We start from the raw sequence: 121,896 nt of genomic DNA, 5'->3' as shown, positions 1-121,896 counted from the left end.
AGTATTGGCGTACCTCTGTTCAATACCCCTCTGGTTCCCTGAGGGGCAACTAATGGCTTCAGTAATTGAGTTCCTACCACCCATGAGGAAGATCTGAATTCAGTTCTCAGCTCCTAACTTCAGCTCAGCCCAGTTTCAGCATGTAAGAAGTGAACTGGAGTGGTTGGCACCGTGGTGCAGTAGGTTAATCCTCCACCTATGGCACTGGCATCCCATATGGGCGCTGGTTCTAGTCCCGGTTGCTCCACTTCCAATCCAGCTCTCTGCTATGGCCTGAGAAAGCAGTAGAAGATGGCCCATGTCCTTGGGCCCCTGAAGCCACGTGGGAGACCCAGAAGAAGCTCCGGGCTCCTGGCTTCGGACCAGCTCAGCTCCGACCGTTGCAGCCAATTGGGGAGTGAATCAAGGAAAGGAAGACCTCTCTCTGTCTCTTCCTCTCATTGTCTGTAACTCTACCTTTCAAATAAAATCTTAAAAAAAAAAAAAAAAGTGACCTGGAGTGTGGGAGTGCACTCTCACTCTCTCATGCTGTCTCTCTCTCCTTCTAAATAAATAAACGAACATTTCAAGGCATCCTAGGCTTCATCTGACAGCCAAAGGCATTCATAGTACCAGAAATTTAAGCAAACTGTACAAAAATAAACTTGGAAAAGCATGTATATACATATATATAAACATCTCATTTTATCCCATAAATATATAGTTATTATTTGTTAATTATACATTTTTAGCTCAGAAAAAAAGTTATAACTATCTGAAAATTTCAAGAAAATTAATTTTGTTTTTATTTTTTCATTCTACATATAGCTCTCTAACAAATTAAATTAAGTATATTTCTGTTTGGGCTTTCATGTTTTATTTTAGAAGTTTGTCACAAACTCAATAGTAAAAGAGGAAAGAAGTAAAGAAAGAAAGAAGTGGGAGAGATGTTTTGCAATTTATCTAACTATAAATTATTAACTCTGTATTATGAAAAGAGAAAATTATTTAGATATCTGTCCTTTCTTTTAATGATTTTTGAATCACTACTCGTCTAAGAATTTATACCAGAAACTAGGCTTATTTTTAACATTGTGAGGAGCTAAATTACTTACATGTACCACCTGAGCCTTTGACCAGAATGTAAAATAAAAATATGTTACATCTCACACAGAAACCTCGAATAAATGAGATGATGGAGCTAATTATCCTAATATGAGCATTAAAATATATGCATGCATTGAAATATTACATCGTACCCCATAAATATGTATAATTACTGTTTGTCAATAAATAAATTTTAAAAAATTAGTTACATCAAAAATTTTAAAAGGAGAGGGGAGAAGGAAGAAAGAGAAAGAGGAGGAAGGAGGGGGATAGAGCAAGAGAGAAAAGGATCATTATACTGTTATTACTTGTATGAGCTACAATGAATTTGTTCTTTTTGTATTAATAACACATTTACATGAAAATTGATGAGAATTATGTTGTAGAAATTATCATGCATTTGTTGTGACCCTGAAATCTAAGGTATTAATAAATTCCTTTAAAATAAAGTATAGCGTAACTTTCAGATGTTTCTACACAGGGTCTGAATTGGGGTATTCTATAATGTGTTTAACAAGGCTGTCCATAAAAAGGCTGTCCATAAATCCCATCCTAGATCTCTTTACAAAACATAGAAGTAAAATTAAAATATCTTCCCTTGGCACTGATATTTCACCCTCTTTTACTCCCTCTCTGCACCTTTTCCATGCCATCCTAGCTTGGGCCTTGGGTTTCAGTGTGTTTGTGTCTCAGATGACCCACCACGCCCCAACCAGAACTTCAAAAGAAGCTGTGAATAACAGGCCTTGTCTAGCTGGAAGATCATCCTGAGTCCCCTCCCTGTTTATTCTTGAAATGTTTGGGTCTCCTTTCATCTCCAGTTCTCACATTCTGGCACAATAAACCGGCTCTGACGTCTGTCCCTAACCCTGTGGATCCCAGGCTGCCCCTGCAATAGTGATGCAGTGGCGAGTCCTTGGCTCTGCTCACTGCAAATTTTGCAGCCTCTCCTGCTGCGGGTGAGAAATCTCCCTGTATAAGACCAGCCTTAAAATCTCCAGAGGACAGGAATTTGGATACCCACTGCCCCCTTCCTGCAGCCTAGTCTGACTGAAAGGATTCCCTGCCATTAGCCGCAGTTGAAGTAGAATTTTGACATGAATCACCATATGAACGAACTCATTAATGTTCTCCTGTTACTCAAACTCAACCATCCTGTGCCACTTTCAAACCTCTTTTAGCAAAAGGACATACTCAATAGAATAGAAAAATGGCCCTATCTGAAAGCTGCCTTAGGGGATAGGCAAGTACAGGAAGTTATACATCACAACCCAGAAAAAACTAAAACAATATTTTAACTCTATCTTGCTTCCCATCATAGAGCAGTAGCTACCCACCCACCCCACCCCCACACTGCAACTGTAGCTCATTGTTGTTCTCTAAGTTTCATGTAGCTATAAGAAAAAATGAGGAAGCTCTCCATGAACTAATAGGAAGCGATTTCCCAGAGATATAGCTAAGTGATTAAAAGTCCTCTGGGGAAGAATATATACAGTAAGGAAACTTTGGCGTGAAAAAGATGGAAAAGATGACCATACATTCATTTGCATATCTTTACAAGAAGAAATCCAGAAATTGTGAAGTTGGTTACTTACAAGGGAATAAAGGGAAGGGACACACAAGGATGTGACACTTGTTTGAGATTCCCTATTGTAGTTTTGAGATCAGCTTAGTATTCTATATGTTTAAAGAACAAGCATAAATTGAGGCTGGCACTGTGGTACAGTAGGTTAATTCTCTGCCTGTGGTGCCAGCATCCCATATGGGTGCTGGTTCTAGTCCCGGTTGCTCCTTTTCCAACCCAGCTCTCTGTTATGACCTGGAAAAGCAGTAGAAGATGGCCCAACTACTTGGGCCCCTGCACCCACATGGAAGACCCAGAAGAAGCTCTTGGTCCTGGCTTCAAATTTTTTAAAACTAATTCAAGTTTTAGTTTGAACAGTTGAGTAAAGAGTGGTGGCAAGGAAGCTAGGAGTCCTGAGTCCCTTTACTGGGAATACTCTTAGAGACTGATATCTCTGCATGTGGTAGGTCCATTGCTACAATGGTATCTTGTCCTTAGGTCTTCTTGTGGACAGAGCTAGGAAATATATGTGAGTACAGAGACATACACACACAGACACCTATAATGTATTTGTAGCATGTGTATTTATATACATCTATAAAATAAATACACATAGAGGTTCCCAGCTCCATCCATTGTGGCCATCTGGGGAGTGAACCAGCAGATGGAAGACCTTTCTCTCTGTCTCTCTCTCTGTAACTCTACCTCTCAAATAAATAAAATCTTAAAAAAAAAAAAAGAATAAGCACAAATCAAAAAGGGATAAGAAAGGGGAAAATACAAAACTGAAGCAAACTACAAAAGTAAACTCACTTTTATTTCCAGAGAAAAATATAGCAAAACTCTTGGAGTGATGGGATGACAAAGATGGCCTGACTGAATAACTTATTTTTTTTTTTTTTTGACAGACAGAGTGGACAGTGAGAGAGAGAGACAGAGAGAAAGGTCTTCCTTTTGCCGTTGGTTCACCCTCCAATGGCTGCCGCGGCCGGCGCGCTGCGGCCGGCGCACCGCGCTGATCCGATGGCAGGAGCCAGGAGCCAGGTGCTTTTCCTGGTCTCCCATGGGGTGCAGGGTCCAAGCACCCGGGCCATCCTCCACTGCACTCCCTGGCCACAGCAGAGGGCTGGCCTGGAAGAGGAGCAACCGGGACAGAATCCGGCGCCCCGACCGGGACTAGAACCCGGTGTGCCGGCACCGCTAGGCGGAGGATTAGCCCAGTGAGCCGCGGCGCCGGCCCTGACTGAATAACTTATAATCACAGTATTTTACTATAAACCCTCAGCTTTGGGCAATGGATAGGGGTAGAGAAGAATAAGCACATCCTGAAATATGTTTGATATATTTGTTATCAAGTGATATTGGCAAAGCAATTCTGAAACTACTTTAACTCTCTTATAAGACTGAGAAGATGAGTAAATACATCAAAGTTGTTGGGAGCCAGGGTCTTCTCACTGCGGACAAGGGGGCAAACTAACATGGAATGGAAGAGGCAAAAACCCAGTGAGGATGGATCAGCATCCATCCTGTCGGCATGAACTCAAGATATCTAAATTTAGACATATGCATGCACATACACACATGTATGAGTGCTGGGAACCTCTGTGTGTACTTATTTTGTAGATGTATATAGATAGACATGCTGCAATAAGTGAAGGAAGGTGAGGAGCTTCCCCAAGGAGGATTCCTCCAAACCCCACCACATGGCCTTCCTGGGCACCAAGGCCGTCATAACGCATCATGCTGGAAGTTGATAGGTGGAGATCCAAAGTGAACAAGAGTTGTGAAGGCAGCAACCACAGTAGAGACACCTCTGGTGGTTGTAGGCATCATGGGCTACGTGGAAACCCCTTGAGGCCTCAGCATCTTCAAGACCATCCACATATCAGTGATGAGTGCAAAATGTGCTTTTACAAGGACTGGCATAAGTCGAAAAAGAAGACCTTTTTCTCCACTTGGCAATGAGCCAAGTGTTTGGTGTTTGGTCAGGACAAGATTATCCATGTCATGGAAGTGACCAAGGCAAAGGCTACAAAGGGGTCATCAGCCATTGGCACAACAAGAAGCTGCCCCACAAGACCCACTAAGGGCTGTACAAAGTAGTCTGTACTGGGATGTGTCACTCTGCTTGTGTGGCCTTCTATGTCGCACGAGCTGAGCAGAAAGGCTACCATCACCCCATGGAGGTCAACAAGAAGATCTACAAGATTGGGCAGGGCTACCTAATCAAGGATGGCAGAATGATCAAGAAGAATATCTCCACCTACTACAACCTGTCTCACAAGAGCATCGGCCTTTTGGCGGCTTTGTCCATTATGGTGAAGTGACCAATATCAGGTTGAGGGGCTGCAAGGTGGGGATCAAGAAGCGAGTGCTCACTTTCAGTAAGGCCCTGCCATTGCAGACCAAACAGCAGGTCCTGGAGAAGACTGACCTTAAGTTCAATGACACAACCTCCAAATTTGGCCATGTCTGCTTCCAGACTGTGGAGGAGAAGAACGCATTCATGGGACCATTTAAAGAAGACAGAATCACAAAGGAAGGAGGATCATAATGTCAGGAACAGACTGTACAGCTAGTGGTATCACAATAAAAGTGACTTTCCAGCTAGAAAAGAAAAAAGAAAATGAGCATCATATTACTAATCATTAACAGTTGTCAAACCCTCTCCAAGTTCTCTTATTTGGTATATAGACTCTCAACCTTTAATTTTTTTTAATAAAATTAAATCCTAGTGTATTTTGGCAAATAATTTTCTAAAATGTTTAAACAATCCTATTTTAAAATTCAAAGTGAGAATGAGCTGTTGATTGATAGGGGTTTATCAGGCTTTAGGAAGACAAAAAGCTCAATCTGCCTATACAATCTGCCTACAATTCTGGCTATATTTATAGCACTTAAGAAACTATTTAGGAAATAACTGGTAAAAAGAATAGTCCATTTTTTGCTTCAAAAGGCTTTTTCTAGATTAGGTATAAATTATTTATGAAGATCTTTACCCTATGAGTTAAATCCAAAGTTTCTCATTTATGCTTTTTTGTCTTCTTTAATAACTAAGTATAGTTTTTCTTTAATCCAAGAAAGTTGACCATATAAGGAGGTCCCAGCCGTAAACTTTTCGTTCACCCCAAGTGACCTGTTTTTCATCCTTTCTCTTGATTTAATTTTTTTGGCCGCAAACTTAGTTTCTTTGCCAACAATTAGCAGCCATAATAAATTTGTAGATTTTTAAGATGGAAAGAAAGTAATTTTAGCATGCTCTTCTTATAATGGGGTGTGACCATAGTTTCATTTCTGGGACCTACATGTGAAGGTTTCCTGGCAAGAGCGTTCCAAACCCCCACTCACCCAGCTGTAAGTGACTCATTCTACTTCCTATTGATGGGGTCAATGAACAAAGGAGTGGCCAAAGCTCATGCATGAAAAACCTCTGATTGCTTAAACCTATACTAAACCTAGGACCTCACTCTAATCAGCTTGCCAAACAGTCAACAAGCAAGGGTGTCATGAAAACTCAAAACAGGAAAGAGACCTTGATTTCATTCAGGTCTACTAGTTCATTCTAGGGTAAATGATTTTATGAATGTGAAACAATGTCACACCTGGGATGTAATTGTTAGTTTAGATTCTAGAATTTTCTCCAGATCAGAATATGTATGAAGTTGATTTTTCTAAGTTGCTTCAGTTAGCTAATGGGCACAATGAAGACAAATTATCAAATATATACAAAGTACTTGTTGAAACAAATTTCCTAGTTTGCAAAATCATTGAAAACAGACTTACATACCATGTTGTTGCTGGGCATCAAGATGACAGAGTGTAAAGAAAAGGAAGAAAAAAAATGTAAAGTCTATTGTGTCAGCAATGAAAGAATAGTAGAGAGTCCCAAGCTTCAGTATTTTCACAAGGATATTATTGGGTTTCATTTGTTTGCTTAGATTGTTTTAAACAGTGCCCCGCTGCAGCATCTTTTCACTCCTAGGTATTCGATCACAGTTTGCGAACCATTCAGCTTTTTTTGTTTTTATTAATATAAGGAAGTTTTCATATATCCCATATGTAATTCTAAGACTATAAGAATACTTCCCTCCATTACTTCCCTTCTCAATTTTTTTTTAATTTTTGCATGAACATAAATGCTGTTGGAAACCACCCATATTTACAGCTTATTTGCTTTATTTAATAGGAACTGAAGACCAGATACCTGGACTCACAACATTAGGCAAGAATGTCTCTTAATCAAGTAACCAAATGAAAATGCTTTTGAATCTGTTCTGTTAACCCTGCAAAGCATAAACAAAAGGAGAGCAAATGGAGTAGCGATGTTGAACCCTGGCTGAGCCTGGCAGGTGGGGCTCCAGCTAAGCTCCTCCAACCGGATGGGAGAAGAGGCCCCACAAGGTGCAGGACTGTGCATGCGGCACTTGTGTGTACACAACACTGCAGGATGTTGCAAAGGCAATGGAAGATCTGATCCTTGAGATGTAATTTACAGTGGAATTAAGGAGGGTATGTGTGTGTGTACCTGTGTGTACATATGTATACATATGTGTGTCAATGCTAGAAAAGAATCCCTGAAGCAAATTCTTTAGGATTATATTGTTGAGCTGTTCCAGGCCTGATCATTATATATGGAATATCGCTGGATTGACAGAACACAGTGCAATCTTCAAAGGGTTTTTGCAAAAAGTTTATGTACTTTACTAGGATTTGAAAAATACTAGCCCTGTTTCATCATAACAGTTTTTGGAAGAATATTGCAATGAAATGCCTTGGATCCAGGGGCACAACAGGTTAAGCCTGGCCTGCAATGCCAGCATCCTATGTGAGAGAGCCAGTTCAGTTCTGGCTGCTCCCTGATAATGCACCTGGGGAGGCAATGTGGGACAGCCCAAGTACCTGAACCTCTGCCACCCACGTGAGAAACCCAGATGGAGTTATAGGCTCCTGGCTTTGGCCTGGCCCAGTCTTGACAATTGCAGCCATTTTGGGAGTGACCTAGGGGATGGAAGATCTCTTTCTGTGTCTTGCCGTGTGTGTGTGTGTGTGTGTGTGTGTCACTCTGCCTTTCAAGTAAATAAAATAAATCTTATAGAAAAATTCCTTGAATCAAATGCTGATCTGAATCCTAGGGACCATGAAGAGCTAGCTTGATGCTCACCTTAGCAGGTGACAGTGTCTCAAGAGTTAAGTGAAAGAATCATAAAAGGTTAAAGAGCTGGTCATTAAAGAACTGGTCAGGCCCAGAGCCCTTTTTTTCTAAAAGTTAAATATTTAAACCAGTCAAAACAGACATGCATTTATCTTCAAGTTAATACTTTCCTGGGTACATCAATGACTCATTAATAGTTCATTTCATACAACAAATTTTTACTAATATGTTCCAAATACTGTAGGAGATACAAAAGAAGACTAGCCAGGGCATCCTCTGGCAGTCAACCCGGGAAAGACAATATATACACAGCCCATTTATATGCAAATCAGTGCAAGTTTATGTGCCAAAGTGAACAAGCATTTGATTGTGATAATGTAGCTATTGAGAAATCTGTAAGGAAAGGAAGGATTATTCATTATAATATGTGGAAATGAACTAACTAGAAAAATCTGTGCACTCTTAAAATTAATTAAGAATAAAGAGTTAAGTATTTTTAAAAAGTATAAATCAATAGGATGCAAATTTGGATATATATTTATTATCATAGAATGGGAAAAACTTTCTAAGTAAAATCCTAAAAGAAATAAAAAAAAAAACATTGTAAAATGGTCAAACTTCTTCAGAAAAAAAAGCAAGTAAAGTTAGAAGGGTAAAACCAGGAAAATACTTAACATAAGAAACAGAGTTTATATTTTTGCTATACACAAAAGTTCTGCAGCTCAATAAGATGAGCCCTGAAATAGAAAGCTGGGCATATATCATGAACAGGCAAAGGATTATGGTTATAAACATTTCAAAAAGTGGGCAAATATCATGAACAGGCAAGGATTACAGTTATAGATACAAACATTTGAAAAATTGGGCCACAGAAAGATCCTTGTCTCTGTGCATGTATGTGTCTCTCTCTGCCTTTCAAATTTTCTACTGATGCAGTTGAATTGCAATAAGTACTCATTTTCTGGAAAATGAACTAGAAAACAACTTCTGAGGAATAATCAAGTAATAGACACTGGAAGTCTAAAAATATTTATATTTACTAACATAATTCCATTTTAAAGAATTGAGCTGTAGGCCAGCGCCGCGGCTCACTAGGCTAATCCTCTGCCTGCGGCGCTGGCACCTGGGGGGTTCTAGTCCCGGTTGCTCCTCTTCCAGTCCAGCTCTCTGCTGTGGCCCAGGAAGGCAGTGGAGGATGGTCCAAGTGCTTGGGCCCTGCACTAGCATGGGAGACCAGGAGGAAGCACCTGGCTCCTGGCTTTGGATCGGCGCAGCGTGCCAGCCATAGTGGCTATTTGGGGGGTGAACCAACGGAAAAGGAAAACCTTTCTCTCTGTCTCTCTCTCACTGTCTAACTCTGCCTGTCAAAAAAAAAAAAAAAAGAAGAAGAATTAAGCTGTAGAAAAATTATAAATTCACAAAGGTTGATGAAAATGTTAAGTTCTGTTCAATGATCTCAGAAATGCACAAAATAAAATACAAGTTGAAATAAATAGGTTACAAAGAAATCCATATTTTGTACACATCTTTACATTTGTGTGTATCATATGCACATATCCAGGAGCCCAGAACTCAGTATGGATCTCCCATATGGGTGGCAGGGACCCAAGAATTCGAACCATCATCTGCTGCCTCCCGGGATGCTCATTAGCAAGAAACTGGATCTGAAGCAGTGGAGCCAGGTCTTGAACCAGGCACTCCATGATATGGAATGTGGGCTGAACCACTGTGCTGAATACCAACCTTAAAACACATAACCTACCAATTACCAATACATGATGACAGATTTTCAGGTCAAATGACACAATGCCTGGAATTTGCCTAAATATCCTAGCCCCCCAATCAAAAGTGGGGGGCCGAATGAAGCAAGAATGTCAAATGTCCATAATTCTTAAAGTTGGTTCATAAGTTATTGATAATTAATATTTTCCTCTACTTCTGTGCATGTTTTATATTATCTACAATGAAGTTTTTATTGTTTCATAAGGTTTATTTTATTTATTTAAAGGCAGAGTGACAGAGAGAGAGGGATAAATAGAGAGAAAAAGAGATCTTTTATCTACTAGTTCACATCCCAAATGGCCAAAATAGTGGGGACTGGGCCAGGCCAAAGCCAGGAACCTGAAACCCTATCTAGGTCTCCTGTGTTGGTGGCAGAGGCACAGGCACTTGAGCCATTCTCTGCTGCTTTATCAGGTGCACTAGCAGGAAGCTGGATTGGAAGAAGAGCAGTAGGGACTCAAACTGGCACTCCAATACAGCAAGTTGGCATTACAGGTGGTGGCTTAACACACTTCACAATGCCAGCCTCCACAATGAAGTTTTCAAATACGTCAGTGGAGAGGCTGGTAGCATTGTGGCGCAGAAGGTTAAGCCTCTACTTGTGAGCTGGCATCCCACATCATAATGCCAGTTCAAGTCCTGCTTACTGCGCTTTCTATCCCGCTCCCTGTCAGTATGTCTCACAAAGGAACAGATGATGGTCCAAGTCTTTGGACTCCTGCTACCCATTTGGGAGGCTCAGATGGAGTTCCTGGCTCCTTGGCTTCAGCTTGGCTCCCAGCCCTTGCTGTTGTGGCCATTTGGGGATGAAGATATCTCTCACTCACCTCTCTCACTCTCGCCCTTGCTCTCTCCCCAACAACTCTCTCCCTTTTCCTTTCTCTGTTACTCTGCTTTAAAAGTAAATAAGTATCTTTTTTAAAAGCAAAAATGTTAGAATAGTTTCAGCAGCTACTAATTAATATACTGTAGTTTACAAATAGAAAAACTGGGGCCGAAGCTGTGGCATAGCAGGTAAAGCCGCCACCTGCAGTGCAGTTCAAGTCCTGCCTGCTCCACTTCTGATCCAGCTCCCTGCTAATGCGCCTGGGAAAGCAGTGGAAGATGGCCCTCGTGCTTGGGCCCCTGCATCCATGTGGGAGAACTGAAGACGCTCCTGGCTTCTGATCAGCCCAGCTCTGGCTGTTGCAATGATTTAGGGAGTGAGCCAATGGATGGAAAACTCTCACTCTCTCTCTCTCTCTCTCTCCCCCTCTCCCTCTCCCTCTCCTTCTCTGTAACACTTTCAAATAAATAAAATTAATCTTTAAAAAAATAAACATTTCATAAAAAAATAGAACTCTACCTACAGAAATCAGAATGACACCTTCAATGGCAGTAGAATTTTCTCGGTATTCTTCATCTTGTCAAAGTGTAAAATATTACCAGCTTTCTACTTCTCTCTTTTCTTCTGGACTCCTCACATTCTTCTCTCTCTTAACATTAATTTCACTACATAATACCAAGTCTAGGCCAAGAATCACAGTGACAATCAAGTTTCTTTTAAGTCTCAACAGATCTTAATGCTGTTATATTTTTTAGAAAAGCAGTAAGTCGTGGGTTTATTTTATATTTATATTAATGTACATCTTTTACTAAACAGGTCAATGACCCCACCAGTTATGGAAGGGAACAAATTCCTATGCATCTTCTTCTGGACGGCATGGTAAGTGCACTGAGTGCTGTGTGTGCCCCAGTCTTAGGCTGGCTGCACTGTGGTAACGGTAGCTGCAAACACAGTGAGATGTGAGGCTCCTGGGTTTTTTTTACCCCATCACATCATCATGTTCCTTGCTCAACTCTGAACTGTTGACTGTTTGGCCCAGACTTCATGCTTGCTTGCATCACCCCAGGTCTTATTTACAAATTCAGCCCTGGTGTTTGTACCCTAGATTTATCCCCAACAGATCATAATCTGTGATGCTTTCAGTTATTCCCTTAAGTTTTGTTCAAGTGAATTCTGTACGCCTCCCTCTTGCACACCTCAACCCCAAGAGCACTGAGCTCAACACGGATATCTGATGCTCCCAAGGCTGCAGAGTTCTGTTATCTCATTTACCAGCCCTGAAACACGTGCTTCTCACAACATCCCTTTGACAAAGATTTGTAAAGTAAATGCTGTGTGATCTGGATGTTTTTATCATCACCCTGGCCAGAGGAGAGGATGTGGGCTGCATTTACAGTAGTGAGGCTGATGACTCACCTTTAGAATTGGGGACATTTCGAAAGCATGACTTCCCTCTTTCACTGAAACTGTGAAAAGTGTGTAAGAAAATGATTAAAACTTAAATCTAAGGCTAAAACCAACAGTTTTATTTGAGTCAATAATCTCTAACTGCCATAACAAAGTCTCAGATCAGAAAAGTTGATGAGATTTTAAAAAGCCTTTAATTTGAGTACCACCTCTGTCCCCATTTTGTATCCAAATGTTATATAACTTATAATTTTTCTTTTAAACTACTTACCTATTCCATGAAACCTGTTCTTGTAGCCTATTAAGTTCAACAAGCATTTACTAGGCAATATATTCAAACACTGGATATAAAAGTATTATAATAATCATAGCTAATTGTTATAATGTGCTCGCTCTATACTAGGCACAACAGTTGTCAGGTATAATTTATTTAACCCTCATAGCAATGCTAGGGGCCAAAGCTGTTATTACTTTCACTGCTCAATGGAAAATGCCCTCTTGACTTATAAAACCTTATAGAGGGGGGCCCAGCACTGTGTAATAGCAGGTAAAGCCACTGCCTGCAGCACCAGCATCCCATATGGGCATCAGTTCAAGTCCCAGCTGCTCCACTTCCAGTCCAGCTCTCTGCTATGGCCTGGGAAAGCAGTAGAAGAAGGGCCAGATCCTTAGATCTCTGCACCTGCATGGGAGACCCAGAAAAAGCTCCTGACTCCTGGCTCTGGATAGGCCCAGGTCCGGCCATTTGGGGAGTGAACCACGGATGGAAGACACTCTCTCTCTCTCTCTCTGCCTCTGCATCTCTCTTACTTTGCTTTTCAAATAAAAAAAATAAATCTTTAAAAAATCCTTATAGAGGAAAGTTTTGTTTTGACTCAGAAGTATTTTTATTATACATACAAGTCAGTATGCAGAAGTAATGGGAAAATTTCTTAACACCTGCTATCCTTTCTGATAAGAAAGCAGAGAAAAGACCTTATCTATGTTATCTAGCTACACATTAGAATCACCTGGTAAGCTTTGGCACGGTCTGTTGCCTGGGTCTCATCCTCCAGGAATGGCAATTTAATTGTTCTAAGGGGAAAATACAAGCATCCGGCAGTATCTCTCACTGACAAATCATCTAGTGAATATAATATGTAATTACCAAACCTCTTCTTTGAGAAAGTGATTCAATAGATATGGGTCGCACTGAAAACTTTAAAAAAAAAAAAAAACTTCAGGAGGCCAGCACTGTGGCATAGCAGATAAAGCACCTGCAGGGCCAGCATCCCACATGGCACCGATTCAAGACCCAGCTGCTCCACTTCTGATCCAGCTCTTGACTATGGCCTTGGAAAGCAGTAGAAGATGGCCCAAATGGTAGGGCCTCTGTACCTGCATGGGAGACCTGGAAGAAGCTCCTGGTTTCTGGCTTCAGATTGGCCCAGCTCTAGCTGTTGTGGCCATTTTGGGAATGAATCAGCGGATGAAAGATCTTTCAATATCTCTTGATATCTCTCTCTCTCTCTACCTCTGCATAATTCTGGCTTTCAAATAAATAAATCTTAAAAAGAAAAAACTTACGGTAATCCCCACCTTCTCACAAATGGGACACACGGCCTTGCTGGGAACATGGAAGTGGCTGGGGAAGGTAAGCTGAGTTGTGTGTATAAAGGGTGGGGGAGAGCTCTCTCAAAGGAGACAGTTTCCTGAATGGGCCACAAAATTGACCACTGGGTCCTTCTTCTGAAAAGCTCTCTCTGAGCATCATGGTAGACAAAAGAAAGGCAAATCAACTTTGACTCTTGTGTCAATTCTAAACTATTAGCAGCAATGGCCTAAAGTACCATCCTGAAAAGGAATCTGAGACACAGTTCACATGCTGTGATCAATTAGCAATGTCTACATGAATATGGGACGAGGCGGTGTTTACAAGCCACCCAGACATCTCCTGTTTTTCTTGCGAGCCTTTGACATTGCTGCTTCCAGAGTCCAGGTCCAGTGGCATCGTTCTCTAAAATGTTTCTGAAAATGAATTACCTTTTTTAAACTGATGAATGACATGTGAAGCACAAATAGATATAGATATATAGATATAGATGTATAAAATACCAAGGGTAAATATAAAGAAGATCAACCGCCAGTTACTACGAGTTAGAATTTACGAATGGTCCCCACCATTGATGTCCTGCTACAGATATCTTATTGTTTGGTAACATTACTTCCAGAAGCTGGGGAGGCATGAAGGGAGAAAATAATGAAATTCAAAGTTTTTCAGCTGCTAGAAGCCCTAGTGAAAAGTTTTTTAAAATATAACTGGAAATGGCTGATTTAATTAAGATTTTGAATTCACCACGACCTTTGAAGTTCAGACATACATACAGAATTGGGTAGTACATGAATTGGAAAGCACCTGCATATTTTGAGCACTTATAAAATATAAGTACTTCCTGTACATTATACCATTTAATAATCATAACTTTACATAGTGGATATTTATGTTTTCATCTTATGAATAAAAAAAAAACAAAATTCATAGAGGTAAGATGTTCAAGATATCAAAATTCTGATGTCTTGGGGAAAATGGAAAAGAAATCCCAAGGAAAAACTGTTTTGAGGTCAAGTAGATGTAGGTCCCCTAGCAAGTCAAGGCATTACTTGTAACACACACATATTCCATATGGGAGTGCTCTGTTTGAGTCTCAACTACTCTACACTTCTGGTCCAGTTTATTACAAATGAGCCTGGGATGCAGATGATGATGACCCAAGTATTTGGGGTCCTGCCATCCATGTGGGAGACCAAAATGGAGTTCCTGGCTGCAGCCTAGCCTAGACCCTGGCTGCTGCAGGCATCTGGGGAGTGAACCAGTGGGTGGGAGATATTCTCTCTCTCTCTCTCATTATATATGTGTATACACACACACACACACACACACACACACGTATACACACTCACTGACTTTCAAGTAAGAAATACATATTTTAAAAAAAAAGTTCTGACATAGCAACTTTGGACCAGTTCCTTAACCTGTCTGAACTTGTTTCCTTACTATAAAGTGGGGATTTGGGATATTATATCCAAAGAGATATGTGTAATAAGGGAGAATCCAAATTTCCAGTTGGGCCAAGAGTTGCTTTCAGTTACAATCACTAAACACTAAAGGAAAATATAGAAAATGATAGAAAAAGAGAATGAAATTTTTTGAACAATCAAGTCTGTCTATTAGTTGTCTTTTTTTAAGATTTATTAATTTATTTTAAAGTCAGTGTTACAGAGAGAGAATGAGACAAGGAGAGGGGAGAGAGGAGATCTTCCATCCACTGGGTCACTCCCCAAATGCCTGCAACAGCTGTGGCTGGGCCAGGCCAAAACCAGAAGCTTCTCTGGGTCTCCCACATGGGTGCAAGCACTTGGGCCACCATCTGCTGTCTTCCCAGAAACAGAGCAGGTGGGACTCAAACTGGCAGCACCCATATTGTATGTTGGCACTGCAGGTGGTGGCTTTACCCACTATGCTGAGAATGAAATTTATATGAGAGAAGGATGACGGTATGGACAGAACAAGGACAAGAGATAACTGTTCATACAGAATCACTGTTAATATCAGGTATTCTTGGCTTTTAGACAGCATAAGTCACATTTCTAAAAAATTTGTGGGAAGACATAGGGTGAAAAGTTCACAAAATCAAAGGAACTTGAACGTCTAGGCTTTGTACTAGATGAAGAAGCACCAATCATCAAGACAAGTTGGACAAATATCTTCAGAGCATGACTGGGAATGAGGCCTCCAATCTGCATACAGATGAGTAATATATAGGATCAGATGATGAATAAAATTAGTTAAAAATTCAACTTTCAGTCTCTGGAATGTGTGAGTAATGTAGGTGAGAGAGAAGATTATAGAAGTCTAGGATACAACAACCTCTATTGTGCACTTTGATATGTGCAAAGAATGATATGTGCAAATGTAGGTGGTAACCCTTTATATCTACCATGACACAACAGTGACATAACTTATCCACTACCACATCCTAACAGCTTGCAACTCTAAGTTTTTTTCTCACAGGAGCATTTGGGTATATTGACTTACCCACAAACTCTAACCAGTCCCTTTAATGACAAAGGACATATTTGAGGTACTAAGAGATAGACAAAAACCTTGAGATGTAGTCTAAAGCCAGGGCCTCCAAACCAAATGGCTCATGAAAGGATCAAACTCGTGTTTTTAACATTGGACACTATTCATTTTTAATAATGACTTGCCCTTTGCGATTCTTATTGTGTTTAAAATTAAACAGAATGGTTTTAAAGGCAGAACCTACATGAAAACTTGTGAGAAATTATTAAATAATGCTATGGTGATTTTCTACTCTAATTCATTACAAAGTAAACTTCAAATGTCTTTTACTTAAATAATAAGCCATTTTTTCTAAGAAAATAGATGTTTTGTCCTGTCAACTTTACATGATATTTAATGAGCTCGGGACTATATATGTTTCTCTGTTTGGTGTATTTATCACCATGACTCCAAAATGTTCAGGGAAAAACTTTAAACTAGAAAGTAATAAGGATATTCTCCCTTTCCTGTCATCAAATAAAACTGTTAACAACCTTCCAGAACCCATTCCTGCATCCTTTTCCATCTTTTTAAAATATAGTTGTTGGGGTTTTGTAAATATTGTCTCCTAAGAGAAGAAGATTACTCATTAGAAATATAGGCATTTAATTTTCTAAGTGGCAAATTCCAGTTTATTAAAAACATCAATTGGTATATTTCTGTAATATCAATAATGAAGCAAAGAAGCATAAGCCCTTATCACAGAATTGTTCAATAAAAGGTTACATGATAATAGGACAAAAAGGGAAGTGTTTAACTAACAGTGCTTACTACCTTGACTTTCCAAGGGGCTATAAAATGCTCTAGCTACCTTATCATTATGAAGCAGATAGGGAGAGTGACCCTCTCTCTTACTGATCGCAGCTCCAAAACAAAAATGATCCATTGATTTTTGTGAGCTAACAAAGTCACCTCTAAACTAAGGTAATATCATAAATACCTTATGATTTGCAAAGGTTAATTTTATGTGTCAGTTTGACCACATTATGAAGCCAAGTGTTTAGTCAAACATCAGTTTAGATGTTGCTGCAAAGTTATTCTTTTAAATGTGATTAACAATTAATTATTAGACTTTTATTAAAACATACTACACTCCATAATGTGAGTGGGCTTCATCTAATCACTTGAAGGCTGTATTAGCAAAGATTAAGATTTCCTAAAGAGGAGGGAATCTGCCTCAAGACTGTAGCACAAAAACCCTGCTGGACTCTCTACCTTGCTTCTATATGGAATTGAGACCACAACATTAAATGTCACCTGAATTTTTTACCTGCTGGCTTACCCCTCATTTTCATTTGAAATTATACTGTATATATTAAGATTATATATAATATAGAAGTATATATAATATATAAATTTAAAATAATTTATATATTTACACTTATATAAATTATGTACATACAGAGCAGGATATATATTACTGTTTCTCTGGAGAGCCCTGATACACTATCTTAGAGTGTTTCTAAAATCCTGATGGATAGAAAGCAAGTGATTCTCTTTTTTAACTTAAAACAATTTAAGCCAATGACTTCTTGTTGAGATTTTATAAATCTATAAATAGCATCGTATTTTCTCACTTCCTTATTTACAATCCCCAATTCCCAGAGTTCTTAGCATGGCGTACAACGTCCTGTGTGATCTATCGCCAGTAGAAGATTCATCTGGCAGGATCCCTGTCATCAGGCATTTGCACAAATCACTTCTTGCTGCTGAATAGAATAAAAGTAGAACAAAGGGCACCCCAAGCTGTGCCTTTGCACACACAGGATTGAAACAGCTGGAACAGACACTCTTAAGCAGTAGTTTCAGTAGAGTATCTGAGTAGGTTGCCCTTTTTCTTGCTATATACATCTGTTCAGTCCAATTCGGGCTGGGCTACAGAATCAGAGTATCCTTTCTTCTAAGAACAGCTAGTTGCCTAAAGAAATTTTCTCATAGGTCTTTATTTCTCCAAACTCCTTTTACATAACTCAATCTGTTTAAACGGGCTATCACTATAGGTGTGTTAAAATACAACTGTTGTGAGACCCACATTGTGGTGCAGTGTGTTAAGCCACCAACTGCCATGTTGGCATCCCATATGAGCACCAGTTTGAATCCCAGTTGCTTCATTTCCAATCCAGTTTCCTGCTAATGCACTTGAGAAGGCAGCAAAAGATGACCCAAGTGTTTTGACCCCTGCCACCCATATGAGACTCCTGGAATGGAGTTCCAGGCTCCTGGCTTCAGCCTGGCCCAGCGCTGGCTGTTGCAGTCATTTTGAGGAGTGAAAAGCAGATAGAAGATCCCTTTCTATGTATCCTGCTCTTTCTCTGTAACTCTGCCTTTCAAATAAATAAAATAAGAATATAGCAGTTGTGTTTTCCTTAGATACTCATCTTGATTACTTTGATGAAACAAGAATGCCTTGGTGACTAAGATTAAACAGGAGGGGTGTCTTGGTCTTCTTAGAAGCTTATTTTGAAAACTATCTCTTAGATTACTGCCCCAAGAGAATATACTACACATACTTCAGATCTATCTTGATTTCCTTTTATTTGACTGGGAAACATTTTCTGATACAGCCCCTGTAACTCCGAAGCAATGTTCCTATTTGGAGCCTAATGCTCCTTGTACACTGGTTAAGCATCATGTTGCCTGAATGACTCGGCCACGTGGATTGTCCCTATCTCTGAGTTATTCAGTAGCCCCTCATAAACCTAATAATCTTCTGTTGTCAACAAAGTTGCAAGAGCTTGGGTCATCCTAGTCCCCCTCTTCTCCGAGCATAGTAATATGCTTGTAAAATGCCACATTCTCAAAGCAAAACTGTAGAAATTATCCAGCAAAAGTCAAGTCTGAAAATAGATGTCTAGAGAACTGCAGGCCCACTCAGGTCTGTCAGGATGGCTGTACAATTATATCTCAGGATGAACTGCCTCCCCCCCACACACATTACCACAACAGCAACACATCACCACAACAGCAACAAGAAAGAAAAGGGACAAACTTCACATAACCCAAGTTACTTATAATGACAGGAGAAAATCTTGACCTAGTTAAACCAAATCTGGATTGTATAGCTCTATTAAATGTATCAACAGAAGGCAGAAGATTTGTATATGACCTGTAAAAAGAGAAGTAAAAAGCAAGAAGTGGTAAGTATATCTCATGCATCATCAAAGGGGGAAGTGCCTTGAACCTTGAGCTTGGAAATTTCATTCCATTAGACAGATAATAAAGATAGTAGCTTACACTCACATAGTTCCTATTCTTTTAAAAAATATTTATTCTTTGAAAGTCAGAGTTACACAGAGAGAAGGAGAGGCAGAGAGAGGGAGAGAGGGAGAGAGAGAGAGAAAGTGAGAAAGAGAAAGAGAGAGCGAAAGAAAGTGAGCGAGAGAGTGAGAGAGCAAAAGAGAGAGAGAAAGAGAGAGAGAAAGAGAGAGAGGTCCTCCTTCCACAGGTTCACTCCCCAGTTGACTGCAATGGCTGGCGCTTCGCCAATCCAAAACCAAGGAGCCAGGAGCTTCCTCCGGGTCTTCCACGCATGTGCAGGGGCCGTCTTCCACTGCTTTCCCAGGCCATAGTAGAGAGCTGGATGGGAAGTGGAGAAGCCAGGTCTTGAACTGGTGCCCATATGGGATGCCAGCACTGCAGGCAGTGGCTTTACCCACTACACCACTGCGCTGGCCCAAAATACAGTTCCTATTCTATTCCAGAAAAAATTATAAGCACTCTACACTTACTAACTCACTCAATGTGCACAGCAACCTATAGGTATTTTTTGTATCCCCATTTTCAGATAAGGAAATGGATACACAAAGACTGGATGTCACTTTCCCAAAGTTAAGGGTGGAATATAGACAGCCTGATGCCAAAATAGACTCTCTAATGTGAGAATGTAGTAAAAAGGGTGGAATATAGACAGCCTGATGCCAAAATAGACTCTCTAATGTGAGAATGTAGTAAAAGTGGAAAAGACTTTTCCCTTTATCTTGGGAAGAGAAAAAAAATTTGTTGAAAACCCATTAAGCGCTGAAGATTGTGCCAGCAATTTTACATACATTGTGCTGAAAACAACCGGGCCAAATCCTCTTACCTCTGAAGTGGACAAAAGACTATTAGAGTATGAAAAATATAGATTCATTTCAGTGCATATCATCTATGTCACCCAATATTTTCTGAGTAATTATATCAAAGTTATGTGTTCTAGGAGGGAGAGCAAACATTCTGGACTCATTGTACAAAGGGTCACAATCTTTTTTTCTTTACTGGATCTGTGTTCTTCTAAAATTCATTGATCCTGTCTTTTCCACTACAAAACAAAGATAATAAATTTACATCATGAGATACATGCAAGGTTGAAATGAGAGGTAGCTGAGAAATCCTTGTAAGGTACAAAACAGTAGATTTTTAAAAATTTAATTTAAAAAACTTTAAAAAGTAGAAATTTGATAATTCAAGATAATTTTTTAACAGTAATGACAAAGTCACTGAGAAGACACAGGAGAAGTTTACCATGTTTTTTTTTTTCTTCAGTAATTTCTGCAGGAAAGACGTTCATCTGGAGGCAACTGGGTATTATGCAACCTGCCAGCTAAGAAATTAAGGGGACAACTAACTGAGCACCAAAGGGGAAACTTGTTGAAGTGAAATGGACACTATGAGAAACAGTGACTTCATCAGCTCTTGTTCTGACGGTTGATGTACAATGTAATACTTTATCCATTTTAGTATTTTTTTTGTTCTAGTACCATTGGTTGAACTCTGTAATTAACACACAATTATTCTTAGGTGTTTAAATTTTAACACACAATTATTCTTAGGTGTTTAAATTTTAACTGAAAAGTGATCCCTGTTAGGAATTTGGAAAACATTATGCTGAGTGAAATAAGCCAATCCCAAAGGGACAAATACCACTTATTCTCCTTGATAGGTGACAACTAACTGAGCACCAAAAAGGAAACCTGTTAAAGTGAAATAAACACTATGAGAAACGGTGACTTGATCAGCCCTCACCCTGACTGTTGATGAGCAACTTGATATGTTATCCCTCTTAGTATTTTTTTTTTGTTTGTTCTACTTAATACTTTTGGTTGAATACTGTAATCAATACACAATTCTTCTTAAGTGCTGAAACTTAACTGAAAAGTGATCACTATTAAATATAAGAGTGGGAATAAGAGAGGGAAGAGATGTGCAATTCGGGACATGCTCAAGCTGACTTACCTCAAATGGTAGAGTTAGAAACATACCAGGGGATTCCAATTCAATCCCATCAAGGTGTCATGTACCAATGCCATCTCACTAGTCCCAGTGATCAATTTCTGTTCACAATTGATCATAATGATAGGACTAAGAACCAAAGGGATCACATAAAGAAGACTAGTGTCTGCAAATACTAGCTGATAGAATCAAAAAGGGAGAGAATGATCCAACATGGGAAGTGAGATACACAGCAGACCCATAGAATGGCAGATGTCCTAATCAGCACTCTGGCCTCAGAATCAACCCTTAAGGCATGCGGATCCGGCTGAAAAGCCCATGAGAGTATTTCAGGCATGGAAAGCCAAGACACTCTGGGAAAAAAAAAAAACACACCTAAATGAAAGATCTCCATGAGTGAGATCCCAGTGGAAAGAACAGGTCATCAAAGAAGGAGGTACCTTTCTCTGAAGGGAGGAGAGAACTTCCACTTTGACTACGACCTTGTCTAAATATGATCAGAGTCGGTGAACTCAAAAGGCTTCCATAGCCTTGGCAACTCATGACAAGAGCCTAGGGTGATTACTGATGCCATAAACAAGAGTGTCAATTTGTTCAGTCAACAACAGGAGTCACTGTGCACTTAACTCCTCATGTAGGATCTTTGTACTTAGTGTGCTGTACATTGAGATTTAATGCTATAACTAGTACTCAAACAGTATTTTTCACTTTATGTTTCTGTGTGGGAGCAAACTGTTGAAATCTTTACTTAATGTATGCTAAACTGATCTTCTGTATATAAAGAGAAACGAAAATGAATCTTGATGTGAATGGAAGGGGAGAGGGAGTAGGAAAGGGGAGGGTTGCGGGTGGGAGGGACATTATGGGGGGGAAGCCATTGTAATCCATATTCTGTACTTTGGAAATTTATATTCATTTAATAAAGTTTTTAAAAAAGAAGAAATTAAGGGGATTTTTAAAATGCACAAAAGCTCTTGCTTAGTTTTGGGGAGCTTTGTATCAGTGAAAGCTAAAAGTTTTTGCAACTACCTCAATTCTTTGTGGGCCATTTGACTGAAACATAAGAAACTACAATCTAATTGCATTACCTTGTGTCTTTGGCAGTAATCAACTTGGAACACCCATATAATGAAGACTTGCAAGTAGATGAGAGAAAAATCTTCACCATACTTTTAGGGCAGATATACTTAGTAGCATCCTAAAAAAGCACTTTTGGGGCCAGCATTGTGGAGTAGCAAGTAAAACCACCACCTGCTACACCAGCATCCCATATGGATGCTGGCTTGAGTCTGGGCTGCTCCACTTATGTTCCAACATCCTGCCAATGTGTCTGGGAAAACAGCAGAGGATGGCCCAATTTCTTGGGCCCCTGCCACCATGTGGAACGCTGGGAAGGAACTACTAGCTCCTGCCTTCAGTCGGGCCTAGCTATGGCCATTGTGGCCATTTGGGGAGTGAGCCAGCAAATAGAAGATTTCTCTCTTTCTGTCTCTTACTCCCTCAGCATAACTCTACTTTTCAAATCTTTTTTAAAATCCCCAAACTTCTGGGTCCTCACTTGGTGTGCTGGCATCATTCCTTCTATCAACAAGTCCCAGCATGCAGGATATGACTAGGGGCAAACTTTCAGTAAATGCATTTGACAAGTAGAGCTTAATGTCAAGTGAATAGCAGAAATGGTGCTATTAGAAATGGGAGAGATGCCAGTCTCAAGATAGGATAATGCAGCCACGGGCAACAAATTATATTAAGGTTGAATTGTGGTTGTACTTAGATCTCCTAACTGCTCACATTTGCATGTTTTCAGATCAGAGAACACGAGGTTTAAGGAAAAAACATGTGCTAAAATAAAGTAAGTACAAATAACTTCCCAACCTAGCTTGGCCTCTTAATAGGACCATCACAGAAATTTATTGATCTTAAGCTGAGAGAGGAGGAGAGCTGGCATTGTTGCTCGCAGGTTAGGATAGAGCCTGGGAGCTGGCACCCTATATGAGTGCCAGTTCATGTCCTGGCTGCTCCACTTCCAGTCAGCTCTCTGCTATTGCACTTAGGAAGGCAACAGAAGCTGGTCTAAGTGCTTGGGCCCCTGCCACCCAAGTGAGAGACCTGAATGAAGCCCCAGGCCTGGCCACTGCGGCCATTTGGGGAGTGAACCAGTGAGTTGAAAATTTCTCTGTCTCTCCCTCTGTCTCTCCCTCTGTCTCTCCTTCTCTGTGACTCTGCTTTTTAAAGAAATTAATAACTCATTTTTTGAAAAGGAGAGAGGGTTATAAAGGTCAGATCATTTTGATGTAAGCTATCATGGAAAAAACTGAACATAGGTTCCCATCCCATACTTAAATTTAACTTCTTCAGTGATCTAACTAGATTCCTATTTGTATGTATAAAACGGAACTGAAACAAAACACTGTCATGTTCCACCTCTTTTAAACCCACCAAGCACAAGCCAAGCCCAACTACAGTCCAAATAAGCAAAACCATACCCTTCTTACATATGTAGGTTTAGATGTTAGACATGCTTCTTAATTTTTCTTCTAATTTCTCAAACTCCTATTAATTGCTTACCATGTGATAAGCATGGCTTGGCATTTTCCCATAAAATTTCTCATTTAAACCACATAATCCCGAGAACTTTTTATTATCATGTCCAATTCACCAAAAAACACAACACTGAAAGAGGTCAAGCAGCCATAACCAGCCAGACTGAAATTTAACCTTGGTCCTCTGATTCTAAGACCGTTCCTTAGCTTGGCCATCCTTTCCTAAACTCCTTGCTAAATCTAGTTAGTAACACCAAAGTACATAAAGTGTCATGATAGAATATACTTTAGAATACAAGATCTTGTTTTCTCTCATATTTAAAACTGGATCTCAGATTTTCAATCAGAAAGAAAATCGTGGAAAGTATGGGCGAAAGCCCACTAAAGCAAAAGTCTACAGTCTGAAGATGAACAGACATTCCTGAGAGCAGATTCTGCCTCTCCCTGTAGTTATCATCTCTGTGTTTCTGGGTCAGCCACTCCAGCTCTTAGAACCTCAGCTTTCTCATCTATAAAGTGGAAAAATTATGGGCCAAGTTAAAAACAACTTCATAATACTATATATATATAGACAGAGAGACAGAAAAAGGTCTTCCTTCCGTTGGTTCACCCCACAAATGGCCGGTACGGCTGGAGCTACACCAATCCTAAGCCAGGGGCCAGGTGCTTCCTCCTGGTCTCCCATGCGGGTGCAGGGCCCAGGGACTTGGGTCATCTTCTACTTCTTTCCCAGGCCATAGCAGAGAGCTGGACTGTAAGAGGAGCAACCGGGACTAGAACCTGGCACCCATATGGGATGCTGGCACTGCAGGCAAAGGATTAGCCAAGTGAGCCACGGCATTGGCCCCTAATACTATGTATTTTATTATACACTCACACAAACAGAGAGGCTGTGAAGTAAAAAAATATAATTATCGCTTCTGGGGTCAAAGTACCTTGTTTTGACTTTAACTCCAATCCCACCAGCTGCAGCCTCCCCTTCAGCTTCTTCCTTTATTTCATTCTTACCACCCTCACCCTCCCACTCTCCTACTTCTGGCTGAGACTTGATCTCTTCTCCCTCTTTTATTATAGCTACTGCCAGATCTCTCCTTCAAGTAGTTTACAGCAGGTGGTTAAGGTTCAGGACATTAGCAGTTAAATTGCCCCAGATGATACTGAGCCACTGTGATTAAGTTCAGGGGTTTTTGGTTATCTTCCATCACCTTGACCCAATCCACCTCCCCAGAACACACACACCACACCACCATTACCACCGCTTTTCTCTCCGTTAATCCTTATTTGAGTATTATTGTTCTAGTGATTCTTTAGCTTATGTCTCAGGACTCTTAATAATAGGGGAATAATTTCCTCTTCAAGATGCATCCTATTTGATATTTTGATAACTCCAAAAAAAATTCCTTTCTTGTACTAAGCCAAATTCTCCTCTGGAGAATATCTGAGAGTTTTCTTCCCCTAAATGTCACTTGAAAAAAAAAATGCTCCATCTAACCCTTTTCTACGAAGTCAGCTCTTCAGATGAGATCATAGATAAATCAGGTTATACCACATTATAGTAAATCAGGTATACTAAATGAAAGATGCCAGTCTCAAAAGATTATGTACAATGATTCCATCTAAATTGAGTTCATATTTTTATTTTTAAAATTTATCTTCAATTTATTTGAAAGAAAGTGAGAGACAGAGATCTCCCATCCACTGATTCACCACCACCACCACCCCACAAATGCCTGCCACAGTAGGGACTGCACCAGGCCAAGGCCAGCAGCCTGGAACGCAATCCAAGTTTTACATGTGGAGGACAGAGACCCAGCGACTTAAGCCATCATTTGCTGCCTCCCAGCATGCCCATTAGCAGGAGGCTGGAGCCCAAAGTGTAGCAGGAACTCAAACCCAGGCACTCTGATGTGGGATGTAGACATCCTATGCTGTGTCATAACTGCTGCACCAAATTCCTGCTCTTCTTTGCCCCAGTGTGCCATTCTGAAAAATGTAAAATATAGGAGCAGAAAACACATCAGTGGTAGCTAGGGGCTGGGACTCAGGCGTCAGGGGAGGGAGTTAGTATGTCTGATTATAAAGAAGTAGCAAAAAGAATTCTTCAGAACACTGAAATTATGGTTTCCTATTGTGTTGTTATGCTGGTAGATACAACAAAATATGTGTGTTTTAAAACTCATAATACTTATAGCAAAGAGGTAAATACTATTATCTATATATTAAATATGCATATATTTGATGTATATATTAAATTTTAAAATTACATTTTTATCTCTTATTATGAACCAGATACTTATTGTAATTTTTTTTCATTTTAATCCTCATAATAACTCCACGAACATTACTACCCTCATTTTGCAGAAGAAGAGACTGAGGCACAGTAAGGTTAACTAACTTGCCCAATTTCACAAATCCCTGTAGAGGCAGAGTATAGGTTTTAATCCAACCAGTCAGATTCCAGAATTTACTAGCCTTGCCAGTGTCCTGTGCATCTCTGAAAAGAATGACAAAGGGCCCCATCTATCCTCTATCAATGAAACTGCATAACCTATTAAGGAGCAGATGCCAAACAGGAAGAACTGTTACCAACCCAACTAGCTTGCAAATAGAACAGAGCATACGCCAACAAGACAAACATATTTCTAGGTCCCCAAAAGAGTCTTACATGATGCATAACATAGAATTTACTTGCAACTGTTACATGGTCTAAGATTTATCACCCAGAACTCCTGCAGCTGTTCAAATTCTGAAGTCTTAATGTTAATGGTTGCTTGATTAAGGGTGGAGACATGATCCAATGACAGGGTCTGAGGTGGGGCCCAGGGGAGGTCTTTGGGTCATAGCTGCTGTGCCCTCAGAGGGTGGCTCTTGAGAGAGGTTTGATTATTTCAGTTCAGGTTCTCTGTGTTTCCTTTGTCACAATGGGATCCTGCATCCTCCACCACATGCTGGCCTACAGGGCTGCCCAATTCTGTAACCTCAAACCATGGGCCGAAGAAAATGGTTTCTTCCCCAAGAAACTCCTCCCAGATACTTTAGTAACAAAAAGCAAATTAATACAGCAATCACATGTCTTCCTGTTCAAAATCAGTTTCCAATGCCTATGGCACTAATAAGGAAATTTTCCTCAACTAATCCTTAAGAAAGTTTGATCATAATGTAAATAAATGAGGACATACAGGTCAAATAAGTAAATTCAAAAATCTTACTCCCTCACCCTCCCTACTTCCCCAAACTAAATCCTTCCGGATCGTTTTTGGAACTAAAACCTCTTAGTAATGAGACAAACGGATAAATACACCCACGCCTGGTGCCTTGTGGTCATGCTTACATACTCACTCAGGTCTTTCAGGGCCTGCAATCGATATACCCACAAACTCCATTCCATGCATTTTGCAAAAACAAAGTTATCCTCTGCAAACATAGTACATGGCATGCCTCACAATTCAGCAGCAGCAGTTGAAAAGAAAGAACAAAGAGAAAAAATATGGTGGCTTTTAGAACGAAGATTGACAAAGAATTCCTAAATTTAGTAAAGACTTTCTTGAGATAATAAAAGTTGCTTAGTTCTGTTGGAAAGAGTTGCAGAATTTTTCACGTTCAGTACTCATTTATGGTGGATTTGACCACATCAGCACTATGCTCAAGACAGATTACATACATAATCGTTCTCCTTCCACAGGTTACGATGATCTGCTGTCCGTGTGGAGGTTCCTGCCTTTGATCTGCCTTCCCTGAAATAATCAGAAGTTTGAGGGAGCTATTTTCAGCCCACCATCATTCTCCTCCAAACATCTTTATCCTGAATCTTCTCAAGATTCAGAGCAGTTCTTCTAAGTAACTGAACTATGCCTTATGTAATAAACAACTGGACTTGACTTAAGGTCATATCAAAGAAAAGGAACCAAGAGATAAATGTGGGAAGATCCTAGCTGGTCCTCAGGTTTGAACGGCCTCCTGCATTCCCCTCTTTATTCAGGCACTCACCACCCATGAGATGCAGAACTCATTATTTGAATTTTGTGGTCTTTCTTCTGCATAAGTACTACAGCCACATACTTTCAAGGCTACTGCTGAAAACAAGACAATGTTAACCTAACAAATCTCTTGCCAGAGAGCACACTCTCTATAAGCGATTGTTATAATTACAGTCAAGGAAAGAAATCCTACACATGGGATAACATTCATCTATGGCCATGTGCAGATTTATTTCACAACATATCCTTAGGCAAATTCTCTATGCCCTGCTTCAAAATCAGGTTCGATCTTGTTAAAAACTTATAAGCTTTTCAATGTTAATCATTACTTACTAGCACACCTCCCATGGAATACAATGGTTTTTTGGTTTACGAAATTAGGCTTGCTAAAGGTATATTTAAGAGATGTGAAATGATTTTGCAATCTGATGCAGCTAGCTGGGAGATTGCAAAACCTTAATACACAGGCACCAGCACACACACCCACACACCCAGGAAGTGCAGGGGTCTTGTGGAAGTCAGTAGCTTATCTATTATGTACACTCCGGAGCTGTAAACAAGACCATGTGAGGACTCAGCTAGAACGCTTCCTCTGAGTCAGTATTAAACAAACTTCCGAACTACTGGGGAAGGAAATAAAGCCACTGTACCCCAAAGACACCCAAGACAGAGTGCCAGGGACCGTGGGAGTTTAATTCAGTATCTGTCAGAGACTGAAGCAATAATGAAAGTGGGTTTTTATAATGAAAACAAAACGTTTCTTTGATAACCCATAACTAGCCCAATTAGGCTAGCTTGTAATCTCATAGGGAATATCGTATTATAAATTTACATGATTGATTATGTGGAATGGCATTGTTTGTATTTTACTTCATAAGAATGCCAGCCCAAGTCTCTATGGCATGAAAATAACTTCAGTTTACAGCACTTAATATGATTTTGATGCAGGACAAATCAGAGGCAAAGATCTCAAAAGTGGTGAAAAATAAATAAATAAAATACCAGGGAATTTTGGGTTTTCAGAGACAGCACAGCACAGTGCAGTGGGAAAGATCTAGGCTTTGAAATCCAGTGATCCTGGGGTGGGTGCTGTGGAGTAGCAAGTAAAGCCGCTGCCTGAAGTGCCAGCATCCCATATGGATGCCATTTCCAGTCCCAGCTGCTCTGCTTCCGATCCAGTTCTCTGCTATGGCCTGGGAAAGCAGTATAAGACGACCCAAGTCCTTGGGCCCCTGCACCTGCATGGGAGACCTGGAGGAAGCTCCTGGCTCCTGGCTTCAGATTGGCGCAACTCTGGCCATTGTGGCCAGTTGGGGAGTGAACCAGTGGATGGAAGACCTCTCTCTCTTTCTCTGCCTCTGCCTCTAATTCTCTCTGTATAACTCTGACTTTCAAATAAAATTTTAAAAAAAGAAAGAAAGAAAGAAATCCAGTGTTCCAACTTGGCATTCTCTGATTTGGTGATCTTGAGCAAATTGTATCTTCTTAATGAGATTGCATTTTCTTATCTACAAGATCATTACATTCACGAGGTTCTTATTACAATCAAATTAGAGGGCCGGCGACGCGGCTCAATAGGCTAACCCTCCTCCTGCGGCGCCGGCACCTGGGGTTCTAGTCCCGGTCGGGCCGCCGGATTCTGTCCCAGTTGCCCCTCTTCCAGGCCAGCTCTCTGCTGTGGCCCAGGAAGGCAGTGGAGGATGGCCCAAGTGCTTGGGCCCTGCACCCCATGGGAGACCAGGAGAAGCACCTGGCCCTTGCCTTCGGATCAGCGCAGTGCGCTGGCCACAGCACGCCAGCGGCGGCGGCCATTGGATGGTGAACCAATGGCAAAAGGAAGACCTTTCTCTCTGTCTCTCTCACTGTCCACTCTACCTGTCAAAAAAAAAAAATTTAAAAAAAATCAAATTAGATACTAAATGAGACAAATGTAAAAAATTATGTGAATATGGGATGTTATTGTAACAATTCAGGGCTTTAACCTGTAAATGTTCTCAGGTCAACTAACAGAGTTAGAAAGAAATCAGATTTATAGTACCCTGAAATTGTTTTTGCTTGAAGCAGACAATGAGTTAAAGCTTAGCTCCTTTGACCTGAAGTAGCTTGTGGTTTTCAGGAAGGAGAAAAAGGTAGCTCTCACCTGTAACTGAAAGTCTATTATCATAGAATCCAGAGGATGCAGGGGCTCTTATTGACATATTTCAGAGTTTTAGAAGACTACAGAAATCACAAAAGAGGAAACAGAACGTTTTAACCCTTACCAATGTCCGCAAAGTAGGATGCTTCCTGGAGTGCTGTCTGGGTGCTCAGACAGTAAAGAACATTCCCGTTTCCGACAACCCAGAGCTTGACCTCACACTTGGACTTCTGAAGGTAAACTTCCTGAAAGGAAATGAAATACAGAGAACCTCTTCTAGTTTGGGTAGCTGTTCTGCCAAAAACACTGTGAGAAACATTTATACTAATTAATTTTTTACGTGTATCTTTAAAATACTAAACCCAATAGATAGGGCAGTATTTTCTTTAATTTACAATAGGAAGTGAAATAAAAATGAAGGATGTCCAAAAGATTCTTAGCTCTTCACCTCTGTCCCTATAAAAATATGCTCCAAAGTAGGATAAAAGAGTCTCTCCTTCCCTCCCTATAATAGTTTTACTGAAACTGTAATCTCCAAGCCTTAAAAATGAAAACATTTAAGCAAAAGAAAAAAAGAACTCTATCACTTCTAATTTACATGTGACATACATAAATGTAAATAAAGAGGAAAACTGTCCACCCTATTTTTATTCAATGCAGAAGCATTCAGTTCTCTTCTCTCCCTAAGGTGAAGTCCACCTCCTAGTTCAGTAGACGTGCTGGGAGGTCAAACAGAGTCCATCCTGCAGGGAGACGAGGTGCTGTCCTATTTTTAAAAGACCTCGAGAGAAGGAAATTCCACAAGCTTCCCCAGATACACATTCCAGTGTCTATCAAACCTCACTGTCTGAAAATTTTCCCTTTTTTCTTATCTAAATCCCTCATGCTACAACTTAAGCCTGTTGCCTCCTGTCTGGTCCCTAGTAGAGATTGTCATCATCCTTCTTGGGTCAATCTCCTTACACAAGGCTCTTAGTTCTGCAGGCTGGGACTCTCCCGGTTCTTCATTCTCTTTATTCACAGCTCTCCTGTCATCGTTGTTACTCACCTATGATTTTCTCCCAAGTTTTCTTTCTACAATCTTGTCTTCATTTCAAATATTCTTTTAAAACAAATATTAAGGACCAATGGAAATAAAAACTATTTCTGTTTTACTACACTAAAACAATTTATTTTCAATTTTCTTTATACTCTACCCTCCTCCATATACAAGTACAGGTGTATATCATTGTAATCGTTATGTAATATTTATGGAACTTATTGCAAGTTTTTTTAAAGATTTATTTATTTACTTGAAAGTCAGAGTTCCACATAGAGAGAAGGAGAGGCAGAGAGAGAGAGAGGTCTTCCATCCTCTGGTTCACTCCCCAATTGGCCACAACGGCATCTGAAGCCAGGAGCCAGGAGCTTCTTCTGGGTTTCCCACCCGGGTACAAGGGCCCAAGTACTTAAGCCATCTTCTACTGCTTTCCCAGGCCATAGCAGAGAGCTGGATCAGAAAAGGAGCAGCCGGGACTAGAACTGGCACCTATAAGGGATGACAGCACTGCAGGCGGTGACTTTACCCACTATGCCACAGCGCCTGCCCCTATTACAAGTTTTTTAAATTCCCTCAGTTTCACAACCCAAAACATGCTTAGAATGATCAGGTTTGACATGTATTATAATTTTGGCAACCTGGTATAAAGTTAGTGATTTGAAGAAATTCCTTTTACTCAATCAAATTAAATGAATGATTACTAATTACCAAAGCACTGTGCTAGGTCCTAAGGATCCAAAGATAATATAAAAATACAGAGCCCATTAATTAGAAGTATTAAAAGATAGTGTACAGACACTTCTAGTTCCCATGTAAGCTTATGGGGTGGGTTGGGCAAGCTGGACCTCAGGGAGGACAGATCCCAGAAGCCCGGCTGGTGATCAGGAAGGGCAGGAAGTTGGGATCAATGCCAGAGCACCTATTCCTACAAGGAGCTCTGGGCACCTAAGGATGGAGTGCCTGGAGCAACCCAGGGGTTAGCTGGGCCTCTGTGGATGGATATTGAGTGAAAGAAAGTCTGAGCTTGATGGCAAGCAGCTGCCCCCCAAATCTTCTCCAAATTATAAAAAAAAAAAAAATTAAAAAAAAGAGCTGTGGTTGTCTGAATGAAATGGCAAATCAGTGCAAGTGAAAAGAGAATGGTTAATAGGGTGGCTCTTACTTAAGACTCCAGGGTAAATCTTACTTAAGAATTCACTTAGAACCTGATGAAACAGTCTGATATTGCCAATCAAGCAAAAACCTGAAAGGAAAGTTTGTTCTACAACTTCATGTCCTTGAGATTCTCACTCTGCTTCAGGTCTGACCTGTTTCTTCACTTGTAAAAGCAGAATTTTTTGTGGTATCTTCCACAATTCCAATTGCAGGAAATAGTAAATATTAAAAGTAATGGATCACACTTCCAAAAACTAAACATTCAAGCCTCTCATTAGGGAAAAACTATGAGGTCCAGCATTGTGGGGCAGCAGGTTAAGCTACCACCTTAACACTAACATCCCATATTGGTGTGACATCCAAGTCCCTGCTGCTCCACTTCTGATCCAGCTCCCTGCTAATGGACCTGGGAAGGCAGCAGAAGATGGCCCAAGTGTTTGGGCCCCTGACACCAATGTGGGAGATCCAGATAGTGTTCCTGGCTCCTGGTTGCTGCAGCCATTTGGGGAGTAAACCAGCAGATTGAATATGTCTCTCTCTCTTTCTTTCTCTCTTTCTCTCTTTCTCTCTCTCTGGCCTGAAGCGCTGGTATCCCATATGGGCGCCAGTTCGAATCCCGGCTGCTCCACTTCCTATCCAGCTCTCTGCTATGGCCTGGAATAGCAGTGGAAGATGGCCGAAATCCTTGGGTCCCTGCACCCATGTGGGAGACTCAGAAGAAGTTCCTGGCTCCTGGCTTCAGATCGGCACAGCTCTGGCCGTTGGAGCCAATTGAGGAGTGAACAAGCGGATGGAAGACCTCTCTCTCTCTCTCTCTCTCTCTCTCTCTCTCTGTATGCCTCTCCTCTCTCTGTGTAACTCTGACTTTCAAATAAATAAAAATAAATCTTAAAAAAAAAAGCAGCAACAGCAGAGATGGAGGACAATATAACATACACAAATATACTGAAGCAAAAAAAAAAAAAACCCTAGTACAATAAACTATCAAACAAAAAGTCTTTGTCCAGTTAAAAATATCCTTTGAAAATGAAGGCAAAATAGACATTTTGAGAAAATAGAAACTGAGAAAATTTATTACCAGCAAGTGTGTTCTTAAAGAAGTTCTTAAAGAAGTTCTAAAGAACTCTTAAAGAAATTCTAAAGAAGCGTGTTCTTAAAGAAGTTACTCAGGTTGAATTAAGTGGCATCAGATGGAAATTCAGAGTCACAGGAAACAATAGAGAACAATAGAAGTGATAAATCCATGTATAAATACAAAGATTACATTTATATTTTCTTTTACTTTATTTACAAGACAACTCAAAATGTAAAGACTTTCAAGGATTTCCAAACATCTTTGGAAATGTTTGCTGTAGAGGTTATAAAACAAACAACAGACCTTCATCAAGAAAGTTTGAAATTTCAAACCATTGGGGGCTAAAGAAAACTCCACCTGCTTCCAGGGAGAGAACAAAATCGCATACACAAAATTATAAGCAGAATTGCATTGAGACTCCTCAATAGCATTACCTTCCAATATTTGAAAGAAAAAATTTCTAACCAGAAATTTCATAAGCATTCAATCACTTATTAATAAAAATAAAGATTTCTTCAAATGTTCAAGGTCTCAAAAAAAATGACTCCCATGAATTCTTTTTCAGACTATTTCAGAAGTACTCAAGAAAGAAAGCATGGGGTGGGGTTGCAAAGAACAAAATTTTAGCACAAAAGAGGAGTTGAGACATTTCAGGGGGACAGCTACACTACAGATATAAAGATAAAACAGACTATTCAGCAGGAGAACTTCAAAACTATCAACTTTCCACCATTTTCTGGGCTACTTTGCAGACCCTTCAATGTAAAAGTTTAAATCATCCTGGAAATTCTATTGAATTATTTATTGACATCCCCCCTCTTTATTTATTTAATTGCTTGGCATAATTATTGGAAACAGCAAGGAGGAGCAACACAAAATGGGGTAGAAAATAGAATACAGAACCACATGTGGATTTAAGAACTTTTATTTTAGCTTGAGTTTTCCTAAAAGCAGAGCCTGAGACAAAAACTTGTAAACAAGGAACAGGTGTGAAATACTGGGAAGAGTGAGGAGAGTATAAAAGAAAATACATAAATGCATTATTAACATCCTCATTGAGGTCAAGTGGCGCTCAACCCTACCTGGAATCTTCTAAGGAAAATGAAGAATGCATTTTGAAATTGTTTACCTGATAATTAACCATTTTCACTTATCAACTTATATCCCACATTAGTTGAGGTTTGCTTTGGGGTACAAATCCCTGTGTACCTCCAGACTGAACTGTGCATTCTGGAACAGACTGCTTGAACAGAAGGTTTCCTAATTGTAGCATTGGAAAAACCCGAGGATGAAAGTGCAAAATGTACAATGCTTGAAATGAGATTTCAATATGACATTAGCCAAGCTACCCACTATTATCTACACTGCAATCAGAGATGAGGCCAAGGATATGAGTCAGGAAGCCAAAACCACTCCATATAGTCTACCTTTTGTACCACTTAGACACATGCATGCCCTGTAATAAGTACTATTCATCTCCATGTCTCCACAATCTCTACATATGACTTATTAGATAAATTTTAATAGAACAAGCTACCGTATCCACTGCTACAACTGGTCTTGAGGTTGTATTTGATGTATGTCAGTCTCCTTCCTCTACTACCCATATCAGATTTTCTTCACCCCCAGAAACTACCTCTATTGTGTAGGTTTCTAGCCTAATGAGATAGCTAAGACCCTGAGCCTTGAGTAGCCTATGCTCAAAGCTATCTTGTTTTTGTGAGGCATTGTTGCAGCATTGCTATTCACCATTATCAATGGGGGTGTGAATGTGAAGAAATTCCTATGGTTGACCATACTCTGCCAATGGCTTGGCTAACATCTCAAATTGCCCAAAGCTTTGGTTTCAACATCTCTTCATCCTAAATAACCTCTAGTGACAGTCTAATACTATGTATCTTGGCTTGGTTCCTACCAGATAGCAAAACCTCAATCAAAGAGATAATGCAGTAGAGCACAACATGGCATGAAGCAGAATAAGGGAAGGGGAGAAAATACACACCATGGTGTGCTTATTAAGTTACAGTTTGGGACACTGAGAATTAACCCCAGTATCTAAGGGCCATACAGAATGTATCTTGGAGCTGTGTGCTAAAAGAACAAGAGAAAAGAAAGTGAGGCAGTGAACTGGGAAGGGTGATCTGAACAGTCTATCTCAGAATCAGATGCACTCAAACTCTTTCCAATTAATGATTTTAGTGTGAGCACGATTCCATTCAAAGACCAGAAACTTCACCGACAATGAAACTATTGGCTTGAATTATTCAGACCATTTCAGAAGATGACTTATCATGAAGTATTTGTGATATTATCTATGTTTTGCATTACCTGATTTTTGAAACCAAATCCCACACACATTGTACTTGTGTACTTCTGAAATAGTCTGAAAAAGAATTCATGGGAGTCATTTTTTTGAGACCTTGAACATTTGAAGAAATCTTTATTTTTATTAATAAGTGATTGAATGCTTATGAAATTTCTGGTTAGAAATTTTTTCTTTCAAATATTGGAAGGTAATGCTATTGTACTTGTTCCCAAGTACAACCGATAGACTTAATTACAAATTAATGGTTTACATTACACTTATTTTTCTGAGGACAAGAAGAAAGTGTAAAGGCAAAAAAATATTTTCTAGTGCCTATAATTTCCAATCTGACTTCTTTATTTATACATTGGTAAGATTAATTCTATATAAATATTTTCTATAGCACTTGCTATCTGCAGTGTAATAACAGCTTTTCTGCTTGATTGAGATTTTATTTTAAATTTATGCATGTACACATAGATTTATGACCTCAAAGGATTTGAAATCTCTCAAATGTAACACTTGTTGCCTTATCACTACATCAGCTTCAGAACTAACAACCAAAAAAGGGAAATAAACCTGTATAGAATATACAGTAAAAAAGGAGTTAAGAATCAGTAGACAGACATAAGTAACTTTTGAAATGACCAGGTTTCTAAGGCTAAAAGTCAAACAAGCTGCATTTTATAAAACTGCTTTCCATAATAGGGATAAGCAACTACAGTGTATGCTGGAATCAGCACATAGAGGAAGCAAGATTTCTCACTGCTGGGGTGGGAATTTACAAATAAGCACAGATACAAGGATAAATGATACATGTGGCCGAGGATTTGTGTTAGAGTAATCAGTTATAAGCTGAGCTCATGTTTAGGTCAATATTGATGCAGATGGCTATATATTAAAATATGTGTGCACAACTTAGCATTAATATGCGTATTTCTCCTTGCTCTGTCAGCAGAGAGGGCCAAGAAGTAATTATATTTCAGTAGCTATAAGCATAACTTGTGCCCAGATTGTTTTAACAAAGCAAATTGGTGAAAGGAATTAGGGTTTGTTGGAGAAATGGCTAACTCTAGGACTAGGGCAGGAAATGTGCAAGATGAGCTAGGATCATCTCTTAAAGTGTCAGAGATGAAGAAAGTGCTTTAAAAATACATGCACATAAGCAAAAACTCAACATTGACCAAGGTATGTCAAAAGGCTACAGGAGCCAACTGAAAGGCCAAATATGGAATATTTGAGCAACAAAATAAATAAATAAGAATGTATTTTAACCTAAAGTATAAAATAAATTTCCCTGAGTACATACCAATAAAAACAAATCATTGAATAAATAAGGTATAGTGGAAAAAATGTCCCATATGGGAGAATTTCTGTAGAAATGGATGGCTCATGGTGACTTCCTTCCGCAGGGTCAAAACGGAAAGTGAGGAAAGAGTAGCTGCACATGGAGAAACTTGAAAAGCCCTACCCTGCCCAGGTGATCAATGCCAGAAACCACAGTGATAAGTCATGTTGACAAGTGTGTACCCTTGGCAGGATGTAATGAAAATGGCATTTCATCTCTGGGGCCTTCCTCTGAAAACTCATAATTCCAATGTAACCAGTTATTATAGACAGGCAATCTTTAAAAATGTTTGAGCAATACCGTTAAAACTGTCAAGATCATCAAACACAAGCAGTCTGAAAACTGTCATGAGCCAAGAAGAATCTAAGAGAACATTATGACTACCTGAAATGTGATATACCAGAGGAGATCCTGGAACAAAATAAAGATGTTGGGTAAAAAATACCTAATTCAAATAAAATACACTCATAGATTTTAGTTAATGATAATGTATCTATTTTAGTTAACTAATTCTAACAAATGTGCAATGCTAATGGAAGATGCTAACAATAGGAAAACTTGAATATGGGGTTTATAGGAACTCTACACTATCATCTCCATTTTTCTTTAAGTCTAAAATGGCTGTAAAAACTACTCTATTTTTGAGGGCTGGCATTATGATATAGAATGTAAAGCCACTGCCTAAGGCACTGGCATCCCATATGGGCTCCAGTTCAAGTCCCAGCTGTTCCACTTCCAATCCAGCTCCCAGCTAATGGCCTGGGAAAACAGCAAAAGCCCAAGTGCTTGCACCCCTGCCACCCACGTGGGAGACCTGTAACAAACTCTTAGCTCCTGGCTTAGGCCAGACCCAGTCCTAGCCATTGCAGCCATCTGGGGACTGAACCAGTTGATAGAAGATCTTTCTCTCTGTCTCTCTCTGTAACTCTGAATTTCAAATATATAGATAATTCTGTAAAACAAACAAACAAACAAAAAACTACTCAATCTTTTAAAAAAAAAATCAGTTGATGGGGCCGGTGCCGTGGCTCACTAGGCTAATCCTCCACCTGTGGCACTGGCATCCCATATGGGCACCACATTCTAGTCCCGGTTGCTCCTCTTCCAGTCCAGCTCTCTGCTGTGGCCCGGGAGGGCAGTGGAGGATGGCCCAAGTGCTTGGACCCCTGCAACTGCATGGGGGACCAGGAAGAAGCAGCACCAGCCACAGCAGCCATTTAGGGAGTGAACCAACGGAAGGAAGACCTTTTTTTCTCTCTCTCTCATTGTCTATAACTCTGTCAAATAAATTTAAAAAAAAAAAATCAGTTGACTCTTAAGAAGTATTTGATAAAGTAACAACTTTATAAAAAATTTTAATTGGAAATAATAAAATACTCCCTTATTATGATATATTCAAAACATTTCTAAACTTTGAATCTTTGAAAGAAATCCCAGAAAATATTTTATATTAATTAATAAACTTCCAAGTTTCAAAGAAATCTCTTAAACACAAAAAACCTGCAAAAATATACTCAAAGTAAAAACATTAAACAAGAGTTGATATTCTGAATCTATAGAGAGCCTGTACAAATTAACTTTATTTAAAAAAAAAAAAAAAAGATGTATTTAAGGGGGCCGGCCTTGCTGTGCAGTGGGTAAAACCACCACTTGCGATACAGGCATATGGTTGCCGGTTTGAATTCTGGCTGCTCCACTTCCTATCCAGCTTCCTGCTAATGGCCTGGGGAAAACATTGGAAGACAGCCAAGTATTGTGGCCCCTGCCACACATGTGAGAGACCCTGATGAAGCTCCTGGCTCCTGGCCTCAGCCTGGCCCAGCCCTGGCCGTTGTAACCATCTGGGGAGTATTGCCATCAACAGGTCTCTCTCTCTCTCTCTCTCTGTCTCTTTCTCTCTCCCCATCTCTCCCTCTCTTTGCAACTCTGCCTGTATTTGAAATTATTTATTTTATATACATATATACTCATGTATCTAGTTATAGGCAATAAAATACATAGTTTCATCAAACAATGCTAATGAAAGTGTCCATGGATACATATACTTTTTTAGGATTTATTTATTTGAAAGGTAGAGTTACAGAGAGAGAAGGAAAGAGAGAGAGAGAGAGATATCTTCCATCTGCTGGTTCACTCCCCAACTGACCACAATGGCTGGAACTGGGCCAGACCAAAGCCAGGAGCCAGGAGCATCTTCCAGTCTCCCATGGGGTGCAGGGACCCAAGCATTTGGGTCATCCTCCACTGCTTTCCTAGGCCTGTTAGCAGGGAGCTGGCTCAGAAGTGGAGCAGCCAGGACTTAAGCAAGCTCCCATATGGGATGCCAGCACTGCAAGGGGCACCTTAACCGACTACATCACAGTGCTAGCCCCAGACTATTTCTATAAAGGGCCAGGAGCAAATATTTTAGTCTCTGTAGATCACAGAGATTCTGTCACAACCACTCAGGTCAGCCAATATAGCCATGCAATATATAAATGAATACATGTAGCTGTGTTCCAACAAAAGAGACAGTAGGTGGGATTCAGATCATGAACCATAGATTTCCAACTGTTGAATAAAGAATAACAATGAGGGGGCCAGTGCTGTGGTGCACCTGCTGTGCCAGTATCCCATATGGTCACCGGTTCAAGTCCTGGCTGTTCTACTTCCAATCCAGCTCTTTGCTATGGCCTGGGAAAGCAGTAGAAGATGGCCCAAGCATTTAGGCCCCCTGCACCCACATGGGAGACCCGGCAGAAGCTCCTGGCTCCTAGCTTTGGATCACCCCAGCTCCAGCCATTGCAGCCATTTGGAGAGTGAACCAGTGGATAGAAGACCTTTCTCTCTGTCTCTCTCTCTCTCTCTCACTGTTTGTAACTCTACCTCCCAAATAAATAAATAAAATCTTTTAAAAAATTAACAAAAGTGAAAGAAACTGCATGAAACGAAATTATATATACTATATGTTCTGAAGCCCATAAAATATTTTTAGAGAAGACTAACAGAAACAGCATTAAAATATTAACCAGTTTTTTCTCTAGATAGTGGATTACCTTTTTCCCATAATTTATACACTTGCAATATTTTACGTATTAACTATAAAAAAGGAAATTTTAAAACTAGTTTATTTGATATGTGCTTTTATCAGTAAACTAGAGTTGCCCAAGCCAATTGAAGACTTGAAAATATTTTTGTGACATTTACGTAAATTCAAGTAGATATTTTACTTACTCTTCATTCAGTTCTTCATAGAAAATAGCCTTGTTTTAACATTCAGAAATTATATTTTGAAATATTCCTTTTTTTCTAATAAATTCAGATTTTCCTTCTTGACTTTCATTAGTTATTAATGAACTGCTTCACTTCTCCGGAAGCTTCTGATACTTAGCTTCTGATACTTTGTGATACTTTTTGAGATTTGCCTAAAGCCACAGTATTGGAAAATGTTGCCAGCATTTCTAAAGCTCTTTTTAATGACTCCTGTTCTTAACAGCCTCTGTTTAAGTGACAAAAGAACCACTGTTGTTAGGAGGGATGTACGGTGCATTACACAAGTTTACCCTGGCAAGCCCACAGGGGCTGATCAGCAATCCTGTGTCAGCACTTTTCAGTCCCAGTAATATGGATACGGATGGGTGTGCGAGCTGCTCTGGGCTTCTCGCTGGGCCAATCAAAACATGGAAAACAAAGGTCTTTATCAGCTCAGTGTTGACCACAGTTCCCTACAGTATTGCTAAAGACACATTTTTCTCTTAACATTCCATATGCGGAGTACCCCTCACCTGAGAGAAATCAGATTTCATTCACAGCCCAGGATTGCAGTTCGTGAATCGCTCCCTTTGGGAAAGGGAAAATGAAGCCTTTTTCAGTCTTTCTGTAAGAACTTACAAAACAACCCAATAGATTTCTGAATACACAGGCTGCAAACCAAGGACAACCAACTAGTCCAGAGAAAAGGCACACAGTTGGGCTCACACTACATAAATAAAGGAAAATGAAAAAAATGAAACCCTTCTCTCAGACTATTCAAGGGGAGAAAGATGGTCTTCTTTTTCTCAAAGCATCTGCTCTGCTTTCCTGTCACTCAAAGAGCCCTCCCCAGACACCTTAATAAAGGTGGTCATCGCCGTTCCTTCACCCCACTGTGCTCTCAGAAGGACATTTGTGCTTTTATAAGAGTTAGTCACTTTCTACTATTTAAATGTATTTGCTTTGTCTCTTTCCCTCAATAGAAGTATATTCTCAATGAGAGCACAGGCTTTGTAATCTATTTTGTGCTGTGCTGTTTTCCATTGTAAATATATGATAAATACTCATTGAATGAATAATTTACTAGAAAAATCCTAGAGTGTTAGTTAGAGAATGTATGTTCTAGCTGAATACTTTTAGTGAGGTTTCCACCAGGAAAAGGCTGTGTAACAACCACCCCAAATCTCAGCAACTGACATCAGCAAGCATTTCATTTTGCTCATAGCTCTGCAGGCTTTCTGTGACTCTGCTAGGCTTGGTGGCAATCAGCCTTCAGGTCGGGGTCAAGTAAGCTCTAAATATGCCTTTATTCTGGGAACATCAGCTACTTAGGGCATCTCTTCATGGTGAATGACTCAAATACAATAGGGACACCAGAAGCTCATAAGCCTCCTAAAACCTCAGCTTGGAACCGGCCTGGTGTCAGTTCTACATACTTTCTATTAACCTAAACAAACCGCATGACCGATCTCAACATCAGGAGGGCAGGGATATATCAGTATAGATACCAACAACATACCATAGCAAGGATGCAGATGGAAAGAAGAATTGTGACCAAATAACGTAACCTATCACATTAAACAAATAAAATTCATGAAGCTTCAATTTCTGGAAAAGAAAAAGATGACAATTCTAGTACTAATTGTGATGGGGTTCTTATAAGGGTCAAATGGTTTTTATGGAGACATTATTAAATTAAAGTTCAGTTTAACCAAAGGTTGGCTTGCATAAGCACCAGATAATGATCAAAAATGACCAAGTCATTTTCTCTTAAACAGAATACAATAAAAATACAATAAGAACATTGCTACAATGTAAGCTGGACATAAAATATTATTGGAGCAAAATTCAGAGTTAAGCTGTCCTGGGTGATATAGGGAAGATTTATAAACAAAGTAATGTCCTGGATCAAAATTGGTCACAAGAACAAGAAAAGAGGCCTTGTTTTATCAGTCATATTTCCTTTTTAAGGCAAAAAGGAGATATTTATTTCAACTATGATAAAAAATTATCATGCAGTGAATCTAGATGTTGGAAGAATTGGTTCTCTTATTTTATTTTCTGTGTATGCTTGACCTATTTCTTAATTTAAAATTTTAATTATTTTTAAATAGGCACCTGGAGAAAAGGAAGGGAAGAAAGGTATTCTGTACAGAAAGAACACAGGTGGTAGGAAAAGTAATTTAGTTTTCATGGATCAGAGTGCATGGGGGAGAACAGTGCATAAGAATAAGGAGTTGTTTTAGTTTTCCAGGGTTGTTGCAATGAGTATAATTAAATGGGCAGCTTAAAAGAACAAAAATTTATTGCTGCACAGTTCTGGAGGCCAAAATTCTGAAATCACAGTGTTGGCCATATTGGGTCCTCCTGAGGACTCTGAGGGAGAATCTATCCATGCCTCTCTCATAGTTTCTGATGGGGGCCATCAGTCCTTGGCAATGTCCTGACTTACAGATGCATCACTCCAGTCTCTGCCCCATCTTCACACAGCCTCCTCCTTGTGTGTCTGTCTTCATATGACCATCTTCCTTTTATGCAGTCTCTGTGTCCAAATTTCCTCTTCTTGTAAATATACCAGTCATGTTGGATTAAGGGCTCATGCTATTCCACCAGTCTGACCTCATCTTAATTTAACTAATGACATCTGCAAAGTCCTTGTTTCTAAATAAAATCATATTAGGGGATTAGGGGATTAGGACTTCAATGGATCGCTTTGGACAACATAATTCAACCCATAAGAGCTGTCAAGATATTGCTACTATTGTTTGGCTATTATTATTAACAAATTTTCATATTTACTTTGAAAATTCAAAAGAATAACAGAATATGTTATTAACCAATTGAAAGATCTCCTCAGGGGACCTATAACTTAACTGCCTCTGTGGAAGAAAGGAAATCAAAAGCAGGATGGTTGGCACTTCACGTTTTTCAACTGGCCATTCAAGTTCCTCCCAGGCTCACCCACATTATGCTCTGTCTCAAACCAACCCACACTGGTTGACTCACTACCCTGCTCCAATGTCCACAACAGGACAATTTCGTCATCCAAAGCAAAAACCCTCTGGCTACTATCACCACTCTCTTGAACTGCAATGGTTTGCCCTAAGCCTACTTTTTAACCCTGGGAGTTCCAGAAATTTGAGCACCATATTCTTTACCAATGGTCTGCCTCACCTTTCCATTTCTTTTCTGGGAAATTTCCTTAGTAAACTTTTCACAATGTATGGACTGCTTAGGTAGAATTTTCAGTCCCTTTAATCTGTTTTCCAGCTTGGAACTGTAAAGTATATCTGGGGGCCAGCGCTGTGGTATTGAGGGTAAAGCCGCTGCCTGCAGTGCCAACATCCCATATGGGCACCAGTTTTAGTCCTGGCTGCTCCACTTCCAATCCAGCTCTCTGCTATGGCCATGGAAAGCAGCAGAAGATGGCTCAAGTCCTTGGGCCCCTGCAGCCATATGGGAGACCCAGAAGAAGCTCCTGGCTCCTGGCTTCGGGTCGGCACAGCTCCAGCCATTGCAGCCAACTGGGGAGTGAACCAGTGGATGGAAGACCTCTCTCTCCCTCTCTCTGTCTCTCCTTTTCTCTCTGTGTAACTCTGATTTTCAAATAAATAAATAAATCTTAAAAAAGAGTATATCTGTTCTTGGAACATATTACTTGCCCCATTCCCTACTCTAGCCAAGTGGATTTTCCCCTCCAACTGTTTTATCTGGCTCTTGCTAGCTTCTCCATCTCACACCCCTCTCTCTGTTTATTATCATTTTTTTTTTTTGACAGGCAGAGTGGACAGTGAGAGAGAGAGAGACAGAGAGAAAGGTCTTCCTTTTGCCATTGGTTCACCCTCCAATGGCCGCTGCGGCCGGCGCACCACGCTGATCCGAAGGCAGGAGCCAGGTGCTTATTCTGGTCTCCCATGGGGTACAGGGCCCAAGTACTTGGGCCATCCTCCACTGCACTCCCTGGCCACAGCAGAGAGCTGGCCTGGAAGAGGGGCAACTGGGACAGAATTCGGAGCCCCGACCGGGACTAGAACCCCGTGTGCTGGCGCCGCAAGGCGGAGGATTAGCTTAGTGAGCCGCGGCGCTGGCTTATTATCTTCTAAGTCCACTTCCTTCTGAACCTCGTACCAAGGCCAAGACCTTTCTCACCTCAAGTCATTTCCATTTGGTCTTCCCTTGGCCTGGACTCTCAAGTTTTTCTTCTAGCCCCTCAAAGGTCTGCACATTCTCAAACCTAGATGTCACTGTAAGCATGTCTTCTTTGGAGAGACTTTCTCGGGCTAGCCTGTATATTTCCTTCTAGAGCTATTTGTATCTTTCTTTATTTACTGGTTTCCTGTATAAAAACAAATATCCAATTCTAGTTCACTAATATTTCCTGATACTAATACAATGGCTGGCACTTAATAGGTACCTGTCAAGTAGGAATTGAATGAAAAAAGCAATTATGGCTCCCACTTGCCATAATTTTTTACAGGCTTGGTCTTAAGGCAGAAAATATACTGTTAGAAGCAATTACCTTGGTCACCTGTTGGCACTGGTGCCCTCAGCCTCTAGTTCTGATATACAGATTCCTTGACTGGGTTACTGACACATAATACTAACGTCTCTTATCTTGGTTCCTGACTTAGCTCCAGATTTCAGTTAGCAGAAATGTGGCCCTAGAGTCTCAACTTGCCTCCTCCCTGACTTTCTAAATTTGACCTCATGTACTGAATATTACAGTAGTTTCTGCTCCCACTTGCCTTAGTTGACAACCCCAGAAGTGACCTCAGAGCTTCCAATGTCCTCCTTGTTTGACTCCCAACACTTGTCTTCTCTATCTCTTATCTCTATCTTCCCTATCTAAATCTTTTTCCTTTTGTTTCTGCTCCTATTTTGGCATGCCTGTAAGCAAAAAGGATGGTTGACACGAGCATTTCTAATCAGTCCAGTTCACAGTACCCCACTTATGGTAGTTTGTGCAAAACTTCTAGTGTATCTATCTCATTGAGCACAATAAATCTTAATGTCAACAGTTAGAATTCATACATGCACTAACTAAAATATAGATAGGGGCCAATTCTGCAATGTTTCAACTTCAGGTACTTAGAAACAACTTTTATATATAATTTAGACCTGTTACAGCATTAACGGTGGGTATGCCTTAAAAACATTCCTCTTGTTAACCTAACTCTGTCACTTGCCTTAGATCCCAGTGTCCAAAAAAAGTATTTAAGAAAAGCTGCTGTGAGTTGCCTGGATATTTTACATGCTGTGGATACCATAGTTAGTCAAATGGAATGTGGAATGGGCTAGACATCTTGGAATTGCTCTTGTTAAACTAGTGTAACAGAATGACCCAATCACTGTAATAATCATTATTTGTTTAACAAGTTCCTGTGAAGAAAGCTATGCAGCTGTCTTGTGAGGTATCATCTTGAAAGGCTTTATTTTGTCTGGATATGATAAGGATCATTACATGGTATGTCTAACTGATGACTTAGTGCTCTTTTTGTGCATAGAAACTTCTATGGGAAAAAGAATTAAACAATAAGCACCAATGACTTAATACATGCTATGTTTCCAATTCAATTTGCTTTGATAAAAATCAAATAATCCCCGGGAACACAAATATTTGTCTACAGTGATTGGACAGCCTGTTAAAATTGGCATTCATTCTCAACCTCTCCAAAACATTCATTTGTCCTTTATACGACCCACACATTGTCAAGAGGTTAATAATGTTGAAAAATTCCTGTGGTGTTCTTAGTTTTTGTGCTATCTGGCAGAGAAACATCAGTAACTTTAATTTTCTTTTCAACATACCATGTTCTTTATTCACAATCAATGATTCTGTCTTAATAAACAAAACAAGAAGCAGATTTTTAAATTCCAAAAGCATTATAAATTCATAGCATTTTTCCTTTGAAGTAAAATATTTTATATGACAATGAAACATGAAAAGAATTCATATAATCAGAAGGCTTAAAAATTAAAAACATAACAGAGACAGGCATTAGCCCAGTGATTAAGACACTAGTTAAGATACTTATGTTCCAAATCAGAGTACTTGGGTTCAATACCCAACTCCAGCTCCTGATTCCAGCTTCCTGCTAAATCAGACTCTGGGATTCAGAAGTGATGGGTCAAGCAGTTGGGTTTCCCGACTTCAGCCTCAACCCAACCTCAGCCATTGCAGGCACTTGGAGAGTGAATAAGAGGATGGGTGCTCTTTCTTTCTGCCTCTCAAATAAATAAATACTTTAAGTGAATAAATAAAATCATAATAATCTGTCCTTCAGTGTAATAGACCAAGATTTTAAAGCTAAACAGGTATTTTTAAAAGAATTTGGTAAAGGAATTTTAAAATGCAGATTTCTCTATTTTAGAATATATATCAAAATATTAATCAGCCCTAAATATAAACATATACCACAGTTCCTATAAACAAATATTATTCTTCCCTATTTAGACATTAATATTTAAATTTTATTTTAGTGTCAAGTTTCCTTGTACTAAGGTAAAACATACCTTAAAAAAGATAACCTATCTACACCAATAAAACCATAGTGTATAAAATCTTTTATCAAATATGTCAAGTAGATGTTAAATTATAAACACAGAACTAATCATAGAGGACACCTTCACACTTTCAAGGTTACAACCTTTAAATACATACCCTATATCATTCAAACATGAAAGGAGAATTTATAATTTTAAAATTTGCTGATTAATGTCAATCACCAAAATCAAAAGGTAGGCTTAACTTCCCTCATTTGGTCTCAAGTGTTTAGAGAATAAAGTATCAGACTGGGATTTCTTAAATCATTGCATGAGGAAAAGTAATTAGAACTCATTTCTAATCCCTAGGGAGATGGGAGCCTCAAAAGCTAGCATATTATATGGATTCCTATTAGTCTGTATGATAAGCATGTGGCTACTAAAAAACAAAGCAATAGACCACCGTTTCTCTTAAAGTTCTGTACAGCCTAGTGTCCATGTTTCCGTGGTCTCCTGTCGCAACCTCTTCCTTGTGCCTTCAATACCCTCCCCTACCTTTATCTGCCTAATTCACTGACCACCCTTCCTCTCCTCCTATCTCTTCTCCTCTGCACTCCTTCCCTCCCTCCCCTCTCCTCCCCATCCCTACCCTCCTGTCTCTTCTTATCACCACTTCTCTTCCCCTTCCCTCGTTTTCCCTCCTCTCTCCTCCCCTTTTCTCTCCTCCTCTCCACCACCATTTCCCATCTCTTTTGTCTGCGTCTACCTGATCCTGCACAGCAAACCCATCCTGGTGAACCCCATATGCCTATTCCCACCTTAACTCCACCACTTCATTTTCCCATCCTGCTCCAAAGATATTTTGATTTGTATCTGTGTTCACATTCACGATTGTTCTTGCCCTCTCCTGCTTGCTCTCTCTCTACATCTCTCTCATTTGGGTTCTGCAGTCATTCATCTTGTGCTCAAACTCCAGCTCCACTTTTACCACTGCAAGGCAGGTTAACTAACCTCACCAAATCTCAGCACCCCCCATCTTTAAAGTAGGAATTATAACGTAATTTATTCAGTAGGGGTAGTGAAAACAAAATGAAATAATCTGACTAAAACAATACCATTTGGTAGAGAGTAAACAACACATCGTAGTGATTTTTTTATTACGGAGATAATTTTATACAGGACAAAGGCAATATGTTTTATATTATTTTTGTAAAATTCTGTAAGTACGATGACTGTACTGTTTGGCCTAAAATCACTGTAAATATTATGGCAATTCACGTGCACTTACTCATTAAAGAACAGAAGCATTGAAATTGAAATAAAAAGAGTAGCTGGTTATTCAGGATGGGAAATCACTGTATGAATAGTGTGTTTTGCTTTTTAAATAGATTGAGTCTTCAGATAAGAGCATGCCAGGTCTACAGATCATAAGTAATGGATGGATTTGTTTGGGGCAGGATTTTGAATGCATGGACAAGTTAAAACAAGTATTATTCCTTCCTACAGAGAAGGCATAAATATAGATACCTATGCAGTGTCCTGGGTTAGTTCTCCTAAAGACAACTTTTTCTTCATTTCCCATCAATTTTTCTGAGGACACCATCAGAAAGAGAAAAAAAAAAAAAATTCTTCCCAATCAAAACTGGGAGGGGCCAGTAGATAAATCAGGAGGCTGCGCCAATCCGAAGCCAGGAGCCAGGAGTTTCCTCTAGGTCTCCCATGCGAGTGCAGGGGCCCAAGGACTAGGGCTGTCTTGCACTGCTTCCCCAGGTCATAACAGAGAGCTGGATCAGAAGTAGAGCAGCTGGGACTGGAACCGGTGCCCATATGGGACACCAGCACCAGTCTGTGGCTTTACCTGCTACGCCACAGTGCAGGCCCCTGTGTATTTGTCTTAAATAATGAAAAGAACCTTTTGAATTCCTGCCATTAAGTTAAACCCCTTATTTTAACACACACACACACACACACAGAGAGAGAGAGAGAGAGAGAGAGAAGGAGAGAGAGAGAGAAATGAATGCTCCAGGGGGCTTCCAAAAGTCCTTGGGAAATAGAACTAAAAGGTAAGTTTCTTTGAGTACAAAGACATTTTGAAATCCATGCATAGCTATTTCATGATATACATTTTCCATGAACTTTTGGAATATCCCTCTTATGCATGGATTTCAACACTTATTTAGCTAGAGATAGAAAGGCAGAGGCAGGTGAGAGGTGTGGCTCAAGTTTGGTAGAAGAAAGCAGCTCCCACAGGATGTGATTACAACAGGACTACTTCTTTAAAGGGAACAGCCATGGTAGGCTCCTCGCATAGACAAATGGGAGTACATAATACATTCCAATGTCAAATACAAATGCTTTCTATGGTCTTTTATAATCCATGCCCCTAGTCCCAAACATTTATGTGGATAATTGAAAAATTGCAGCATAACAAATTTCTTTCCTGAATCTCCATTTCTCTCAGAGGATATAATGCCTGTGGCAAACATCTCATGTAGCAAAGGACAGCTATGTTTCTCTTGTAACCCAGTAGTCTCATCCCGATGGTTATGCCCTTCTACTGCCCTTCCCAGCTTTGAACAGAATAAACGCATGTGCACTCATGGGACCAGAATGGCTCCCAAAGGTCTTTTATTCCTATGCTGCTGGCTTCACAGTCTTCACACTTCTGACTTGGCTTTGTTTCTAAGGTAAACTATTTTTACTTCTTCTTTATCTTTTTTTTTAATTTGACAGGTAGAGTTATAGACAGTGAGAGAGAGACAGAGAGAAAGGTCTTCCTTCCATTGGCTCACCCCTCAAATGGCCACTACAGCCGGTGCTGTGCCGATCTGAATCCAGGAGCCAGGTGCTTCCTCCTAGTTTCCCATGCAGGTGCAGGGCCCAAGCACTTGGACCATCCTCCACTGCCCTCCCAGACTATAGCAGAAAGCTAGACTGGAAGAGGAGCAACCAGTACTAGAACCTGGCGCCCATTTGGGATGTTGGCGCCGCAGGAGGAGGATTAACCAAGTGAGCCACGGCGCCAACCCCTTCTACTTTATCTTATTCCTCATTTATTGTTTGTTATCTCTCATAACTGTGTTTTTTAAAAATAACCTCACTTAGATTTTGTATTAGAAGAAACAGCACCCATGTTGGACTGGGGCAAAAGTAGGCATGAAAGGCAAAAGTAGGGCAGGTGTTGTGGTACGGTGGGTTAAGCCACTGTTTGGGATACCCGCATCCCATACTGGATTGCCAATTTGAGTACCAACTGTTCTGTGTATGATCCAGCTTCCTTTTAAGGCCTCTTGGGAGAATGATGGCTGAAGTGCTTAGGCCCCTGCCATCTACATGGGAGACCCAGATGGAGTTCTGAGATCCTGGCTTTGGCCTGGCCCACCCTTGGGTTTTATAGGCATTTGGAGAGTGAGCCAATAGATGAAATTTCTCGCTCTCTTTCTCTCTCTCTCTCTCTCTAGCCATTCAAGTAGATGAAAAATAAACATTTTTAAAAAAAATAAACCAAGAGCCTGTGTCCCATTATGCACTCACCACTGAATACAGCCAAGTCATAGTTTCTGTCAGTATTTCAGACTATGTAATTACATCAGAAATTATTGAAGCCAGGCCTAGGTGTCCAGCTGTTCATTATGCAATTTTCTCTGCTTAGTTTATGCTTGAAACTTTCCATCACACACACACACACACACACACACAAAGTCTAAAATTATTTGTGATTGGAGAGACCATCTCAGAGATGATATGTGCTCTCAATGATAGCTTTGATTTCTGGTTACTCTAGGCAACATGCTAGGCATAGCAGAGCTCCAAGTTTCTTCTCTTCAACCATGAGCAGCTCATGGAACAAAACGGATGTTTATTTTTAATATAGAAAGTACCTAATTCTCTTGTTGAGGTGATCCAAATATGAAATGCTGCACATTTGACTTTTCAAATTAGATGGAGGCAGAATCATGTAATGTATGACGACTTTGGTGTTGCACAGACTAGATTCACATCCTATCTGTACAGTTGGAGGGGGAGCTGATTACTAATTTCTATGACCTTTTATCCCTTGTAAAGTGAGGTTAATAGTAGTTTCACAAAGGTATCATACGTAAAATATCTACTTATACGTGTGGCAAATAATAGACGCTCACTGCGTGCGTATTTCCTTCCTTCCTGTCATAGTCTCAGTTGCTAATCATATAACATGTTTAAGAAACTCCAAAAACTTTCTACATATAACTCTGGAAACCTTTTCGATTCTCCAAAACACCAGTAACAGTTTGGAGTTACCAACACCAGTGCACATTATTAATAGAAGAGCTATTAATAGATAAGGAGCCTATGCCTTTCAACAGATCAGACACTAGGTAGTAATACTTTTCTAATATTAGAAAAGACAAGGAACTTCTGTTCAGGACATGGATTCTGATCTCTATGAAAATGCTGTTACCTTTGAAAGAAAAGCTGATAATTTCTTGTCCTTAGTAAGGGAATTTTTCTTAAGTAATTTTAAGTTCTCCCCTTTCTAAAAAAGAGAGAATGATAGGGATAGAGGTCAAATAAGACAGAGGAAATTAATAAATTAATATGTCACTCTATTAAATAGAGATCAGTTTGCTTTTCCTCAGACATAAAACTACCCTTATTAGATTTTGATAACATAAATTGGTTTACAAGTAGAAAATTTTGATTCTGAGTCAAATGACCTTGGCCAGAAGCTACAGCAAATAATTGTGTTAGATAGATATTATTGTTTTTATATGATGAAAGCAGGATTATGAATTTAATGTAACAAGGAATTGCAAATTAACTAAAGCCAGCTTAGAATGTGTGGTCTCAGGTGTCAAAGACACCCAGCACCTGGTCCAGCCCTGCGCCTTTCCCTGGCCTTGGCAAGTTACTTCGTTTCTCAAAACCTACACTGCCTCATCTCTAATATAAAACATGTCTAAACCCGGTCATTTGCAACAAGATGGAGGAATCTGGAAAATATTATGCTGAGTGAATTAAGCCAGTCCCAAAGGGACAAATATCATATGTTCTCCCTGATCAGTGACAACTAACTGAGCACCAAAGAGGAAACCTGTTGAGGTGAAATGGGCACTATGAGAAACAGTGACTTGATCAGCTCTTGTCCTGACTGTTGATGTACAATGTAATACTTTATCCATTTTAGTATTTTTTTTGTTCTAGTACCATTGGTTGAACTCTGTAATTAACACACAATTATTCTTAGGTGTTTAAATTTTAACTGAAAAGTGATCCCTGTTAAATATAAGAGTGGGAATAAGAGAGGGAGGAGATGTACAATTCGGGACATGCTCAATCGGACTTGCCCCAAATGGTGGAGTCAGAAATGTGCCAGGGGATTCCAACACAATCCCATCAAAGTGGCATGTACCAATGCCATCTCACTAGTCCAAGTGATCAATTTCTGTTCACAATTGATCACACTGATAGGTCTAAGAGTCAAAGGGATCACACAAACAAGACTAGTGTCTGCTAATACTAACTGATAGAATCAAAAAGGGAGAGAACGATCCAGCATGGGAAGCGAGATACACAGCAGACTCATAGAATGGCAGATGTCCTAAATAGCACTCTGGCCTCAGAATCAACCCTTAAGGCATCCGGATATGGCTGAAGAGCCCATGAAAGTATTTTAGGCATGGAAAGCCAAGACAATTCTGGGGAAAAAAAAAAAGAAGACCTAAATGAAAGATCTCTGCGAGTAATATCCCAGTGGAAAGAAAGGGGCCATCAAAGAAGGAGGTACCTTTCTCTGAAGGGAGGAGGAAACTTCCACTTTGACTAAGACCCTGTCTGAATAAGATCGAAGTCAGTGAACTCAAAAGGCTTCCATAGACTTGGCAACTCATGACTAGAGCCTAGGGAGATTACTGACGCCATAAACAAGAGTGTCAAATTGTTAAGTCAACAACAGGAGTCACTGTGTACTTACTCCTCATGTGGGATCTGTCCTTAATGTGTTGTCCAATGTGAAGTAATGCTATAACTAGTACTGAAACAGTACTTTACACTCTTTGTTTCTGTATGGATGCAAACTGATGAAATCTTTACTTAATATATACTAAATCAATCTTCTGTATGTAAAGATAATTGAAAATGAATCTTGATGTGAATGGAATGGGAGAGGGAGCGGGAGATGGGAGGGGTTAATTACAGAGTTCAACCAATGGTACTAGAACAAAAAAAATACTAAAATGGATAAAGTATTACATTGTACATCAACAGTCAGGACAAGAGCTGATCAAGTCACTGTTTCTCATAGTGTCCATTTCACTTCAACATAAACTGTATATAAACTGTACTTTGGAAATTTATATTTACTAAATAAAAGTTTAAAAAAAAGTTGCTTAAGGTTGAATGAGAAAATGCTGGTTAAAAATTTTCTGAGCATTTAGTAGTTGCTATGAATCAATTTTCTGTATGGATTTCCACTTTTAGAAATATTATACTAGCTTTATGTGAATAATGCTGAGGTTTTCCCAGTTAAAATTCAAAATTTTACTTTCCACATTTATGAGTCACACATCGTGTGTGTGTGTATGGGTGTGTGTGTGTGTGTGTGTGTGAGAGAGAGAGATATCGTACATTTGTATGGCTATCAAAGGAAACAACCAAGGCTTTACAAAGTAGCAAGAGGACAGTATTCGGTGCACCTGAACAGTCAGGGAGGCAATGTGGGACTCAGGAATAGGCTACAGGTCTTCAAGAACTACATGACTCTTAGCAGGAAATTGATCTATTCCTTCAGATCTGCAAATGTCCCTAAGGTTCTACTCACCACAGGCCATTCACAGACAACTTATACAGGCACATCAGCGATGACAGCTAGCAAATAACCTTTAAATAGAGGAGGAATTACACTTCTAACATATCACATGTCTAGAGAATTCAGTTAAGAAGAGTAAGAGGGGCTGGCGCTGTGGGTAAGGCCACCACCTGCAGTGCCAACATCCCATGTGGGTGCTGGTTCAGGTCCCAGCTGCTCCACTTCCCATCCAGCTCTCTGCTGTGGCCTGGGCCCCTGCACCCACATAGGAAATCTAGAAAAAGCTCCTGGCTTTGAATGGGCACAACTCCAGCCGTTGCGGCCATCTGGGGAGTGAACCAGCAGGTGGAAGAATTTCCCTCTCTCTCTCACCCTCTCCCTCTGCCCCTCTGTAACAACTGCCTTTCAAATAAATAAATAAATCTTAAAAAAAAAGAAGAGTAAGAGCCTGCACAATCCATATAAATACTGTTGAGAGTCTGTGTGAAACACTAGATTCTGAACAATTATAAAAGGAGACAGAATTGTCTTTAAATAGAAAATCAGCTTTGATTCAAGAAAATGACCAACAAAACTGTGATAGTGCAGGATATGACTCAGTACTCTAACATGGACACTGATCGGCAGGTAGCTCAAAGCTCAGATGACAGAAACATACATGCACACACACACACACACATAACAACAACAACCAAGACTAAGCATTCCCAGACCACGTTTCTCAGAATTCTAATGGATTCTAATTCTAATTTTTTTAATTCTTATCTTTGCTTTTTTAAAAAATTTTATTTAAGGTATACAATTTCATGTATTTGATACATACAGTTTCAGTAGATTTAAAGAAAAGGTTTCTGTTAGTATTCAAACCACTCTGATGTATGTGGCTTGGCTGTATATAAATTCAATGAGTAGAGATCCTTTTTGTTCTATTCTTTAGCATGTGTTCTTCTCAAAGATGGCCTGTAGTTTTGTTAACTTTTGCTTGGTGTGCACCAAACAATGTTTACAGAGAAACACTACCCAGAAAAGTAGGTGGCCTGGCCCGTCCCTAATCCTATTTGAGAGCACCACCTTATACATACACTGTAAGTATTGATTCTGGCTATTACAATTTTCAGTCCTCTCACCACAAGACAGTATTTAAAGCACTTTTGTAAATTGGCTATCTTTATTCTGGGCTCAACGTAATCATTGGAGCTCCCAGAGCAGAACAAACCAAGGGTTTTATTGACTTAGCAGGACTAGATCATCTTACTGTTTCCATGCTTACTTGAAACGCAAAGTTCCTGCTTTTACACTTCCTTCATCTATCTCAGGTCTTCCTCAATGTTCAACTCATTTTTCTTCTTCCATTGAATTCTTCTGGTTTCTTTCCACAAAACTTATCCCATTATTCCCAGCCTCATGTGATAAGGAAATTGTTTAATTGAAGAGCCCAGTTGCTCTGGTTCACATATTTTGTGAAGACAGAATTCCCCCACAGTGGAATCCCACCCAGAAAGACAATTCCACAACTACCACCACTACCCTCTACCCCCACCTCCCCCCCTTGAAGGAAGAAAACCCAGACATTGAACTGAACCTAAAACTGCCCTTGCCTGAGAAAGTATGAGCCTCTGAGACAGCAGAGGAAATAGCGCAGACAATAGCAGAAGCTGCACAGTCCACACACCACACCCATTGGTGGAATCTGTTACCAGTAAACACACATTGCTCTAAGCATCATCATTTATTAGAGATAAAAGAGGAAAGTCTTCTGCTTTTAAAGTCAGCTCAGCTCCAAATGTGATACACATAAAATGGATATCTTTGTTTCCCTGAGCTAGAAACTAGACAGGGGAGCTCTTTGCTTCCCAAACTTGGTCTTTTCACGTACCCTGAGCACACTTTTCTCTCCTGAAACTCCAAGCTGGGCAGTAATTTAAGATCAGCTGTGAAGTGATGAGGGCAGGGAACATGACGGTAAATCCAGGGAATGTTGTTTGTAAATCTGTTTGTAAATCTGATCAAAATTCTCTGTGGATTCTATCTACCAATGAAGTTTTAATGTGAAGTCCTATAATTGTAAAAGAAAGCCTGACTAACCAACAAGAAATGCTGAATAGTTAACCCAGGTAAAATAATGAAAAGAATAATGAATAACAAGAAAGACTAACAATGGAAAGTGCCCGGCATATTTCAGATTATGAACAGGTTGCTGCTTCCTTCCCCCAGGCTGTCTCCCCACGGGTGGAGCTGCTCTAATTCTAAGAACTTCCAAGAATCACTTGGAGGGCCGGCGCCACGGCTCACTAGGCTAATCCTCCGCCTTGCAGCACTGGCACACCAGGTTCTAGTCCCGGTCGGGGTGCTGGATTCTGTCCCTGTTGCCCCTCTTCCAGGCCAGCTCTCTGCTGTGGCCAGGGAGTGCAGTGGAGGATGGCCCAAGTACTTGGGCCCTGCACCCGCATGGGAGACCAGGATAAGTACCTGACTCCTGCCATCAGATCAGCGCGGTGCGCCGGCCACAGCACACCGGTCGCGGCGGCCATTGGAGGGTGAACCAACGGCAAAAGGAAGACCTCTCTCTCTGTCTCTCTGTCTCTCTCACTGTCCACTCTGCCTGTCAAAAAAAAAAAAAAAGAATCACTTGGATCATTTCTTCTTCCTCACTTCTGTGGTATCTCTTGACTAAATCCATAGATACCTATATTCCTCTCTCCAGCTCCTAATCATGCTTTAGCCATGTCCTCTGCTCAGGGTCCAAAAGGAGTTCACCACTGGAACATGTGGGGCTCCACTGGCTTCAGGCTATGCTCTTTATCAGCCAAACTAATGCACTACCTGTCATCTTGAAAACTGGTCTATTGCTGTGCTTCTTGTTTGTTTGAAAGGCAAGGTCAGACCTCAACGTCACTGCTTAATCCCTACTTTGTCCCTCTGGTCTTCAGTTCTACCATCCACAAAATGAGCTAGACCCACCTATCTCAAATGGTTAGGTTTAGACATACTTCATATAAAATACCCAGTGCAAAACATAGGACATATTAAGGACTCCATAGAGAGTAATAACAATAATGACAACAATAAAAATAAATTAGATGTAAACAATTCCACTCTTTGAAACAAGTACTAACTCCATAAATAGAAAGTGATTTGCAACAACAACATGCATAGAAACCAGTAAAGTTTTTTTTGTTTGTTTGTTTGTTTTGTTTTTTTGGTTTTTTTTTTTTTTTTTTTTTTTGACAGGCAGAGTGGGTAGTGAGAGAGAGAGACAGAGAGAAAGGTCTTCCTTTGCCGTTGGTTCACCCTCCAATGGCCGCCGCGGCAGGCACACTGCGGCCAGCACACCGCGCTGATCCGATGGCAGGAGCCAGGTGTTTCTCCTGGTCTCCCATGGGGTGCAGGGCCCAAGGACCTGGGCCATCCTCCACTGCACTCCCGGGCCACAGCAGAGAGCTGGCCTGGAAGAGGGGCAACCGGGACAGAATCCGGAGCCCCGACCGGGACTAGAACCCGGTGTGCCGGCGCCGCTAGGTGGAGGATTAGCCTAGTGAGCGGCGGCGCCCGCCCCAAAGTTTTAAATACTATATCTTTTCCTTACAAATATCTCATGAGGCAATATTGTCAGTATTTTCCAGATGAGGGAAGTAAATCATGGTAAGATCAAATAATTCATTCAAAGTAAACCAACTGTAATATCTTAAAACCTTTTTTGAACCCAATTCTGACTAATCCTAGAGCCCACATTCTTTCTTTTAAAGGTTTATTTATTTGAGAGGTAGAGTTACAGACAGTGAAAAAGAGAGACAGAGAGAGAGATCTTCCATCCATCCACTGGTTCACTCCCCAAATGGCCACAATGGCCAGGACTGGGCCAATCAGAAGTCAGAGCCAGGAAATTTTTCCAGATCTCCCTTGTGGGTGCAGGGACCCAAGCACTTGAGATCTACTGCTCTCTCAGGCCATAGCAGAGAGTTAGATTGAAAAAGGAGCAACCGGGACACCAACCAGCGCCTACATGGGATGCCGGTGCCGCAGCTGGAGGCTTAGCCTACTACTCCACACTCATGTTTCTTCATTCTATCCCCCTTGCATTGAGACATTTGCCTTCTTTCAGGACTAGAGAAGTAGTCACAAAAAGGCTTCTGTTGGAGAAAGCCATACCAATTCCCAGTTAAAAGAGAGTTTTCATGGTTCAACATCTCATACAAGCAATCCACAACCCATCCCTTCCAGAACCCACCCTTGTGATAACTGTGATCGAGTCAAAGTGCTTCTTTGGGTTCCCCCCATCTCCCTCCCTCACTTTCATTCCTGTCCTATTTTTTCTCCTGCTGCAAGATCCTCAGTGATCAGCTCATTTGGTCCTGATCTTGACCTTAAGATTCCCCTCCAAAAACACAGAAATGAAAAATGTCCACTCAAACCATCCTTTCCTCTAAAAAAGAAACCACGTTTTGCCTTCCTCCATTAAAGTTCTCATAAACTCAGTATCTTGCTCCACCATCTCTGAAAAAGAGTAGTAATTTAATGAACTATTTAATCTTTAACAATTACTAAGTGACAATGCATCTAGGTGTGCTTGTAAAGAAAACAGCCCAACAGGGTAGTAATTAGTCAAATGTCAAGCAAACAAAAAATACTTTTGTGTTTTAAACAAAAGAATTCAAGCAACAACATAAAAGACAGATTGGATGCAGAATGTCATTCTTCTAGGCTTAATACTTCACCTACAAATAAAAAGGGTTTAGGACATTCCCACACTTATGATCTAATCACTTTCTCAATAATCCCCAGCACCCACTCACGGTGTCTTCATTCAGGCAATCCCAAAGAGCAAGAATCAAAATTCAGTTCACCTATTTTGATAAAACAAAACCTTGCTCTCAAACACATCTTAGTCATTACATGCCTCCATTCTATATTTTATCCTTTTTAATTGTTTTTATTAGTTTGGAAAGAATACATGCAAATATTAAGAAAATTTAAACCCACAAGACAAAACAGTAAATTGTTATTTTCCCACCTATAGTAGACTACTTGTTTCATTTTGCAAAAGTAATTGCTCTCGCATTTTCTTATATACCATTCCAGTAATTTACCATGAGTATGCAAACAGATAGAAATTTTATTCTGAATTTTCTTTGGAAGTGGTATTTAAGAGTAATACTTAAACAAGTTTTTTTAATGCAGAGGAATAATTTATTCAGATTGTAATACAAATAATTATATATTACACTTTTAATACTCTATTAGTTACCACAGATCAGCGAAAACATATTTGTCTTTTTGAGACTGGCTTATTTCACTATGTATAATGGTCATTTCACAGTATGGCTTATTTTGCAGATCTGCATATATAAGCTATTTTATTCTTTCAATTGTGTATGGTTTTAATTTCTGATAATTTCTGATAATTAACAATTTCCCTATTAATAGATGTTTGTTTTGTTTTCAGCTATTTGCTAACACAGTTCTGAAATCTACATAATTATATATATGTTTGTGTTTATGTGTAAGTGTATCTATAATAGAACAAAGGGTTCAAATTATAATTATGGAATAAAAAGAAAGTATACTTTGAATTTTGATATTCTCAACTTATTCTCTGCAAAATTTCCAATTTATGCTTCCTCAAATACTGTATAAATATAACTACTTCTGCATATTTTCATTAACACAGTATTTACCATACATGTGCCTTGGCTCTGGGTATGGCTGCTTTTACTGTTGATCAAATGTGAGGAATGACAGTGGGGTGGTAATTATAAATTCAGAATGAGTGGTAACACAAGAAGTATTGTACCCAAGTTGGGATATAAAATAAATTTGGTTCATTTTCATTCTATAAACATTTTAATACACTAAGACATTTAAATATATCCTTCAAAATAGCATCTTGGAAGGTCATTATTTATTATATGGATATTGTCAATATTCCAGATATCTTCATAGCTCCTCTTTGAGTACAGTCTTCAGAGTAATTTTTCAGTGGGAAAACTGTGTTTTAATGATGGACTTGATTTTTCAGGTACATAAAGGCATTCACAACCAAGTCATCTACCAAGTAAAATGAAAATCGAGTAAGATTAAAATGTTTTCAGTTAAAAATGAGATGTATTTTTAAATAGTGTGTGCGGGGAGGGTGTGTGTGAGAAAGAGACAGACAGAGGGAGGGAGAATGAGAGCCAGAGAGACCTGGAGTATGTTTCCAGTGAGACGTTTAAATATGTTTTATGTCAGTCTGTGTGAAAAGTTCCCCAAGGTCACAGCTCTGAAGGACAATTTCCATTTGGATGTAGACATTGTGCTATGTTTGCTTTAAAAGATTGATTATTTTATAGCTACAACTCATAAAGCCTGGGGTCATAAAACACCTCACTCTATCTTGGAGCAGACCACACTTGTTGTGTAAATAATGGTACCCCGTTCTGACACAGCTAAGATCACTTCTGGCCCTAACATGACTGGACTCTGCGCTGTACCCAAGAAGCCAGAACCACTTCCAGTTCTACACAATAAAAAAAAAAAAAACTATTAGCCTCAACTAGAAATATAAAAGAAAAAATTCAATTTTTAAAACAATAAGGATTGTTAAGTGATGAGAAATTACTAAAAAAAATCAAAACATTTTAAAAGAGAGGAATAAGGATAGTATTTGTTTGGAGACCCTGTTGTCTGTTACAAACGTTTTTAGAATTAAAGGTAGAGAAACAACTCTATCTTGATTACACATCTGCTGCTTGCAAGAATGACCACACCCTGGCTGCTCACTCACCAACAGCCTTGTTTTGTCACAATTCAGTTCCAACTGACAAAACTGTCCTCTTTGTCTTTCCAGCGACACTCCCCACACTGACTATTTGTACTTTTAGAAGCTCTTCATCTCTTATAACTTTGTATATTATAACTACTGTCCCCATATTTTGTCTACCCATTCCCTTCTTAATTCCTTAACATGTGGGATTGTCGTTCCTGAAAAAAAAGATTAGACTTTATTTAAGATGGACAGTAAGAGATTCAAATTGAGGCTTTTAGTTGTGACCTCAGAAAATGTAACTAACCTTCCTAAGTTTTTCCAAACTAAACATATATATATAGAGAGAGAGAGAGAGATAGATATAGATATGGTAAGTCATTACAAATCACTTAAGTAACATTTTCACAAAACAATGAAAAAATGATTACACAAGGCAGGTGTTTATCACTTTAAGGTATTTGTGCATTATATAATATGCATATAAGTTTAATGAAATAGGAACTGATATATTTATCATTGTTCCATCATGTTTACAGTAAATTGTTTTATAGTCTCTACATCAATTTATAGTGTCCAAGAATTTCATAACTGTTAAGGTAGTCCTTTCTGTTGCTTTTGTTTACTGTCACTGTAATTGATCTTGGAAGATTATTCTGCATTTTAGTTTTAAATATTTCTCACTCTACCTGCATCCTTTGTTGTATTTCTGTCTTCCAGAAGAACACAGAATCAGATAAATGCCAAAAACAGCGTTTAAAATATTAAAAGTAAGCATTTAACTGTGCACTTACTCCTCATGTAGGATCTCTGTCCTTAATGTGCTGTGTATTGAGATTTAATGCTATAACAAGTACTCAAACAATATATTTCACTTTGTGTTTCTATGGGGGTGCAAACTGTTGAAATCTTTACTTAATGTATACTAAACTGATCCTCTGTAAAAAAAAAAAAAAAAAAAAAAAAAAAGAGAGAGAGAGAGAAATTATCAACTCCCAACTTGACTCTCACTGGGATTAAACATGACAATAGGTCTGATCTGATTTCATCATCATTTAAAAAAAATCATCTATTATTTTTCACTTTATGTTTCTGTGTGAGAGCAAACTGTTGAAATCCTTACTTAATGTATACTAAGCTGATCTTCTGTATATTAAGATAATCGAAAATGAATCTTGATGTGAATGGAAGGGGAGAGGGAGTGGGAAAGGGGAGGGTTGTGGGTGGGAGGGACGGTATGTGGGGGAAGCCATTGTAATGCATAAATCGTACTTTGGAAAAAAAAAAAGTAAGCATTTAAATTTCTCTTTTTTCTTCTCTAAACTGAACATCCTTGGTTCGTTTCTTTGGAGTTTTTCTTTTTTCCATTTTATCATCTGCCATTATTTGCACATCCTTGGCCATCCTAGCAGTAGCACCTGCTGACTCTGGCCCCTCCCAGTTCCCAAACACTTCACTCAGTCCCATCCCTCACTCAGGGCAAACTTGCCTCTTTTTCCCACTTTCCATCTCACTTTCATTCTGTTGTCAGCTCCTCCTCAATTGGATTCTGAGGAACCAAGGGTTTCTTTGGGGACAGCCTCTCCCCACCTACCCTTACCCCTGCCATCACACCCATGAGGGAATATCTCAAACATAACTCCAGTTTGGTTGATATTAGCAGTTCTTTCCTCTTTTCCTATATATTTTTTTTAATTTTTAAAAAAGATTTTATTTATTTATTTGAGAGGTAGAGTTACAGACAGTGAGAGGGAGAAAGAGAGAGAAAGGTCTTCCTTCCATTGGTTCACTCCCCAAATGGCCGCCACAGCCAGAGCTGTGCTGATCTGAAGCCAGGAGCCAGTTGCTTCTTCCTAGTCTCCCATGCAGGTGCAGAGGCCCAAGGACTTGGACCATCTTCTACTGCTTTCCCAGGCCACAGCAGAGAGCTGAATTGGAAAAGGGGCAGTTGGGACTCAAACCAGCACCCATATGGGGTGCCAGTACCGCAGGCAGAGGATTAACCTACTGTGCCACAGAGCCATCCTTGTCGTTTTCTGAATTTTATATACATTGTTTCGATCTTTAAAATATTCCCAGAGGGTTACTAAAAAGTTCATCAAGATGCATTATAAACCAGCATCAAAATATAAAAAGACAACTGCATTTATTATCTAAGCCCAAAATACACATTTTTTAAATGTGTATATGTACAGCATTGTTGTTAAGATCATTATTCTGAATTCAGACTGCTTAGGATAAATCCCAACTATTTAATAGCTAATGCAATTTCTCTGCTCTTCTTTTTCTTCATCTCTGAGATGGAGATCATAGCAAACACCTCACACAGTTGTTACAGGGGATGACATGAGTTAGCAGTAACAGACATAAAACACCTAGATCAGTACTGGCCATAGGTAAACACTTTACATTTGCTGCAATGATGACTAAAACACAGGGAAAAATATACCAGAAGGATATGGCCAATATTTTATTAAGTTATAATTTCTAATTACTTTGGTTCTTATCTACAAGTTACACCTTTCTTATAGTGACTTTTTAATATTTTGAGGATATGAAAAAAGAGGTTTTTTTTTTTAAAGCAAGTTCTGAAAGAGGCAGGTTCCAGTCCTCTCTCTGCCACAACCTTGCTCCATTTGCTTGGGCAAATCACTTCACATCTTTCTGTGTTCAGTTTCCTAACATGTAAAATAAGAAGAAAAAGGCCAGCACCTTGGCATAGCAGGTTAAGCCACCACTTGAAACACTAGCATCCCATATGGCCATGGATTAAATTCCTGGCTGCTCCACTTCCAATCCAGCTGCCTGTTAATGTGCCTGGGAAACAAGCAGCAGATGGCCCAATTGCTTGGGCTCCCACACTTATGTGGGAGACCCAGATAAAGCATGTGGCTCCTGGCTTTGGTCTGGCATGGTTCCACCATTGGGGGCCATTTGGGTAGTGAATCAGTGGATGGAAGATCTCTCTCTTTATCTGTGTGTGTGTGAGTTTGTGTGTGTAATTTTGCCTTTCAAAATAAAAAACTAAAAAGAAAATACGAGGGAGGGAGGGAGGGAAGGAAGGAAGGAAGGAAAGAAGCAAGGAAGGAAGGAGCCAAAGTCCTGACAGTAGTGATTGTAACAACATATAATTAAAGTCCTTGACACCCTCCAAAGGGTGACACCTTGACATTTTCCGTATACATTAGCTGGTTACCATCTCTCATGCTCTCAGCCAGCCTGCTCTGCCGGAACAGCTGATCAGGGCACTGCAAAGCATAAATACTGACTCTGGTCCAGCTCTCCATTTAGCAGAAAGCTTCAAAGTCCTCAACTGGTTATGCCTATTTTTGTATCTGACTTGATATCTGCAAAAAATTGTTTAGGCCTGATAAAACTGTTCCTCCAGGGGCCAGCATTGTGGTGCAGCGGGTTAAAGCCCTGGCCTGAAGCACCAGCATCCCATATGGGTACCGGTTCTAATCCTGGCTGCTCCTCTTCCTATCCAACTCTCTGCTATGGCCTGGGAAAGCAATAGAAGATGGCCAAGTCCTCAGGCCCCTGTACCTGTGTGGGAGACCCAGAGGAAGCTCCTGGCTCCTGGCTTTGGATTGCTGCAGCTCTAGCCATTGCAGCCATCTGGGGAGTGAACCATCGGATGGAAGACCTCTCTCTCTGTGTCTCTACCTCTCTCTGTAACTCTTTCAAATAAATAAAATAAATCTAAAAAAAAAAAAACTTGTCCTCCAATGGCTTTAAGAGATTGGGAGAGGGGCTGCCATGGAGGTATAGTTGCTTCAGCCACTGCTTGCACACCAGCATCCCATATTGGAGTGCCAGTACAAGTCATGGCTACTTGGCTTCTTGCTAATACACATAGGAAGGCAGTGGAAGATGACCCAAGTGCTTTGGTCCCTGCTACCCATGTTGCAGACCCAGATGAAGTTCTTGACTCCTGGCTTCAACCTGCCCAGTATTGGCTGTTGAAAGCCTGTAGGGAATCATCTCTATATTTCTCTCCTCCCTCTCCTTCTGTCACTTTGCCTTTCCTATAATAAATAAACCTTTAAAGAGAGAGAGAGAGAGAAACAGAAAGGGAGAGAATAAAACAAAGGTATTCATATTTATGGAGCACCTATAATATAGATTGCTACAACAATGCAACTCCCATGGAGTCCTCACACACCCTGGGCAGAAGGCTTCACTGCCCCTATGTCAGAGTTGGCCTTCTCATGGAGGTTCCTATCAGTGCCTCCAAGCCATCCAGTTACTAGCTTCAAACCAGGATTTGAATGTAAGCCTGGCTGAGTTCATGCTAATGTTCCATACTGCTTTGGTTAAGATTTGAGATCTACTGGGGTTGAATTTGATTATCGTTTTAACTTCACTGCTAAATAAATCTTAAGCCCTCTGAAGAGCTCTGTCTGAAAAAAATGTTTTTGGTAACAAAAACGTGGTGTGGTGAAGGGAATTTATTTTACTACAAATAACTAGCCTATAGGTGGCGATATCTTTCAATGATAACTCACTCAGACTGAAAGCTTAAATTCATAAAAGTCATTGTATTTAGAAGGCAGCCTGGGAGAGCCGAATCTCCCTAGTCTACCTGGTAAGTGACTGAGACAGGTATTGAGCAAGGAGAGCTCTTCCTGTCTATGGTACGATGGAGAACAAACATGTCTGAAGGGTGGTCATTGTCCCCTGGCATCAATACTGGCAGTGAATGAGCTCATGGCCCTTTTTTCCCTCCACATTCTTCCTCATTTCTTCTCTGTCACCATGTTTCTTCGCTCCTCTGATTTGATGGAGTGTAGCCCTGAGGGCACATGAGAGTGAGGTCAGCATAACGCACACTGCTAATAATACTTGAGTCAGTCAAGTGGAACTTGTTTGCCTGTTCAAAGAAAGTAGCAGAAAAACAGGGTGAAATGAAGCCATGGCCTTGAGATCCGAGAGATTATATTGTGTTTCGCCAACGCTACTAAATTAGAATACTTGGCCTTGAACTAGCAAAATCGTAATTACATGTTAAGATACATCTCCATTATCTCATTATCATCTTAATCGACACTCAGTAGATGCCAGGTACAGTGTGTTGTATATGCTTTCATTTGGGCCTCACACTGATAGCACAGTATTGGCACACTTATCATACACATATATAATCAGGAAACTAAGGGACAGGAATATTATGTAATATTCAGATTGGCACAGAGCAAAAGAAAAAACATGGATAAAATAAGGATTCATACCTAGCAGCCTGACTCTTAACACTCAAGCTTCTCACAGCAAGTTTTGGATTGCTCCTGGGAAACAGACGGGCAAGGATGTGCCCTTCAACAAGAACTGTTTAATTTAATAGTTTTCCTGAGATATCGCAGTCCTTTTAAACAATCCTTCATTAAGCAATTGGTGTGAGGAAACTGAACATGATTGGAGTGTACGCTAAAAAGCAAAGGCTATTGCAATCACCCAGGTGAATTTCTGTGGCAGCGTCATTTCTGTGCTGGATCATGGACCATGCTTGAGCTGGAATTACACTGAGCAGACAGTGAATATACTTACAGGACCAGGTTTCATTCTTATTACTACTTGCACTCCAACTCTGACTATAAGAAGTTAAGGGGAAACTGCCAGCCCAGGGAACAACTGTCACTGATTTGTTTCAGAAGCTCAATGTTAAAAACTCCACAGAGATCCTTCCTCTTCTGACAGCCAAGGACTGATAAAGCTTGAGGACAAACAGGTGCATTATTGACTCAAGTGGCTTTTTGGAATCTCTGAGATTTTTCAGACTGGGTGACACCCATTTACCCAGTTATGCCCTTCTTAGCAACAGTTTTCTTTGGGTACGTTCTCCCTGTTGAGAGGGAGTGGAATGGGGTGGGGCAGTGTACAAGCCATAATATGCTGTCATGTGACTCTCTCCACATTTAGTGCAGCTCAAGTGTGTCACACAAACGGTAACCCCATTACCTGAGCTAACTGAAGATGACTACATGTTAATAACTGAACGGCAAAGTGGAGAGAACAGCTAAGGACAAGTGAGCTAGGAGAGCCCACTCAGACAGCTCTCCCTTGTAAATGTCTGCCAACCTTCTGAAGAGGGCTCAACTGTAGGAGTCAGATGGGCGGGATTCAAGTGCTACCCTCCCTTGAGTCCTGGGCACCTCGTCCCCTGCTGAGACTCCAGTTGCCTCCCTGTTATGAGGGGTGAAACCTTAGCCAATGGTCAGGAGGAACAAAGGTGTGCAGGCTCTGGGTAAACCCCAGTAGCCCGTGGCAAAGGCTGGCTGTGAGTTTTATTATTTGGAGGTTTGATCTTGCGTCTGATTTGAACCAAGAGCTTGTCCTTGATCCTTGGACCACTTCCCAGGCCCAGAAGAGGTAAAAAGCTGATATTGCCTTGGATGTGACCCCAACCAGCCTTGTTAATAAACATTCCTTCCTGTTTCTCCACAGTGACAGAAGAGGAGGGAAGCAAGGTCGGAGGAGAGCAGCAGGGGCCACACCAATCGAGGACTTCAGCAGGGATGGCAAGAGCTTGTGCAAGCTGAGTCAGCCCCATGTTTTTTCCTATTTCAATGATTCACTTGCCCAAGCAAATCAGTGTGAGATGTGTGAACTCCTCCCTGCCTTTCCCACGAGCTTCCCCAGGAGTTGGTGCCTTTTGTTTTTGTTTTTCCTATTTCACTTCTCTTCCCTTGGAAACATGATTTCAGAGTTTTCCATTCAGGTTGAGGATCCTGCCCCCCAACCCTCTTACATCCCCTGGGAGGAGGGGTTGTCGTATCAAAGAAGCCCTCTGCTGATATTCTTAACTTCCCATTTATCTAAATGCCCCTTTTAAATGGATATTCATATTCCTTAAACTTCATTATGCTTTTGGATGCAATGGTTACATTATAAATAAACTTTCATAGCAATTTTTAAAAAAAATTTTTTGACAGGCAGAGTTAGACAGTGAGAGAGACAGAGACAGAGAGAAAGGTCTTCCTATCTGTTGGTTCACCCCACAAATGGCCGCTACAGCCAGCGCACTGCACCGATCCGAAACCAGGAGCCAGGAGCTTCCTCCTGGTCTCCCATGTGGGTGCAGGGCCCAAGCACTTGGGCCATCCTCCACTGCCTTCCCAGGCCACAGCAGAGAGCTGGCCTGGAAGAGAAGCAACCAGGACAGAATCTGGTGCCCCGACCGGGACTAGAACCCGGGGTGCCAGCGCCACAGGCGGATGATAAGCCAAGTGAGCCGCAGCACCGGCCCTTTCATAGCATTTAACACACAGTGAAGTCTGAGATCATTAGGAATCTAAGCTCTACATATGTTAATTGTCGATTTTTGAAAAGTTTATCATTGTAAAAACTTGAGATGTTTTACTATTAGGTTGAATGAGAATTCTTTTTATATGTTACAAATATCACATTTTTCTTCATAATAAAATTAAGCCTTTTGTTCATTATTAGAATACCCTTTTAACACTCCCAGCTCCCATTAGTTCCTCCTCCCATAAGCAAGACTGATTTTACTTGCGGCCTGTCTTCCATTTTTGCTCAATCTGTGTGCATATCTATACCACAATGCCCTCTGCCTATTTCTCAATCCATGTCCGTCATCCACTGTGGTCCCCAGATAGGCTTTCTCTCTGTCCCTCCAGTGGGCCAAGTCGTCTCAGGTTCTTTGCACCTTTTGCTACTTCCTCCATTCTCATCTGACTGCCTTCTCCGCCTCATTTAGGTCATACCTCCTCACCGCCCCATCCCCCACACCAAGCAGACTGTAACCACTTCCTGCTGTTTCGTCTCAGCAGTTCTATCACTACATGAGTGCTTTCTTCTTTATTAGTTTTTATGCATATTCATTCTCTGTCAGGTCTGCTATGCTCTTCAGGGGGAAGGGCTTTCTCTGTTCACTGCTCTACTAGAGTTTCCGGAGCAGCTCCTGCCCATAGGCTGCTCTCAATTGATACTTATTGAAAGAATAAATCCTGGCTCATCTCCATGCCTGCTGAAAGCCCATCTCTACCTGTCCTGGGGAGTCCTGGCTGCTCTGAGGCTTATTATGCATTGGGTAATCTGGTAAAAAAAAAAAAAAAAAAAAAAAAAAAAACTCAATTACTGTGGTATCTTCAGATGGCTATCAGGCTAGGGGTGAGGTGTGGCATAGCAGGTAAAGTCACTTACTGGGACACTGGCATCTAATATGAGTGATGGCTTGGTCCCGGCTGCACTTCCTAACAAGTTCCCTGCTACAAGCCTGGGAAAAGCAGTGGAAGATGGCCCAAGTATTTGGGCCCCTACCACCCTTGTGGGAGATCCAGATGAAGCTGCTGGCTTTGGCCTGGCCCAGCCCTGGTCATTGCAGCCACCTGGAAAATGAACCAGCAGACAGAAGACCCCTCTCTCTCATTCTCCCTCACCCTCTCTAACTGCCTTTCAAATAAATAAATGAATAAATCTAAAAAAAAAAAAAAAAAACAGTAAAAGCTAATAATGTCCAATGTCATTTGATCCAATATTGGAAAGAGACACAAGAGCTATGAGAATGTTGAGCATACACTCTAATTTCTTAGGCAGTTCTTTTCAAACATTTCCAAGAAGACATAAAAGCTGAAAATAATGAATAACAATGCTTTGTGGGGGAGCTGAACGGGAGTACAAAGTGGTCCGGTCTTCTCAGGACGGTCCTCACTTGTGCATGTAGCCTGCCCTGAGCCTTCATGGGACCCTCTTTCCCACTGCACAGTCTTTTGTCACCACACGCAACACCTTCCCCACTCCCCTCTTTTTAAGCAGAAATTAACCCAAAGGAATCATATACAGCACAATGTAAACTTCAGCCTGACTTCCAGTCACCAAGGGAAAGGAGTCTGTCAATTCACTCATTAAGAAGATCACAAAAGTGTTTAGGGTCCAGATCTTGGTGCACCCTAGTAAAGTTTCCTCTGTCTGATATGCCCTTAATTTAGAATGTAACCACCATTTGCTACTTTTTTTTAAAAAAAAAAAAAGATTTATTTGAAGGACAGAGTTAGAGAGACAGACAGACAGAGAAAGATATTCCATCCACTGATTCACTCCTCAAATGCCTGCAACAGTGTGAACTGGGCCAATCCAAAGCCAGGAGCCACGAGCTTCTTCTGGTCTCCCATGTGGGTACAGGGGCACATGCACTTGGGCCATCTTCTGCTGCTTTCTCAGACCATTAGCAAGGAACTAGATTGGAAGTGGAGCAACCAGGACTCGAACAGGCCCTCATTTGCTTCTTTTTGAGGGCTGGTGTGGGGAGCAACCGGACTAGACTGAGTTACTGGAATTAAGACTTATTCTATGCATCTGCTCTCCCACAATATGGCGCTGGGAGAGAAGTAAACAGCTTCCGCACAGCTGCCTCCAGTTCAACTAATAAACTGTAGGACTTGCTATTGATTGGAGGAGAGCAGCGTACTCGGCGTGTGGGCAGCCGAGTTAGGATTGGCGGAGGACGACTATAAAGGAGGAGAGAGACGGCATGCACCAGGAACATCTAAGGGGAACATCTAAGGGAACACCTGTGCAGCCCCCGAGAAGAGCCAGCCGGCGGTGTGCCGCTCCCCTGCGGAAGTGGGGAATGCGGCCAGGGGGAACTGCCCTTCCACGGAGGTGGAAGGGATAGTAGCCAACCCGGGAAGAACCAGCAGCAAACCCGGGGAGGGCCGAGCAGACGAGAGAACAGCGCAGGGTTCAGTGTTGCTCCTCCACGAAGAGGGGGAGCGACATAATGGTGCCGTGACTCGGATATGAAGCCTAGGCAGGGCTTAGTGTCGTTCCTCCACGAAGAAGGGGAGCGACATAATGGTGCCGTGACTCGGATAGGAAACCTAGGACGGATAGCAAACTTAGGAGGGAAGAAACGGGAAGAATTGGGAAAATATCGGAGAGAGAGACTAGCAAACAGCCTAGGGAAAAGCCGGACGAAAAGGGTGCCGGAAGAAGCTATTGAAAGCCTAGGCATAGACTCAGATACGGACTACGGGGGGAAGCTGGGAGAAATCTCTAAGGTCGAAAGCGAAAGTGAAAGCTAGAACAAACAGACTCGGATGCGGACTGTGGGGAGAGGCCAGGAGAAATGAGGGAGGAATATTGTTGGAAGAAAGCTTGGGGAAACATACCGGGTAGAGAAAAATGTTAGGGAAATTGAAGCCGCGGGGGGCAGGCCGAGGCGGATACGAAAGCCACTTTGGGATTCTCAAGTTAGCCCGGGAATAGGGGGCGAAAAGTTGAAACCAGAAGCTGAAACGTAAGCCAGATTGGGATCCGTCTGATTAGCCCGGGGAGCAAAGGACGGGAAGCCAAATCATGGGGCGGAGACGTATGCTGGGTTGAATTCGCCAGGCTAGCCCGGGGAACTTAGATTGAATGCTAGTGGCGGACACGTAAGCTACGCTGTGTTACTCGCGGAAGCCGCCGCTTGCAGAGAGAGCACGGGGCGTGAGTAGATAGGGAACGGGGCTGGCGCGAGGCTGTGGTGCAGACGCGAAGGGCGTGGAGACCGCGGAGCGCGCGAAGCCAAGCCGCGCAAAGCCGGGAAGCTGCGCAGATGAGAGAGGCGTGCGGGCTGAAGCGGCGCAGAGCCGGGAACCCGCCGGCGGGGCGAGGTGCCGGAAAGCCGCAGGGATAAGAGAAACAGAAGTTTAGAAGTAAAAGAGAAATAGGAATGCTGGAAGATAGAAGTAAAATGGGAGAAATAGGAATGCCCGGAGATAGAGAAATAGAAAGGCCTCCCTACAACACTGCACTGTGAGAGCTTGGATTCGGTCTGCCTGATTAAGTGAGGCGATGAGCACGATGAGCACCTGTGGCGGCTAGCAGCTTATGCGCCGCAGGTCACCGAAGACAGGCACGAATTGACATCAGTAAGGCCTCCCCACAAAAAGGCAATGAGAAGGCTTGGATTCAGTTTGCCTGATAGGGCTTGTAAGCCCCTGCAGGCTCGACCAGAGCATGCGCTGCAGGGCACCGAACACAGGCACGCATCAGCGCCTAAAAACCTCCTCACAACATGGCGAAGAGAGGACCCGGATTCGGTTTGCCTGATTGATAGGACTTGTAAGAGCCTGTGGCAACTCTAGCAAGTAGAGCAGAGTGTGTGCCGCGGGACACCGAAGACAGGCGCGTATCAACGCCAAAAAATAAAAAGAAAGGGGGATCTGTGGGGAGCAACCGGACTAGACTGAGTTACTGGAATTAAGACTTATTCTATGCATCTGCTCTCCCACAATATGGCGCTGGGAGAGAAGTAAACAGCTTCCGCACAGCTGCCTCCAGTTCAACTAATAAACTGTAGGACTTGCTATTGATTGGAGGAGAGCAGCGTACTCGGCGTGTGGGCAGCCGAGTTAGGATTGGCGGAGGACGACTATAAAGGAGGAGAGAGACGGCATGCACCAGGAACATCTAAGGGGAACATCTAAGGGAACACCTGTGCAGCCCCCGAGAAGAGCCGGCCGGCGGTGTGCCGCTCCCCTGCGGAAGTGGGGAATGCGGCCAGGGGGAACTGCCCTTCCACGGAGGTGGAAGGGATAGTAGCCAACCCGGGAAGAACCAGCAGCAAACCCGGGGAGGGCCGAGCAGACGAGAGAACAGCGCAGGGTCCTGTGTCGTTCCTCCACAAAGAGGGGGAGCGACAGGCTGGGGTTCAGGATCCAGGTCATTTTACACAGATTTAAATAATGTTTACAGGGAGAAGACACAAGAGACATTTAGGATGGTAAGAGTGAATTATTGGCCAGCACCATGGCTCAATAGGCTAATCCTCCACCTTGCGGAGCCGGCACCTGGGGTTCTAGTCCCGGTCGGGGCGCTGGATTCTGTCCCGGTTGCCCCTTTTCCAGGCCAGCTCTCTGCTATGGCCCGGGAGTGCAGTGGAGGATGACCCAAGTGCTTGGGCCCTGCACCCCATGGGAGACCAGGAAAAGCACCTGGCTCCTGGCTTGTGATCAGCGCAATGCGCCGGCCACAGCGTGCCGGCCGCGGCGGCCATTGGAGGGTGAACCAACGGCAAAAAGGAAGACCTTTCTCTCTGTCTCTCTCTCTCTCTCTCTCTCTCTCACTGTCCACTCTGCCTGTCAAAAAAAAAAAAAAAAAAAAAAAAGAGTGAATTATGTTGGGGCCAGCGCTGTGGCATAGTGGGTAAAGCCACAGCCTGCAGTGCTGGCATCCCATATGGGAGCCGGATCCGTGCAGTTCTGGCCATTGTGGAAAACTGGGGAGTGAACCCGCAGATGAAAGATCTCTCTCTCTTTCTCTCTCTCTCTCTCTCTCTCTCTCTGCCTCTCCTCTCTCTGTGTAGCTCTGACTTTCAAATAAATAAACAAATCTTTAAAAAAATAAGAGTGAATTAGGTTAATTAAATACCACAAGGGAAATTAGTAAATAAAGTGTGATGAATGGAAAATATAAAGTCAAATATGCAGCATAAATTTGAATAAGCTGTCCTTTATATGACCTGACACTTCAAGACATGAAAGAGAAGACCATTATCCCCTAAACAGAGAAGAGTTTGCTAGCATAGTGATTAAAGCAACCTCTACAGGAATTAATATACTGTTTGTCCCAGTGCTGGCACCAATGTTCACTCTGAGGCCATGCTTTTTTTGTGGCTTCTCCAAGCCAACAACCAAGCACAGCAGGGGCACTAAGGCAGACCCATTCCTGGAAGATACAGGACTCTTCCAACAAGCAAATTTGGCTTGAAGACTCCAAATCAGTCTTGCAGAGATGTCTCTAAGATGGGCCTTCTTTGCCTTCCACCCCTCCCTTTGTTGCAAGGAACAGGCCTACAGAGTGGTCTGATAGCCTCCTAGTCTCTGCCAGCCGCCTCTCTAGGAGGAAATGAATTATGTCAATAACCTGGGAGCTTAGATGGGAACCCAAACTCCAATTGAGAACTGCAGCTCTCACCAATACTTTGATTTTGACTTCATGAACCTTCAAGCAGGGAACACAGCTGAGCCACACTGTGCCCAGGCTTCTAACTCCTAATTCACAGATGAGAGCTAATAAATGGGCATTATTTTAAACCACTAACTTTGTCATTTGTCACACAGTAACTGAAAATATGCCACATTTCTGATTGCATCACTATTTTCATCATACCACTTTTCTAATTAACCAGTGGAAAAAACCAGCAATAAACTAAAAATGTTCATTATTAACCTTCTAACTTTGCTAATTTAGTTTTGTTTCGAATTTTAACTTTTTTTCTCAGCGTGATAAGGTTTATTTATTAAGTGAGAAGAATACACAAGCACATGAGGGCTTCGTTTAGGGAGAGTGGGCCAGGGAAGGTAAAATGGGAATTTCATACCCTGCTCTAGAGAGAGCGTCACCTACACCAAGCTTCTAATGAGCTTTAAAAAGGGGAGTGGTTACATGGTACTGCCCCCAGATCCCAGGTAAAAGGAGGTACATCCTGGGGAGGGGTCATCTGATTGACAGGTGGGTTGACGGGATTACATGAGGGCTGGGAGATATGTGGCCTCCAGCTCATGAACTATCCATCTCCCTGACTTTTCCCACATCACTCTGCTCTCAGAAATTTCTAACCCTTAATCTTAAGGGGATGCTGAAGGATGTAGACTCATCATATCATCTCTATCTTCTGTTGATCAGGGCCACAAGCCCTGCCTGTCTCGGGGATGAACATCTCTCCCTAGCTCATCTAATGAATCTGTTTCATGAGCTGGTGAATTTTCAGGCATAGCCAATGGCTGTGTTCCCCACATGGTCATCATTATTTTCAGAAGTTGTTGAACTCTGAAACACAAGTGTATCAATCAGTATGAGCAAAACTGGAAGAAAACAAATTGCAAGTAGGATGGGAAGAATATATTCTATTGATTCCCAGTTAGTGGATGGTAATAGGCTATCCTTGTGTAGATTGTAAAACTATTTAGCCTGAAACCAGAGCTGCAGCTCAATAGGCTAATCTTCCGCCTGCAGCACCAGCACATCGGGTTCTAGTCCCAGTCGGAGCGCCGGATTCTGTCCCGGTTGCCCCTCTTCCAGGCCAGCTCTCTGCTGTTCGGTAGCGCAGTGGAGGATGGCCCAAGTGCTTGGGCCCTGCACCCCATGGGAGACCAGGAGAAGCACCTGGCTCCTGCCTTCGGATCAGCGCAGTGCGCTGGCCACAGCGCGCCAGCCACAGCAGCCATTGGAGGGTGAACCAACCAACGGCAAAGGAAGACCTTTCTCTCTGTCTCTCTGTCTCTCTCACTGTCCACTCTGCCTGTCAAAAAAAAAAAAAAATATTTAGCCTGGGTACAGAGATTTTTAATGTCTTTCAGGAAACATAATACTGTTGGAGTAGAGGTGGCAGATCCCACTTGTCACTACACATATTCCTCCTTGTTCTATCAGTATATATTCCACGGCTTGTCAGTTGTGTTCAAGTATTAACTTTTTAGAGTGATTTATTTTAGCCCTGACCTCATTCCCTTTGGTTCTGAGCCTATGGACTTGAATTCATTTATCAAGAAGACAGGGCTCTCATTTTCTCATGTTGATTGTTTATTTAAAAATAATTCAGGTAAATTGCAAATGAAATAATCTGTGAAGAAAATATAAGATGAATTTGCTGTAACAGTTGGGGAACGTTTTAAAATTCCTTTTGGGGTAGGCATTTGGCATACCAGTTAAAGCACCACTTGAGATGTGCACAACCCACATCAGAGCTCCTGGGTTCAAGTCTCTGCTCAACACCCAGTTCTAGGTTGCTACTAATGCAGACACTAGGAGGCAGCAGATAATGGCTCAAGTAAGTTGGTTCCTGCCATCTGCTTTGGAGACCTGGATTCAGTTTCTGCCTTCTAGCTTCAACCTGGCCTAGCCCTGGTTGTCTCAGCCTTTGGGCCTTTCCTCCCTCTCCCTCACCCTCTCCCTCCTTTCCCTTCCTCTCCCTCTCCCTCTCCCTCCTCTACCTCCACTCCTTCTCCTTCCTATCCTTCACCTTCCTCTCCCTCTCCCTCTCCCTCCACTACTTCTCCCATCTCTCTTCCTCCCCACCCCTCCCTCTCCCTTCTCCGCCCCTCCTTCTCCCTCCTGTCCTCTCCTTCTCCCTTTGCCTCCTCTCCCTCTCCTTCTTTTTTCCTCTGCCTCTCAAATAAATAAAAATTAAAAGTCTAATATACTGAAAATATCATAGGGATTATTTGAGCAGCATAAGGATACTTCAAAAGGTTTATGGAATATGTTTATCATGAGAAAATATGTATGGATTTTACATTTTCACACCAAAATAAACATTTCTTTTAATTTTGTTTTTCCATGAACTCTTTGAATTACCCTCATACAGTGAAGAGTTATTGTTTTACCTATCCATTCCACCTCCTTCTGTAAACTGCACTCCCCTTTTGAGAATGTCCTTTCCAAATCAACAACTGGATTTAAAAAAAATTCATGTGTTCATATAGCTCCACCACTCCTAGACAACACTACGTTCATCCAAAAATGGCCTATATCTTCAGTATAAGATAGTCAGGTTCTCCCCTGGCAATTTATTTATTTATTTATTTATTTATTTATTTTTGACAGGCAGAGTGGACAGTGAAAGAGACAGAGAGACAGAGAGAAAGGTCTTCGTTTTGCCGTTGGTTCACCCTCCAATGGCCGCCACGGCCGGCGCATTGCGCTGATCCGAAGGCAGGAGCCAGGTGCTTCTCCTGATCTCCCATGGGGTGCAGGGCCCAAGCACTTGGGCCATCCTCCACTGCACTCCCAGGCCATAGCAGAGAGCTGGCCTGGAAGAGGGGCAACCGGGCAACCGGGACAGAATCCGGCGCCCCGACCGGGACTAGAACCCGGTGTGCCGGCGCCACAAGGCGGAGGATTAGCCTAGTGAGCTGCGGCGCTGGCTATTTATTTTTTACAAGAGAATATAAATTAATCCTTCACCAGTGGTAGATGTAGTCGGGAAGTGCTGACAGCAGCATACCTTGCCATGTGAAAGGAGCTAATTTACAACGAAAAAGAAGGGCAAAAATGCAGAAAGAAAGTAGGACAGGACTTGGAGGAGATCCCCCAGGAGGGAGTGACCCCCTTCAGATGGTTCAGGTGTTCTGGAATCCAGCTAAAGCCCTGTCCTTCCCATGGTTTGGTTGTTTCTTCCTGGTATTCCAGGAACCAGCATTTTCTCCTTCCTACCTAAGCTATTACAAGAATTCAGCCACTTGCAACCAACAAAGATGTGACTCATATGGCAGAGAGATTTTGGTTTTATTTGCCTTGAAAATACTTATCATGTGGTGGGAAAAACTTCCAGCCAAGAATCTCTAGGACACTGGTGATTCATCCAGGCTTCCATTTTTATTTTTTTTATTTTTATTCCTTTCATGTCAAAACCCAGACTTTTACACCAACTGTCTAACTCATGGGGTTGCCAATACACCAAACACTCCTTCTCAAGGGTTTTATACATCCAAATTTTAATTGTATTAATGCTATCTTGATTGGAACAATCTATAATTTGTCAGTGTTGCACCATAAACATCTACTGGGCACTTGTCTCACTTATCTAGAGCTATGTTTGACTGTTTTTAATTGTCATTGAAAATAAATGAGTTCATAAGTGTTGACAATGCTAAAAAGAACTGGCAATCTAAAAGAGAAAGAAAGGGAGGGAGTTAGAGACAGAGAGAAAGGGAGAGACAGAGAGAATTCCATTTCACTGGAAGCCTATTTTTCTTGTCATTTCTGAAAGGGGAAAGTGCTATAACAGCTGTAAGGCAAATATATATATATATATATATATATATATATATATATATATATATATAGGCACCGGTGCTGTGGCGTAGTGGACTAAAGCCTCTGCCTGCAGCGCCAGTGTCCCATATGGGTGCCTGTTTGAGTCCCGGCAGCTCCTCTTCCAATCCAGCTCTCTGCTATGGCCTGAAAAAGCAGTAGAAGATGGCCCAAGTGTTTGGGCCCCTGCACCTGTGTGGGAGACCCAGAAGAAGCTCCTGCTCCTGGCTTCGGATCGGCCCAGCTCCAGCCATTGCAGCCATTTGGGGAGTGAACCAGCAGATGGAAGACCTTTCTCTCTGTCTCTCCATCTCACTGTCTATAACTCTACCTCTCAAATAAATAAATAAGTAAATTGTTTAAAAAGTAAATATATATAATTAAAAATCTATACTTTTCAAATTTTGACATCTGATCACTTTTAGGAAAAAAAGATAATCCTGCCAAGTATGAACTCATTTTCTTGTGATCAGTTAACATTTAACAAATAAAAGCATAATATACACTCTGGGTGACAAAAAATAAAAGGCATTAATCAGACTGATCTTTGCTGAATTGCCACTCTTTTAAGCAAATTGGTTTACATTCTCCAAAACCCCTTCTTTAAAATGAATATTGTGGGGACGGCAATTTGCTTAGAGGTTAAGACATCGGTTAGAACACCCACATCTTGTATCAGAGGGCCTGGGTTCAAGTTCAGGCTCTGCTCCCAGTTCCAGCTTCCTGCTGATTCAGTGGCTCAAGTGACTGGATCCCTACTGCCCATGTGGGAGAAGCAAGTTTGATTTCTAGCTCAGCCTGGCCCTTCCCTGGCTAGTGCATGTATTCATAGTGCTCTCCCTAGCTCTCTCTCTCTCTCTCTCTATATATATATATATGTATGTATATATATACACACACATATATATTGGAAAAAATACATAAAATTTTTATAGATAATTTTGCTATTGAGTATTGTGGTTAAGAATACAAACTCTAGGACTGCTGGGTTCAAATTATGGCTTTAATTCATTAAGCAAATTGCTTTATGATCAGACCTCAGTTTTCCAGTTTATCTTAAAATAGGCAGCAGACAGAGATATATACATATGTATAGAGATATGTTCATATATCAGGTATGTGCAAGAATCATAATAGCAAAAAGTGAAGTAAAATGGAAATAGCCCAAATATCCACCATAGAGAATAAATTGTAGCAAAATCACCTAATAAAATATTATTTAGTAATAGTAACAAATAAACTATAGCTACACACATTAACATTGATGAATCTCAAAATATTGATAAATTATCTTAGAATTCTCATTATAGAATCCCATTTATATCAAATTTTAAGAAACAAATCCAGTGCTGGGCATTTGGTTCAGCAAAGATGCCACTTGAGATACCTGCATGCCATATCCAAGTGCCTGGGTTCAAGGCCCCACTCTGCTTCTTATCCACTTTCTTGCTAATTTGTATACTAGGAGGTACCAGATGATGGCTCAAGTACGTGGGTCCCTGCAACCATGTGGGAGACCTGAATTGAGTTCTCAGGTCCTGTATTAGGCCTGGCCTAACCACAACTGTTGCAGGAATTTGGGGAGTGAACCAGGTTATGAGAGACACCTCTCTCTCTCTCTCTCTCTCTCTCTCTCTCTCTCTTTCTCTCTCCCTCTCTCTCTCTGTAATAAATATTTCCTTAAAAAGACAAGTACAACTACTATGTTATCTAGGGATACATCTATAAATGGCAAAACTAAAGAAAACAAGACAATGGTTTAAACAAACTTTAGGATAGTGATTATTTCTAGGAGGAGGAGGGGAGTGAGATTGTGGAAGGCACACAAAGGCAAACAAGGACTGACAAAATTGTATTTCTTAAACTTAAAGGGACATATAGAGTGTTTGCTTTCTGAATTCTCTATAAACTATACTTGGATATTTTATGCACTTAAATCCAATCATTTCTAAACAAAAATAATGGTTATAACTAAATAAAGCATTTTGAGAAAATTGAGATCTTACATGTTTAGCAGCTGTGTCTAGCACATCAGAATACTCCAAAAAGTTTGTGGAAAATGCAATTAAATGATTTTATTTTGACACAAAAATTTTGAAATCCATGCAGTTTGCTCATAACATGCATTTAACATGAACTTTTCAAAAACTCCATGCATGGATTTCAGGTTTTTTCACCAGAATAAGCTTTTAGCTCCATATGTTCATGAACTTTTTGAAGTCTCCTTGTAAACAGAGGTCTCAATAGAAGATGGAATCCAAAATACTGAGGTTATGACACACAGATGCTTGTGCCCCTTGGAAGAAAAAATACCAAAAAGTATGACTACTATATTCCAAAAACTCTAGAAACCTATATTAAATCTATAGGGAAAGTGAGTGAAAGCAAGTATGGGAGATCCAGGAGAACAAGTGTAATCTAGTGAAGCTTCCCTAGGAGCTAGGCCTAAGAAAACAGTTCTTGGGTAATAATTTTGAATGAATATCTTTTGGGTAAAATTCCTAGGAAGAACAGACCTAGCTAATACTCTTTAACAGATAACATCTCATAGGCAATTTCAGAAAACTCCAGCACCCTCACCTCCATTGCCTGCACCTAATGCCCTTGATGGGCCTAGAATGCACTGCTTGCTCTTACTTACTCTGGTCTTGAGTCATGCTTATCCCTAGCCAATCGCTTATCTAAGACTGAGCTTATGTTATTCCTTCAATAAGCACTCACAGGAAACCTGTTAGGGATAAAAAGTTCTGCACTCAGCACTAAGAATTTCATGAGGAGTATTTAAACAAGTCTCATTTATCTTGCTTGATCATGGAGACAGCAACTTATTCAAAAGAAAACTAGAGCAACCAGCAGTTGCTGTGCACAGACCAATCCCTACAACCTTTATGTCACAAGGACAATTAAATAAAAGCTCATAAAGGACCTTTGCTTACTTCAGGACCTTGTCATCTTGAGCCAGCTGATAGGGAAAGTGGGTCTTACGGCTGAACTTCTGAACCAGGAAAAGATCCGTCCAAAGTTTGTCAGGTGACGTGACCTACAAAAGTATCTCCATTCCTTGGCTTATCTTTATGACTGACAAATTATTGCCTCTTATTTGCTCTATATGCTTGGAAAATGTGATTAAATTGCTGAAGCTGTCCTAAGCCAGAGGTTTACTTCTGTGAAAAACAGAAAAATAATTCCTTCCCTGCGATTTTTAATTAAAGGAAGAGCAGTTTTATCAAAATATGTTTGTTTTTGAGGGATTTTTGTTTTGTTTTGGGTCTAATGTTGAGTAGTTTGTTATCCTATTTTACAAGAAAAAAATGACTCTGAACAAAGATTTGCCCTTTCTTTAACTTTTATATTCTAATCTGTTGCTACTTCACAGTGTTTATAGTAGCCTGTAACAAGACAATATGACTTCATCAGTTAGTCACTCACTGCCATTCATCAATTTAGTGAGTTTCATTGGAAAATGCACAATTAAATATAAACCATTTGGGGGAAATTTTTAAATCTTAAAACTTCTTGAATTTTTTTGCCTATAAATGAAAAAAATTAGTTGTAATCAAGGCATATTGGACAATTTCGCTTAAGGAATAATTCAGTGTGCAAAATCAAATTTAAGCGCCTGGTTTAATATGGGAACTAGGTTTAAGATCCCCAAGCAGGCCTGTGACCAAACTGTGTGAGTCTACACTCGTAGCTTAACTAACTTGTAACTGGAGAGACCAGCACAGCAAAAAAAAAAAAAAAAAAAAGGCAGTCAATAGCTATTTATTAAATGACTAAGCAATAATTATAGGAAAGTGTTCTTACAATTAGAATAATATTCTCTTCGTATCTGTTGTCAGAAACAGAATTAAATGGAGCACACAGAACACCTAAATCAATGGACAAAAGTTGTTCTATCAAATGCCAATTTCCTTTTTTTTTTTTTTTTTTTTTTTTTGACAGGAAGAGTGGACAGTGAGAGAGAGAGACAGAGAGAAAGATCTTCCTTTGCCGTTGGTTCACCCTCCAATGACCGCCGCGGCCGGTGCGCTGCGGCCGGTGCACCGCGCTGATCCGATGGCAGGAGCCAGGAGCCAGGTGCTTTTCCTGGTCTCCCATGGGGTGCAGGGCCCAAGCACCTGGGCCATCCTCCACTGCACTCCCTGGCCACAGCAGAGAGCTGGCCTGGAAGAGGGGCAACCGGGACAGAATCCGGCGCCCCGACCGGGACTAGAACCCGGTGTGCCGGCGCCGCTAGGCGGAGGATTAGCCTAGTGAGCCACGGCGCCGGCCTCAAATGCCAATTTCCATAGCCTACTGGGAGAGGCCATGGCTTGTTTAAAAAAAGTTATACTGGAATAAAGTAAAACCACTTTTCAGAGACTAATCCTATTATAAAGAAAACAGTAAGAAAGATAAAATGTGGGGCTGATGCTGTGATATAGCAGGCAGAGCCACCGCCTGCAGTGCCAGCATCCCCGTATGGGTGCTGATTCAAGTCCCAGCTGCTCCACTTCCGACATAGCTCTCTGCTATGGCCGGGGGAAAGCAGTAGAAGATGGCCCAAGTCCTTGGGCCCCTGCACCCACCTGGGAAATCACTGCAGTTTAAGAAAATACTTTGGAAAGAAATATTTTCATAGAAAAACTAGGCTGGTTGTGTTATCTGTGGGGCTCTTTTATTTAACTTTTCCAAAAATGACTGATTTACCTATCAGACCTTGACCCAGCAATAGGTTGAAGTTCTCAATCTGAGATACAGCACGCCTTACCTAAAGACACATATTCCTTCTCTTTCTAAGCACTGTTGTGTACCTAAAGAAAGTTCACCCTGAAACCATGGCACAGCAAATAAGCATCTCTGATTGCTTGAAGGCCACACAATAGCACCAACCCTGATCCTATTGGAAGACTGGGATGACCAGTCAATCAACCACAATAGCAACTAACAAGCTGCAGGTGTAGTTGCAAGTGCTGCATGAAGGAAGTGAGGAAAGGAGAAAGCAGCCTTAGGCCATCCCCCTCCTCGAAGCCCCTGAAGCAGAACAATCATCTGGTACATACAAATGATCATTGTAATCTCCAGTACAGGGACTTGGGGTGTGGGAAAGGAAGCTAAGCATGGAATTTGAAAGCTAGAATTGCGAGGTAATAGATCTGAGAGTTTCAAAAGTGGGGAGGGTTTCCAGCATTTCAGAGGCGTCTACTTTGTTTGTTTTTAGTCTAGACCAAGAGTGCAAAGACTTAGAAAATATGCTTTAGGCTAGAAGACACCCTGGGGTTGTTTTCTTTCTCCACGGTAGAGCCCTGAGTAATAAAGCACATGCCAGTGCCTACACTCAAAGCTGACTAATGGCTACAGATGCTGGCTCTTTCTCCTCACACCCAATCAGTGGCCTAAGATAACTGCCACTAATTTCTTAGGTCCTCATGACATCTCCCACACTATAGTTGGGACTCATATAGCTCCACCTGTGTTCAGCTCAGTTGATTGAAGGGCTCATAATGTTCTAACGAAATTCAGGAGGGAACATAGACTCCACTTCAAATGAAGAAGCGGTAAAGTTTTTGGAAAAGTTTGTGGGACCAGAAATAGTTACAGTAATGTTTTGAAATTCAAGTAGGATAAGGGCAGCATAGTGTAGTCATAAAAATAGATATAAAATACTATAATAAAAATGCTATCATCAGTATTCCAAGTGTCTCAATATTTCTCACCTGAATTCAACTAACCATCTTCTAGTTGTTCTTGCTCCCAGCCCCAAATGCACATTCCATGTGGCTTTCTAAACAGCAAGTTTGAACATAAGACTGTCCTATTCTAAAAGTTTTAATGGCTTCTAATAGCCTTCAGGTTAAAATGTATCCTCTCTCCATATAGGTTCTGATAAAGCCATTACCTAAGTTCAAATCCTGTCTTTGTTACTTAGCAACTTAGGAAAGTTTCTTAACCTCTTTAGTCCTCAAATTCCTCATCATGTGCTAAAAATAGTCATTTTTACATAGATTTGTTGCCAAGATTCAATGACGTAGTTCCCTTAAAGAGCCTAGCCCTTTGCGCAGTTTCCGGTAACTTTTGACTATTATTACAATATTTCACCAACTTATTGTTATTAGCTGCAGAAGCCCTTCCTCAACCAGGTTCATTCTCCCTCTCCAGTTGTGTTGCTGTTGGCCCATCAATAATCACATCTCTTGTGTGTGAAGTACTGACTTTGTGCCACTTCCTTCTGTGAACACATGTATTGATATTATTTTATCTTTAACAACTCTGAAAGATCAGTACTAGTATCCTCATTTTACAGATAAGAAAACTGAGACTAGAGTTAAGCAACTTGACCAAAGTAACTGAGCTCATAAATGGCACAGCCCATAATTTAAGTCAAAGCCTATCATACTCCAAATTTATTCTTATGACTGCACTATGCTGCCTTTATCCTACTTGAGTTTCAATACCTTACTGCAACAGTATTTCTGGTCCCACAAGCTTTTCCTAAACCTTACCACTCCTCCATTTGAAGTGGAATCTATGTTGCCTCCTGAATCTCGTTAGAACATTGTGATCCCTTCAATCAACTGAGTTGAACACAGGTGAGGCTATATGAGTCCCAAGGCTAGATCATCTAAGGCGGTATTGCTTCTATCTGACTCCCTCTTTTGGAAGGTTTCCCTTGGAGACCTAAGCTGCATGTAAGGAGTTCTGCCACCTGAAGATGCCATGCTTGAGAGACCATGTGAAGAGATCACATAAAAATAGAGATGCAGGAAGAGCCCCAGCTGCCCAAGCATCCTTTATTTTTGGTAAGCAAAGTAGTGATGTTTATTAGGTTATGGTGCCCATTCATCCTTAACCACTGCATGGAAAAGAGAGAAGCTGTCCTTTCCAAACCCTGTCCAAATTGCAGATTCATGAGCTAAATCAATGGGTCATAGTTATTTGAACCACTAATTTTGGAGTGTTGCTGTGTGCAGTAATAGAAAACCAGAACACCCACGGAAACCTCCAAGACTATTTAATCACTTTCATTTCCTCTGACGATAACACCTTCCATGGTCTTCACATGTGCAGCTGTCTCTGCCTACAAGTCATCACAAGCCTGCGATATCTCAGCCAACGTACAAGTACCCTCATTTAAAGACTTACTTTGCTTTCAAGAGTCACTGTAGTTGTTGCAATTTCAGTCATCTTTCCTCAGATCTGCAAGTGGGTGGTTAAGGACTCAAACTGCGAATCAAAACATTTAGGTTTAAGTATTTTTTGTTCATTCCTTCCAGGTTCTGGGACTTAATCTCTCTAGACCTTTGTTTCCTCCAAAAGGAGTAATAGCAAAACACCTTTTCTCGCAGTGTTGTAGAGATCCACTCACAGCTGCTAGCAAAGTTCCTGGTATTGAATAAGAGCTCAACCTGGTTACTCTCATTAGTGCACTAAATATATTACATCACAAGTATTATTTTGTTCTCTATTTCCTCCTCTGTTAGTCATTTGAAAATAATAACGGTATATCTTCATTGCTAGGCATCTGGGATATGCAAAATACATTTATGTAATGAATGAACAAGAAGTGGATGAACAGATGAATTAATTAATAATTAATGAGATGAATAAGCAAGTATAATCCAGTCTTCCTTCAATCTCTTAGTCCCAGCATGTAAGAGAAGTAAGAAAGAAGAGATTTCCCAGTCCTTCAGGGAGCAGAATTAGTGCTGGCTGTATGCTTTTCTTCATGTCGGGTCAATTCTTCTCTCTTTTCCTAGGGGTGTTACAGTGCCACAGACATTATTTCTGAACTCCCTCATCCCCAAAACCACACAGACAGCATCCTCACTTGGACAAATGAGCTCTGCTCTTGACAACTAGGTGTCAGGATGGTAAGAAAAACAAATGCCAAAATGTCACGTGGCCTCCAGCTAGATTCCCTTTCCACTTCTAACTGTATACAGCATGTCATCTAGATGCCTGGCCTTGCCAAGTAAAATCCAGTTAATCTTTACAACGCCATTCCCTTTTATGGACTCCACGATATGGCAGTGCCATATGCTGAGGCAAGGACTCTGCTCTTACCTGACAAGAAAGTTTATGATGCACAAAGAAATAATTTATATCTTGGCCTCATGTATGATATTTCCCCAATGATTTTTGCTCAGTAGAGAAATTACTAAATAGCAACATAATTGAAAGTGTGCAGTGCCTGGAATGTAGATACTGGATGCCATCAGGCACCTGTTGCCTGGCCTCCCTCCCTTAGATGGACGTGTCCTTGCCCTGACTTTTTGATAGCAAATCAACCACTTACTAAAATTAACTCAATAAATTGAGGGAGTGGTACTGCTGGCCCTCCAAGGTTCTAATCACTAGGTTCATGAGGTTATTTGCTTCTCCAATAGATAATGCCTTGATCGTTGATATTGTCTCCAGATTTTTCTTTTTGGGGAATTCTAGGTCCAGGGCAGAAAGTTAATTACCACCTGCTTGTAGCCCCCAGACCTACTGAAGCCCACTTGGCTATCATAAAAATCCCTGGAAAACACACTATGGTTGACCAAATAAAGGAAGGACATAAGTACCATCATTCAACCAGGCTGAACATGTGTCCTTCATCCCAACTTCAACCCATAAGAACCTTCCCTCACACCTAACCCCTTAGCAAGCCTGGAAATTAAGTGATAGTGCCCACCTGCTCGCTCCGTGCATTGCATTAAGTGCCTCCTTTCTTTCACAGCCCCAATGTCAGTGATTGCCTTTCTGCGTCTCAGGTGAGTGGATTCTGTTTAGGAGGTTCTATGGCAACTCCTCCAGCCAGTTTTGGAGGTTGTTTTATATCACAACTTTGATTAGTAAGATGAACAAAGAGCCCAGATTTAATTTTCCTTTTACTAGTGAATTTCTATAGATGCGTACTTACACTTAAATTCAAATAGTTAGCAAGCTACGGATATGCTGAGTTGTAATAAATGTCATTGGATTTAATGGCATCCCAGTAAAACAGTCTCACTCTAGTTCATTTTGTGTTCAACATCCAGAAACCCTCAGCGTACCAGTTAGTCCTTTAGTATGCCCTCTTGTCTCAGCATGAAAAGAAAAGCTTGAAATATTTTTTTAAGTGAGAAAGTGCAGGGGAATAGCTATGTACAGTCATAAATTGCATTAAAAGGAAATGTGGAATTTATCTTATTGTTGTTGTTATTTCAGGTTCTGTGCTGCTAACTTTAATCATTTCTACATTCTTTCTCGGAAGGAGCCCTTTGAAGCCTGCACAATGCTGAGGTTTAGAAAGATTTCTGAGGTGTGGCACCACATCTTCTGATTGGGCAGCTGCGCTCGGGTGATGTGGGCCTTTTGCTGTTGACTCACCAGAGGGCAGCAGCTTGGAAGCTTGATGTCAGCATAGAAGAATGTCAGGCACTTCTCTCCAACTACTACCTCCCCAGCCCCTCAAGCCCCCAGCTGTAGCCCATAGTTAAGCAAAGCTATTTGGGTAGCCTCTGACCAGCCTCTTGGCCCAGCTTCTTGCTGCCTAGTTACCATGTCCCAGCAAAGAAAAACCAAATCTTAGAAGGGCAACACTAACCTCTTCCAGCTACATGTCTCTAAGGATAAAAGCATAATCACCCAATTATGTATAGTTGGGCTGTGCGGAAAACTAGGTATGTTTGCTCTCTGTCTCTCTGGCTGTCTGTCTCTTTGTCTCTTTCTTCTCTCTCCCTTTCTGTAGCTCACTCCCTGTCGCTGGCTCGCTCGCTCTCTCTCTCTCTCTCTCTCTCTCTCTCACACACACACACACACACACACACACTAATTCTGAATAAATTTTATGCTGTTTATACTCCTGGTTATTTTTTCTGTATCAGCTTCCCTGCATTCCTGACCAAGTGAAGCCTCAGATAAGAGCTGGGACCATCTCTGATAGTCTTATTAGAATTTAGTCTAATGGACTCAGACAAGAGAACTTTCTGAGAAAATTGGCTTCCTGATGTTCACGCCATTTGGCAGAGTTGCCTGCTGCACAGAACTAGGTCTAGTTCTCTGCCTGCCTATTTTTATATTCTACCTAGTTTCACATCCCTCCTACTCGCTGCACCATCCCCTCATTTAGCAGAAATGAGAGTCTTGGCTCTAACTTAATCCAAATGTTCATACATGCAGCACCTTTCACATGGTTCTTGCGGTTTTAGGCAACTGCAAACAGTAAGCAGATGATAATATACCTAGTTAAGGACCATGGCCAAGGTCATGCAAGCAAGTACACAAATACATTAAGCCAAGGTGGAATTCACTGATCACAGAAGCTAAGTCTTTCCTAAAGCAACTTGCTAATGTGTGGGAATACTGGAGTTTGAGAGTTTTTGATTGCCTTGGCACACTAAGATTTGAGAGAAAATTATTCTTTTGTAATTACAAAATTACAGTTTTGTTCTTATTCCATTATTTTATCCTGATGAACAGCACAACCACAACTCCACACTGCTTGATCAACCTCCAGAATTCCACAGTGTGATAACAGTAGTGAGCTAAGAGTTGGCCCCCAAAAAAGATATGTCCATGTCTTCCTTCTCAGAACCTGTGAATGTAGCCTTATTTGGAAAAAGTTAAGGATCTGAAGATGAGATCATCTGAATGATCTAGTAACAAGTGTCCTTGTGAGAATCACACCATGGTGAGACTAAGGGGGAAGAGGGGAGGGCCATGTGAAGACTGAAGCAGAGACTGGACTGATACAGCCCAGTAACAAACCAATTCAAATTCTAAGAGGCAAAGGATGGTTTCTGTTCTAGAGTCTGTGCTGGGATCAGGGCCCTGCTAACACGGTGATTTCAGACTTCCTGCCTCCAGAACTGTGAAGACATTTCTACGGTTTTAAAGTCATCACGTTCATGGTCATTTTTAATGGCAGCCATAGAAAACTGACTTAGTGGAGCTGGCATTGTGATGCAGCAAGTTAAGCTGCTGCCTGAGACGCCAGCACCGCATATCAAAGCAACGATTTGAGTCCCAGATGGCTCCAGTTCCTATTCAACTCCCTGCACCTGGGAAAGCAGCAGAGAACAGCCCAAATATGTGAGCTTCTGCCACCCACTTGGGCGACTCAGGTGGAGTTCAGGCACCTGGCTTCAGCCTGGTCCAGCCCCTACTGTTGCAGCCATTTGGGGGAGTAAACAAGCAGACAGAAGAGCACTCTCTCTCTCTCTCTCTTCCTCTCTCTGTCAGTCTGCTTTTCAAATAAATAAATAAATCTTGAAAAAGAAGGAAAGGAAAAATGACATAGTTACAAACTCAAATGTCCCACACAGGGGGTGCAATAAGCAGGCAATCTAGGTGGGGGAAATTTTGGTTTTATGTATGTATATAATATTTCAATGCTAAAACCAATAGTCTCAAAGGTAGGGAAACAGTAGCAAGTACAAACGGTGCATTGCAAAAGAGAGAACAAATACCCTATCCAAAAGAAGGGCCCATCCTTCAGATCCATCTCATTGTTACCATTGAACACCTGAGCCCCATTTTGACCCAACTGTCCTATTTTTATAAGATTTGTGTTTTAAATCTCCTGGAGTTTAAATGTTGATTCAAAAACCAAGTAGGCAAACAGTACTCCATGGGCAAAATCTAGAGTTTAGGGGCTGAAAAATCTTTAGTTTGGTGTTGGACTGTGACAAGTGATTGGTTACAGCTTCTGGAGCCAACTGATCCTTCTAACAGTATTAAGGTATGTGTAATAGACAATCAATAACAGACTTAACAACAGGGTCCTGTTTTCTTCCTTCTTAGTCTGCTAGCCCGGGCCACATACATTCAAGCTCTTCCCTATTCTTGTGTAGGAAGAGAGAAATATTTTTGTTGAAACTTTAGATCATGTATCTCTGTCTTCTTGGCCTCTCTTTATTTTCTCTGTGGTAGCTTAATTGGTACCTTATCCATTGGGCATTTAGCTTAGTGGTTAAGACACCCGAGGCCATATTAGAGTCCTGGGTTTGATATCTGGCTCCACTCTTGACTCCAGCTTCCTGCAAATGCAGACCCTGGAGGGCAGTGGTGATGGCTCAAGTGATTAGGCTCCTGCCACCCACATGGGAGACCTGAATTGAATTCCTGGCTCCGGTTGTTGTGAGCATTTGGGAAATGGGTCAGTAGGTAGAGTGTCTCTCTCTCTCTCTCTCCCCCTCAGTCTCTCCTCCTTCCTCTCAAATAAATAAAATACAATAATATATAGTAGTTTTGTTTGTGTGTGTGTGTGTGTATTGAAGAGGATTAGGGACAGAGGCCTTGCAATGTAATGTGTGATTACCTTAGAAAGAAAGATAAAACAGATTATTCACTAGAAATAACCAAAAATCCAAAGCTATATTTTTCTATCCCCATTTTATCACAGAGCCTTAATATATATCTTACTAAAAGGGCTGCTTTTTTGTTTTTATTATTATTTTTTCAATTTAATTTAAATTAGACAAGAGTCATGCTTTTCATATATGCAGGTTCAAGAACATAGTGGCATTTCTCCCCTCACCTGCCCGCCCTCCCATCCTTCCCCTCCCTCTCATATCCCCCTATTAAGTTGTACGAAGATCTATTTTCAGTATATTAATGATCATATAGTTAACCCTACTCTAAGTAAGAGTTCAACAAATACTATGAAGAGAAAAAAAAAAACTGTTCCTCAACAGTAGAAACAGGGCTATAAACAATCATCAAATATCAAAATGTCTATTTCACACCAATATATTATATTTCAGGTACTCTATTAGTTACCTTGGATCAGGAAAAATATATGATATCTGGCTTTTGGGGACTGGATTATTTCACTAAGTATAATGGTTTCCAGTTGCATCCATCTTGTTGCAAAAGACAGGGTTTCATTTTTTTTAATTTTTTATCTGTAGTGTATATATATGATATTTTCTTTATCCAGTCAATAGTTGATGGACATCTGAGCTGATTCCATATCTTAGCTTTTGTGAATTGTGCTGCAATGAACATGAGAGAAAGGGTTGATATTTAGGTTAGGTAAAACTTAAGATATAAAATTGAGACAAAACAAAATTAACAGCCACTATGTTTCATTTATTAAAGGTTATTACTTCTCTGACCATTTACCACATCTCTAATTTCGACTGTATCTTGTAGAGTTTTCTAAGTAAAATATAACTCTACTAGATTGACTGACTTTTAGTGAGTCCATGACAGTGGTTAAAAAGCTTATCACAGACCGGCGCCGTGGCTCAACAGGTTAATCCTCCGCCTAGTGGCCCCGCGGCACACGGGGTTCTAGCCCCGGTTGGTGCGCCGGATTCTGTCCTGGTTGGCCCTCTTCCTGGCCAGCTCTCTGCTGTGGCCCGGGAGTGCAGTGGAGGATGGCCCAAGTCCTTGGGCCCTGCACCCCATGGGAGACCAGGAGAAGCACCTGGCTGCTGGCTTCAGATCAGCGCAGCACGCCAGCTGCAGCGGCCATTGGAGGGTGAACCAACGGCAAAGGAAGACCTTTCTCTCTGTCTCTCTCTCTCTCACTGTCCACTCTGCCTGTCAAAAAAAAAAAAAAAAACTTATTACAAGTATGGAAAGTACTACAAAAATGAAAGTAATACAAGATTCATCTTGTAACCCTTGAGTCTGCAGTGAGGAGGGAAAATTGTAACCTATTTTCATAATTGATCCTTGCATTTTTATGGAAATATTCTGAAAATAAACAAGAAAGACTGATGAAGCATCCCTTTAAATTGTGGGGAAATTTAAATATTTTCAGAAATATGGAGATAAAATCTCCTTTCTGATGGGCAATTATCCTCAGTCCAATTAAAATTAAGGATTAAAAGGACTCTAAGAACTCACCTATTAAAAGACATTCAACCTAATTTTAAAGTGGGTATGAGATTTGAATAGACATGTTTCCCAAGAAGACATATGAGTGGCTAATAAATACTTGAAGAGATGCTCAACATCATTAGTTACCAGGGAAATGCAGCCCAAACCCATGAGACACCACTTCAAATTAAGTGGTTTAAATCTGCAAAAAGGCAGACAACCACAGATGCTGGCAAGTACATAGAAAAATGAGAATCCTCATACATTGCTGTGACTATATAAAATAATACAGCCACTCTGGAAGATAGTTTAATGGTTTTGTAAAAAGGTAAATATTAATTTTGCCTGCAACATTCTACTCCTAGATGTCTACTCAAGAGAAATGAAAACACACTTCCACACTTGAACATGAATGTTTAGAACAGTATTACCCATTATAACCAAAAATTAATGTACTTCAACCTGGTGAGTGTAAAATAAAATGCAGTATATCCATACTATAAAATAGTTTTAAGCCTAAAAATAATTTTGTAAAGGAAATAAGCTGGACACAGTACACTATATGTTGTATGGTTCTATTTATCTGAAATATCCAAAAGTGGCAATGTCATTACAAAAAAAAAATGACAATACATCAGCAGTTGCCTGAGATTGAGGGTGGGATTGGAAATTAACTAAGTAAATAGGAAGGGTCTTATTGGAATGATGAAAATGTTCTAAAACTGTTGTGGTGATGGTTACTCTACTCAGTAAGCTTATTAAAAATCAATGGACTGTGCGCCTAAAATGGGTGTAATTATAGTATGTAAATTATCCCTCTATTGCTTTAAAGAATTAGAGGGAAAAAAAGAATTAGAGGAAACTTTAGAAGAATAATACATAACCCATAAAGCATGCTTTTTCTTTTATCCCATAACCAATCTGTCAACAAGCTGGCCAATTATCTCTATGAAATATCTTACTTATCATCTTTGTACATATTTCAGCTGTGTAACTCATAGCTCAAAATATGAAACGTACAGATTTTAACACAATGAAAAGTTTTCCTACCATTACTCTCTCTCAGACACGCAAGATCCCTTCCTGAAGCAATCAATATTGTTTTCCTGTGTATGTTTTTTATTTATTTATTTATTTATTTGACAGGTAGAGTTATAGACAATGAGAGAGAGACAGAGAGAAAGGTCTTCCTTCCGTTGGTTCACTCCCCAAATGGCCACTACAGCTGGTGCTGCACCAATCTGAAGCCAGGAGCCAGGTGCTTCTTCCTGGTCTCCCATGTGGGTGCAAGGGCCCAAGAACTTGGGCCACAGCAGAGAGCTGGACTGGAAGAGGAGCAGCTGGGACTAGTACCTGGCGCCCATATGGGATACCGGCGCCACAGGTGGAGGATTAACCAAGTGAGCCATGGTGTCGGCCCCTATGTGTGTTCTTAGAGACATTTTATGCATCTACATAAATTTTATTAATATACATATGATTCTTTCCACACACATGCCCTCTTTTCCCAGCTTGTAGAAGTGTTCTGCACATTTCTTTTTTGCTTAGTAGTCAATACTGTATCAAGATCTAAATATGGCTCAAATCTTTACCCTCCTTGCCACCTACTGTCAGGGTGCTGGGTCAGGTCTTGAGTACCTGCCTGGACCATTGCATCTCATCTAATTTGAGATGCCATCTGCTGTGGACACACTGTTATCTGGGGCCATTAATGGAGAAAATAGTCCTTCCAATTAAATTATAAGCCATTGATATAGGATGCATCTCAATTTCATAAACAATAAAATGTTTAAAAAGTACATATATGTGTATTTAAAAAATAAAAAATATAGTATTATAACAATCTACTGGTGTGTTTCCCAACATCAAGCCCAGCTCCCTTTCAATTCCTAGTCGCCTATCATGCCAGAGTAATTTTTCTAAACTCTGTTTAATCTTTTCATACCCCTACTCTTTATGGAAGTGAGAATTTGGGCTGGCAATTAAGCCCCTGGTTGGGATGCCCACATCTCACATCTGTGTACCTGGTTTGAGTCCCATCTCCAACTTGCAAGTCCAGCTTCCTATTAATGAAGACCCGGGGAAGGCAGTGGTGAAGGCTCAAGTAACTGGGGTCCTGCAATTCATGTGGGAGACCTGCACTGAGTTCCCAGAACCCAGCCTCAGCCCAGATCTGGATGGCTATCATGTTCATTTACAGATGGGAACATTCTCTCTCTCTCTCTCTCTCTCTCTCTGTCTCTGTCTCTCACTCTATCTCCTCTCTCTCCCTCTTCCTTGGTCTCTCTACTTTGCCACAGAATAAGGTGTGGATAAATGAGTTTGACTTACAACACCCTTCCCCTTTCTGACTTCATTTCTCTCCACTACTCTATGCTGTAAATGTGACCAACTATTGGCTATTCCTCAAAATTGAAGTGCTGTTTCAAAATCCTGTGCTTTTGTACATGTTGTTCCCTCTGCCTGGAATACACTTGACCCCCGCCCCCACACGCACACTCCTGGCTAAATACCCTTTGTCCTCCAGGACTCCTCTCTGGGAAAACTGCCATGAACTTCCCCAGTTCAATGAAATGTCCTTTCTGTACTGCCACCCTCACTGCATTAAATTCCATCAAAAGCCCTTCTTGCTTAGTATTAGGTTTCTTTGTTTCCTTGCCTCTCTTCACAGCTTTTAATGTTCTTGCATCGCAAAGGGTTGCCACAGGGCCGAGAACATGGTAAGAATTCAGTGGTATTTATTGAATCCAATGTGTCCTTTGGCCCCTGGATGTAATCAACACATTGCAGTAAGGAGGGGTGTGGTTAGCACAGTGTAGGGTAAAGGACGCTGGATCTGAAGTTGGTAGATGTCAGTCCTGGGCTCTGATACTTGCAACTTGCTGATCTTAGTTTGACCAGTTGATGTTTCCAAAACTTGGTTTCCTCATTTAAAACATGAACAACACTAGCTGCCTCTAACAGCTGCTGAAGGGGCTAACTTAGAGAAAGCACTTGAAGAGACTGGCACAGAGTTGGTGCTTGATGCAAGGCAACTTTTCTAAGCAGGGCCAGAACAGCCTATGCCACAGAACAAATTTTATGTTACCCTAAAAACAAACACACTACTGACACATGTTGCAATATCAAGTGAACTTTGGTTTTCTGTCTTTATTTTATTTTTGCAAAGGTGATATATAGCATGTATCAGAAATCGAAGTGCTAACAAAAAACATATAGACACCCAGTTCTTGCCCATACCATTGCCCACAAACCCTGTATATAATCACCTTAGTAGTTTCTTTAAGATCCTTCATTTAATTTTTTGTAAAGATTTATTTATTTATTTGAAAGTCAGAGTTACACAGAGAGAGAGAGGAGAGGCAAAGAGAGACAGAGATCTTCCATCCGCTGGTTCACTCCTCAATTGGCTGCAACGGCTTGAGCTGTGCCGATCCGAAGCCAGGAGCCAGGAGCTTCTTCCGGGTCTCCCACACAGGTGCAGGGGCCCCAGGACTTGGGCCATCTTCAACTGCTTTCCCAGGCCGTAGCAGAGAGCTGGATCGGAAGTGGAGCAGCCAGGACTGGAACCAGCATCCATATAGGATGCCTGCACTGCAGGTGACAGCTTTACTTGCTATGCCACAGCGCCGGCCCCTCGTTTACTTTTAAAATAAACACAAGGACGTTTAAGACAAATTATATTCTCTTTTTTATACAATATACATTTGTGCATATATATACATATACATATATACTTTCATATATTGCTACATATATGTGATTCTTGATTTTTTTCACTTAATGTCTAAATGGACTTTGTGATACTCTAAGTCTTCCCAGAATTCCAATCAAGCGAGCAAGTACATGGGAAACAGGGATTTTGTCTAATGCCTCAAGCCCCGGCTCTGAACTGTGAGAGGTAAAAGCTTTGACTCACAACCTCAGCTCTTTCTATAAGGAACCACAAAGAAACTGCATGACTAAAACCGTGAACGACTTGTTTATCAGGCCGTGGTCAAGAAATCACAACCAGGCTGGAAGGGCTGCAAAGATCTCTCAGTGCATTGTCTTGAAATCAGAAGAACGCTGCAAAGAGCACAAACACGCAGACTAGTAAGTCTTTGGCACCACTGCTTCCTTCCTGGTTTTTATCACATGAATGACATGTCAGTGAGACTTCACCTTTAAAAAAAAAAAAAGAATATTTTTAGAATTGTAAACAAGTTCCGTGTGAGGGCTGTGGCTCAGGTGCAGAACAGGACCTACATGTTTTAAGGTTAGGTCTGTATAGGAGTCACTGTGCACTTACTCCTCATGTAGGATCTCTGTCCTTAACGTGCTGTACACTGAGGCTTAATGCTATAACGAGTACTCAAACAGTATATTTCACTTTGTGTTTCTATGGGGGTGCAAACGACTGAAATCTTTACTTAATGTACACTAAACTGATCTTCTGTAAAAAAAAAAAAAAAAAAAAAAGAAAGAAATTATCAATTCCCAACTTGACTCTCACTGGGATTAAACATGACAATAGGTCTGATCTGATTTCATCATCATTTAAAAAAAATCATCTATTATTTTTCACTTTATGTTTCTGTGTGGGAGCAAACTGTTGAAATACTTACTTAAGGTATACTAAGCTGATCTTCTGTATATTAAGATAATCGAAAATGAATCTTGATGTGAATGGAAGGGGAGAGGGAGTGGGAAAGGGGAGGGTTGTGGGTGGGAGGGACGGTATGGGGGGGGAAGCCATTGTAACACATGAGTCGTACTTTGGAAATTTATATTCATTAAATAAAAGATAAAAAAAAAAAGGTTAGGTCTGTATAGAAATCAAGAGCAGTAGTATAAGGAGGTGTTTTGGGCCGTGTAAATAGTTACCCTCCTTTCAGTTTTGTTGATTACAGAAAATGATAACTTTACAAGTTCAACGTTTAGTAAAGGTTTGGCAAAATGTGAATATTAGAAAAAACAGACCTTTGTTTGGTGGGCAAATTTAATTATGGTCCAGGTGATTCATGTTCTGTGTTCCTTTCTGAGATTTTTTTCTTGTGAAGATGTCACGTGGGTTGGTGACCTGAGGTTTTTAAACAGCTATATGAATGGCCTGAGTGGCATCACTTTGTTCTCCACTCTCAAACCCCTGACTGCCACTGCATTTACCCAAGTTCTCCAGGTGAGCAAATGAACTAGTTAGGAGAAATCTGCCGGGTCACTGGCTCAGGCAGCAGATTCACCATCACATGCCCAGTAAATGACTCTCATCCTGAATCAATTTTTCATGTTAATGCGTTACAAAAAATTGAGGAGGAAGAGTAAGAACAGGCTGTGGAAAAGGACAGAAATTTCCTGATGGTTTTAAACAGGAGAGAGCCTGGAACTGTCAGGTCATATAAGTCTAGAGAAGTGCAATTCATAAGCTTTATACATTGTACAGGCTAGGAACACCGCAATCCCAGCAGGCAAAGAAAAGTGAGTGCAGGGAGATATAGAAGCTAGCAAGCAAAATTACCTACCACATTCAGCTAGGTGAGAGTGAGGAGGGTCATGAAGGCAACCAGGCAATTCCTGAGGCAAAAGGCTGCGAGGGAACTGGAAATAGCCATGTGGGAAACAGAGGGAACAAGATATTCTAAGACACTGAGTTCTGAAATAATACTGGACATGTCAGTAATTCCACAGGACATGTCAGCAATTCAGATGGTTCAGTGGGACAGGAGCTGAAATACCAGTGGGATAGGTATAGGGTCATGATAAAAGGCTAGAAAAGTGGCCAGAGCCACATGACAAAAGACTTTGTGATGTTGTGCTATGAAACTTGAATTTTAACCTGAAGGCATTCATGAGAGCCACTACAGGACCTAAGCAGAGAACCAAGATCAGATTTAAGTCATACAGTGTGGAGATACCTCAGAAACCTGAATATAGACCTACCATACGACCCAGCCATCCCACTTCTGGGAATTTACCCAAGGGAAATGAAATCAGCATATGAAAGAATTATCTGTACCCCCATATTTATTGCAGCTTAATTCGCAATAGCTAAGATATGGAATGAAACCAAATGCCCATCAACTGAAGACTGGATAAAGAAATTATGGGATATGTACACCATAGAATACTACACAGTGGTAAAAAACAATAATGATGATGAAATCATGTCTTTTGCAACAAAATGGATGTAACTGGAAAACATTAGACTTAGTAAAATAAGCCAATCCCAAAAAGACAAATTAAATATGTTCTCCCTGATCTGTGGTAACTAATAGAGCACCTAATAGGTAATCTATGGAAGTGAAATTGACACTTTGAGATGTAATAACTTTGAACAGCCCTTGTCTCAACTGTTGAGAAACAGGTTTTTTAAATATACTATTAGTTCAACTCTTAGTGTAGGGTTAATCTTACATGTATAAAATTAATTGAAAATAAATCTTTGTAAAAAATAAGAATGGGAACAGGAGAGGGAGGAAAAAGAAAGGTGGGAGTGCAGGCAGCAGGGAGGGTAGGTTGGGAAGAATCACTGTGTTCCTAAATTTGTATTTATGAAATGCATGAAGTTTGCATACCTTAAAAGATTTCTGGGTTAAAAAATGAAAACAAAGATTTAAGTCATAGAAAGGTGACTCTCACAGCAATGTAGATCATGGATTTGAGTGCTGCTTCCATAACATCTCCCACATTATAGTACAAAAGGCTTTTTTCTGTTTCTACTTTTAAAACAGAACCTCAGTTAGAGCAGGAAATGTGCCTGCTTCCTCATCATTGTATCTCCAGTACTTAGTACACCACCTGCTCATGAATGAATGAATGTCATCCACTTGTTCATCTTTTTGTCTCGCATGCCTACACAGTATTTCACACAATGTAGGTAATAGATAAACTTCGCCAAATAAATAAATGAATCCTGACCTATGCCTCACTCCCTAGATTCACTTCCCAACATTCCCTGGGACTTGTCCTGTAACAGTTAAAATGTATAGTTCTCCCAAATGTACTACATCATTTGTTTTTTGTTTTTTGTTTGTTTTTTTGACAGGCAGAGTTAGACAGTGAGAGAGAGAGAGAGAGAGAAAGGTCTTCCTTCTGTTGGTTCACTCCCCAAATGGCCGCCACAGCTGGCGCACTGCGCCAATCTGAAGCCAGGAGCCAGGTGCTTTTCCTGGTCTCCCATGGGGTGCAGGGCCCAAGCACTTGGGCCATCCTCCACTGCACTCCTGGGCCACAGCAGAGAGCTGGACTGGAAGAGGAGCAACCGGGACAGAATTTGGTGCCCCAATCAGGACTAGAACCCAGGGTGCTGGCACTGCAGGCAGAAGATTAGCCAAGTGAGCCATGGCGCCGGCCATCATTTGTTTTTCATATGTTATTCACTATTATGGGAATTCCCTATCTATTTCCTGTCTACCTTCTGAATTCCAATTATGTCTCAACACTCAGTGCAGACTTTACCCCCAAGGGAATTAAAGCATATATATTTTTTTAATTCCTATATCTCCCACCACCATGCTGATCCGTAAAAGATTCCTCTTGACCTATTTGCTCCCTGGTTCTCATTGTGTACCTTCTCACATATTTGGCTGTATTGCATTCATCACATTTTATATTATAATTAATATATTATATTATATTTATTTATGTGTAACTCTGGACATTGAGTTTCCAGGGAGTAGGGACTGTCCCATTTTGCTTCCTCAACAGCAATCCATAGCTAGGGCCTCAATGACAAAGGACATGCAAATAATGTTTTTGTGAATTTTAATTGTCTATTTCTTGAAGCTATTTATATTTTATCACTTCTGAAGTTGATTAGTTTCATGGTTAACTCTCCATTGTATGAAATAGTTCTTGCTCTTTATATACAAAATTATATCAGGCTATGTTTAACAGGTACCTGGAGAGTTGATGAGTAATTATGTGTTCATGGAACCCATTGCATTTATGATTTTTTTCTCTGTTCTCTCAACTTCCATGCCTGCAGATTGAGGGTTCCTAAATCTAATGAAGTAGTAGCCCTTTAATCTCCCCCACCTCCTTCAGATTCCATCTATCCAAACTATCTCATAGGAAGCTTACTGAGATCAGAACCACGCATGGTATTCTGTGGACAAACACACCTTCCTTTCATTGTACAAATGAAAGCTAATGTATTTTTTTTCTCATTTTCAAAATTTTTCCAGTGATGGTCATGACTTTATTGGTTTTTTAACTTAGAAGCCGTAATTTGAGTCAGAATCATGATGCTGTTCTCTCACTCTCCACACACCCAGTGCAGTGCACTCATTTCCCCCAATTGTCTTTTTCCCTGAATATGACAACAACCAGTCTCCACCATCTTCCAGGGCTTCTTCCAACCCTGATTGTCTCACCATCTCTCACATGATATGGTGTACAACTCATCCTTCCAACTAGAATGTGAAAAAAAAAAACTAGCCATCAATTGTCTTTAAGTTTTCTCTGAAACCAATAATTTTTACACTTTGTATCTAACTTTCCCTTTCAATGTTTAATAGTAATTATTTAGCAAAACATTATTATATGTAATGATTGATTATTAATACTTTGAGGCACTTTTTTTATAGGTGAAACGTTCATATTTAATCCTGAGTAGTATTACAGAAAGGACCACACAAGAGTTCATACTTAACACCTAGAAAACACTTGACAAATAGAGAATGACCCAATAATGCAGGACGAGTAATGCAGGTAGAATTAAAACAAAACAAAATTCTGTTAGTATGTTTAAACTCAAATATATCAATAATTACATTAGAAGTACATTTAATTCCATGCATCTATTAAATAGTAAACACTACAGTTCTAAAATAATTGATCTACTACATGCTACCCCAGAATGTTAAATTCAGGGATACAGAAAGGTTGAAAGTAAAGGAAGCTGCAACACAGACATTCATTTAAACTCCAAAATGAGTAAGTCTGGAGCAACAGCACTATTACACACGTTACAGTATTATAGGAGTTAAATAAGAATAGCTTATTATAACATAGGAGAAATACACTAGACAATACAACTTTTCTACTTTGATTTTCACCTGTAACATAGTGTTATAGTTATGAGACCTCAGATAAAGAAAAAAAAAGACATTAATATAGATGTAGACAGTCATAGTAGAGTAGATAGATATAGTTAAGATCTACCTCTTTTACCCATAGAAAATAGAGGTGTAGAAAATTTGAATGAATTAAACAGCAATCTGACTCTATTTATAAACACCACCGTACCCAAAAAAGAACAAGATAACTTATTTTGAAATGATTAAGAAACATTTTCCAAACTGAACTTATGCTTAATAAATCAAGTTTCAGAAAATTTTAAATGCTTGCACTAAAATACAGTATACTGTTGACCATAGTGCAAATAAGCTGTAAATCAGCATAACATATAAATAATAAATAATCATTTAGAAATTAAGCAAATACTTTCCAAAAATACAGTATTTAATGAAGAAATCAAAGTAATAACAGAGAGGACTTTAAATTATAAAGGTTTCAAGGGGGTATGTAGCTAAAGAAATTTTTAAAGGAAATAAAGAGCTTTCAAAGTATATTTTTTCTGGTGCATTTCTTTTTTTTAAGTTTTTAATGAATGTATTTTTTCATAGATACAACTTTAAGAATATAGTGGTTCTTTCCCCCATACCCACCCTCCTACTCCAACTCCCATCCCACCTCCCTGTCCCTCTCTCATCTCCTTTATTATGGTTCATTTTTAGTTTGATTTTATATACAGAGGACCAACTTCATGTTAAGCACAGATTTCAACAGTTTGCGCCCACGCACACATGCAGCATATAGAGTACGGTTTGAGAGCAAGATTTGCAGTTGATTCTCATAGTACAACTCATTAAGGGCAGAGGTCCTACATGGGGAGTAAGTGCACAGTGACTCCTGTTGTTCCTTTAACAATTAACACTCTTATTTATGACATCAGTGATCATCCGAGGCTCTTGCCATGGGCTACCAAGGCTATGGAAGCCTTTTGTGACCACAGACCCCATCGGTATTTGAACACAGCCATAAGCTCTTCAGAGAAGAGTACTTCCTTCTTTGATGGCCCTTTCTTTCCACTGAGGTCTCACAGAGATCCTCCATGTAAGATACTTTTTGCCACAGAGTCTTGGCTTTCCATGTTGAGGCACCTCTGTAAGTGATTTATATAATATACACAGTCATTTAATCATCTCAAAATCCCTCTGATATCCATACTAATTTAACCCTATTTTACAAGTGAATAAACTAAGGCACAGAGAAGTAGAGTAACTGGCCATTAGTCACAGAATTAGCATGCAGCAGAATGAAGATTTTTAACTTGTACAGTCCAACTCTGCCTAGAGCAAGGGTTTGGTGGAGAGAGAGAGAGAGAAAAAGGCAGTTTTATTTGAACCTTTCCATTACTAACAGGGTTGCTTTAAATTTCCTGATCCTCAGTTTTGACATTTGTCACTTAAAGCTAGAAATAGATACTTCATGGTTTGTTGGTGGGGTAATATAACCAAGTATGTAAAGTATCTGGCTGCTTGAAAGAACATAAAACATATTTTCTCTCTCTCCTTCACTCAGTCCTCTATTTTTTGTCATTACATCCATTTAAGAGCCATCATTGAAAACCATAAGGTTTACTCCCAAACTCATCCTATACTAGCTGTATGAACTGGTGATCATAAAAACTGATTATGGGGATTAAATGAGATCATGTTTGAAAGGCAATTAGCCCAATGCCTGGCATATGGTAAATGTTCAATAAATGGCAAGCAGCTATGGCAATGGTGGTGATGAGAAAGAAAGGGATATTATGATAGCTTATGATGATGATGTTATCAGCTCAATTCTCCCTTTTCACCTAAAAAATTTAAAAAAAAAATCACCTATCATCTGCCCTTCAGGACTATCAGAAATGAGCAAGCTGTTCACTGTTACTTCCTTTATGGAGGGAAACTTCACGCTTCAATCTTGAAGTGTGTAAAAATCTGGAAAATTATTAAAATTTCCTTTAGAAAGGACAACTCAGAAATTCTAGTCAATTTCAGTAGGAAAGTCATACAGACCAGAGACTCAGTGATCTAGACTTTGAACAAGTTCTCAGGTGATCTTAGCTTGGTAGCCCCAGTACCACACTAAAAACACTGCTGTGGGATTAAATCAGTGTATTTATCACCTTGAACTGACATTATTAGTAAGAATCTCAATAGGACTTTTCAAGTGATTAAGATTGACTTTTGCAAGAGTTCTCAGAATTTGCTATGGTTCTAGCGCAGCTCAATTCCAAGAATCATAGGTTTTTGTTTTCTGAGTTTTTTTTTTTTTTGCTTTGTTTTGTTCTTTTTTCCTCAAGTAAACTCTACTTGACATGAAACAAGATTGAATTTTGCTTTAAGGGAATTATTTATAAGAAAATATTTACCATTGTTCATCAGTTCAAAGCATTTGTGCAAATATCACACAATTTAGTTATGGAGAATAAAATCAATAACAAAATAGACACTCCTTTGACAAATATATATGTATACATAGATATGTATACAGAGAGCCTCGTGAGAGCATTGATCTCAGCAGTTTGAAGTTTCCTTAAAAGAACTTTCAGTCTATTTTCATTATCTCCTAAAGCCTAGTCTTAAATTTCAGCCTCTGCTAGGTTATACATAATCATACCAAATATTTACCTATTATTACATAAAAAATAATGAATTTGTATTTTCTGTGACCCAGAGAAGGTTAACTTTGTTTTATTCAAACTGTACTTCACATATCCATCATGAATGTTTTAACACACTTCACAAATTTCTCCCAATGAACATTGCCAATATTAATAAAGAAGATGTATGCATAGACAAGCTCACTTCATAGATTAAGAAGCTGAGAGGGGAATATTTACATTTTCACAGACCATAAACATAGGCAACATTATGATTTAATTGTTGTCAAACTAATCGGTGCCCAAATCACTGGTACAGGTCTGCCATCAACCAAATTTGGGCAATGCTTATTTGCTTTAGAAAAATTAACTTTCAAGGATAAAAAAATGAAATTTTCATATTCACCGTGGCTACTAATGTGACTTCATGATATTAAGAATTTAAATCTAAATCCTTCCAGAGAAAAATGTAAGCTTATAACCCAGTGAGATGGATAACATCATCTTTACTAATCTTAAAAAAACTTTCTTGAGACATTTGAAAATTTTTCATGCCTCTGGCCAAGCCATGAGTAAACCAAAAATTAAAGTAAAATGGTGGGTGGTTCTTAGTACAAAACAAGTAATTTTGTTTGGAAATAATGAAGATCTAACATAAAATTTCCTCATATTTTTCTAATATTTGTTATGTAAAGAATCAGATGAATAGCACCAATTCAAGGTCTTTAATCCAACATTTCTTTGGTTAAGTAGTTTTAATTCAAATGTTCTTTTCAATATTTGGAAGTAACATGTTTGATCTTAACCATTTACAAATGTTTGAAATTAATCATTAGCTCAATCTAAAATCAAGATTAAAGGAAAAAAGCACCTAAGAAATTTAGTAAGTTTTGCTAGTTTCTTCATCATAGCCTAATGAAATTTATTCCAAAATCTATTCAGCTCGTAGTACTTAGTTAATATGTTAGTCCTACAGCTCAAATTTTAAATATTATCTTTTAGAATTAGAGATTAAAATGATCTACTTTTTCTAGTTATTCACCCTATGCCTTTTAAAGGAAGAATTATTTGGCTGGAAAAATGTGTGGTGTGTTTTAGGACAGATTAGCCATCATAAATTAGAATCATATGATTTTTTTGCTCAGTTAAAAATATAAGAAACAAGTGACTATCTGGGTTTCTCTGGTTGACAAGCAGGTGTGTGGTATGCTGTTTTTGCCCATCCATCCATCCACTCAAGTTCAGACAAAGGCAATCCAAAGTTCCCAGTCACTTTTGTTTATTTTAGTTAAGGAACCCGTGTGAACTCCACCCAGGCCTGGGAGTCTGCTTACCCAGGAACAACTTTACTAGGTACATTCAGTGGCGTTTCAAAGTTCAGAAAATGACTTTATAGGGTTGGCTGATTTTCTTTTTATAGACCCTGACCTCATCCCTTGGAGCTTCCTGAAAGGCAACATCACTGTAACTTATGTCTATTCCAAATAGCTGTTGAGGGGAGAGTAACTGTCCAGTTCAATGAAGTTAAAATTAACAGCCCACTCTTACTCCTTGATAGATATACTCAAAAACCATGTTTTGCACCAAATCAGAGTTTGCAGTGAACTGAATCACATAGTGAGCTTAGATAGACATGTATAAAATATACACAATGCTTTTCCTCAACCTAACACCCGTGGATCTTTTGAACTTCTGTGAAAATTCCATGTGTTCACATGTGTATGTGTGCAATTGTGCATTCTCCTAAGTATAACCATGGTTTTACAGAAAGTCTCAAGGAGACACAAAATTCCGGAAGGTTAAATACAACTGACATGAAGAAAATAAATGATTATCTTTGCTTTAATGTCAACTATAATAAAATATTGCAACATTCACTTTTTATGACCTCTCATAATCCCAGCAAATCAAGATTCTTAGGCGTGCCTTCTCTTTGCAGGGTCACCTTGAGCTTCACTCTGGTAGGTATTGTGTGGGATGTCAGGTTCTTGAGAGGTCTCTCTGACCAGGTCAGTTTAGAGGGAAGCCAAATGTTTGTGGCACCCGAGATGATTTACAATGGTGTCGGCGTGGCATTTAGATCAGTTCAGATACAGCAGACACCCTCTTTGACATTTGCTTTTAGTTATTCTGATTGTGGAAAAGGAAATAGGCTCAGCTGGTGGCAGGACTATTTTACCACATCTATAACACTCCCTGGTTTCCCCTTTCTTTTCTTTTTTTTTTTTTTTAAGATTTTATTTATTTGAGAGGTAGAGTTACAGACAGTGAGAGGGAGAGACAGAGAAAAAGGGCTTCCTTCCATTGGTTTACCACCCAAATGGCCACAACAGCCAGAGCTGAGCGGTCCGAAGCCAGAAGCCAGGTGCTTCTTCCTGATCTCCCATACGGATGCTGGGCCCTAGCACTTGAGACATCTTCTACTGCTTTCCCATGTCTCAGCAGAGAGCTGGATTGGAAGAGGGACAGCCTAGACTAGAACCAGCACCCATATGGGATGCCGGCACCACAGGTGGAGGATTAACCCACTGTGCCATGGCACCACGGCGCCAGCCCCGGTTTCCCCTTTCAACAGAGAGCAAGTCGCAGTGTTAGTCTTCACAAGCACTATATCCCACAAGAATTTGATAACCTTACTTTGTCCATGGAATTTCTTTTCATGATAATCTTCTATTTAAGGAGAATGGTATTTGTATTCAACTTCTACTGAGAAAATTTCTTGTTAAAATGAGTGAGCTTAATTTTTAGAAGACAACATTTGTGTGTGTGTGTTTAAATGGGGACTTACTTATTTTTTTATTTATATAAGGAGAACATATTGCTAAGAGTGGGAATAAGAGAGGGAAGAGATGTGCAATTCAGGACATGCTCAATCCCAAATTGACTTGCCCCAAATGGTAGAGTTAGAAATGTGCCAGGGGATTCCAATTCAATCCCATCAAGGTGGCATGTACCAATGCCATCTCACTAGTCCAAGTGATCAATTTCTGTTCACAATTGATCATAATGATAGGACTAAGAGTCAAAGGGATCACACAAACAAGACCAGTGTCTGCTAATGCTATCTGATAGAATAAAAAAGGAAGAGAACGATCCAACATGGGAAGCAGGATACACAGCAGACTCATAGAATGGCAGATGTCCTAAACAGCACTCTGGCCTCAGAATCAGCCCTTAAGGCATTCGGATCTGGCTGAAAAGCCCATGAGAGTATTTCAGGCATGGAAAGCCAAGACACTCTGGCAAAACAAACAAACAAAAAAAACACCTAAATGAAAGATCTCTGCGAATGAGATCCCAGTGGAAAGAATGGGCCATCAAAGAAGGAGGTACCTTTCTCTGAAGGGAGGAGTGTACTTCCACTTTGACTATAACCTTGTCTAAATATGATCAGAGTCGGCGAACTTAAAAGGCCTCCATAGCCTTGGCAACTCATGACAAGAGCCTAGGGTGATTACTGATGCCATAAACAAGGTGTCAATTTGTTGAGTCAACAACAGGAGTCACTGTGCACTTACTCCTCATGTAGGATCTCTGTCCTAAATGTGCTGTACGTTGTGATTTAATGCTATAACTAGTACTCAAACAGTATTTTACACTTTGTGTTTCTGTGTGGGTGCAAACTGTTGAAATCTTTACTTAATATATGCTAAACTGATCTTCTGTATATAAAGATAATTGAAAATGAATCTTGATGTGAATGGAAAGGGAGAGGGAGCGGGAGAGGGGAGGGTTGTGGGTGGGAGGGAAGTTATGGGGGGGAAAAGCCATTGTAATCCATAAGCTGTACTTTGGAAATTTATATTCATTTAATAAAAGTTTAAAAAAATAAAAAATAAGGAGAACATATTTCATAGATACAATTTTAAGAATATAACCATACTTCTTTCTCTCCCTCAAATCCCCTCCTTACTTTGTTTTGTTTTTTCTTTAAATTTTACATGAATTTTTTTTAATTTACTTTATGGTCACAGGCTTCCCACATCACTAACCATGTATTCAACAAGTAAAAACTAGAAAGACCACTGTCCCATAGGAATACAGACAACGGCTCTAAGCACTAATCCAATCACTAGATGTCAATTTCATTCTTATATATACTTTTCGTATTCTATATTAGCAACCACGTATCAGAGAAACATATGATACACATCTTTTTGGATCTGGCTTATTTCACTAAGCATAATGGTCTCCAGTTGCATCCATTTTGCTGCACAAGATCTTTTTTATGACTGAGTAGTATTTCATCATGTATGTACACCACATTTTCTTTATCCAGTTTTCAGTTGAGAGACATCTGGGTAGATTAAGACCTTAGTTATTGTGAGTTGAGCTACTATAAACATCAGGGTACAGAAAACTCCTATGCTGATTTCATTCCCTTTGGGTAAATTCCCAGGAGTAGGATGGCTGGATAATATGGTAGATCTATTTAAAGATTTCTGAGGCAGCTCCATACTGTCTTCCATACTGGTTGTACTAGTTTACATTCACACCAATAGTGTATTAGAGTACCTTTTTCTCCGCATCCTCACCAGCATTTGTTATTTTTAAAAGCATAGGATATGGCTGGGTCTTTAAGAAAAGATAACTTAAGGAAAAATATTTCTGTTAGTATGATATAAGAATATGAGAAAATCATAAAAGTGGTATGTAAATGATAGAAATTTGGTGAATCCTAAGTTTTAAAAGTGCTAATAACATCATTCTTTCATTTTAAAAAAGATTGACAGTCTTGAAAAATTAAGTCTATACAGGACAAATATAATCAGAAATCAGATTTGCCATTAAGCGACTTATTTCTGAAAAATAAATATAAACTAAAATATGCATTGAACATTAATAAGTCAATTCAAATACTTTCAAATATTGGTAATAGTGAACATAACTAAATTAATTTAAAACAGTAAGAATGATGTTTCTGGGGTAGATTCAGTGAGTGCTTCCTTGACATCATCATGGACCCAGGTCCTTTCCATGTTGTCCTCTGCCACTCTTAACATGTTGCTTTCATCCTCATAGTCTCATGATGACTTCCATGGCACCAACTCCTGACCCAGTGACCACCAGAGTCAGGAATATGTGAACCACTTTTTCTTGAATTTTTTGTCCCCTTCAAGAGCAAAAGAAACTTAAAGTTTCTCTTATATGTCTGTATGTTTCTTTTTTTAAAAAAATGTATTTATTTGAAAGACAGAGTTACAGAGAAAGGTAGAGACAGAGAGAGAGGTCTTCCATCCACTGGTTCACTCCCCAGATGGCCGCAACGGCCAGAGCTGTGCCAATCTGAAGCCAGGAGCCAGGAGCTTCTTCCAGGTTTCCCACATGGGGCAGGGGCCCAAGGACTTGGGCCATCCTCTACTGCTTTCCCAGAGAGCTGGATTGGAAGAGGAGCAGCCGGGACTAGAACCGGCGCCCATATGGGATGCTGGTGCTTCAGGCCAGGGCTTTAGCCCACTGCGCGATAGCGCTGGCCCCTATATGTCTGTACATTTCTTAAGCAAGCTTGCACCTAAGCTCTTACCTATATCGAGCATTCAAAAAAAGAGGGAGAAAGAGGGAAGGGATTACTGGGATTTCCTTAGATTAATCCTGATTCACCTGCTGGGGTTTAGGAGGGGCCAATGACAATCACAGGCCTAATGATGAAACAGCACTGGGGTTCTCTTACCAAGAAGAAAGTAGAAGGGATAGGACGTTACTTGCCATAACGTGCATTAACAGAAGGCTTTAACACCTTGTGGGCTTCAGAAAATCTAAAGATTAATGTTGATGAAAAATATTATTTCACTAATACAAACCTGGGTCATATTGGCCAAACACACACAGAAGATGGCAGTTTGGAAACATACAGCAAGATCACTAAACAAATAAATGAATAAGCAAACAGACATTTCAGCTGTTTAAAAGATATTGATTGGCTGATAAGTAGACCCTGTGAACAGGGGACAGATATGACAAGACAAACCACAGTGAGGAAAAGTGGGTTGGTATTACTGCTTTTAAGAATTCAATGTCTTTAAAAAGCTTAGAGTAGTCATTAGGGGGACAATATAAGAACATTGTTGGACTTTATAAGACATTTTCACCTTTTTTTCATTATTTCTTATTTTCATTTCATTTGAAAGGCAGAGTGACAGTGAGATAGAGCCAGTGCCTTTTGTAGGAGCTGGGCTGGGCCAAAGCCAGGAACTAGGAACTCCATTTGGCTCTTCCACGTAGGTGGCAGGGACCCAAGCATTTGAACCAGAATCTGCTGCCTCCCGGGGTATGCATTAGCAGGAAGCTGGATTAGAAGTGCCAACCAGATGTGAGATGTGAGAGTCCCAAGCTGTTACTTTAACCACTGTACCAGATTCCCATCACTTTTTTATTTTATCTCACATGTAAGATATGTGGAGGAGCATCTTTATCTCTCACCTAAGCATAGGGTTTAGAAATGTTCTAATCTAGCTCTGACAGGTAAATTTAGGTCTCAAAAGTAAGATAGGATATAAACCTCCAATTCACCTCTCAAACTATCTAAGTTTTAAATACTTCATAAACATATTTTTTTGCTTTATTCCGTATTCCAGAATGAATGGAGCAGAAAAAAATGACTGAGTAGAGTCTGAACTGGTATGAGGAGACAAAAAGGGCCATTCACCCAACATTGATGAGCATAGAAGGGATTCTAAGTTCTCCATCTCTATTCTGATTTTCATCTCATCAATAGCCCTGTGATGTGGATATTCTTATTCCAATTTTAAAGAGGTATAATGTAAGGCAAAAAAAAAAGAAAAGAAACAGTGTTTTGCCCAAGTTCTTTCCATTGAACCATCTGTCATCCTAGGGTCTGTGCAGCAAATACTGCAGGACAAAATCAGAGGTCACACAATGGAATCAAATAAACAGGCCGAGGGATGCTGAATAACAAGGGTCAAAACCAGGCAATAATCAGACATTTAGCAGAGACTGTGTATCACGCAAAGAAAAGAGAAGAGCCTGGGAGCCTGTCTAGACACGGTGAGGGAAAGGAGGGAGGTGAAGGATCAGCAGTGACTCCAAAATGCTCTGAACTCTCAGGGCAGAGGTTTTCATATGTGCTTTGGTATGGGGCTATAAGTGGGAATGGGCATGGCTGAGACTTCAGGATAAACAGGCATACCTGAGCAATAAGGAATGTTCTCAACAGGGAGGGGTAGGGAAGGCATACGTTTTTGTTAAGATTGCCTTTTCTCTGTAAGGTTATATTCCCCTTTCCTCGCTGTTAAGTGGACCTGGGAATATAAAATATAATAAATGTCCATATTTTATACATTGATGGAAGCTATTTTATCATAAATTTTAAGAACAGCAGTTTACTGCAGATTATTAAAGTTATTATAGTGTTATCATATCATATTTGAACTTATCATTCTGTTAGCATTTCTCCTGTTCCTAGACCAAGAAGCTGGGCTGGTGTTGCCTTAGCTGTCATCTGGGTGTCAGTCATCTTAGATATCTGTCACTTATGGAGATTAAGGATCATCATTATGGCTGTTAGTCCAGGTGCTACCATACACTTTCAGCTGTGTGACTCATCTTGTGAAAAAGTATGCAATTTCATTTCCTGTATCAGTTTTAATCTGCCAGTCTTCATAATGGCCTGCACATTTTTCATTGGCTCTTCCCCTTCTTTTCAGTGCTACCATGATGACATGGCAGCTGTCTGTATTGATCTAAACCTAAAGAAAAATAAAATTAGTGCCAATCCCATTTTAGTTGCAACCTGAAATTGAAAACACCTTGCAAAGCAAGTTGGGAGGTCAAACCATGCAACAGAATCTCCAGAGATGAAAAGCAAGGCCACACTCCTCCTCACCCAATTGCTCTTACAGTACAGAAAATGCAGACTACACTACATGTTATTGGACAAAATGTGGAAATGTTCTTTGATCAATCCAATCCTCCTGACCCCTGAAAAGTGACACAAACTTATTTGCAGAAAGCAATTTACTAAAGTGGATCATTTCTCAAAATGAACTGGACTCATTTCCAAAGTGAATTTTTCTGTTCTTAAACACACCTTGGAATTAGTCTAAAAAATTTTTAGCAGTAGATTGCATTGTTTATTTTACAAATGTAATATAAAAACCATCTGCCTGATCTCAGAAAGAGACTTGGGTTCAAATCCTGGCTCATTCATTTGATTCTGCATTACCTCGAGCAGTTTACATAACCTCTCGACGTTGCTTCATCTACAGCATTTAACTCCAATGAGTTGTTGGTTTGAATCCAACGAGATGCTGCAGGTAAGTACCTTTAGCATTACTTTAAAGAATTATAAAGAAATAACTTAGGGGTTGTCACTGTCCTGTGGTCCCAACATCCCATAGGGGCACCAGCTCAAGTCTTGGCTGCTTCACTTCCAATTCAGCTCCCTGCTAATAAGACTGGGAAAGCAGCTGAAGGTGGCTGAAGTGATTGGGCCCCTACACCCACTCCTGGCTCCTGGCTTTGGTCTGGCCCAGCCCTGGCAGTTGCAGTCATTTGGGAAGTGAATCAGTGGATGGAAGATAGATCTCTCTCTCTCTCTCTCTCTCTCTCTCTCTCTCTCTGTGTGTGTGTGTGTGTGTGTGTGTGTGTGTGTGTGTGTGTCTGTCTGTCTGTCTGTTCTCTCTCTGTAACTCTGCCTTTCAAAGAAATAAATTGGCCGGCGCCATGGCTCACTAGGCTAATCCTCCGCCTAGCGGCGCCGGCACACAGGGTTCTAGTCCCGGTCAGGGTGCCGGATTCTGTCCCGGTTGCCCCTCTTCCAGGCCAGCTCTCTGCTGTGGCCCGGGAGTGCAGTGGAGGATGGCCCAAATCCTTGGGCCCTGCACCCCATGGGAGACCAGGATAAGTACCTGGCTCCTGCCATCGGATCAGCGCCGTGCGCCCGCCTCAGCGCGCTGGCCACGGCAGCCATTGGAGGGTGAACCAACAGCAAAAGGAAGACCTTTCTCTGTCTCTCTCTCTCTCACTGTCCACTCTGCCTGTCAAAAAAAAAAAAAAAAAAAAAAAAGAAAGAAAGAAAGAACGAAATCTTAAAAAAAGAGAAAGAAATCACTTAAATTTAAAAAGCAGACGTTCAAAGATCTGTAAGATTCAAATTTCTCATCAGGAAAATGAGAACCTCTCAAATGAGATTTAGATGAGATAACATATAAAAAGTTCTTAACACAGGAGTTGGCATTTATGACCATTATGACACAAATCTGATTATGGAAATCCTGCATTTCTATGTCCTCCTGCTGCTGCATCTAACCTCCTTTTGGATAGGCAAATCCCACAACTAGGCCTCCTTGCTTCCAATTGCCTTGCTCCAGCCCAGACTTACCATGATTATGGTCATGAACATCTTCTGATTTTGCACTCGTGAGTCCAGATTTCTTCCCATGGCTCGCAACCAGAGACCTGTCCTGATTATGTGGATTTGCCAAAAGAGAATATATAGTCTGATTTGGCTCATTCCCTACCTATAGATGAATCATCCAACTACCAACTAACTAGAATCGGGTATCTCTGCTATGGCCTGGGAAAGCAGTGGAGGATGGCCCAGGTCCTTGGGCCCCTGCACCCACATGGGAGACCTGGAGGAAGCTCCTGGCTCCTGGCTTCGGATCAGCGCAGCTCCAGCCTTTGTGGCCAGTTGGGGAATGAGTCAGCGATGGAAGACTTTTCTCTCTCTCTCTGCCTCTCCTTCTCTCTGTGTGTAACTCTGACTTGCAAATAAAATAAATCTTAAAAAAAAAAAAAAAAAAAAAAAAAAAAGACATGCTGCAATCAGTGGATCAGTGGGAAGAGAAAGCTACCAAAAAAAAAAAAAAAAAATCACACCCCCCCCACCCCCGTAAGGCTGATCTGTAAGAAAGGTGACTGATCATGTAAATCGAAATGTTCAGGGGGAACAAGTGAAGTAGGGGCCAGTCTGGAGACTTGTCACTTTCAGGAGACAAGTGGGTCTGGTGGGTTAGATCAGCTAGAGGCCAATATCTTTGTCAGGTGGTAAAACTTTTTGATTCCAGAAAGGTACATTGTGGCTGATGCAAGACACCAGCCAACGGCTGGGGCTGTTTGGAGACAGGAGACAAGAATGACACTCCTGGGAAAATAGCTTAACAAGACAACAGCAGCAGCAACAATGACGATGATGATAGCTGACTTTTTATTTATTATGTGTTATGAATTGAGAGCTATGTTAATCCTTTTCCATTTTCTCTACTTGTCACAACAACTCTACAAGAGGTTGGGTGCCAGATGGCGAAACTGAGTCTCAGGGTGGGGTGAAGAGACTTACTCAAGTTGACACAGCTTGTAAGCAAGTCCTTGGGCAAGGGCCCAATCACAAGAGCACTGAAGGGAGAACTTCAGCTCACCGAGCAGGCCCTGTCCCAGGGGCTCTCTTGAATAAATTTGCATACTGTGCTTACAACAGCATCTAGTGCCCATTTCTTTAATCCCTAATATCTCCTTTCCTCAGTTCAGACAAAGCAGGGCTGAATGTGCTGGTTGCAGGTGGGGCTGGAGCAGAGAAGAACTTCGGTAACTCAAGTGTCAACGCTGTGTTGGCAGTTTCAGACGCTGGCCTGCACTATCCTATCCTTTCAAATCACAGGAGAGTTTACTCTAATCCTCTAGACTATCCACCGTCTAAAAGTAAATAGCCTTTCTGAAAACCATTTCTGGAGAACTAAGACAAGATATTCAAGAAACACAGCTTATTACTTATAATACAAGAAAAAGAACACTAAATGAAAGATCTAACAATATGGAACAAATAACAAACCTCAGGCACAGCCCCAAAAAAGCAACCATAAAGCTTACATAAGAAAACACACATGACAACTTTGAAATAATGTGAAAAGACTTATGATATAAACTGAAGATTTTTTTTAAAAATCAAAATTATATCTACCCTGAAGACATAAGTGTCTTTTAATTTTACATGTGGAAAACAACTAAAAGGTTGGCCAGCGCCGCAGCTCACTAGGCTAATCCTCTGCCTGCGGCGCCGGTACCCCGGGTTCTAGTCCCGGCTGGGGCGCTGGATTCTGTCCAGGTTGTTCCTCTTCCAGGCCAGCTCTCTGCTGTGGCCCGGGAGGGCAGTGGAGGATGGCCCAAGTGCTTGGACCCTGCACCCGCATGGGAGACCAGGAGGAAGCACCTGGCTCCTGGCTTCAGATTGGTGCATCGTGCCGGCCGTAGTGGCCATTTTGGGGGGTGAACCAACGGAAGGAAGAACTTTCTCTCTGTCTCTCTCTCTCTCACTGTCTAACTCTGCCTGCCAAAAAAAAAAAAAAAAAAGGAAAAAAAAAGAAAGAAAACAGCTAAAAGGCACAACAGGAGTAGCTGCCACTTGGGAGACTCACATCCCATATCTGAGTGCTTGTCTGAGTCTCAGCTACTCTGCTTCTGATCCAGCTTCCTGCTAATATGCCTGAGAGGGCAGCAGATGATGGCCCAGGTACCTGAGTCCAATATGGAAGACCTGGATGCAGTTCCCAGCTCCTGGCTTCAAGCTGCCTAGCCCCAGGTGTGTAGGCATTTGGAGAGTAAGCCAGCAGATGAAAGATTTCTTTCTCTCTCTCCCTCCCTCACCCCCTCCCCATCCGTCTTTCCCTCTTTCTCTACCACTCTGCCTTTCAAATAAATAAATCTTAAAAAAAAGGAAAATGTACTATAGAAATTTTTTTAAGATTTGTTTATTTGAAAGGCAAAGTTACAGAGAGGTAGAGGCAGAGAGAGAGAGAAGTCTTCCATCCTCTGGTTCACTCCCCAAATGGCTGCAACAGCTGGAACTGAGCAGATCTAAGCCAAGAGTCAGGAGCTTCTTCAGAGTCTCCTACTCAGGGGCAGGGATCCAAGGACTTGGGCCATCTTCTATTGCTTTCCCAGGCCATAGCAGAGAGCTGGATCAGAAGTGGAGCAGCCGCAACTTGAACCGGCACCCATACAGGATGCCGATGCTGCAAGTTAAGGCTTAGCCCACTGCACTACAGTGCCAGTCCCTACTAGAGATTGAGTCTAGGTAGTAGGAGTGGAGATTATACTGTTCTTTTCTTCTTATTGATATGTTACAGTATTTTTAATGAGCACAGATTAATTCTCAGTACAACAAAAAAATCCATTCACCTTTTTGAAAATGAAAATCACTAGCTTCCTGAAAAGTCACAGTACATTTTTTAATTGCTTCTGAATCCGCCTCAACCCACCCTCCTATTTTCTTCAGCATGTGGCTGTGATCTGTGGCTCAGCCGTCTGGTGGTCTATGGTCATCATAGCTATTAAGTAACTCTCTGAAGTTTTGACGACTTTGACATTTTCTCCACTACCTTAATAGAGCCTTCAACAGGTTTTTGGCCTTAACAATTGTCAGAAATCCAGTCTTCTTCCCAGCAGTCCATTCCTGTAGAATGATGCGGTGAAACACAGGACCACACAGGCAAGGGCTGGTTTTAATTGTTAAACATTTCTCATCGTGTTTGGTTTCCTTCTCCCTGACGGGCTCCACCAGAACTCATCTGTAAACTGCCCCTCTTTAAGGACTCCCAATCCAAACAGGCTTGACCACTCCCACCAGCGTGTCCTCAGCAGAAGTGGCCTGCTCACAAGTTTGCACCAGCCAATGATATCTCACAATCCTTACCTAAGAAGGAAATGGATGCCAGACTGATCACAGTGAGCACAGAAAATATCAAAGGACCCTTGTTGCTGTCTTCCAGGGGTCGGTTCATTTTTATGTTTCAGTTCCAAAATACCTTGGCAGCCACTTTCCTCCAGGGAGCCAGGGAGGGGAAAGTCTATTCTTGCAACATTACCAACAGCTTGGGGAAAACCCAATCCTTTCACACACAAACAGGGCTGGCTGCGTCTGACTGCACAGAGCCAGCCAAACTGGGATTCCTCAATAGCTCATGCCTTCTGCAGTTATTCACCCCACACCACCTCTGAAATTTAGTTGAGAGACACCCCAGAGACCTCCTTTCAGAACCATGAGTGTGGTTTTCCTCCCTCTATCAGTCCTGCTTTGGTGAACAGGCAGATGCAGTAACACTCATTTCCATACAGCAAGGCTGCTCTATATGAGTCTACTGAAACCACATGAAAAGCATTGGGTGAGGGAGGGGTATCTGTATTACTAGAAAGATACTTTGACAAACAATAGGGTTTTCAAAGAAATTTGACAAAGGGAGGATAGTTGAACACAAGAAGGTTAAAAAGGGAAAAAGACATAACAGAGAAAAGTGAGGGACATCTAAGGGAGATGTAGATCTAAGTAAGCATGGTGAAGAAATCAAGAGAAGCGTGAGAAAATCCGGAGTGAACTTAGGTTCTGAGGGGTGTGCATCTCCCCTTTGGGTGTGCATCTGAGGTTGTAAGCATTGTTAGGCAGCTCTGAACCTTGTATCAGGCTTAAAATCACTTTTCCACAAATTGTTTCCTCACCGAGACTAGGAACCCGACAACTTCTTTCAGCCTTCTTCCAGTGACATTAAATGATTTTAACATTTATGTATTTAATCAATTTCTTTTTAATGTTGACAAAATCAATCAGAACTGAGGAAAATAAAAATGAAATCTGATACAAGGCCTACAAAAAAAAATTTCCCAGAGATTGACAACTGCTTTTGTGTTAGCTGTCCCTGCCTCTGAGACAAGGCTTTCATAACTGTGGCCTTGTCCAGCTCTCTCAGGGGAGCCAAAGAAACTCCGTAAAACATTGGCACCATTCATTGACACTCTTACCAAGCCATGGGGAAACCCAAAAGAAGATTCTGCACAGCTCCCTCCCTTAAAAAGACGAGTCTCAGAAGTCTGCAAAAGTAAGCTCCAGCTGAGATTTAAAGGATGTCAGAATTGGCTCACAAAGTAAGAAAATGCACATCCCGCTGGCAATGGAGGAAATGTGGAAGGAGGATCAGTTATAGGAAAGCTTTCAGATACTCCGAGAATCTGTTCCTCAAAATTATTTTTAAAAATTTTATTTGAGAGGTAGAGTTGCAGACAGTGAGAGAGAGAGAGAGGAGATAAAGAGAGGTCTTCTTTCCGTTGGTTCACTCCCCAGATGGCCTCAATGGCCAGAGCTGTGCCGATCTGAAGCCAGGAGCCAAGAGGTTCTCCCAGGTCTCCCACGTGGGTGCAGGGGCCCAAGCACTTGGGTCATCTTCTACTGCTTTCCCAGGCCACAGCAGAGAGCTGGGTTGGAAGAGGAGTAGCCAGGACTAGAACTGGTGCCCAAATGGGATGCCAGGGCCGCAGGTGGAGGATTAACCTACTTTACCACAGCACTGGCCCCTCAAAATTTAATCTCTGGGAGCTTCTTAGAAATGCAAAATGTTGGACCTATCTCAGATCCATCGAATCCTAATTTGCATTTTAACAAGATTCCAAGTGGATCTGTTATTGATAAAGTTGGAGATGCGCTTCCCTAATGTTCATGGAGCCCCTTCACTCCCCTTGTTCAAATAGAATACAGTATGGCTTTAAATGTTGGGTGGGGGCAGGCCTTTAGTTTAGCTGTTAAGATGCCCATGACTTGGATGCTATTTCTGGTTCTGACTCTAAACTCCAGCTTCCTGCTAATGCAATCCCTGAGAGACAGCAATGATGGCTCAAGTAGTTGGATCTCTGCCACCCAAATGAGGGAGCTGGGTTGAATTCTCAGCTCCTGGCTTCATCCCTGTAGTTAATGACATCATTATGATGTCATTAGCAGACATCACAGGCATTTGCAAAATGAACCAGTAAATGGAAGTCACTTGTGTGCTCTCTCTCTTGTAAATTTATGAATAAAAAATTTTAAATAAAGTTTCATAAGAAAAGAATAGGCATAACTGCCTAAAGGACCATAGACAGGACCAGTTTTATTTTTTGAAGAAAGAAGAGAAGAGAAGAGAAGAGAAGAGAAGAGAAGAGAAGAGAAGAGAAGAGAAGAGAAGAGAAGAGAAGAGAAGAGAAGAGAAGAGAAGAAAAGGAAAGAAGCATTTCAGGAATAGCCAGCAAAACTAGTCAAACAGGTATTGAAAGATAGAAAATGGGGATTTCAGTTACCGATAAGTTTGATATGAGTCAAGTGCCTGTGGTTACCAAAAAGTGGGGGGTAAACGTGAATGCAAGCAAACTTCAAAGCTAGAAGCTGCACCTACTAGCTTGTTATGCAGACCATACCAAGAAAGATGACTACCTTAGGTACAATTGGGGTCAGCATTGTAGCACCATGGTTAAAACTGTCACCTACCATGTCGGCCTCCTATATGAGTGCTGGTTCATGTACCAGTTGCAGCATTTGTGACCCAGTTTCCTGCTAATGTACCTGGAAAAGAAGTGGAAGATGGTCCAAGTGCTTAGGCCCCTGTCACCCATGTGGATGGAGTTCCAAGTTCTTGGCTTTGGCCTGGCCCAACCCTAGCTGTTGCAGCCATTTAGGGTGTGAACCAGCAGGTGGAATATTATCATTTCTCTCTCTCTCTCTCTCTCTCTAACTCTGCCTTTCAAATAAATAAATAAATCTTTTTTAAGAAAAATATACAATCAGTGCTTGTACTGTACTGTAGTGTAGCAGGTAAACCACCGCCTGTGACACCATTTCATGTTCCAGCTGCTCCACTTTCAATTTAGCTCCCAGAAAAAAGTTCACTTTAGCCTGGGAAAAGCAGTGGGAAGATGGACCAGCTGCTTGGGCCCCTGCACCCACATCTACTTGTATATGTAGACAAACTTCTATGCTATTCTAAGACAATAGTTTTATTTCATTGTTCATATTTAAAAAAAAAACCTCAAAAGTCTTTGGTCTGAGGTTGGTAATACTTGACTTTTCTATCAACAAGGCTGATTTAAGAAGATACTTACTCTGCCAAGAAAACCAAAACGTCCTTCGCTCCCATGCCCTTCCCCATCAAAGTAATACAGAGGTTTTAGCAGAGCTCATTCTGACAAACACATAGGCCTCCTGCTCTAAGACACTGCTAGATAATAAAATGGGGCATTTCTGAAATGTGTTAAATACAGAAATAAATTTGAAGATAAATTCCTTCTCCTCCTTCCTCCTTTGCTTCAGAGGGAGAGTGGTCCCTTAAGTACATGTACACTGCATGTACATAACGGCTGTGTCAGGAATGAGTTTACAGATGCGTTGTCCTTCCCACCTCCACCCCACACCCAAACGAAGACACAAAAGCTCACAACTTGGGGTCATGGTTTTAAGAAACAAGCTTTGACTTTGTCATTTCTTTCCTTTTCTCCACCTAACTAGCTCCTACTCATCCTTTGAAACCCATGTAAGGATTCCTTTTCACAGGAAAGCTTCCTAAATCCCAACTTCTGTATCCCCAAGTCCCTTCCTCAGCTTTGGCCGCACCCTATGCCTCCTGTTTCTTATTCACCATCACTCTGTAGGTCATAGCCTTTCTAAAAATCTCCTGAGATGTGATTTCTCATCATCACCCAATGTTGTTAAGGTAAAGGCTGGCAGACAAAAGGCATCCTGATTCTTGAGAGGATCCAACAGTTCACCGGCCTAACTAAAAGCAAGAAGCTAGCCTAGAGTCTACAACTGGGCTTCCCAAACTTGAACTACTCACATACCACTTTGGCATTTTCTGCCATGCCTGAATTTCTCCAGAACTCTTCTTAATACTTATTTTTAAATCAATTCACATTTTTAAAAAATTTTTCTTTAAAAAGAAACTATATCATTGTATAAGTAGAAAACTAACATATTGTATGCAATAAAAATACACAGTGCTGGAAATAAGAAACATTTATCCACATACCAACTAAAACTCTTTTCCACTGCCAATGATATCCAATTCATTACACAGAGACAATGGCCTAGAAACCCATTTAAAGATTCCTGTGGCAGACCAGATGGAAGTCTAAGTGTGGGTGTGAGCCTATGAAATCATTCATGGCAAACTCGTCTATCTGGCTTAGGAAACCAGCTAGAGCTTTTCAGGACGAAGACTTTGTCTGAACAGAGATATAGAGATCCCCTTTCTGGAGTCAGGGCTGTGGACCGGGTGGGAAGTGGGGAAGTACAGGAACCCAGTAAACTCCGAGAAAAGCAGAATGGTTCCAGGAAACGAACTGCCACCCCACACTACTCCAAGCTTCCAGCTCTATGCTGTGGCATCTGTGTCAGCAGCATATTGGGACTTGGAACAGAGAACATCGCAACAGAAAGCCAAAGGAAACAAACAAAGTCTGAAGTTTACTCAGTGATTCCGCATTCCTGAGTGACCAGATGCATCTCTGAAGGGCTCCTTTGCACCCCGCTCCTGCAATATCCCCCTCACCATGGACATTATTTAGAGATAAATCAAGTTCTGCTGATAAAATAATTGATTTTGACTTTTACTTCTAATTCCTCTTTCATATTTGGATCCACTATTTATACAAGTACAATACAGTTGCTCCCTTTCCATGCACACGAAATGAAACAAAAACTCCTACTTTTACAAACATGATCTTAAAATTCTACAAGTTCAAATTCCATTAAAATACCCCGGGTATATACAGTGTAGATCTAGGCTGCATTGTATTTTTGCATTTGATTTCCACCAACCTTTAAAAGTAGCATGAACAGCTCAAGGAACCCTGAGCTAAATTAAACATAGAATTTGCCTAGTTTATCCATAGGGATTTGGGCAGTTAGAGTTGTAAATTGAGGGTTTCTGGTGGCTAAATAGGTCAAAACAAGCAGTTCCCTTCATACCAAATAAACTAAGGGTGCTGCACACGGGTTATTTAGGAGGCAGATTTCCACGAACTGTCAATCACTTTCAGTTAACAGAAAATTAACACCCAAATATTCTTAGAAATCTCTCAGTTCTCCTCACTTCATAGTGCAAGATGTAATGTGCCTCTTTGAGGTGGTGCATATTAAATACAAGTGGTTTGATGTGAAAATGCTAGGGGATTTTTGCTAATTTTTGCAGTTTCCCAGCCTAGATGCACAGGTGTGCTTAGAAATATTGTGCAGAGGTTAAAAACAATGGTTTGACACATGCCCAGATGATATTTTTGAATACTGAAAACATTGCCCTAAAAATTAATAGCTGTTTATAGGAAAGATTATTTTCTTGGAAGAAAAAATATTGACACTTAGGGAGTGAATCAACAGATGGAAGTTTTTGTGTGTGTATCTCTGGTTTTCAAATAAAATGAAAGTAAATTTAAAATAAATAATTTGTGAGTTGCACCCAATTTCAAAAATAATTCAGGGGCTGGTGTTTGGCCTGTCAGTTAAGACGTCCACGAGGCCAGCATAGTGATGCAGCAGGTGAAGCCACCACCTGCAATGCCGGCATCCCATATGGGCATGAGTTCGAGTCCCAGGCTGTTCCACTTCAGATCAAGTTCCCTGCTGATGCACCTGGGAAAGCAGCTTTGGAAGATGGCCCAAGTGGTTGGGCCCCTGCCACTGATGTGGGAGACCCAGATGGAGTTCCAGGCTCCTGGCTTCTGCCTGGCCCAGTCCCAGCCGTTGCAGCCATTTGGGAAATAAACCAGAAAATGGAAATGCTCGCTCTTTCTCTCTATCTCTCTCTCTGTCTCTCTCTTTCTCCCCCTGCCTTTCAAATAAATATACAAATCTTAACCCAAAAAATGCCTGCATCCCCTATCAGAGTGCCTGGCTTCAAGGCCCAGCTCTGGTCAGTTTCCTGCTAATGCACAAGATGGTAGGCAATAGATGGTAGCTCAAGTAGTTGAAGCCCAGCCCTGCCACCCACATGGGAGGTTTGCATTGAATTTCCAGATCCTGACTTCATTCTGATCCAACACTGGTCATTGTGGGCATTTAGATAGTGAATCAGTAGATGGAAGTAGATAAAACCTCTCTCTCTCTTTCTCTCTCTCTCTCTCCCTTTATATGTGTATGTGTGTGTGTCTACCTCTCTGCCTCTCAAATAAATACAAATAAAATAAATTTTAAATAATAATTCAAAAGGATATTTCCTCGGAATATATAGGCAGGGATGAAAATTGAGTATACCTATGTTTGGAGTCATAAAAATCAAAGATACAGATATATGCCTGAAGAACCAGCTGAGTTCCAGAGGACAGCTAGCAGCAAAAGTGAGTCATCATGTCAGAATGCGGGATTCTTGATTTAATGTTCTTTCTATAACATTATCACTTAAAAATGTCACTTTTAAACTAAAGTAAATCACACTCTCAAATATGTGGCTATTGCAAAATAAATTTCTAGGTACTTGCTTATTTAGGCCTTCACAAGCAGATGCTTTGAAAAATGCTGGAGGTTTCCAAGTCTGGCCTCTGAGGCCAGAGACTCAGACTAGTCTCAATTTGTAGTTATTCAGTGGCAATTCACTTTGCCACACTGGGTATCAGTCTGTAAAATGGAGAGGCCAGATATATCTGTTAGATCACAATTGACAAGGGGAAAAAATCACACTATTTTAAACCAAAAAATCAAACTGATTTAATTATTGCAACTGAAGGGTCCAGAAAAAGATATGTTTTAGATGGGGCTTAGTTCAATGGCTACAATCATATGACTAGGACTTAACCTCCCATCTGTCTGCTGTGTCCTCTACACTGGGTCTGATTTCGGGGTCCACGTGTCACAAGGCACCTGCCAGCTACTCCAGGACTATATTCTTCCAAATTCAATCCGTTTGGGGTCAAGCAAAATCAACACCAAACAAGATGCCTCTTAGGTCACTTACATGTACATTAGTTCTATATGCTCCAATGAATTTCTACCTCAGTATATAGGGATATATGAGTGATTTTTGAAGAGACAG

At 40.7% G+C, this 121,896-nt stretch overlaps 2 long non-coding RNA genes and 1 pseudogene across 2 annotated transcripts; 2 read left to right on the top strand and 1 right to left on the bottom strand.

Annotated features, from left to right (window-relative positions):
- The first annotated feature begins 3,108 nt into the window (after positions 1-3,108).
- LOC100339869 (large ribosomal subunit protein uL3 pseudogene) lies at positions 3,109-5,204 on the top strand (annotated as a pseudogene).
- A 21,803-nt stretch (positions 5,205-27,007) lies between these two features.
- On the bottom strand, positions 27,008-86,126 carry LOC149128789 (uncharacterized). The gene is made up of 4 exons (XR_016224034.1): positions 86,044-86,126; positions 83,833-83,913; positions 29,909-30,029; positions 27,008-27,108 (listed from the first exon to the last, which is right to left on the bottom strand). It is a non-coding gene; the product is annotated as an uncharacterized LOC149128789 (long non-coding RNA).
- Positions 83,275-86,047, top strand: LOC103345043 (uncharacterized). Its single transcript, XR_007919309.3, has 4 exons — positions 83,275-83,489; positions 84,447-84,560; positions 85,412-85,445; positions 85,882-86,047. It is a non-coding gene; the product is annotated as an uncharacterized LOC103345043 (long non-coding RNA).
- Positions 86,127-121,896: the final 35,770 nt, after the last annotated feature.

Source organism: Oryctolagus cuniculus, chromosome 1, assembly GCF_051225735.1.
Source record: "Oryctolagus cuniculus isolate XC-2025 breed Fujian yellow rabbit chromosome 1, ASM5122573v1, whole genome shotgun sequence".
NCBI lineage: Eukaryota > Metazoa > Chordata > Mammalia > Lagomorpha > Leporidae > Oryctolagus > Oryctolagus cuniculus.
The sequence above is the reverse complement of the archived record's forward strand: the minus strand, read 5'-3'. Positions and strand labels throughout refer to the sequence as shown.